The 132500-nt window shown below is 48.8% G+C and overlaps 3 protein-coding genes and 1 long non-coding RNA gene across 8 annotated transcripts in view; 1 reads left to right on the forward strand and 3 right to left on the reverse strand.

The window, feature by feature from the left end:
• Positions 1-26535: 26535 nt before the first annotated feature.
• Positions 26536-37674, reverse strand: LOC121824790 (uncharacterized). Its single transcript, XR_006066774.2, has 3 exons — positions 37332-37674; positions 33319-33370; positions 26536-26906 (listed from the first exon to the last, which is right to left on the reverse strand). It is a non-coding gene; the product is annotated as an uncharacterized LOC121824790 (long non-coding RNA).
• Positions 37675-43651: 5977 nt separating this feature from the next.
• On the forward strand, positions 43652-95447 carry Macroh2a2 (macroH2A.2 histone). Of its 2 annotated transcripts, none has more exons than XM_015990424.3 (9): positions 43652-44218; positions 65438-65671; positions 69950-70056; positions 71619-71816; positions 78029-78139; positions 79884-79983; positions 84832-84921; positions 91318-91492; positions 94863-95447. In XM_015990424.3, the coding sequence occupies exons 2-9, from the start codon at positions 65500-65502 to the stop codon at positions 95026-95028; spliced, it is 1119 nt and encodes a 372-aa protein (XP_015845910.1). In that variant the 5' UTR covers positions 43652-44218; positions 65438-65499; the 3' UTR covers positions 95029-95447. The 2 variants fall into 2 exon arrangements, with proteins under 2 accessions (XP_015845910.1, XP_006972777.1); XM_006972715.4 differs by lacking the exon at positions 43652-44218 and adding an exon at positions 44230-44663.
• A 2188-nt stretch (positions 95448-97635) lies between these two features.
• Aifm2 (AIF family member 2) lies at positions 97636-119629 on the reverse strand. Of its 4 annotated transcripts, XM_042265598.2 has the most exons (10): positions 119384-119403; positions 111629-111678; positions 109672-109920; positions 109265-109380; positions 108252-108371; positions 107698-107790; positions 102601-102709; positions 99996-100148; positions 98775-98978; positions 97636-98015 (listed from the first exon to the last, which is right to left on the reverse strand). In XM_042265598.2, exons 3-10 carry the CDS (start codon positions 109847-109849, stop codon positions 97864-97866), a joined length of 1125 nt encoding a protein of 374 aa, XP_042121532.1. In that variant the 5' UTR covers positions 109850-109920; positions 111629-111678; positions 119384-119403; the 3' UTR covers positions 97636-97863. The 4 variants fall into 4 exon arrangements, with proteins under 4 accessions (XP_042121532.1, XP_015845876.1, XP_076413296.1 ...); XM_015990390.3 differs by lacking the exons at positions 111629-111678; positions 119384-119403 and adding an exon at positions 119512-119629; XM_076557181.1 differs by lacking the exon at positions 111629-111678 and having other exon boundaries at positions 98775-98975; positions 119384-119477.
• Positions 119630-126879: 7250 nt separating this feature from the next.
• Tysnd1 (trypsin like peroxisomal matrix peptidase 1) overlaps positions 126880-132500 on the reverse strand; it is a 12986-nt gene continuing 7365 nt past the window's right edge. The window contains exon 4 of the mRNA XM_076557180.1: positions 126880-127663. Coding sequence (XP_076413295.1) covers positions 127446-127663 — 218 coding nt within the window. The 3' untranslated portion in view covers positions 126880-127445. The remainder of the gene's footprint in view (positions 127664-132500) is intronic.

Raw genomic sequence — 132500 nt, forward strand, 5'->3', positions numbered from 1 at the left:
AAGATAGAAAAGAAAAGAAAAGAAAAGAAAAGAAAAGAAAAGAAAAGAAAAGAAAAGAAAAGAAAAGAAAAGAAAAGAAAAAACCAATGCTCAAGATTCTCACTGTATTCTTGGGGCCGAAGGGTAGCTCCCGCTGCCTGTCCTGTGTTCTGCGTTCTGCCTCAGAGGACATATTGCCCACCTTCACCTATGTGGAGACATGCGAGCATCTCAACCAAGACACGAGTAATGCTCGTCCTCACCACTGGTGACTTCATCATAAAGCTGAAAGAAGCCACGCCTTGATCAAGGAGTGGCTCAGCCCCTTCCCACATGCTCCTCCGACCCCATCTATGATTCATCATACTTACCCACCCTTCCCAGCATCTTGACGTCACAGATAGAACATGGCATGACCGTGACCTGACTCGGCCTATGGACTGGTCCACAGACTTGGCTTCTGGTCCTTTTCTCTAACAGCCACTCTCTGGTCTTGGGGAGCTCTGGGTCATGGTATGTCCAAATTTCAGATGAGGGTGTTAGGCTTTGGGTGATTTCCAGTGGCTCTGTCATCTCCGACACCCTGAAGCCCTCTGATTCTACTTCCAGGTCAGCTGTAGGGATGACCGTGGACACGGAGGGGGGACATCCTGTGCTTCCTACTTCCTGGAGTCTTTTGAGTGCAATCGCATCATGCATGGAGCTGGCTTGGCAAGCTTGAGGCATGCGTGTGCTCGTAACCCTGGATAGGGAGGGGCCACATGTGCTGAGTGCTTGGTGAGGGTCACAGCCAACCAGGGTTCATGGGTCCTGAGGACAGAGGACACCAGGGGCCAGCGTGGTCAGGAAGGAGAGGCTGAGGTCTTTGGGAAGGATTTACAAAGCAGAAAGGGAGGAGCCGGCGGTTGCCTGGAGGTGGTCCTGTGGTTCATTTCTGTAGCAGAATCTCCCGATTAGTAGGAGCCCAATGCCTCTTAGTTCTGAAGTCAGAGGATACACATGAGACCACAGTGGAAAAGAGAGGCAAAGATCCCATCCTGGCTGTGAGGAGCTGGTGGTCTGGCTACAGCTATGTGGGAGCTGGGCTGGGGAGATCTCTGGTCCTCGGAGGTGCCCATAAAATGTGCCGATGCTCAGCAAGGCTCCTTCTCAAACGTCCCCTTCTCTATGCCTTCTCAAGGGCCAGAGTCCTTGGCTAGTGGCCAAGAAGTGAAGGCAGCCCTGAGCCCACGGGGAAAGTGCCTAGCCTTGGAGGAGGACCAAGATGGAGGATCTGTCCCTGCTCAGAGGGCTGTCTGCAGAAGCCTTCCTGAAGGCCTGGTTTGAGGAGCCCATCGGAGCGTGACGGCATGAGAGTGAGGCCTCTGCCCTCTCCACACAGGAGGCTCAGCTAGACCACCGAAGGTCTCCAGACCTGCTCCCTGCAGAGGTTCCTCGTGCTCTCTGCGGCCAGGTGGGCTGGCGTGACACCCAGAGTCTCCTTCCTTGCAAGAACTTTTGAGCAACGTGTCTACAGGAGGGGTAGTTGGCAGCTTCCTGTCCTGACCCCAGGGACCCTTCCTAGGAGGCTGTGGCCTGGATCCTATCATCTTTCTCAGCTCCTTCATCTCCACAGGGATCCTTGTCTGTCTTTTGGGGCTGCCTCCATTAATCCTGTCCTTTCTTGGGTTCTTTCAAATGCCATTTGCCAGAGGAACAAAGAGCATTGGCCTCAGGAAGGAAGCAGCAGGGATGTAGAAGAAAAACCCTCATGAGCAAAGGTAAGCAATAATGGCAGCTGCCTGGCCTGGCCCTCAGCATCACCTTACACACACACACACACACACACACACACACACACACACACACACCTGTGTAACATGGTGCGATGCCCCAGCTGCTACTGAGCCAACGCCAAAGGAACACACTCACAATCAAGATCGTTTCATGATGGTCTGGAATAAGCTCCGTTCCTTTGGCAACATTGTTGGAAGCCATGGACCACCTTACTTCCCCATTGTCTTGCTACTTCGCCAATGAGCGTGCCTGTCCGATCCACAACGCTTTCGAGGGAAAAAGGGCAGCGTCACTAACTACACTGGCGACAACAGATGTGGGAGTCACACTGAGGATAACCCAAACACTAAACTCAGTCTCCAGCCCTCAGCACCTCCTCTCACTTAGTGCTGTAATCAGAACTGATGGTCTCAGGTGTCCAGGCAGGGAGAGGACAAAGGTCCTCTCACCTCTGACAGGGAGTTTGAACTGGAATACAAAGAACCGCTGGCCTAGGCAAGGAGTGAAGGTCACCGGAAGGTTATCGAGGGCAGCAGCCCTCAAAGGGAAGAGGTTCCATCGGAATAAATCACCATCCCAAAGGAGCCTCACCCCAAGACTCCCATGATGGAAAGGCTTAGACGTCGGGGAATTCTGATGATTCTGACTTTGAACCTGTGACGGCATCTCTCTTTGATGCTTCAGAACACTTTTAGGGGGTTCCCCCCACTCATAATGTCTGAACTTGAGGGGTGCCACTCTGATCTTCATGTGGCAGCTTCCTTCTTCCCCCTTTTTTTTTGGGGGGGGGGGATCTCTTCGCCCAGTAGGAACAGTGTCCTTCTTTTCCATGACTACAGACAAATCGCATGTATCCATCTTAGATTCCTTTGGGAGTCAAGGACACATGCGTGTAACTGGGCATGGAAACGGTCCCAAGAAGTGGACCTAGACATGACATGGGGAGCTAGTGGGTACTCTGGGATTGCCACAGCCAAATCACTGGCTATTGAACCCTCCAACAATCCCCAGGGCATGAGAGAAGCGAACGTATCCTATATAATGCAAATGAAGCCGGGCGGTGGTGGCGCATGCCTTTAATCCCAGCACTCCGGAGGCAGAGCCAGGCGGATCTCTGTGAGTTCGAGGCCAGCCTGGGCTACCAACTGAGTCCCAGGAAAGGCGCAAAACTACACAGAGAAACCCTGTCTCGAAAAATCAAAAAAAAAAAAAAAATGAAATAATGCAAATGGGCTTGAGAGCTGTGGATGGCTGAGAGGACCCTAGACATCTGTACATGTACCACCTGCCAATGGATCCCGACTCAGAACCAGCGCCAGCAGAAGAAGACATACACCGTCTTGGTCACCTTTACAGCTGGGTCCCACAGCTCCTTGTCAGAAAGACTGTGAAACCGTTTGAGAAGAGACATTTTGACTTACACTCCACTCATTCCAAAGACTGTTTTTAGGGAGGGGGCGTCTGCCAAAGTAAACGTCCCTGAGACTCTAGCCACTGAGAATGTGGTCCCTGGTAATTAAGTCTCTGTGTTTAACCCGGCAGCAGCTTGCTATCTGGGGGACACTGGCCAAGAGCCTTCCACACAGTCTGAGTACCAACTTCATCATCTCTGCACAGGCTGCCTGCCTTCAATGACAAACGATGAGCTCTGGGAAAGCATGTGAGACATGGAAAGAGCTGTGCCGAGGGGCTGGGCAGTAGACGGAAGCTCTTGTGTTTGGGGGGGCGGGAAGCTTCCTTTTTTGGAGACAAGCTTGATTTAACTAGAATCATCGAGGAAGAGTCATTAAATTTTCTGGTGAAATTAGGTTCAAAGAGGTCCCCCCTCACACCTGCGGAGGACCTTGAGGGATAAGCCATTCGGATGTTGAGTAACTGGGCTATAGAAATAACAGGGCCAGTTCTAGGCAGGACATGAGGATGGACTGGCCCCTGTGAAGTTGCTTTCTGAAACTAAATTCCATAAAAATGTCCCTAGGGTTTTGATTTTCCTTTTCCTGAAAGAGACAAGTAAGCAACGTAAAAAGAATAATAATACCTCTTGCTTTAAAATCCCAGTTACCCAGTTAAGTGAGGTTTTCTCCTTCCTTGGCTCCCCTAGCCCCCACCCTCACCCACACACCACCCACCAACTCACCACTACGCCCTCTCCCCGGAGGAGGATGCTTCCTTTGCCCAGCAGCCTGCCTCCTTTTTACTGCCTATTGTGCCCTCTTGACCCACCCGGGCAGATTCTCCATATGCCAACCCAATGTCTTCAGCTTAAAAATCGTCAACACAGAGCATCAGTAAGGCAGATGTCATTCCCTCGTGTCTTGCACTGCACAGCGGTTAGTGGCAGGTTGGGTGTATTTTCTAAAGAAACTAATTTTCTGAATGGCATCATGAAAGCAAGAGGTTTGTCTGACTGGCCCCACAAGTCAGCACGGAGCAGCAAAATGGTTTTTGAAAAAGTCATAGGCAGGTCCAAACTTCGGACGTTGTGACAAGCTGTGGTGGACCATAAAATTCAAACAGGAGAACCATGTGGTCAGTTATAACAGCAATAACAACAACAACAAATACAAAAAAAAGTCCTCATAATATTTTAAATAAGTTTACGATTTTGTATTGGGCAGAATTTATAACTTCCCTGAGCCGCAAGCTGCCTGTGAACTGCAGGTTGGATATAAGATGAATTATTTGTTGTTTTTGATTTTTTTTTATGGACCCACCCACACTTCAGTCAGTGGGTCTTGTCTGTAAAAGAAGAAAACGTTCACTTGAATCCGGTTTGTGGTGCATCCTGTGTTCCTGTGATTTTTGTGTTGATATTCAGGCAAAGTCACTTTTCCCTGGTGCTTTGGACGGTCTTCCTCTGAAACCCGCTGTCATCCGCTAAACCTCCTTTGAGGCCACTTGGTACTGAATGCCCTGGAGTGAAACGGGGCACCCGTCACAGCTGTCCCTGCAGAAGTGCATACACACCCTGGTGCTTTACCACAAAAGCTCTCACTGGCCAACACTCAAGACCCCCCTGAGCTGACTCCACAGTTTGACATCCAGGCAGAGCTTCTTGCTTCGAGGGAATGGACCATGAGAGAGCTGGGAGGGTTTGAACCTTCCTGCTCCGTTCTGGGCCTCCACCAAATGGTTTACAAAACACTCAGCAACACCCCCACCCCCAAAGACACACATACACCTCCTGGAAAGGAAGATGATGCCCGCCCGCAGGGGGCCTCAGTTCAAATGGTCCCTTTGCCCTCGCACTCACTAGCTCCGCCTCTGCTCCCACCCTCACCCCCTGCAGGTTTCTCGACTCGTCCTAGCATCTCCTTGGCAGATTTTATTTTATTTGTTCACTTTCCAATTCTGTCGTCTCACCCCCAGACCACTTGGATCTATCCCCCGCCTCCATGCCCATCACTTCAGGCCTCTATCCCCTCCCCCAGGCCCTCCACCACCCACCCCCACACTTCTTGCAGATCAGCCTCAGTGCCTCCGATGGCTCTGCAAGGTTTCCTGGAGAGGGAGAAGCTAGGTCTGAAAGCTGTCTGACCTTGCCTGTTTTCCTGGTCCCTTGCCTTTAGACAGACTCTGACAGATCTATTGCAATTCTTTCCCCATCAAAGAGAAAACCAGCCGCTGGTCCTAGCTTTACACTGAGTCTCTGTTCTAAGTCTTTGATTGGTGAAGAGGCGCTCCGCCTTTTCTTTGTTTTGGCTTCGTGATTAAAAGCGGAGTCTAGAGTTTTCCTGTAGGGTTTTAATTTAGTTCTCACGGAAACAGGCTCGGGGTCTGTGACTCTATCTCCGCAGAGGAGGGTGGCAGAGCTTAAATGAAAAAAGTAACACCGGATGTCACATTCAGGAACTTTTCTGCTTGTTTCATTCATGTTTTTTGCCTTGTGCCTGTGAGTTTCACTGTTCAGAGCCACGCAAGCACTCATGCCTTCAGATTTAAAGCCGTTCTCTGCTGGGCTCAGGCCTCCACTGATGGCCGCCCGCTTGCCCACCAAAGCATGATGGGGGGTTGTGAACAGAGGGCGACTGTCCCTCATGCTGGAAAAGCCTCGTGGAATGCTTCCAGATGTGTCCTTCGCTTTTCCTTGGGAATGCATCTAGTTTCCCTTCAGAGCACAGGCTGTTGAGATCTGGGATTAGGTCTCTGATCAAGCGACCGAGGCAACAATGGTTCTTTTACTTAAAAACCAACTCTTTGGTTTATAACTCGGCCAAAAATGAAACAAGCGAGCTCTGTGGCCAACGCGTCCCCTATGAAGAACCCTCAGTGTCTCCCATGAGCCACTGGGATTCCACAGAGTCCCTGGCACCCTTAGAGCTCTGCGCATGCGCTCTACAGTGAAGAAAATGTGTCTCTAAGTGGCTTGGTGAAATTGTTGAGACATTCACCTGTGCTTTCTGGGGCAAGGAGAGGTGTTGCTACTGGTCTTTATGGGACAGAGTGACGTTTCTGGGAATACGACTGGATGCAGACCGTGATAAAGCAGGTGTCACGTGAGACCCTTGCCCAGGCACGATGCTGAGAGAGCTGTTGGCTGATAACTTAGAGCCTGGTGGCTTTTGTTGGCATCCCATGGCCCTGGACTCAAACTCTGCCTCACGATATTGAAAAATGAAGCTCTTTCGGGCAGAAGTCTTATGCCTCCCACCATGCCTTTTCTCCACCAACTCGGGTCTGCAAGCCTGCAGGACGAGACTAGACTTTGGCGAGCACAAAGTGGCACTTGATGTCTCTGGTTACCACTGGGAGAAGACTTCGCGATTCCGTGTGTCTGAGAGCTTGATTTCTAAGAAAGACACGGAGCCTCACATCCTACTTCAGTGAGTTAGAAAAACGCCGATCCACCAGGCAAAGAGCACCAAGAGAAAGGTGATGGTCCCCCACAGTCCCTCTGCACCCAAAGGAACTCACAGGACCCAGCGCCCCAGGCCAGTCTTCCCAGCTACTTTTGGAAGCATCTGGATGCTACACAGCTTCCCCCTCACTGAACTGCTCTTTTTCCTACTTGGTGCTCTTGGTGTAGTATTTGACCCAGGCTTTCACTTCCATGGTGAACAATCACAGACTTGGTGAGTTGGGATGTTGGACTCTCCATCCCCATCTTAAATCTGGTGCACGGCCCTGGGCTCCCGGTTTCCCACTTGCCGGCCCCTCTTCCCCTGCCCTGATGCCTTAAATTCTTTCTTCTTCCTTCCTTCCTTCCTTCCTTCCTTCCTTCCTTCCTTCCTTCCTTCCTTCCTTCCTTCCTTCCTCCCTCCCTCCCTCCCTCCCTCCCTCCCTCCCTCCCTCCCTCCCTCCCTCCCTCTCTCTCTCTCATTTTATTCTGATCATCTTAACCACTGTTTTATCATATTGTTCATTCTGACTTTTTCCTCTTTTCCTGGTGCACCCAGCTTGATTTTCAATCCCTTTGGATACGTTGAAAGTTGGTTCATTTTTGTGTTGACACAGGAAAGCACTTTGCCGATAGATTCTGACTTCCAGGACTGGGCCCTTTTCAAGGCCACCCACACGTTACGTTACTCACCATTTTCCGGTGTTAGTTTCAAAACCCCGGGGCTCTCTGCTGGGTCTCCCTTTCCATTTCTGACGTTGATTTCCGGTTATCAGTGGTCCCTTTGGCCAATGCCTGAATACTGCAGGTCAGAGGCAAACTCTTCACTTTCCTCTGTTGAATAACTTCCAGGTTAAGCGGCCCTAGGGACCCCTAGTGGCTAAGGGTGGGCATGTCGCAATGCATCAGACACTGGGTCCCCAGCAAATACACAACCTCGACTGTTTGAAATGCTCTGCTCCTGCTGCGGCCAGCGCAGCTGGAGCACGAAATCTGGCAAGGGACGCCGAGGTTAAACAGCACTCTAGACACCCAGTTTCAGTTCGTCAGGGAAGCAGCTCTCTTTATTCATACCAACATGGGCTCATATACCCCTCTAACAGCAGGGGTCAAAACCACAGGGGAACTGATCCCCAGCACCCTCCAGAATCCAACTGCACATTTTTCACACAAACAACTTAACTGGGACAGGACAAAAAAGGGCATTTAAAATTAAGGCAGCAAACTTACTGCTGCCGACAGGCTCCTTCCTCTCCACCTGACTTAGAACTCGATTGAATGTGGCCCAGCAGGGCTGGCTGTGTGGTCTCTCCCCAGCCCTAGAAGTGTGGCATGGGTCTAAGGTCTTCCCAGAGAACAGGGGCTTCAGGATCCGACCCTGTTCCAGCCCTCGCTTTTACAAAGTACAGGAATCAAAGTTCACTGCAACTGGAATGTTCCAAATGGAAAAACCTCACCATGAAAATTAACTTCTTCTTTGAAATGTGACTTGGCATGCTGCCCAGATAAGCGCACCACTTTTTTAAGTAAGAGGACCCTGAAAGAAAAGAAGGAAGAAAAACAATTAACCATATTTGGGCTGAATATGTAGCTCAGTGGTTGAGGGCTTGCTTACCTTGCTCAAGGCCCTGGGTTCAACGCCCAACATTGTCAAAAGAAAAAAGAGAGAGAGAGAGAGAGATCCTAGTCCCCACCCCTACCCCACCCAGAAAACCCTTGGGAGGGCAGTGACTCCAACCACAGCAATGTCCCAAACGTCAAAGATGAACCCACGAGAGCATCAGTTCTCAACCTGTGGGTCTCGACCCCACTAGGGGTCGCATATCAGATATTTACATTAGGATTTATAACAGTAGCAAAATTACAGTTATGAAGTAATAATGAATACTTTTATGGTGGGGGTGGTCACCACAACATGAGGAAGGTTGAGAACCACTGCTTGAGGAAGATGTGGGGAGATCGGTGAGTAAGCACACTAACCAAAGGCATCTGGGAAAGGTCTAGAAATGCCAAGAGGACCCATTCACTGCCTAACTCAGCAACACAGGCAAGCAGGAGTCTCACCAACTCAGTCTAGACTCTAGAAGGTGCAGAAGAGGCAGCCGAGAGCTCCTCGCTCCGACTGTGGTCCTTGACGTCTGCGTGGCCCTAGAGTTTCACATTGCCATTTTGTATTCTCTCTGGTGTAAATATTTTCCACTGTAAAAAGAAATGTAAATACTGATTGTATATTTTGTTCTTGTCTTTTCTAAAGTGGAAGTTGATCTGGGTAATAAATCACAATTCATTTACATCTTGTTCCTTTTGCGCTGTTTTTTTTTTTTCTTTTTCTTCTTCTTCTTCTTAGAAATCGTATACTTTAATATCTTTCAGGAGGCAGAGGCTGATTAAAGAAGGTCTTCTTTCCTCACTAATGGAAGGAAGATGGCGCCGGCTGAGGACATGGGGATTAGGGGGTCGGAGCACAGACGAGCTTTGAGTCTTTCATTAACAGGTGTGGGACCCTGATTGAAGCCTCTTAACCTCTTGGGGCTTCATCCAAAAGTGAAAACAGCTGCCAGGCTCTTAAAACACAACAGAGTAGCAGATGCAAAATACTTTGAAAGTAAAAACTTGTATTCAAAGGCACCAAACTGCTAAATCTTAACTGTCGGGGTCTCTATTGGTTGGGAGGTTGATCTTTCATAGATGGGAAATCTCTACCTATTTGATGTTATTTTTTGCTTGAACTCTATTTTGGAATGAAACCAATAAGAAACTGAGTGTACTGTTAATTTCTGCTGCTACTTTTAAAGACCCATAGTTAATAGTCAAAATTATTTTATGGGCTTTAAAAGCACTTGAAGAAGAAATGCGGTTTTTTTTTATTTGAGTGTGTGTGTGTGTGTGTGTGTGTGTGTGTGTGTGTGTGTGTGATGTTTTGTCTTTTTGTTGTTGTTGTTGTTGTTGTTGTGTGTGTGTGTGTTGTCTGTTTGCCAACATGTATGTCTGTGTCCCTCAAACATTTGGATCTCCTGAGACTGGAGTTTCAGAAGGTTGTGAGCTGCCCTGTGGATGCTGGGGATTGAACACAGGTCCTTGGAAAGAGCATCAGTGCTCCTAACAGCTGATCCACCAATCCAACCCCATGAAATAAGTTTTAATAATCTTTGCAATGCCTAGGATTTAAATATGTTCTTAGTTTAACCGAAAATGTATCAGTTTCTAACATACCTTGAAGAACGGTTCAAACCAGCAGCAATGAAACCAAACGACCTAAAACTGACGTCTGTCCAGTGTGAGTGGGAATCTCAGAAGAGCCCAGGCACACAGAACCAAGAAGTGCCTTCTTAGCCATTCAAATGGCCAAACTGAAGCCATACAATTCAAAAGCAAGCCGAGGTGCTTCCCATAGCATTTGGCCGTGCATAGCAAATTTGAGGCCAGTCTGAGCTATAAGAGACCCTGCCTATAAATAAATAAATAAATAAATAAATAAATAAATAAGCAGTCTCCAGAAAAACTGAACTCCGTACCCACATCACAGAAAGAGTTATCAAGCCCTTCCATGAGCAGCCAGGCTCCTAAAGAATTTAGTACTCAACAAGAATGTTGAGGAAGAGGTAAAGTCACACCAATTTAAAAGTGAACATATGTTGAAGATTTTATCTAAATTATATAACAAGAGAACCAGACACGGGTTTTAAAGGCCATTCAGAAGAACAATCAGCACAAGTTTATACGGAGTCACGGGACATTGGGAAGAACCGCAGATGGAAACAAAGTAGATTCTCACTACCATCGGGGACAGGACAGGAAGAAGGTCTACCGATTATCTGCACTTTATAAAGTGCTGGGAAGCACTGCAGGCCATTAGCAAGTCTAGAAGCTGGTAACCCAAGAGGCTGAACCCGAGGTGAGCCACTGCTTTCCACTGAAACCCAAACTGTTTTTTGTACTGTTGTAAAGCTCTCTCTGCTTCACTGACTGCCCCGGCCTATGTCATAGCTGTTAGGACACATCATTTTCAACTCTTGCATTATTCTGGTAAATGAGCAATCAGGAAAAAACCCTTGGGCAGATATTGATGGAACCCTATATGAATGTTAACCTTCTGACCTCTGACCTCTTAGCCCTTCCCCTCTCTCTGTTCACTGTCTCTGAGCCCACCCCCACCCCCACCCCCACCCCCACCCCCACTGAGCTTGGGGCTAAGAACTCTTGACATAAATAACTAGATCTGCAGGGCTGATCCAAAGCAGATGTGGTAAAGGACATCGGCCCTAGATTCCACTGTGCTCATCTCTGGCAGAGCAGTAAATCTCCAGGTTTATACCGCCGGAGTCATTCCTCTGAATCAAACACCCCTAACCCTTCACATGGGGGGCTGGTAATTGGGAAGAGCCTCTTTGCCTCCGATCCCTTGGTTCAATATGCTGACAGTTAGGATGCTCTGAGAATAATGGACTGCAATCTCTCTCTTTTGACCCCCTAGAACCTCATCCGACGCTACTTAATATAGCTCGTTCTCCAGGGTTTGCAGTCAGAATGGCGGCATCTTAGTGCCGGAGGCAGGAGCCACGTCTCCCTCCCCCTTCCCTAGTATCAGTTAATGTGGCCATTGTATTCTTGCCATGGCTAAACAGTGGTTTCCTTAGCAGTTTAAATAATAAATCAGAATATTAATTCAAGATGTGGCCACAGCACTAACAAGCTCTGTACCTTCCCCCAACCCTTTACCTCCCAAGGCTGAACTCTAGATCTCTTCCGGTATCTACTGTGATGGCTGAACACACAGGATGGCCGTTGGCATTTCACTAGGACGTGACTGTAGTTGCCGCTGGCAGCTGTGAGTGTGGTTGAAAACTGGCAGTGTACACGGTCTCTCAGACATCTGGTTTGAACGGTGGGGAAGGAGAACTGGATGACTCAAGCTGGACTGAGATGGCTTCCCCAGCTCACGCATTGCCGGAGGACGCAACACGTTCCCCGGCACTGAGTGACTGAATGGCATTTCCAAGGATTCCAAGCTTGAAAAAGCCACAAAGTGTTGGGGATCAGATGCCCCCCAAAGCAGAATGTTTACCGTTCTAGCTTTGGGGAAGCAAAGATGGAGAGAGCTGAGTTAAGCCCACTCAACACCTAGAGGTGGCAGCCCCGTCACCGCCCCACCCACCCACCCCACCCCCACCACCCACCCACCCACCCACCCCCGTCACCTCCAAATCCACGATGGTGACATTAGATGTCTGAAGACTGTGTCCTTGAGGGGAGTCTGTAGAAAGCTCTCCTGCTCTTTCTAATAATCAATGTCATGAAAACCTGGAGAATTGATTCAAAATGATAAAACCAATCAATAAAGAGGCATGGAAATGGAATGGATCCCGAGCCAGAACACGTGTGGCTAGCAGACTCTGAACACAGCCAGGATCATCAAGGTCTATCCAGAGGGCCTGATATGGTGGCACACGCCTTTAATCCCAGCACTGAAGAGGCAGAGGCGGACAGATATGTGAGTTTGAGGCCAGTCTGGTCTACATTGAGAGTTCCAGGAGAACCAGGGCTTCATAGAGAAACCCTGTCTCAAGAAAGGAAGGAAGGAAGGAGGGAGGGAGGGAGAGGGGGAAGGAGGGAGGGAGGGAGGGAGGGAGGGAGGGAGGGAGGGAGGGAGGGAGGGAAAAAAAGAAAGTACATAAAGATGGCTTAGAGGAAAAAGCACCTGCCTATAAGTTTAACCACCTGAGTTCGATTCCCACCATCCACTTGGTGGAAAAAGAACCAACTCCAGCAGGTGGTCCTCTGACTTCCACACATGCCACACATGTCTCACCCACACACATACACATGGAATACATAAAAATATAATAAAGAAAACACTGTTTAAAAATAAAACACAGCTGGGCGGTGGTGGCACACGCCTTTAATCCCAGCACTCGGGAAGCAGAGCCAGGCAGATCTCTGTGAGTTCAAGGCCAGCCTGGGCTACAGAGTGAGTTCCAGGAAAGGCGCAAAGCTATACAGAGAAACCCTGCCTCAAAAATCAAAAAAATAAATAAATAAAATAAAATACATACCATGTATTTAGAAGAAAAGGGAAAGGCGGCCATAACTTGTTCTCAGATGGTTAAAAATAGAAAGAGATGAAGAGACAATAATAAATAAAACAAATGTGGGAAATATTAAAATGAGTGTACGTCTAAGTGAAAGGATAGACGGAGTTTTTATATTGTAGTTTTTCCTAATGTTTGATATTATGTCAAAAATACATTTAAAAGAGGACATTTAAAAGAAGATAATTACAAAATCATTTCAGTGTTCTAAAACAAAGGAATTTGGGGCCAGCGAGGAGGCTCATCAGGTACAGGCACTTGCCACCAAGCCTCACAGCCTGAGTTTGATTCCTGGGATCCACATGGAGAGACGCCACCTCTCACTCCTCTATACACGCTCAAACAAACAGAGAAATAAATGTAATCATTTTGAACTTTCACTTTGTATCCAAACAATTATTCAGTTATTAAAATAAACATACATTCAAGATTGGAGAACCCAGAACATTTTCTTCAACCATTACATTCCCACTGAAGTTAGTAAAAGAAATTATATTCACAAGGAAAGGAAGACATTGACCCAAAAACATATTTATGGACTGAAACATATGGCTGAGCCTAACTAATTACTGTTCATGTTTTTTTGGGTTTTTTTTTTAATTTTTATTTTTATTTTTTTTGGTAGAATCCAGAACAAACAAAATTCCCAGTAGCCATTGTGAGAAAAATAATCTTGGCACACTGTCCATCAGTGTACAGAAAACAATAAAGGGTGAGTAGGAGTGAAAACAGATCTTCCAACTTCTTTTAAAAGATGCATTTCTCTCCGAGCAGTGGTGACGCACGCCTTTAATCCCAGCACTTGGGAGGCAGAGGCAGGCGGATCTCTGATCTCTGTGAGTTCCAGGCTAGCCTGGGCTACAGAGGGAGTTCCATGACAGACTCCAAAGCTACACAGAAAAACCCTGTCTCGGGAGAGAGATCGGAAGAAAAAGATGTATTTCTCACACCAGGTGGTGCATACCTTTAATCCTAGCACTCGGGAGGCTGAGACAGGTGGATCTCTGTGAGTTTGAGGTCAGCCTGGGCTACAGAGGGAGATCCAGGACAGCCAGGGCTACACAGAGAAGCACAGCCTTAAGGTGAAGGAAGAAAGGAAGGAAGGGAGGGAGAAAGGAAGGAAGGAAAGATATACTTCTCATCTGCACTGTGCAGAGTCAGAGACACCTTTCTGGAGTTGTTTTAAATGTGACAGAGCCAGCTGGGTGTGTACACATCTATAACCCCAGTACTCCAGAGGCTGAAAGGGGGAATCCTGAGTTCAAGGCCAGTCTGGGCTTTTTCCTCCCCAGAAACAAAAATGAAAACAATAAAAAAAGCATTGACAGCCATATTGTCAAAACTGTGAAGTTTTATATAGTGTGAAATTTGATAAAAGGAAACAGGTTCCCTGTACAAGACTGGAGAAGGTATGACTTCAAGACAGTGTGACATCTGTCAGACTTAATATATCTACTGTGTGAACCTGAAACTCCACAGAGAAATTCTTTCACTTGTTCTAAAAGAGAATGAATGAGAGTATTTACCCAGCATTGTCTATTAGAGAGAGGATAACAACTGTTATGTCGACATGCCACAGAAACATCTTCAAGTTCTGACTGCATCCCACCTACGGTACACTAAAGTGACCGGAAAAGAAAGTCACATAAGAGACGGGGAGGTAGTGGACACCCATAACCCCAGGAGGCAGGTGGGGGAGGCAAGAGAATGGTCAGTTTGAGGGTAGCCTACTGAGTGAGACGTTATCTCTAAACACATAAATAAATACAATAGGGAGAAAATGATTTGCCCTAACATGACACCAAAGTAAAATATATTGTAAACTGATTGAAGTTTTAGTAAGTGTGTGTGTGTTGTTTGTTTGTTTTTTTCAAGACAGGGTTTCTCTGTGTGGTTTTGGTTCCTGTCCTGGATCTTGATCCTGGAACTCACAGAGATCCACCTGCCTCTGCCTCCTGAGCGCTGGGATTAAAAGCGTGTGCCACCACCGCCCAACCAAGTGTGTGTGTGTGTGTGTGTGTGTGTGTGTGTGTGTGTGTGTGTGTTTAAGAACAAACGACAAAGAAAAGAAACAGAATGGAGGAGTGAGACAGTATGCACTAATAAACACACGTGTGGAGACGGGGAGATGGCCCAGTGGGTAAAGCCCTTGCCCTCAAGCATGAGGACCCATGTTTAAAAAAGAAAAGTGGGCGGCTGGAGAGCTGGCTAAGAAATCGGGAGCACTGGTTGCTCTTGCAGAGGACCTGGGTCGGGTCCCTTGCACCCCCTTTGCAGCTCACAACCATCTTTAATTCCCATTCCAGAGGATCTGAGGCCCTCTTCTGGCCTCCAGGGGCACTGCATGCACATAGCGCACTCACAACAGCCTGCAATGCCAGTCCCAGGGGCTCCAGCGCCCGCTTCTGGCCTCTGCAGGCAACAGACATATATGCAGTGGCTCGGGCATATATGCAGGTAAACCCCCCAAATAAACATAAATACATTTTAATAAATAGATTTTTTTACTTTAATCAAAGGGGCGGGGAAGGAAACAAATAGAAAAGAAACTTCCCCGAAATGCAGAGGCGTTGTCCATGGAGGAAGCAAAAGACTGTAAGAGCCACAAAGGGGGAGAGAGCTGTGAAACGCTGTCCTCAGACACGACGCGGTTGCCTGTACACATGGAACTATTGTGCGATCTGTACAAATCAAGCCAGTTAAAAGTTCCCGCGTGAAGCGGGGAGGGGCTCCCGAGGCCCCGCCCCTAGCTCTGAGGCATTATTGGCGGTTGATGCTGGGTATGGAGAGTCACTTTTCTTTGGAGGGGTGACCACTGGTAGGCTGCCCATGTCCCGGTGGATGCCTCACATCCACGCACATATAGGAAGCACTAACGAGACTCAATGGGTCATTTAAAAGAAAGAAAGAAAGAGAGAGAGAGAGAGAGAGAAAGAAAGAAAGAAAGAAAGAAGGAAAGAAGGAAAGAAGGAAAGAAGGAAAGAAAGAAGGAAAGAAGGAAAGAAGGAAAGAAGGAAAGAAGGAAAGAAAGAAAGTTGAAGTTGGGAGGGAGAGATGCTGGGGAAAGGAATTGTAAGGGAGAGTGGAGAGTGTGGTCAAGATGCATTTGTATGAATGTATAAAACAAGTAAATAAATTATCTAAAAAAACAGAAAATTCTGATCAGTAGTTCCAGAAATTAATCTCTTTGAAACACTTTTGTTTTGCCCACCATTATCTGTGTGTCGTGTGTGTGCCCTGTGTGTGGTGTGGGAGGGATGTGGGGGGCAGGGGGGAGGTGTGCAATGTGTGTGGCATGTGGGGGGCTGTTGGGGAGAGGGATGTGGTAAGGTGGATGTGGGCGGCGGCGGCTGTGGGGTGAGGGTATGAGGGGTGTGGTGCACTTGCTCTGTGTGTGGTTGGGCCTGTAGGGAGTGGAGGGTGGGGGGAGTGTGCAAGCTCACGTGTGTGTGCTTGTACACATCACAGCATCTCTTTTCTGCTAGAAATGCAGAGTCGGGAGGTATTTTCTTGGAATCCAGATCTGGAGACACGAGGTTTAAAGGGCATTGCAATCTCCTTCCTATGATACACTCAGATCACCTGGACAACTCACTGGGTTCCCAAAGGAAGTTTCGGAGATCTTTCCCCTCCTTGGGGGAGACCAGAAAGCAAACCAGCACCCTGTTGTCCTTAGTCACTGGGGAAAAGGTGCACTAGAAAGATGCCTAAACCACGCGCGGACACGTGGATGGTAAACCTAAGGATGGGTACAGATGGTCCGCTTTTATATGCCGAAGCCACACACGACCATGGACGGGTCATTCACATAGAGTTCTAAAACAGACAATCCTCTTAAAACACAAGCCAGGAGCCATCCCAAGAGAAGCACTCCCCGGAAAGCAAGTCCAGGACCTGCTGGCTTCCACAGCCCAACATAAAATTTCCAGCCCGGTGGGTGGTGCAAGCTTCATCACAGCTATTCCAGAGACTGAGAGACAAGGGATCTCAAGTTCAAGGCTGGGCGCGGGGGCGGGACTGGAGAGACGGCTCAGCAATTAAGAGCACCCGAGTTCCATCCCCAGCACCCACACAGTGGCTCACAAACAGTTGTAAATCCAGTCCCACGAGATCTGAGGGCATCAGGCACTCCTGCCATGCACAGACGTACACGCAGGAAAAACACTCATACACAAAAATTTTAAAATCTTAAAATAAATAATAATAATAATAAAGTTCAAGACCTAGGAAGACACTATTTTCAAAGAAAAGGTGAGAAGAGGCAAGCAGCCTAGATGTCCATCAACCTGTGAACAATAATGAAAATGTGGTATATAGACACAGTGAAATTCTACTCGGTTCTGAGGAAAACGGAAATCATGAGGTTCCCGGGTAAAACGTGGAACTGAAAAATTTTATAGAGCGAGGTGACCCAGACCCAGAAAGGCAAACGCCACGTGTTCTTTCTTATTTGTGGATCCTGGCTCTGGATCTTTAGGTTTGAGTGTATAACCTAGCGTAACTGGAAAAGCCAGGAAATCAGAAAAGGACTGTAAGGTGCCCGGGCCTCAGAAACAGTGAGAGCAGGAAAGGAGGGATGGAAAGGATGTAAACATAGCGTGCTTATGTATGAAACTCAGAAATAATTACAATAAGCTCAAAAATTACATGCATTTTTAAAAAATAAATAGTAAATGGAAAGATAACGTGGCCGTGTGTGCATTTAACAGAGGAGTATCCACGCAAATAAAGGGAGAAATACTGAACCACGACGCTGTGGCTGCCTGCTCCGCTGGTTCCTAAAGAGACTGGCTCAGCGGGCACACAGCAGAAGGGCCAGGGCGGTCACCGCAGAGTCGCCGTCAGCGTGTGACAGCCACCTGGGCGCTAGGTTCTAAGCGCCACGTCCATTAAGGCCCCAGGGCGAGCCTCTGGGGAGCGCGACAGTAACTTCCGGGGTAAGCAAGCTGGGCACCCCGCCCTCACCAGTCACGTGTGCTCCCTGCAGTGCCCAGCGACGCCCAGGAGGGGGCGACGTCACTGGCGATGGCTCGCAGCTGACCACAGCTTTCCGCGGCTCCCTTTCTCTCCACACCCAGACCTCGCTTCTTACCAGACTTTTTCTTTTTCCTTTCCTTTTCCATATCTGGGGTTGAACCCAAGGCTTCACGTGCCGGACTGTGACGCTCAGCTGCATCGTCAGACCTTTTATTTATTTATTTATTTATTTATTTATTTATTTATTTATTTATTTATTTATTTATTTATATTTTTTTGAAACAGAAGCCTGCTAAGTGGCTCAGGATGGACTTGAACATGCAACCCTCCTACTTCGGCCTCCCAGGTGGCCGGGTGACAGGCATTCGCCAGCAGACCCTGCTGTCCTGAGCCGTTATCTTCGGTCCCTTACCCCAGGGATGAAGCACCCAAGCCGCTGCCTGCTCGGTATCCCTCACCTGCTTTTCTTTTCTCTTCCCCCACATCCCATCACTGCCCCCTCATGTCCAAGGTCAGGCTGGGTCTGCTGAGCTGGGCCCATTTGCCTCTGCGTGTTCACTTTAGAAAGCCAGCCAGAGCCATTCACTTAACTCCAGTGCACATTACTCATTACAACACACACACACACACACACACACACACACACACACACACACACTCATACATATTCATGCATATATTCTCACACACCGATACACACACATGTACACACTCACACACATACACATGAAGGAGAAGGAAGAAGAAGAAGAAAGGAGTTTCTGTTTTGTTCTTTTTTTTTTTTTTTTTTTTTTTTTTAAGGTAAAAGGAAAGGGAAATTATTTTGGGAATAAACACTTAATTAGAAGAAACACCAGAGTAAGCCATCACACTGCATAATCCTTCAGAGCAAGTGAGGGAAGTTTTGAAATAGAAACTCCGTCCTGTGAGAGGTGTGAGGAGACCGGAGGTCGCTGCTTCGTCCCAGTAAGTAAAAAGCTGAGCAAACACTGTACCAGCTGCTGTTCTTAGAGCTGACGCCACGCAAGTCCCAGGGCAAACCTGGGCATCCACGGCCGAGGGCCCAGAGAACTGCAGCCTGCAAGGACAGAACCCACCGACAGATATCTCTGGGGCACGCCGTACCAGCATCGGGGAACCTGAGCTGCGACTGGGGAACTCCTGGAGGCCGCTCGAGGGCTTGCCAGAGAGCGGACCTTCTAGGAGATTCGGTTTCATCAGTGACAGTGTTCACACTTGGACAGAGTTTACCTCCACGAGCCTCTAGCTTCTAGCAGGGAGTAGGGAAGTAAAGTAATGGTGGGTTTTCGTCCTTTTTATTTTACTTTATTTTTTAATTTTTTAAAAAGATGTGTAGCCAGGCAGTGGTGGCACACACCTTTAATCCCAGCACTCAGGAGGCAGAGGCAGGCGGATCTCTGTGAGTTCGAGGCCAGCCTGGGCTACCAAGTGAGTTCCAGGAAAGGCGCAAAGCTACACAGAAACCCTGTCTCGGAAAAAAAAAAAAAAAAAAGATGTGTAGGTCTGTGTGTCTGTGTGTGAGTTTGTGCACCTGGGTGCAGTGCCTGCAAGAAAAGAGTGTGTCAGATCCCCTGGAGCGAGAGTTACAGGCAATTGTGAGCCGCTGGGAACCCAACTCTGGTCCTTAGCAAGAGCACATATCCTCTTAAACACTGAGCCATCTCTCCAGCTCCTGGGATGTTAAAATGCACGGGACTGTTCGACGCTCAGCCAGGCCTGCCCTGGAGTGACGCTAACCAGAACTTAACCTCCTGGGCTTTGGCGGAACCTGGCATTGGACTGCCACCTGAAGGGACCGATTCAAATGAGAAGCGTGGTGACAGTCATAAGCAGTCAAAGGCCCAGGCTCACTGAGGGACTGAGGCCTAATCCAAAGCCTCTCCCCACCAGCACATCACGGAAGGCCTGTTCACCACAGCTCCTATTGCTTAGTGCATCACATCTGGTTTCCAACAACACACACACACACACAATTGCAAGGCAGACCATGGAGCAAACAACACTTGGAAGCTGACTTGAGGAAGATTTTTCAAGACCAGTCTGGCCTAGGTGTGATGGGGCATCCCTTTAATGTCAAGGCTCGAGAGGCAGAGGCAGGTAGATCTCTGTATGTTCAAGTCCAGCCTGGTCTACATCCTGAGTTCGGGGTCAGCCAGGGCTGTACATGAGGACCCTGTCTCAAAACAAAGATCCTGGGAGAAATGAAAACATGCACCAAGCATTTCAGAGGCAGCAAACTAGTCATCCACGCATAGAGAACATAAACTCTTGTCAACACACAAAAATTACATGAACTTCCAGTCCCCGGAGCTTTGGTCAAGCCCGTAAAGGCTAGTGATAAGTCACAGCATGTAGTTATTTATCGGAAGTAATATCGAGGGCTAAAAGGAAAGCATCATATAGGTAATACATGAAAATGAGGCGGGAGGGTGGGTGGTTTGCTGCTGGGCAGTGCTGAGGCTGAGCCCAGGGCCTCGTGAATACAGGCAGACTACTCCTAAATGCCACGTCCAGACCCTGAAAATGTATGCTCAGCAGAACGGAAAACCATGGCTGTAGTCAAAAGACAGCTGTCTCTCTGGGAGTGTCTGCGGGAATTCGGGGTAAACGAGGGGATTCATTACCGTAAATACTAATTTGTTTTCTAATTCTAATTCTGTTTGGTTTCCTTGAGAAACGAGATTTTTTTTTTTAGTGCGGTCAAGAGAAGATCCAGGTACAATCTGGAAGAGTTTGAGTTATCGCTGTGTGGTTAAATGTGTCTGTATGAACTCAGGAACTGCTTAGTCTTTTAAAAGGGGAAGTGTGGGGCTGCAGAAATGGCCCAGGGTTAAGAGTGCTGGCTGCCCTTATAGAAGACCCCACATGTTGGCTCACAACTGTCAGTAACTCCAGTTGCAGGGGATCTAATGCCCTCTCCTGGACTCTGAGGGCTCCAGGCACACATGTCGTACACAGGAATACATGCAGACAAAACACCCGTACACACAAAATAAAAATAAATGAATATAAAAAAAAACTTCTGAAAGAAGTAGAAATGTTTTCACAAACATGTCTGATAGATTTTCTGTAGCCCGAGAAGAGGTCTCTCCACCAACATAGTAAGACAAATTAAGCCAAATTAAAAAGTAAAAGACCGGGTATATTTGGGCAAAGCAACTCCCAGGTGAACCCTCCAGCCCCAGAGATGAGGTCAGGGGAAGGGGACAGGAGAGAAATCACATGGCTGATGGGAAGGAGGGGGCTTCAATACTCCCATAGGTGTGGGGCAATGACGCATCCTCCACACACTGGGTTTGTGCCCAATATACACTTTGGGTGGAGCTCCTGGAGAGGAGCTGCCTGCGGTCCCTGGGAATACAGAACTGGGCTTTTTGGCAGTTCTCTGAGAGAGCAGGGTTGGAGAGAGAGAACTGGGGCCAACCTGGAGATTCCAGCCACATATCTCCACCTTCTTGGATATATTCAAGCCAGTTCAAGTCTGGCTACTTCCTGCCGGCCTGGGACAATGTGGTGAGGGGGAGACCGGAGTCGGTGGGCTCACACTCAGAGGGCCCACTGACTGCCATCCTGGAGTGGTTACAGAAAACCTATCAATACCCTCTAAGTTCTATTCCCTGCAGGAGCCTGAATGAAACAACCAACTTGCTCACACTAACTGTCTCCAGCACACACACACACACACACACACACACACACACACACACACACACACGGTTTGAAGTAACAATTTTCCTCTAAACAAAATGACTTGGTTACTGTTCTATTTTGTGAAGAGACACCATGACCGTGGGAACTCTTATAAAAGACAACACTTCACTGGTACTTACAGTTTCAGGGAGTTAGTCCATTATCATGTCAGGGAACATGGCTGGACACGTGGTGCTGGAAAAGTAGCTGAGAATTTTACAGCTGGATCCAGAGGCAGCAGAAAGAGATACTGGTCCAAGCATGGGCTTCTGAAACCTCAACGTCCACCCCCAAAGCGACACACTTCCTCCAGCAAGGCCACGACTCCTAATCCCTCTCAAGTAGCATCTCTTCCCTGTGGCTAAGCATTCAAACATGAGCTCGTGGGGCTTTTTTGTTTGTTTGTTTTTTGAGACAGGGTTTCTCTGTGTAGTTTTGGTGCCTTTCCTGGATCTCTGTAGACCAGGCTGGCCTCGAACTCACAGAGATCCTCCTGGCTCTGCCTCCCGAGTGCTGGGATTAAAGGTGTGAGCCACCACAGCCCGGCTTGTGGGGCCATTCTTATTCAAACCACCACATGAAGTGAAGTCTTCTTGGAGAAGCTCGTGGTGGAAAAGCCAGCCACAGCTGGGCCTGGAATTCCCGGCCAGTCTGCATAAGAGGAAGCTGAAGTTTGGTGAGATGTTCAGAGGCTACCACAGATGCCTGAGGACTTGAGTTCAATCCCTAGGTCCCACATGGTGGAAGGAGAGAACTGACTCCCAGAAGCCGTCCTCAGACCTTCACCTGATGGCTGCAGCACACACATTCACACACAGCTTCACACACACATTCACACACACCTACCACCCACAATAAATAAATGTAAAAAAAAAATTGGAAGAGGGAGTTGAGCTATTAAGATATAAAAAGGGTTCAGGGCTGATTTGAAGAGTCCCACCACCAGCAGCAGCCAGGAACGGGACAATCATTACAATTTATTAAAATCCATCAATCAATGTGCTCATCGTTATATTCAAATTTATTTTAAAGAAACTAATGGGTGGCTGTAACAGAATGACAGGAAACCAATTTATTATCTCACATGAAGCATTTCTTCTGCCTTCCCACATCAGCCATGCCCCCATAATCAAACAGTAATGAGCACACATGTCTCTTTATAAAGGTTCTCTGTCTAGTAAATGAAAAAGAAATGGAAGAATCAGAATATAGCATTTTGTGTCTCCAATAAATTAATAAATTTAGGCATTTACACTAATGGCCGAGACTGTCACAGGAAAAGAAAAGATAACCAGATAACCTAGGAAAGAGAGCACAGCACCGTGGAGTCACCGGATGTACAGAGCCCAGCTGATCGATCTCCGAGTCTGGCTTTTCAGTACCTGACCTGAAACTGGAGCTGTGTGTGAACCACACAGGCATCAGCAAAATCCAGAATTGTGGGGGAGATGCTACGATTCTTCAGTAGACATCCGATCATGGGAATGATTCCTTGAAAATTGAGTCTTCTTGGGTAAACTAAAAAGAGAGGATGAAGGAGTCGGTCTGCAGATTAAAGGAGATGTCAGCCATGTGCAGTGATTTTTATACTTGGTCTAAGCCAAAAGGCTGAGCAGTGGTGTCATACTTTGTAATGGGGACAACTAAGGCATGGTGTCTAGAAAGAGACATTTAGGGGGTAAAATTACTCAATGCCATGAGGGAGTGAGTGGTACAAGGTTCATGAGGACTTCCGTTCTAACGAAGACAGAGTGACGAAGACCAGATTTATTCTCCAGTCCAAAATCAGTAAGATAAGAGGCCAATAATATAAAGCAGGGGGCGGGGGAACCCTTGACTTCCGACACTGAATGTCTTGCTTCAAAGAGCGGTGACCACTGAGAGGGGTAACAAATGACTGGGCTCTAGAGTGGCCCCAGCTTAGCCTGTGTCGACTCTCCCGACCAGACTGAGAGACCAGTCAGCAAAGTGCCCCTGTCCGTCCGTCCACGTCGTCCAGTCTCCCGGAGTTGAGGAGACAAGGCTGAGAGTTTGGGATTGTGCCAGGGAGAGACCGAGGCAGAGAGAAGGTGCTCTGAGGCACTCATCAATTCAGGTAGGGATGGAAATTGCCAAAAGCCTGGGGATGAACCACCCAGAGGTCATTTTCAGGGGCCCACCAGCAAAGCCTGTGGCCTCACCCAGCACAGGAAGAAATCTACTAGAGCAGGAGGATTCTAAGATCCAAGTCATGAGGCCAAACTGGCTCTGGAGCCAAAGCTGTTCAGCCCCTTTCCAGAAATGCTTAAACCTCAGGCCTCAAAATGCCCCAGCAGTTTCCAAGCAACTTGCATTCCAGAAAAGAAAAAAAAAAAAAAAACCCTCAAGAATGTGTTCCAGGAATGTAAAACATCCACCAAGACAAAGATCACAGCGTGCAAGTGTGCGTGCATGCGTGCATGCATCATGACCCAGGTTACAAATGAACAGCAACTTTAACTGATAATGAGAGAGAAAAAAATATGATAGAGCTGACAGGCCAAAGTGTGCAGCAGTTGTTAGAACCGTAGTCCAGACAGCTGACAGCAGAGGAAGATCTAAACACATGAGAAAGCCTCAAATACATTTTGAGAGATTGAAACTAAAAGCAGTTGAAAACTCAGACAGACACACACACACACACACACACACACACACACACACACACACACACACACACTCAGAAGAAGAGTATGATACACGGCAAAAGAAAAGTTTCAACTTGAAAATACTAAAATGGGAATTATTCAAAACGGAACACAGAGACAAAAGACAGGAGGAAAAAGAGCGGCGGTGAGCATGACAGTGTGTCCAGCCTTAGAAGCGGTAACTGCGTACCCCCGAAGGGGAGAAGGAGAAGGGAAGGGGTCCTCTTTGCTTCTGCTTCCCTGTTGCTGTGATCAACACCATGACCAAAAAACAACCCAAGAAGAAAGGACATATTTCAGATCACAGCCACCACTGAGAGACGCCAAGGCAAGATCTCAAGACGGGAATTTGAAGCAGAAACCGATAGCACCTGGTGTGGGAGCACAGCACTAGGAAGGCAGAGGAATGGCAGATCTCTGTGGGAGGCCAGCCATAGTGAGTAAGTTCCAGGACAGACAGGGCTATGGAGAGACACCCTATCTCAAAATACAAACAAAACAAAAAAGAAAAAAGAGAAAGAACTCTGCTTACTGGCTTACTCTCCCTGGCTACCTTTCCTGCATGGAGCATGTCCACTTGCCTAGGGATGGCACCACCCACAGTGGGCTGGGTTCTCCTACATCAATCAGCAATCAAGAAAATGCCCCCAAAAACATGTCCACAGGCCCATCTGATGGGAGCAGTTCCTCAGCTGAGGTTCCTTCTTGCCAGATTTTCAACCAAGTTTAGCCATAATAAGAGAATTTTTTGGTGTTTGGTTTTTGAAGACAGGGTTTCTCTGTGTAGTTCTGGCTATGGCTGTCCTGGAACTCACTCTGTAGACTAGGCCGGCCTCAAACTCAGAAATCCACCTGCCTCTGCCTCCTAGTGCTGTGCTCCCACACCAGGGATTAAAGGTGTGTGGTGTGTGCCACCACCACCTGGTAGGAATTTTTATTAAAATAGTGGCTGAAGACAGATGTTCTGTGGCATATGCCTGTAATCCCAGCATTCCTGAGACTGAGGTAGGAGAATCTTGAGTTTGAGGACAGGCTGAGCTATATAGCAAGACTCTGTCTCAAAAACCAAAAGGAGCCAGGTGGCGGTGGCACATGCCTTTAATTCCAGCACTCGGGAGGCAGAGCCAGGCGGATCTCTGTGAGTTCGAGGCCAGCCTGGGCTACAAAGTGAGGTTCAGGACAGGCACCAAAACTATACAGATAAACCCTGTTTCAAAAAACCAAAAAAAGATATGCTCCAAGAGTCTTCTCCTGGACAAATCTAAATCCTGTCAAGCTGAAAACCAGTACTAATCACCTACTTCTGTCTTGTGAAGAAACCGGAAGGCATGAAACTAAGATTTAGCAGCGACTATTTTGTGTGTGTCGAGAACCTTTTTTTCATTCACTTTGTAACCTATGTAAACAAATATTTCAAATGAAAATACTCCATTCATAAATCATGTGTTCCTTGGGAACAAAATTCATACTTTTGGAACCAATTCACCATCTTAGTTTTTTTGATGATATCAGTCCTGGCTGTTCCTGACTGAATCACTTTCTGATCCTTGGTGACAACCAAAATCTAACAAAATTAATAAGCATTATAAAAGAAAATAAATGATATACAGGAGCAAATTAGAGACAAGATAATATTATGTTTCAAATGTAGAACTTCCTGTTCTGGTTAGTGGTAATATTTGGCAGGGAGATGGCAGGTGAGGAACAATAATCCTGAAGTCAGATCTGACAATCTTCCAATCCTTAGGATGTCACTGAGGGACTCTGGTGTGCTTCGAAGGGTTTTATGGCTGTTTTGTAATCCAAGAGGCTGAGGTGCCAGCATTATAAATGCTGCTGAAAGGTTTTCATGTTTCTGATATTCTAAATCAACCATTATCGTGTTTCTCAATTTCATCTAACAAAAACCTCCATTAGCTGTACCCCAAACAAGAACAAGCTTCAGTAAGGCTGATGATGGGCCACACACCTTTAACATCACCAAATGATCATGTCCCACAGCAGGGAAAATCAGCACAGCCCGAATACTAAACCAGAAATCTGAGAGTCTGATACAGGCACAGCCTGCTATGAAATTAATTGCTCACGGAGCCAGCCAGAAAGTGAAAAATATACCGTCGAACATCTGTTGTTTGTGAATGACGAGGGTCAGGCCGCGTAAGATCAGCTCCTGCATTTTCCAGTGCTCCTGCATTTTCCAGGAAAGTACCTCCATTCTGCAAAGATCAGCAACAGGACTGCGATGTCCTTCAGTTCAAAACGAATGCCAGCTTTTCTGCCTGCTTTCTGATCCACCAAGATGTGAGCAAGCAGCCTCCCCTGCAAACCCACACCCACCCCTCCCTGTACCCATTATGAACAGGATCCGTGATGGACCATATCCCTGAAGCCAACCACCCAAATAATGCCCCCCCCCGCTTAAAAAGCAAACAAAATGACTGTCAGATTGAAGTTGATCGATTCAATGTGGGAATAAAAGACAGAATAAAACCAACCTCAATAGTGGGGGAGGGGGAAGACTGCCTTTTAATACCAGAACAGCGAAGAATACCAGTTTCTTCTCGGGAGTGGCAACTATGCCCTGGTACAGGGGGCTTGGGGCTTCTCAGGACGGAAGAGGGGACTACTGGAAAGTTTTATCAATGGATGTGTTCTTTATAGTCCCAAGACCAACGTTCAGCAGATGTTCTCCTTACTGAGTTAGTGTCTTTTGTTGGGCAGGTGGCCTTATCAGGATGCTGAGTCAGGAGTTTCTCAGCTCAGTGGTTAAGAAGACCCAGGTTCAGTTCCCAGCATCCACAGTGGACAGCTCTCAACTATCTGTAACTCCAGCTCCATGGGATTTGACACCTCCTCTGGTCTCCACAGGTACTGCATGCACATGGCACATATACAGACAAGTAGATACACACACATACACATAAATAAAAGAAATTTTAGAAACATTTCCAACTATGAAAAAGGAGCATAGTATTATGATACCATGCCCACTCACTCAGTGTGGTACAGAATTCAAAAGTTGAGGTTTTACTGCAACCTTTGATAAATATAGGGGGAAATTTTTTACTTTCAGAAGAAGCTTTGGGAGCTCTTAATTCAACTGAATCACAAACATGCATAATAGATCTCAGGATGTGTACACATGAACTAAAAGTTATTTTCATTCCAAATGCATCAGCAATGCAAGCATGTATGTAGCACAGGGAGACAAGGAGCAAATGAACAGCACAGCATCTCTCCGGCAGAGGACCACAGTGATAATCCTTAATAGTCCAGCTCCCTGAAGGCATACTTCCAGGGCTACATTCCAACAGTCATGGAGGGCAGCAGCCATCCTCTGTTCAGCATGGCTGGTTCCCACTCAAGGGTTCTGGATCCCTAGGAGTGGCCTCAGTCAGAGGCCCTATGCAGAGATATGTTCTTGGAAGTGGGGTGTAGATGTAACTAACAGTCTTATTAAATAAAAAACATAAAACCAATGCAAAGAAGAAAGCCAAGAGGTCAGAGCTAAGAGCTAAAACCTTACCCTTCCTCCTGCAGTGGTCCTACTTCTCCGAAAGAGAGCTACTTCCTGTGTTAAAGTCCTTATAAAGACTTTCAGTTCTGCCTTCTCATTGGTTGTAAACCCAACCACATGACCACCTCGTCATTGCCTGTCTGTACAGACCTCCACGTCTTCTATAGTTGTTATTGAGATTAAAGGCGTGTGTCTCCAATGCTGGCTGTATCCCTGAACACACAGAGATCTACCTAGCTCTGCCTACCAAGTGCTGGGATTAAAGGTGTGCACCACCACCGCCCAGCTTTCCTATGGCTTGCTAATAGCTCTGACCCCCGGGGAACTTTATTTATTAACATACAAATAACATTTTAGTACAAAATAAAATATCACCATAGTGGGGGATGCCTCCCTTGATTTCCTCACCACACGAACAAGGTGGAGACTAACCTCCTCCAATGAGATGGAAAAAAATGAATGAGCAGAGAGGGGTGGGCCTACAAGGAGAGCAGGGTAGAGGTGCTTTGGCCTTCCGACAAAGGCTGACTCTAAGGCTGCTGTGTCCTGGTACTGACAAAATGACTTGCCAGTGACATACTGGAGCAGCCAGAAGATCTGAAGATATGAGCTGGGCACGATGACACATGCATAGAATGCCAGCCTTCAGAAGGCTAAGGCAGGAGGATTGCTGTGAGTTTGAAGCCAGACTGTGCTAATTAGTGAATACCACGTCACTGGGGCTACATAGGAAGAAGAAAAGGTGGGGAGAGAAAATTGCCAACATATCATGAGAGTCTGGGCATGAAGCCGTACGTTTTCTCAGGTCCCGCCCGGCACCGCGGTCCCTGAGACACTTATAAAATAATCATTCAGAGGCTTAATATTAATCATCAATAGTATGGCCTATAGCAGGCTTCTTGCTAGCTAGTTCTTATAATTTAACCCATTTCTATTAATTGGTAAGTCGCCACGTGGCTATGGCATTACTAGTCTGCTGTCTCCTTCAGCTGGTGTCTCTCTCTCTCTCTCCTCTCCTTTTGGGTTCTTCTCTCCATATACTCTCCTTGAATTTCCCGCCTGCCTCTAAGCTGCCTTGCCATAGGGCAATGCAGCTTTATTTATCAACCAATCAAAGTAACACATATTCACAGCATACAGAAAGACATCCCACAGCATGGGCAGATTTATTATACTTAATACCCTCTTAAAAGAGCATTATTGTAGTCTTTGGGGGGCTTCTAGGACAAAATACCAGAGGCTAGGTAATACACAAACAGAAAATTTACTGTGCACTGTTTCGGAGACTGGGGAGTCAAAGATGGGGGTGCCAGTGGGTGGACCTTCCTGATGCACCCCAAATGGTAGAAGAGGAGTCACTGCTGGGAGTAAAAGATGGGGTGCCAGTGGGTGGACCTTCCTGATGCACCCCAAATGGTGGAAGAGAAGACACTGCTCCAGCCTCTTTTTGAAGGCCACTAACTCACTTCCTAGTGCCTCACCTCTTAATACAGTCACATTAAGGGCTCAGCCTCACATAGTGAGATCATAGCAAGTATCCTTCTATGCAAAAAGCACATACAACAGAAAGATCTGGCAGTACCCTTCCCAGCGGGACAAGGAGTTCCCGTGTAGAATACAACTGCAAAATTCTTACGTCCAATCATTCTGGCATCTATTTTTTCCTGTGCTGTCATGTGAAGCACACATTATATCTTGTCTGTATACATACATTTATCTCATATGTATAGTTATCTCTGGGGGATCTAAGACCCCAGCAGATAGCAAAATGCAAGGATTCTCAAGTCCCTTATATGGAAGGATTCCCTACTTGAACCTAACACAGCAATACCCTGTCTTAAAAGAAAAAGGAAGAAAGAAAGAAAGAAAGAAAGAAAGAAAGAAAGAAAGAAAGAAAGAAAGAAAGAGAGAAAGATAGAAAGAAAGAGAGAGAGAGAGAGAGAGAGAGAGAGAGAAAGAAAGGAAGGAAGGAAGGAAGGAAGGAAGGAAGGAAGAAAGAAAGAAAGAAAGAAAGAAAGAAAGAAAGAAAGAAAGAAAGAAAGAAAGAAAGAAAGAAAGAAAGAAAGAAAACACAAAAGGCAGGAAGGAGGTGCGCTGTGAACAGCACAGGAATAAACAGACACAGTGGTGCTTACGGCACAGATGCCGCAGAGGTTTACTGTCAACATCAGCACCATCATTAAAGCACTCTGCAGCTGCTGACATGTGGGAAATGCCGAATAAATAGCAGCTATTTATATTACTACTACACTGTGCGTTCTCATATTAAGTAACATTCATAACAAAGATTCATAAGGCAAATATTTGAAGACATGATCGCAAAGCAGAACTTGGTGGCCCGCCCCCTCCCTCTTCAACCACCGTTATCGCTCTGAGATGAAGAGACAGCCTCGCCGAGGCTCTACTGCTTGTCCCAGGCCACGTGTGCACACGCTGGGCCAAGAGCTGAGTCTGTCCTGTCTAAACACCCCCTCTTCCCTTGAGTGAAGCAGATAAGGATGGAATAAATCGGAGGAATGTTTACACGTCTTCATTCATCCGGTCAACTGGGAGACATGTTTCCCCCTCTACCATTTAGTCACCAATGAGCCCTATGACAGACCAACACAGGTCCTAGAGGGAACCTGGCAGTTGTCTTGCCAAATGACATGTGGCCACACTACATCTAAATATTCGTGTTTAGACACACAGGTTAGTGCTGCCCTCAACCCTGGCCATAGAAGCCTCTTCTGCAGTGGGCAGCGATTAACGCAGAGACACATAACCACTCAAGGTGCTGAGAATAAATGACTGTTAACTGGATACTCAACTCTAAATGGGACTTCTACATCAACCTTACCCTCAGGTCTCTGGGAACGTGGCCAAAGAGGATGCAGGGAAAGATGTTAGAGCCAGCAGATGAGGATGCAGGATGTTAGAGCCAGCAGATGAGGATGCAGGATGTTAGAGCCAGCAGATGAGGATGCAGGATGTTAGAGCCAGCAGATGAGGATGCAGGATGTTAGAGCCAGCAGATGAGGATATAGGAAAGGATGTTAGAGTCAGAAGATGAGAATGCAGGAAGGATGTTAGAACCAGAAGTTGAGGGTGCAGGAAGGATGCTGGAGCCAGAAGATGAAGATGCAGGAAAGGATGTTAGAGCCAGCAGATGAGGATGTAGGATGTTAGAGCCAGCAGATAGGAAGAAGCGCTGTGCTATGGAAATGTTGTCTTCCAGACATGACATGATTGTTTTACTCATGAGCTCACTGCAGCTCTGGTCACCTGAATGAGAACTGCACAAGGTCAAGCTAACAAGATCAGTCAAGATCCCATCAGGCAGCAATAATTGGACTCAGTGGGTTACAAAAAAAAAAAAAAAAAAAAAAAAAAAACGTCTTGAAGGTGGGAAGAAGGCATTTGGGAAGTGTGGTGTGTGGGAAGGGGAAGTTGGAGGGTATGATCAAGATACATTGTAAATACATATGCAAAGAATACAATACGAAGTATTCTAAAGAAAACATGACATACCAACTATGAGCCATGGGGCTCATAGTATTAAGAAAGCAGAATGCAGGTGGTATTAAGAGTTCCTTAAGTCAGGCGTTGGTGGCATGTTCCTTTAACCTCAGCACTTGGGAGGTAGAGGCTGGTAGATCTCAGTGTGTTTGAGGCCAGCCTGGACTACAAAGCAAGTTCCAGGACAGCCAGGGCTACACAGAGAAACCTTGTCTCGAGAAATAAAACAAGAGTCCCTTAAATAAGGTGGATGTGTCATCCTCCCCCCCCCCCCTCATAATAAAGGATATTAAAAGACCAAGGTCCCTACAATGCTGGGGACTCATATGCCCCCCCACCCCACCCCCGCGCTCAGGCTTCCTAGGCCATACTGACTCCTATGCCACTCACTCAGGGCCAGAAAACAGGGAGCAAGAAGATGTGCCGCTTGCCTCTAAGAGCTTGATTTAAAAGTTACACAGATAATATGTGCAGAAGGAGCCAGAGCACAGTGGTGTAATCATACACAACTGCAGGGGAACCTGGGAAGTGCAGTCTAGATGTCTGGCTTCATTTGGAGAATCCGACTAATAAAGGAAAACGACAGGGGCTGGAGATGTGAGGCAGCTGGCAGAGTGCTTACAAAGTGTGCGTAACAGGCCTGGATTCGATTCCCAGCATTACACAAATTGGACATGACGGTGCCTCTGGACTCGCAGAACTTGGCAGGTAGATGCAGGAGGATCAGAAGTTCAAGGTCATCCTTGGGGCTAGCCTGGGCTACCCAAAAGAGGCCAGCTTGGGCTACATGAGACCCTGTCTCCAAAAAAAAGGGAAAAAGACATTGAAAAGTGGGCAAGCAACAGCCAATTCTGCCCTCCAAGTTTATTTCTACTCTCTGCCAAGACTGCGCTACGACAACCATAAAAATGTTTAAAGGCATAAATTTTCAAGGACAGACAAAGTAGGAGAAATGGCCACAGATGAAAAATACACAAGCAAACCGTATTTCCAGGCTGGTACCCTTTCCCAGGCAGTTCCTGGAAAGTATGTCCTACTGGATGAGTCCAAGTCCATTACTATAACAAAATACATGAGATGAATTATAGAGAGAAAAAGGTTCTGGCTGACAGTTTTAAGAGGCTTCAGTCCATGATCAATTGGCCACTGCTTTAGGCATATGGCAACATAACACAGTCTGGTGGGGCAAAGATGTTGAAGCAAAACAACTCATGTCACGGCCCAGAAGCAAAAGCAGCCAAGGTCCCATACCTCCCACTGACAGCACATCCCTGGTGACATCATGACCGGTGTCACAGAACAATTTCCCTTGAATTGAAAACATTCTACCATAAAAGGGAGCTCCTTAGGATCCAAGAAATTCTAAAGGGAACTTCATTAAGACTCAGGAAGTAGGAGCTGGAGAGATGGCTCAGGGGTTAAGAGCAGTGTCTGCTCTTCCAAAGGACCTGGGTTCAATTCCCAGCACTGGTAACTCCAGTTCCAGGGGATCTGACACCTTCACAACAATGTACATAAAATAAATTTAAATAAATTATTTAAAAAAAAAGACTCAGGAAGTAAATAGGAGCTGGCACACACCTTTAATCCCAGCACAGGAGGCAGAGGCAGGTGGATCTCTGTGAGGCCACCCTGGTCTACATAGAGAATTCCAGGACAGCCAGAGCTATACAGTGAGACAAAAAAAAAAAAAAAAAAAAAAAAGCTGAGGAAGTAGACAACTTATAAGTCTCAAGAGAATCCCTGAAATTTACCAGATTTGCATGATTACATAAGCAGTAGGGGATCCCGAAGAGAGACTCTTTCTGACTTGTCCAGCTGCCTGTAAGTCCTGCAGAGAGCTTGAGGGTTCCAGCTGGAATCATCACACTGGCTGGGGTAGGTTGTTGGTGACGTAGCTTTCCTGGGGCATCCATGTGCCTTTACATAACCCCAGTAAACTCACTGGCTCAGCATGTTAGACTTTGGTGGTGTCCTCCTTTGGGTCTGTCATTAGTTCCCCTCTGTAGAAGGCATTTCTACCATTTCCTGGAAGCTCCAGGTTGGAAGCTAAACCTTTAACAAAAGAGCCTTTTAGGGGCATCCAAGAACTACACCAATGTGCCACCTAAGCAAGAAAGTCCATCAAGAAAAAAGGTGGAAGGTCCCATACAAGAGAGGGACGGGATTGTCGAGGGAGTAGGAAAGGTGCCCTAGTTAGCTTTAATGGTCAACTTGACACAGGCTATAGTCATCTGAGGAGAAAGCCTTACCTGAGGATTTACCCACCTGTGGGCATGTGTGGGGGCCAAGTTGTCCTAATTGTTAACTGACGCCATCCCTAAGTAAGGGCGAAATAAAAAAGAGAGCTAAGTAAGCATGCGTCTAAGTGTGAGCCAGCAATCGGTATTCCACCACGGTTTCTGCTCCAAAATCCTGCTTAAGTTCTTGCCCTGAGTTTTTTCAGTGATGGACTGTGACCTGGAAGTACAAGCCAGACAAACCCTTTCTTCCCCCTGACCTGCTTTCTAGCATGGTCTTGTCACAATAAAAGAAAGAAACCTAAAAACAACAACAAAAAAAAAAAAAAAAAAAAGTGATCTCAACAACTACTCACATAGTGGTGGCCAGGTGGCACACACCTACTAATCAAAGAGTGTGCACTTGATCACAATATTCGATATTGTGCTAATGTATAGCATGGTGGCTATAGTTGACAATGCTGGCTTGTGCGGCTTGAAATCCGTTAAGAGAAAGGAACTGTCACATACACATACTTTTCATTCCATCCTGCAGGGAAGCTCAGAAGGTAAACAACTCAAAGCAGCTCCAGGAAGTTCCTGAAACTGACCAGATTCACTAAATCCCTCCCTCCCAATAGTGAACAATAAAGACAGCTGAGATCCATTCTCAGACAAGCCAAGCTATAAAGATTCTGAGACCAGACCAGCTGCCTGGGTCAAGCAGAAATCAGCAAAACTACATGGAAGAGGCTTAGACCAACTGAGTGACTTGGAAGGGACACTCTCCAACCTATGGAAGTGCCTGCAGGCTGTGCAATGTGCTCCAGATACCCAGATTTTGTGAATTGGCACCATTACTGGCTTGGGCTTTGGTGGTGTATCTGTCTTTGAGTCATTTCTGCTCCTGTAAGTGACCCTTCACCCATATTCCTGCAAGCAATCCCAATAAAACTCATTGGTTCACCAAGCTGAACTTTAGTGGTATCCGTACTTTGGTCTGTCATGGCCTCTCTATTCGGAGTGAGTAGATGTCCTCTTAAAAAAAAAAAAAAAATAGGGCTGGAGAGATGGATCAGAGGTTAAGAGCACCGACTGCTCTTCCAGAGGTCCTGAGTTCAATTCCCAGCAACCACATGGTGGCTCACAACCATCTGTAATGAGATCTGGCGCCCTCTTCTGTATACATAATAAATAAATAAATCTTAAAAAAAATATATCCTTCTCTTTCAATCTTTTTTTTTTTTTTTTTTTGAGGGGGTGGTTCGAGACAGGGTTTCTCTGTGTAGCTTGGAACTTGCTTTGTAGACCAGGCTGGCCTTGAACTCACAGAGATCTGCCTGTCTCTGCCTCTCGAATGTTATGCCACCCCCCCCCAACCTTCTCTTTCATTTAAAAAATTTTTTTATTTATTTTTAGTTTATGTGCATTGGTGTTTTGCCTACATGCATGTTTGTGTAAGGATTCCAGATTCCCTGAAACTGAAGTTACGGACTATTGTAGAATATTATTTCAAGGTGTGTTACTTTTGTTTGTGCTCTGGAACATTTGTTTAATGATGCGACGATGTGTTTGATTAAATAAAATTCACCTGTGGTCAGGAGGCTGCGTCAGCAACGAGCTGACAGGAAGTGGTGAGGGGAGCCAGGTGAGAAAGGGTTTATAAGGAGGGCAAGGAAAAGCTTGGGGGCTTTTTGGAGGACACACACAAGGAGAGGAGGTGAGCTTCTTGCTATTCAGCCTCTCTGAAGAGCAGAATTCCCCCTGAACCTTTGAATCCTGAGTTCTTTAGAGGGAGAGAGGTTTAGTTCCCCTTATAGCTTTGCAAGAGTTGGAGCCGGAGGGAACAGATGTTGGTAGCCATGGAGTTGCAGTTGCTGATTCCGACAGCTGTGGCTTAAAAGGCAGCAACCACTTAAATAAAGGACAACAACAAACAGTTGTGAGCTGCCATGTGGGTGCTGGGAATTGAACCCAGGTCCTCGGGAAGAGCAGCCAGTGCTCTTAACCACTGAGCCGTCTCTCCAGCCTCCCCCCACCCCCTTTCATTTTAATGGTAAAATTTAGTTTCCAGGGAGGGCCATCAGAGATGCCTTGACATCCAATGGCCAGAGTCATTTCAGAGTAGTTCTGGCCAGCAGGCTGGCCCAGTGGTTAAAGTGTTTACCCGGGCAAGGCTGATGGCCTGAGTCCTGCTTCTGGTCCACAGCAGAAGAAGAAGACCAACTCCAAAAGCTTATCTCTGACCTCAATGTATATGTTGTGTTATGTACACACATGTTACAAAATAGTAATAATTTTTAAAGTGTCCTCTTGTCTCCAGAAAATAACTAAGGGCCATAGTTCAGCCTATTACACCAGACAGCAAGCAGTGATGTGTGGACTTAGCTTAATAAACGCTGTTCATTGAGCAGATTTTTTTTTTCCTCCAGGAGGGAACACAGTTCCCTTGCAGTAATCTTAATAGATGCAACTGGGCTCCATTTCCTGGCTTTGAGGTGATGAAAAATTAATTTCCATACTTCAGAAATAATAGTTCCCACTCACAGCACTACAGTAGAAGTAAATAGAGCATCACTAGTTACTATTATAGCAATGTTGTGCATCCGGGAGCCTGGCGGTCGTAAATCCTTTTCAACAGACATGTTATTTCTTCTAAGGGAACAAACAGATTTGTTGTAGATCAGAGAGTCAACTGACAGATGGCCTTTGTGAAAACACACCATTTGTATAAATAAATTATATTTTTACCACGGCACTCGGCATTTGTAGTTTCTGGAGAAAATAGCAATGCCCCCATTCTTTAGCTTGGGCTTGAACTGGAAAAGGCCGTTCTGTGTGTGCGCGGCTCACACCGCACAGACCTGCCAAGGCAGATGCTGAAATCCAAATCCTCTCCATGTCTGCTGCCTCTCGCCATCACAGGCCCTGCCTAGAGGTAGCAGGGTGGCCTCCCAGACAGCATCGCGGAGCAGAGCGAGCGAGTGATCAGCTGGCACGCTCCACGAGCCCTAGTTCTGTTTCCGTTAAACTTCATGATACCATGTGCCTCGGGTTTCCTAACCACAACTTTGCATAATTGGGACTGATGGTGGATTTGTCTACGAGACCCGGGACATTTCATTTCGCTTTACCACACAGCTCATCACTTCAGTGATGAAATGGCTGGTCAGTTCCTTTACAGCCCAGACCAGCCTTGATGCTGAACCTGATGCTGTAGAAGTCATGCACGTTGGAGCGGCACACACGTAACACACGCTTCAAATATTTACACATTCATGCACAAATGTGCATAATATGTATTTATATATGTGCATCTGTACTCTTCCTAACTCTAAACATCCTGCTCTCTGATTTCCTTTTTATCTTTAAATTACCATACAGAGGAAAAAGTTTTCCCTTCGGCGTTTTCATACAGACTTTTTTTTTTTAAGATTTATTTATGTGTATGTATGTATCTGTGCACCACATGCATGCAGTGCCCTCAGGGACCAGAAGAGGGCGTTGGACCTCCTAGAACTGGAGTTACAAATGGTTGTGAGCCATCACCCAGGCATCTGTAAGAGCAACAAGTCCTTATAACCACTGAGCCATCTCTCCAGCCCCCAATAATTTGGTGGGGTTTTGTTTAAGTTTTTGAGAACTTCATGGATGAGTACTGTATTTACATCATTTCCACCCTCCCTCTCCTCTCTCCAACTCAGTCCCTCCACTCCCTCTCAAATTCATGTCCTCTTCTTTAATTATACATATATATGTATATATGCACCCATGTGTATATAAGTAAAACATTGAGCCAATGTAGTGTTGTCCTTCCGTACATGTTTAGGGCTGACTACCTGGGGCTGGATAACCTATCAGGGTCATTGTCCCTGGGGACAACTACAGCCACTGTGGGAAGTTCTTCATCTAGGAGTAGAGTCTGGTAAATTTGTTCTGTCTGTGTTGGCATGTCAACTTGTCCGACCTTTATGCATATTGTTGAGATTTCATGGATTCACCTTCTCTGTTGTGTCTAGAAGACACCATCCAGCAAAGGTATCCTGATCCTCTGGCTCTTACCTTACTGTGCCCCTGTTCTCTGAGCCTTGGATGTTCTCTGCCTCCACTGGGGCTGGCAGAAAAGGATAGGTTTTTAATTAATGTTTTTCAGGATCAGGACCGGTGAAACGTTTCTCTTCTTAGGAGAATTCCAAGACATGAATTCCAGCCACAGATGGAAGAAACGGGGTTGAGGGCACAATGATCGCCTTTCTTTCTTTCTTCCTTTCTTTCTTTCTTTATCCCCCTCTATGAATGATTTAGATCCTGAACAAGAAAACAAAAGTTTAACATTAATCATGTCCACCATTCAAAATCTAGTGACCTGAGAGACTTTGCATGTTTCCAGCTTTAACAAGAAAGATTAACAAGACTGATTGATTACCAGGACTTCCCCAGCGATTAGATATTTTCAAAAGCTGTATTTATTCTTTAAAGTGATTGCTGAGCTGGGAGGTTCATTCATAACCTCAGACCCCCAGACTGCTCTGAAGAGTTATGTTGGTAGGTAGGCTGATGGAATTACCACAGCATCCAGGGCAGTCCACTTCCAGCTGGTGGTTTCCCTCTGTCTGTATGCCTGTCTGTCTGTACGAGACAGATTTCTTGAGGGGGAAGGAAACACAAGTGTACTTACCTCAGGAAGAAAAGTCACCACAAAGCAGAGTCAGGATTGTACCTACGTCCCACTTGGTGAACCAGTGAGCTTTTGTTGGGGTCACTAACAGGAGTATGGGTGATGGATTATTTATAGGACCAGGGGTGACTCAAAAGCAGCTATATCACCAAAAAAAGCCCACCCCAACACCCATGGAAGCTCACAAAAGATGCAACCCTGGAGCTTTCTGCACCCCTTGCCGGCAGCTCCACAGGTCAGAGAAATCTCTCTACAACTCAGCTGCTCACTGTCTCCTACCCCACAGTCGTTCACTGTTTCTAAAACCCTGGGAAAGCTTATATGCTTCAGCTTCCTCAGACCTGTGACTGTTGGCCGGCTAAGTTTCCCCCACCTCCCACTTCCCTCCTGGAGGAAGCTGTTTCTGTTTGTTTCCTTGCTGGCCTGTGTAGCCCAGACTGACCTTCAACTCGCTTTGGAGCCAAGGACAACTTTGAACTTCTGATCCTCCTTCCTCTACCTCCGAAATGCTGTGTTAGGTGTGCACCACCATGCCCGGTTAATTTACCAGAGACCAAACCCAAGGCTTCATATATGCTGGGTGTGGTAGTTTGAAAGAAAATGGTTCCTAAAGGGAGTTGGCACTATTGGGAGGTGTGGCCTTATTAGAGGAAGTGTGTCACTGTGGGGGTGGGCTTTGAGGTCTTTTTCTCAAGCTTCACTCAGTGTGAGAGTCAGTCAACTTCCTGTTGCCTCTGAGTCAAGATGTAGGAATCTCAGCTCCAGCACCATATCTGCCTACACACCACCATACTCCCCATCATGATGATAATAGACTGGACCTCTGAAACTAAGCAAGCCAACCCAATTAAATGTTTTCTTTATAAGAGTTGCTGTGGTCATGGTGTCTCTTTACAGCAATAAAAACTGGGCAAGACACTGGGCAAGCACTCTCCCAATTGAGCTATATCCCCAGCCCTTCATCTATCTTTATGACTCTTGGGGTATCTTTATGAGATCTTGGGGGATCTCAGCTTGCTTCAAAGAAGGATCAGAAACACAAACAAAAATCATCTGGATGTACAAATCTTGCACACGTGTGTACTTCCATCTGCCAACTATAAATATATAGCGGCATGGTCATGGTCCTATTGGAAAAGGCAAGGAGATCAATAGATCCTAGGGGAGGAAAACTGATCCCCAATTGTGTGTGCATCATACACTGGATCAGAACTGATCGGGGGAAAATAGAGGTCTGTTTAATCCACAGATGATGCATTAGATTGTGTGGGGGTGGGGGTGGGGGACATGGTTGAGAGGGAACATGGTCCCAGTGCAGGCAGGAGGATCAGCAGGGTTTTGTTTTGACTTTTTTTTTTTTTTTTTTGGTTTTTCGATACAGGGTTTCTCTGTGTAGCTTTGCGCCTTTCCCGGGACTCACTTGGTAGCCCAGGCTGGCCTCGAACTCACAGAGATCCACCTGGCTCTGCCTCCCGAGTGCTGGGATTAAAGGCGTGCGCCACCACCGCCCGGCTTGTTTTGACTTTTTGAGACAGGGTTTCTCTGTGTAGCCCTGGCTGTCCTCGAACTCACAGAGATCCACCTGCCTCTGCCTCCTGAGTGCTGGGATTAAAGGCGTGCGCCGCCGCCGCCGCCGCCGCCGCCGCCGCCGCCGCCGCCGCCGCCGCCACCACCACCCGGCTGAGGATTAGCAGTTTGAGGCCAACCTCAGCTACACAACCAGTTTGAGGCTGCCTCCCATACACGAGACCTGTCTCAAAATAAAAGGAGGGAGAGAGAACAGAAGGAAGACGATTTTAAAGGGCAAAATGAATGAACTTCTTTTTTTAAATAGGTGACTTGGAGCCAGTGAGGTGGGCCAGTGGGTAAAGGGGCCTGCCACCAAGCCTGGTGACCCGAGTTAGATTCCTGGAACTCACTTGGTGGAAGGAGAGAATTGACTCCCTCAAGTTGTGCTCATGTGCAACATGGCACATGTACACCCCCCCCCCACACACACACACACATACCAGGTGCACAAATAAATAATTGATTGATGAAATAAAACCGAGGACTTGTGGGTGAATTTCCAGCAGATCCAACAGGACATGAGTCTTTCTGACTGCACTCTGATCTGAACCATTCATTTTCAGTCTCTGCGCCAGGCCCCACGCCTGTCTGAAGGTAGATGCACTTTACCCAGCATCTCAATAAAACCTCACCAGACATCCTGTAAGGGTTTTTCTGGCACAGCCTATCTTGGCAACTGGAGGCCAGGCAATACCACGATGTCACACCATGCCACAAACCTCACGCAAGACATTTATTGGGGACACCAACAGAAAATGGCAGCTGCCTCTGAACTGGAAGAGGAACAACAGAGAGCTGTTGGAGGGTCTTTGGAGCATGCCCAGTGAACTAGTGGAAAAGTACAGCTGGATGTATTGCCCAGTGGTTAACTCTGAAACATTCTTTGGCCATTAACATGGATACAGTTGGGATTTCCAAGTGTCTAAGTGTTACAGCTCAGAAGGAAAAGGTATCCTGGCAGCTGGGAGCCAAGGAATGTCACAAAGTCACACCACACAACAAACCTCACCCAAGAGATTTATTGGGAGGGAAAAACCCAGGAGAGTAGCTGCATCTACCTCAGTGAGAAGCAGCAGCAGCAAACTGAGCTGAAGACAGAGTTTATATAGGATTTCTTGAAGGGGCGGAATGGGTGGAGCTTTCTGGGGTGGCCTGGGATTGGAGGGATTATGTGGCCTGATCTTGGGGCAGGCTCAGGAATTGGTAGGATTTTTTTTTTCTGTGGAGTGGGGCCTGGCCACTCTCTCACGTGGGTGGGGGTGGGGGGGAGTGGGGGCAGGGAGTGTTGGTGGAAAAGACTATTACAACTGATATGGAAGTCTGGGGCAGGGCCTGGTCCCCAGGATGCCTGGAGGGGCCTGGCGGGGCCAGGCAGGGCCACCAGAGTAGTCTGGGGGTGAAGCCTGGCAGCTGGAGGTCTCTAGGGGCAGAGTCTACAAGGGGAGTTCTGTGCTCAGCAGGGAAAGTCACCCATACTGACTAGCCAACACCAAGTCTTGGTCAATCGGAGGAAGGATGTTTTTCCCTTGACCTTTCTACCTTACACATCCCAGTCACTAATGGTGTCAACTCAGAATCAATACGCGGGTTCATCGCATTATACACACACGGGTCAAGGGTTAAAAAAAAATGTTCCAGCCGAAAACTGTCATCCACCCACCTCCTACCATTAAGTTAACTGCCTACTCCTTGAGGATACAGGTTGGGAGAGGTCCAAGAGGCTTTCGATCAAATGACTGAGTGCAAAACTTCCTTTGGACTGGTGACTCAAAAGCGGCTGCACCACCCAAAAGCTCCCCCCACCCCCCAACTGGTGAAGGCTCACAAAAGCGCAGCCCCTGCAGCTCTCTGCAGAACTTGCAGGCAGCCCAACAAGTCAGAGAAGGATCTCTGCAACTCAGCTGGTCAGGGCCTCCTCCCCCTCCCCGGGAGTTCACTGTTTCTATAACCTTGGGGAGAGGCCCTGCGGAACCTTGAAAGTATCAACTTTCCCAGACTCGGAGGGTTTGTTTACCTGATGAGCCCCCACCCCCACCCCGTCCCCAGCAACCCCCCACCTCTGCCTTTGGAGAGAATGTTTCCATTGGCAGGAAACCACTATACACAGTATATGCCTCCATCTCAGTGGAAGGTTTCTGGTTATGTGTTAAAAGCCCGTGATAAAATATGAGCCATTGAACTCCATCTGCCCAATGGAAGTTGTAGGTCTGTCCACTATATTTCCTGCAAATTTTGGAGCTGGTAGAGATTATTCTGGCTGGGTATCTCTAAATGCTGTGGAAACTTTGCCTGTGGTTTGCTGGGTGGCCTTGGCTGGACCACTACATCTATCCAAGTTTTGATTCATGAAGCTTTTGATTCTGCGGCAAAACACAGTATTGTGTAGTTGACGGCCCCCTTGACTCTGAGTGACTCCGTCATTTACAGCTGGTCCCCAACTTAACACTTTCTCAGCTTTACCATTGGGCAAGAGTAAATAGCATTCAGTAGAAATCATGCCTGAAGTTTTGGATTTCCACTTCTGTACTAGTGATGTGTGGTGAGCATCTCTTGGGATGCTGGGGGAGGTGAGGAACCATTCCTCACTGGTGAGCCGGGCAGGAAAGATTACCACTACCACCACAGTGCCTTGTGCTTAGCCAGTGAAGTGTACTGCCCTTATGTCTTAATTCGGCTTACACCATTTACAGGGACGTAACCCCATCTTACATGGCAGAATCATCTGTATTTGAAGACACTTCCAGAATGAAATGGGGAGGCTCTTGAGTAACACACTTTGCAGCTTCATCCTTTCTCTGAAGAGCACATAACCAAATAGTGGACTAGACAAGTCGCAGAGGGTTCATATAAATCCAGCAGATAGCCCCTGAATTGGGGGGCAGAAGAATCAAGAGTAAGGTCTTTCTTGGCTACATGGCAAGTACAAGGCCAGCCTGAGCTACTTGAGACGATGTCCAAAGAAAGGAAAGAAGTCAGGAATGGAGGCACAAACATTAATCGGAGCACTCAGGAGGCAGAGGAAGGCAGATCTCCGTGAGTTTGAAGCCAGCTTGATCTACCTATCAATTTCCAAGCCAGCCAGGGCTACATAGTCCTTGTCTCAAAGAGAAGATGGAAAGAGGGAGGAAGGGATGGAGGAAATGAGGAACAAAGGAAAAAATGGAGGAAATAAATGTCACATTAAAATGACTTTTTTTTTTTTTTTTGAGAGGGTCTCTGTTTATGGTGATACAGCCCAGACTGGCTTTCAATTCACAGAGGTCCACTTGCCTCTACCTCCCAAGTGCTAGGAGTAAAGGCATGTGCCACCATACCTAGCCACATGTACCATTTTTAGAAGAAATTACAGAGAATGTGACTATTATGTGCCAATGAGTAATTCAATTACATTTCTCTGAGCATGGCTGACTGGGGGTGGGGAGTGATGGTCAAGTTCTCCTCCAAGGTGCTGGAACTGTCTTGAATGATGGTTTAAAGATTATTTTTTAATAAGAAAGATGGACACTCCCTCTAGGAATATGCGAAGATGCCAGGAGGAGACATCTCAGATGGACATCTGAACTCCTTTAAATACCCATTTCTGGAAAGAGGACTGCATGCTGCTTGGATTTCTGGGCTGGCAAGGATTTTCAAAACAAAAGATGGGAGGGTCATACCCAGAAAGCATAAAGGGTTTAGGTGGGAGAATTAAGGCTGTCCTGCCTCTCCGACTATGGGGTCCCCTGCCGGAGGAGATGAAAATGGAAACTTATTTACAGCATAAGGAAACATGCATAGTTTGGGGGGGGGGGGAGCAAAGATGGCTGGTTCTTAGCCAACACTCAAGCTTAAAATGCACCTTCTCAGTGGAAAGCACTGTCTATAAATTCCAGCTGCCGGCTCAATGAAATGGCACTGGGCTAGGGTGGCAGGGTGGTTAGCCTTTCCCCACCCAGGCCATCACAGGCATCGGTCACCCCAAAGCCCCCCACTGCGCACATAAACGTAATGATCCTTTGTGGCAGCAAGCACACACTAAAGGTCTCGGATTTGGGAAAGTCCATTTGGTCACTGCTGAAGATTTCGCTTCATTTATTTATTTATTTTATTTTGCAGATATCAAAAGGTTGCCTGCCTCTCAGCCGCCTCTGATTCAGCCAGGAGAAATGTGAGGAAAACATGGATGGTCCATTCAAGTTAACGCATATGGTGACTGGCCTTGGAGGCATGTGCTCTTGACAAGCTTCACAGTATAAAAGCAAGCCGTGGTTTCCACCAGGGACCAAGCAACTACACATGCCCAATGTCACCTGATACTGTCCACCGCTCCGCCATCACAATGAATTTTCTGGAAACTAATAACAACTGCTTCTTCAGACACTATCTTTGTGCTAAACTCGGTCCCCGTTGGGAGACGACAAATTAAAGCAACCCAATTTAAAAAAAAAAAAAAATGATTATGGGGCACACGGTCTTCATCCACCAAGGAGCAAACACATTTGTGCCTCCAAACACTACACAGCCGATTCTCGCTCGGTCTTCACTTATAAACAGCGGACAGGCAGGAGTATAAATTCTCGGTTCCTGTGGTCGCCGTGTGCGACACAGTAATGTGTTTGGTAATATTTTCAGGTCAAGGCTGCATCCAAAGTGGGCTTTTTGCGTTCACCTTCTCACCCCATAATCGGCAGATGAACGCCCACACCTCTTTCTCCCAGCCAAGGTGAGTGGAGCTAACGGGAGCCTGTGGCTGGTGACCACAAGGCCTCCGTGCAGGGCTCTAGGGAAGCGGGGTCCTCGCAGCCAACAGCTCCGCGAGGCGCAGGCCCGGTGGTTCCATCGTGACCACTGCAGAAGGACAATAGCTCATCAAGCCCCACGAAAGCCCCCGGACCCGTCGCGGAGCCTGGGCTGGCGGGGGATGAGGCTGAGCGACTCCTCCTAGAGGTGGTTATGTGGAGAAGGAGCAATCCCTTCTCCCTCCTCCTCCTCCCCCCGCTACTATCCGCGGCCCGGAGAACTGCCGCTTGCCGCCATTGACACGCACAGATACAACCCCAAGAAAGGCAGGGTCCTGCCCGACACCGGCGGCACGCGGGCCGAACCTGCGGCCGGGGATTGGCGCGCACTAGGCCACCGGGCGCCCGGAGCCCGCGGCGCAGCACCAGGTGAGCCCGCCATGCCCGTGGCATCATTGTTTCGGGGGGCGCCGGGGGTCTGGAAACAAAACCCTCTGCCCGGGCAGTGCAGGGGCCGAAGGAAGCCACGGCGCCTCCCCCTGCAGCCCTGCGGGCGCACCCCGGTCACCGACCCACCTCTGCCACAGAAATTAATAAATCGATTTGCTCAACTTGCTTCCTCGGGAGATAAAAAGGGGGGGTTGCTGAAGACGCCGCGCGATGCCCGCAGCCGGCGAGGGGCTGGGGCGCCCTGGGCCAGGCAGGGAGGATGCAGAGATGCGGGGTCCAGCGGCCCGGCTGGCGGTGCCGGGAGCTCAGGGCTTCGAGGATGCGGAGCTCAGGGCGCAGGGGAGGGAGGAGGGAGGCGCCCGGGCGCCGAGAGGACCGGGCGGGGGACGCAGGCTCGCCAGGGCCGAGGGCGCGCGACCAGGGCCTCCGGGGTGCCGGGCTGGGCGCGGGCTGACAATGGAGGAGGACGCGGAGGCGCCGGGGCGGCGCGGATGAGGAGCCGGGATGCTGCGGGTGCCGCGGCGGAGGAGGACGCGGGGCCGAGCACTCCCCCTCGGGTTCCCTTTCCGGGGCGCTCGGTGCTTGCACCGGCAAATGGCGGCCTCTGTGCGGCTCGCCCTGCCGGTCCCAGCTGCTTAATTTGCGCGGGAAAATAACAATAATAATATTAATAATATCAAGAAGAGGGAGATCAAAGTCAAGTCAGGAAAAGGCTGCACCCGCTGCCGCGGCTTGGAGTCTGCCCTGCCTCCCCGGCTGCCAGAGCGCCATCCAGGTGCACCGCATCCCAGCCCCGCCAGCCTCCTGATCGCTCCCCAGAGTGTCTTTCCACGCCTTTCCTCATGGGGGCGCCCTCAGCTCCTGCCCTCTTTGTTCCTCTCAACAATGGCCAAAGGGGCATCGAACCCCCCAAACGCTCATTGAGCCGCCTCCTCCCGGAGCTGTGCGTTGCTCATTGTGCCTGGGAGTGAAGTGGGCCACCGGTGGGGCCTCATTTATGCCTGGCTTTAGGCTGCTTTGCTGCAGCCTTTAGGCCGTAGTTCTCTGGGGTGAGTGGAGAATGGAAGGGGCTAGTGGAAAGAGGCTGAAAAACCAAAGTGTGGATCGCTGCCTGTTGGGGACGCGGTGGAAACCAGCCCAGACTGGAAAGCAGTTTTCCAGGTGAGCTGGCGGTCCTGGCTTCAGGGGAATTCACAGCAGGAGGCCACACCGTCTAGCAGCCCCAGGGCGATCAATCCAGAGTCTCTGGTGAAAGGCGTCCACGGTTCCTCACGTGTTTTATGTTGAACACAGTTGCACCCTCACTGGGCTGTGCAGTCGCTTCAGTAGGTAAGGGGGAAAAGGAGGTGTTATTCAGAGCAAAATGTCTGCGCTTATGTCGTCTCAAGACAAATTAAACTGTGCCTAATCCCCGAGCAGTCCGCTCTGTCTGCGAGACTGAAAGTTGTCCCCTACCCCATAGGGAACTCTCCGAACTAAATGCTCAGAGCTGCAGGACCGGCGGCCGACCGGTGCCTTTGGGTTTTGAGAAATGTTGACATGAAGGAACTGAAATATTGGAATTCCTCTGTAGGAAATTGCATCTTAATAAGAAATAATTCACATCAGCAAAATCTCTTTCCTGCATCCAAATTCCCTCTCAAAATACTGTCTTCCTCTCCTCCGGTTTGTCCCACCCTAACACTGGTTCTGCCTCACCGGGATCCACTCATCCTTAGCCTTCAGATGGGATGGACCATTTCTGCTATTTCAGAACTCCATACAGAGAACTTAGCCTCTGTGGATCTAGAAGGTCCCAAAGATTCTGACCCTACTCCATCTTCTCTGCCTAGCTGCCAGGGCTTGTTTGTCGCCTGTGGTCTGCTGGGCCCCAGTGGGTGGGACCCCCTGCTAACTATAGCAGAGACAACCAAGCCCTGTTTTCTCTGCCTCCTGCTAGGAAAGCGGGAGGTGAATTCTGTCGCAGACAGCTTTAAATGGAAACTATCAATACCTACGGAGAGGCGCATGCAAAAATTGAATTCTCTTAAGAATGTTTTTTTTGTTGTTGTTGTTCATAAGAAATAACCTCAAAGTTAGTTGCCCTCTTGGTGCATGCTTTTGAAAAGTGTGTTGTAAAGATCAGCAAAAGACAGGGATCAGTCAGCCAGCATTCACTGAGCGTGGACTCTTAACAGAGCCAATCAGAGAGAGCAACACGGATTTTAGGAAGCCAGGGTCCCACTCTCAGTGAGCATCCCACCGAAGGCCTAGGAGATGCTAAAATAAAAATACAGGCAATGCAAGGGGGAAAGTGTTATGATTTATGCTCCTGGGAAATTGGGTACCTACTACTGTCGAGAGCTGTGAGTGCTGATACAATGTGGATGGCAGTTAGGCATTATTTAAAAAAATTACTACATTTGTGTGTGTGTGTGTGTGTGTGTGTGTGTGTGTGTGTGTGTGTGTGTACATTTGTTTGTGTGTCTGGGCATGCACGTGCCACAGCACTCATGTAGAGGTCAGAGGACAATACCAGGTGTCCGCCCCTGCTTTCCACCGTATTGGAGACAGGCTCTCTGCTTTTTTAAACCCACCACATAGACCAGGCAAGCTAGCCCTGGCGCTTCTGGCAATTCTGACTCTGCCTCCCATGTCTGAAGATCTTCTAGGACTGTAGATGCTCTTCCTACTCCTCCATCTTTGACATGGATTCAGAGACTTGAACTCAGGCTTTCGTGGCAAGAACATTTACCCAAGGAACTATCTCCCTAGTCCTGAGCTTGGCACTGTTAAATATATAATATGCACATGCTATAAAGTAGCAGTTCGTTTCTTCTCCTGATAGTGTTATATTTAGTGCGTGCGTGCGTGCAGGTCAGAGGGCATCTTACTGGAGTTGGTTCTCTTCTTCCATGATGTGGGCCCTGGGGATCAAACTCAAATTCTTAGGCTTGACAGCAAGCACTTGACCTCTCAGTCGTGAGCCTAGTACTCCATTTCTTGGTGTGTGTCCTCCTGAAGCAGACGTGTGTGCTCCGTGTGTGCGAACATTTATGGCGGGGTTTCGGTAGTTCCAACCTTGAAAACACCTTAACAGCCACTAGTAAGGGATGCTACATAATCCCTTCCACATCTACATTCTGGAACACGAGAGAGCAGTTAAAAAAAAGTAGAGCCAATGTATATATACAGAGAAAGATCACCAAGGCATGGTATTAATAAAGACAGAAAGGGGCAGATCACAGACATGCTAAATAAAACTGTAGATTTCTATAAATTAAAATACCATATAAATAGGAAGTGGAGAGAAGATATTTGAAGGGCTGTGAAGAGCTTTGGTTCACAGCTACTACCACGGCTGTTGTGGCCTTTGACATTGTATACATCGTCCAAGCAATTTATGGATTGCTTGGACAGGTAGCTACAACTAGTCATTTGGAAATAATATAAGATAATGTGAATGAAAGCCACAAAATGCTGCAGTTTTTAAAGGAAGCAGATTTCAGGCTGGAAGGGAGGAACATGGCTAGGTTTCCTAGACAAGGTGGTGGGACTGAGTGGAAGCAGTCCATTGAGGAGGCAAGAAAAGCTCCCTCACCTCTTCCGTCTCCAACAAAACTTTATGTGCCATCCCAGCAAGGCCGACCAGGCCTATCAGCTTCCCACTGAAGGATGAACTAAAAAACACTCGCAATGCTTTTCATCACAATGATTTTGCACACAGGTCCATGAGACATTAAGGGGGAAGGGAGGAATAAAAGAGGAGAAAGGGGGGGGGGTGTTTTGTTTCATGACAGGGTGTCGTGTAGCCCAGGTTGGTCTTGAACTCTCTACAGGGCCCCTGATCCTCCTGCCTCTGCCTCCCGAGTCCCTAGGTTATATGGGTGCAGGACCACACCTAGTTTGTGAAGCTTGAAACTAAAACCCAGAGCTTCCTGCTGCTAGAAAAGAACAGCTGAGCCACCCCCAGCCTGGAGTCCCATAACAGTGCTGAAAGCTATGGTTTTCAGCAGCAGCTCAGAGGGCAGGGAGTTTCTCTTGGGAATTAAATTGACAGGAAGATGGGTCTTTGAAAGATACTTCATTTGACAAAATACAGAGGAAACCTAAAAACGCTTTTGTAAAGGGTTTAAAAAACATTCAGCCGGGCGGTGGTGGCGCACGCCTTTAATCCCAGCACTTGGGAGGCAGAGCCAGGCGGATCTCTGTGAGTTCGAGGCCAGCCTGGGCTACCAAGCGAGCTCCAGGAAAGGCACAAAGCTACACAGAGAAACCCTGTCTCGAAAAACCAAAAAAAAAAACAAAACCAAAAAAAAACAAACAAACAAAAAAAAACATTCATACTATGTTTCAGTGGGTTTAAAAAACATTCATACTATGTTTCAGTGTGTTCGTGGGGGAGGTTGGAAGACAGCTTTCTGAGAGTCGGTTATCCTGAGCTTTCTCCTTCTCACGGGTTCTGGGGCTAGAACACCGGGCCTTAGGCTTTGCCGCAGTCACCCTCCCCTACCTAGCCATCTTGATGGGTTTAAACACGCCTTTGAAGCAAAACATGTAAGTGGTTGCTTTTAAATTATTCACTCACTTCAGGAATACTGATCGAGTATCAGCTGTGTCCTTACCACTAGACAGGGTGTTGTCAGGGTACAGTGGAGAGACGGAAGAAATCAGGAACTGGAGGGTGGGGCGTTCCAGGTGAAGTTTTCCACAGATAGTGTAGCTGTGGCCAGTCTTCTCCTGACTCCTGAACGTTATCATCTGACAGCCACACAAAGACGGCAGCATGCACTAACACACACACACACACACACACACACACACACACACACGAATAAAGAAATGTAATTTAAAAAATTTTTTTGAGCTGAGGATCGAACCCAGGGCCTTGTGCTTGCTACTCTACCACTGAGCTAAATCCTCAACCCCCTAATTTTTTTTTTTGTAATAGCTTCTTTCAAGGAAATAAACCATGTTGAGGGCTAGCAAGTTGGCTCAGTGATAAAGGAGCTTGCTACCAAATCCGATGACCTGACTGATCCCACGGTGGAAGGGGAGACCCAGGTCCCACAGGTTATCCTCCGTACTCCCCATGCCCATCGTGGTACGTGCGTGAATACACACATGTGTGCACACATGCACACAAACAAATAAATGGTGTAATAATTAAAATGCAAGAACTTAAGTTTGTATTGATGGCATGTGGACTGCCAGCCAGGTTCTAGTCTGAGCACTTGATATGAATGAACTTATTTAGTTCTGACCAGGGCGCCACAGACAGCCGATGTTACTATCCCTGCCCTTGAGGAAAGGAAGCAAAGGCTGAGGAGGAGCCAAGGGACTCCAGCCCAGGAAGCCTGCCAGCATGCTCTATCCATGCATTTAAAAAAAAAAAAAAAAAAAAAAAAAAAAAGTGTTCCTAATATTCCAGTGATTCTGTGCTGATTTATGCAGATTTTTTTGAAGTATGAAAACTTTTATTTATAAAACTTATTTGCATCGCAGCCGGGAAACCCCTCCCGTGCTGTGACAAATGAAACATAAAGAGAATCCGATGGATGGAGCCACGTAGCGCTCTGCTTTCAACTGTCGTATCGCAGTATTAAGTGAGATAAATCTGATGGTGTCTCCGAAGCCCTCTCTGTTCGTTTATCCATCTCAGCATCCATCATACTTTGCCTGATTTATTTGACTGGCATTGCCAATTTGGACCTTGGATGGAGTAAGTAATTCAAGTCAAAATCCCCACGCTTTGACATAAATAGGTGCCAGACGTACACACAGACCCCCAGCCTGGGGACACCACTTCAGCTAATTCCCTGCTGTCAAAAGAGTCTTTTTTTTTTTTAAATCTTGTCATTTATTTATTGTGTGTATTTATGTAGGTGGGCGAGCACACGCTACCGCACACGTGTGCCGCTGAGTACGTAGAGGACATACTTGCAGGGGACAGAGGACAGTTGGCAGGAGCCACTACCCTTTTTTCTCAGGGATCACACACAGGCTTGGCAACAGGAACCCTACTGAGCCATCTTGCCAGCCTTAGCCACATTTTTTACCCTAAAATGATAACACTCAGTCTGCCTCAAGATTTGAGGGTTGTGTCTGGATACGAGACGCCATTCTAGGGAAATGTTCAGATGCCAAAATTTGGTTGTTTCCATGAGAATTAGGCAAAAACTTAATTAAGGTCAAATCCGATTCTCCTGTACCCCAGGCCCGTGCTTGCCGGGCAGTGCTGTATGTGATCTATGTACAGGACAATGTAACTCGTATTTTCCACAACTTTTGCTGCTCAATAAAGCATAAAATTAAATAGCGGTGTGGCCCCCAGAGAGGTCAAGTCCAAGAGCTTCTGCAGTAGATGGTATAAACGTTTAGGTCAGAGGGTAATTCAGCGCATTCCCCATCAACACAGGAAAGTTACAGATTGATTACTCTCACAGAATTTCAACCAAGAGATAATCAATTCATGTATTCCTCTGCTTCCTCTCAGCTGGATTCTCTGTGTGGACATGTGGTGTACGTATGATTGCATGTTTGTAGGTATACATGTGTGAGCGTATATGTGGAGGACGAAGGTGTGTGTGTGTGTGTGTGTGTGTGTGAGTGTGTGTAGATCAGAGGACAGCTTGCAGGAGCTGAGTCTCTCCTCCCACCATGTAGCCTCCAGAGATGGTGTGGTATCAAGTGCCTTTACCAGCCCCAGCCCCCTGACTCTTGTGTTGTTTTGGTTTTCTGAGACAAGATCTCTCTCTATATAGTCCTGCCTGGCCTGGGACTCACTTTGTAGACTAGGCTGTTCTTGAACTCAGAGAGATCCGATTGTGTCTGCCTTCCATGCTGTTGAGATTAAAAATGTGCAGCCATGCCCAGCTCACCACGTGAATTTTTTTTTTTTTTTTTTTTTTGAGACAGGGTTTCTTTGTTGCTTTGGAGCCTGTCCTGGATCTCACTCTGTAGACCAGGCCCAGGCTGGCCTTGAACTCACAGAGATCCGCCTGCCTCTGCCTCCTGAGTGCTGGGATTAAAGGCGTGCAGTGCAGCACCACGCCCAATTTCACTGCCTAATTTTTTAGGAAAAGGTGAGGCTGGGTAGCCAGTGAACCCCAGGAATCCTCCTGTCCCTACCTCCCCATGCTAGAATTGTTTAGACTCATGCCACTGCGTCTGACGTGGGTTCTGGGAATGCAAATTCTGGACCCCATGCTTGCAGACTGAGCCATCGACCAAAACAGAACGTTTCCTTTCGCTGTTCTCTGATTAACACGGGGTATCATTGCCCTGGTGGGTGGAGACCAGACTGTTCTGGTGCTCAGTGAAGTCGATTTGGGGCGGGGGGGGGGGGCAGATTTTCTTTTCTGTGATTATCACAAGCAGCATGACCATGACTTCAAAAGAAAGCTCCCTGGGTGCCGTCAGCTTTTCCTGGTGTCAGCGATTGTAACAGGTGAGGGCCTGAAAGGCTCCTGTGTTCAGGGTTTAGAAGAGTTTTAAAGAGTCTACTGATTTGACCCACAGCTGATCAGTGAGAAATAGTCCAGTGCTCTACCACCATTGGGTCTCCGTGAGGCGGAAGAGAGAATGGTGTGACAAGGACAGTGGGAGCTTCCCTGGTGCCAGCATTTGGGGGCTACGGGGTGGGGGCGGGGGCACACCGTGTAATCTGCCACCTGCCAACAGCACAAAACGCTGCCGCAGAGGGAAAAGCCCCTGTAGCTAGAGTTTTCCTGCCTTGCCCACAGTCAGGACAAATCTTTGTCACCTGCCAGTCCCACAGCCGCTCAGACCCAACCAAGTAAACACAGAGACTTATATTGCTTACAAACTGTATGGCCGTGGCAGGCTTCTTGCTAACTGTTCTCATAGTTTAAATTAACCCATTTCCATAAATCTATACCGTGCCACTTGGCTCGTGGCTTACCAGCATCTTCACATGCTGCTTGTCATGGCAACGGCTGGCAGTGTCTCCTCCTACCTTCCTAGTCTCTCAATTCTCTTCTCTGTTAGTCCCGCCTATACTTCCTGCCTGGCCACTGGCCAATCAGTGTTTTATTTATTGACCAATCAGAGTAATTTGACATACAGACCATCCCACAGCACTTTTGACATACAGACCATCCCACAGCAAGCCCCAGCCACTCCTGAGAGAAGGGGAAGGGAGTAGGGAGGTGTGGGTAGGAGAGGCGTAGGGGAGGGGGCTCCACAGCCTGTGTTAGTCAGACTGTTGGAGTGAGAGCAGATGTCAGGTGTCTGGGTCAGGTAGCACCAGCGGCCTGGGACCCTCACCCCAAGCCCTGGGCAGCTGATCTTGAATCAGACAATACCAGTCCACTTCCTAGAGAAACCCAGAGGACGCTGCTTGCAAGAAACTCCATTACTTGTTGGAATCCATCAGAGTCCGAGGAAACAGGACAGTTAACCCAGACAAATCCTATCTGTCCATCCTTAGAGAGCAAATAGTGGCTAGGCTAAACACACTGAGGGTTTAGTTTTGTTTCTTTTGTTTGTTTGTTGTTGTGGAAAGGATGAACAGTGCTGGTGGTGGTGCTGGTTACTGGCGGAAGAGTCACGAGCCACGGCCACGACTACCAAAGTTACAGAGAGCTTTATGGGAAGGAAGGAAGGGATAGGAGAGAGGAGAGCCAGGCCTAGAGGAAGATGGCAGGAGCAGAGCAGAGCAAGGTACAGAGAGAGAGGGTGGGGTCCGCGTCTGGCTTTTTTTAGGGCGAAGATTGACCACGCTGCGCATACGTAGTTGCCAGTGACCCCCTAATGACCTAAAACCCCAGACCTGGAGCTGTGTGTGTGCAGGAGTGAGGGCCGGATCCTTACAGTTGTTGTTTTTGTTTTCAATCAGTAAATAGATTCAGGTCTAGTGTGGTGTCTCTGTGGGTAAAGGCTCTTGTCCTTTGCAAGCTTCATGACCTGAGCTTCAGGAACCCATGTGCAAAGGGAAAGAGAAAACTCTTTATATATAGACCTTTCCTCTTGACCCCTCGGACACACACTGATAATGAGCAAATAAATCCAAAAGGCAAACCAGCTCATTTTCTGGTTGAGTTTCTTCTGGGGTGCATTTTTAACTCAGATTCAAAAAAAAAAAAAAGTTACTAGCCATCTTTCATCCAACTAGTACCACTAAGGGCCAAGTGTATTTATATTAAAACAGGATATGGATAGCTGGGAAGAGATAAACACAGCAACAGCTTCTGCCTTTCTCTTGTTTAAGAAAACCATATCTGTCTCTTTCTGTGTGTGTGTGTGTGTGTGTGTGTGTGTGTGTGTGTGTGTGTAAAATGTATTGCTGGAAAACTCTAATAAAGTTTAAAACTCCTCCTCCTCCTCAAAAAAAAAAAAAAAAGGAAAACCATAGCTTGGGTTAAACAAAGACAAGAAAAACGTGTTAAAAGTCACCACCTGCAGCTGGGGAGAGGACTCAGTCAGTGAAGTATTTACCATGCAAGCACAAGACCTGAGTTTAATCCCCAGAACCCACACCAAAAAAATCAGGGTTGGGACTGGAGAGATGGTTAAGAGCTTTGTTGCTCTTCCAGAGGACCTGGGTTTGATTTTGATTCCCAGCATCCCCATGACAGCTCAAATTGTCTGTAACTCCAGTTCCAGGGGATCCAACACCTTTGTCTGGCCTCCATGGGCACTGCATGCACATGTTGCATAGACATACACGCAGACCAAACACCCATGCACATAAAATAAAAATAAATACATCTTTAAAAACAAAAACAAACAGTTGGCTTGGTGGTGTGTGCACATAATCCTAGTGCTGGGCAGGTGGAGATCCCTGGGGTTTGCTGGGCGGCCAGCCTCATCAAGTAGGTGAGCTCTGGACCAGAAGACTGTGTGGGTCTCAAAAATTAAGACTACAGCTCCTAAAGTTAACTGGCTTCCACATGCATGTGTGCACACATACCCACACACTTGCATGCATATATGCACACACACGTGCCCCCCCACACACACACAAATTCACTCGCATGAGGCCTCATCTCTCCTGATAGCCTCTGGAATGACCCAGGTGGCCCGAATTCTCTGCCTCTTAAATTACAAAGAGCACACAAGCTTCCCGATCCACAGCATGATTGGAAATGCATTTTTTTAAAAAAGGGAGTGATTTGTTTTCCAATAGTATCATTAAAATCAATTGGATTAATGCTTGCTTTTCATGTTCATGGTTGATTAATTTGGTTAATTTGATCCTCCTGTCATTTTGATAAAACTGCATTTAGTGTTGCTTTTTACATGATAAATTGGTAGCGTATCTTAACATATGTGACAATGAAATTATTGACTGTTCTCAGTCACTCGGAGATGGCCCTGGAAGAAAACGGTGTGGGAAGTATTACTTCTGCAGTGGTGGCTTGCCCTCAGAGTTCCTAAATGAACGTGTAATAGGGCCAGTGATTTACTCGGATCACTGAAAATGGTTTTTACAGCTACAGAGTAATGCTAACAAACTATTATGGTCTTAATGCAGTGCTCAGGCTAAGACACCAAAATACGTTAGAATTGTTGGGTGGGAAGCTGTCAGGAGGCCCTGTTCCCCGTTTCACACCCTTTAAGACACAGTTCTGCATGTAGTTAGCGTATTTATATTGAATTCCTTTATGTCCTATTTAGTCCTATTTTATCTCATTTGATTCTCCCTGAGGACAGTTTTGAACTGACAGAAAAAAGCTGCTTCATGGTGGCGTCTGCTTCATTTTTTTTTCATAAATATTTACAGTCTACGATATTCTGGAGCACAATACCACAGAGGAGGGAAATGCCACAGGTACTAATGGAATTTTCACACAGTCCACTGATCCACTGGGGACAAAGCTGGAAGTTTCACGTTTGAAAATGTCTCAAAAAAAAAAACAAAAAAAAAACAAACACCAGTATTTAAAGGGTTTTTAAAAATTCATTTTCATCATTAAAAAGCAGTGCGACCTCTTATTTCTTGCTTTCGGATAACACAGGTGAATGTTTTGTATAGTTCTGAAGCAAGGGTCACAAAAGAACGCTTTAACAGTCTCAGGTCTAGGTCCCTTGGCAAGACGGTGTAGACACATGAACAGACATCACCTGGGACGTGATGGCTGCAGCGATAGCATCTAGTCCCCCATTCTTTCTCTCTCCTGCCTCCAGTCTGCGTAAGAGCCTCCAGCTGAGGACACTGAGGATGTAGCTCATTGGTGGAGCATTTGCCTAGCATGGCCAGTTGTTGTCTGGGTTCTGTGTACACACACACACACACACACACACACACACACACACACACACACACACACTGTCTCAAAAGGAAGAAAACTATAAGGATTGGAGAGATGGCTCAATCCTTAAAAATACTGGGCTGCTCTTCCAGAGGACCGATGTTCAATTTCCAGCACCCACATGGCAGCTCTTTATTAAAGCTATCTGTAATTCGAGTCCCAGGGAATCCGACACCCTCTTCTGGCCTTCGCACATACACATAGTGTACAAACACACATGTAGATAAAACACCCATACACATAAATTTTTTTTTTTTGTTTAAAGAAGTAACATAGATAGAAAGAAATGATAAATGCCTTTTGGAAGACATGTAACTGTTTTGAAAACTGGTCATTTACATGGGGTACTGGAGGAATCTTTTTTTCTTCTGATTTTAGCAACTGTTTATCACATGCTCATTTATTTGTGTGCTGGAAATGATGAGATTGAACTCGGGTTGTCAAGCTTTGTGGCAAACACTTCCAGCCACCGAGCCATCTTTCAGGTGCCCAGTATTTTTAGAGACAAGCCATCAGGTAGACCAGGTTGGCCCAGAACTCACTACAGAGCTAACGATGATGATGAACTCCTGATCCTCCTGCCTCCACCGCCCAATGTTGGCATTACAGTATTTCAAGCTGAAGTGTCATTCAGCTTGAAAGTGTCATTTTCATTTAAGAACTTAACAAATCTCATTGGCAAATCAGTTTAGACATGAATGTGTTGGTGAAGAAGCAGAATTCAACTGTCTTCCAATTGAACAATGGTGTCGTGAAGAGAGTGAGATCATTTCTATTAATAGGTTCATTTTTTATTTTTATTTATTTGTTTGGGTTTTTTTGTTTGTTTATTGATTGACTGGTTTTTAGAGACAGGATTTCACTATGTAGCCCTGGCTGTCCTAGAACTCACTCTGTAGACCAGGCTGGCCTTGAACTAACCGAGATCCGCCTGCCTCTGCCTCCTGAGTGCTAAGACTGAAGGCATGCGCCACCACTACCCTGCTTAGTTTTTTTTTATTTTATTTTATGTGATTATAATATAATTACATTATTTCCCCACTTCCCTCTCCTCCCTCTAAGCCCTCCCATTTACCCTTCATCCTGTTCTATTTCAAATTCATGGCCTCTTTTTCTTTAATTGTTGTTGAATATATATGTGTGTGCATATGTATTCCGAAATGTGTAAATACAATCTACTCAGTCTGTGTCATGTCTCCTATGTGTATGTTTCCAGGGCTGACCATTCAGTATTGGATAACCCATTGTTGGACTTCCCTGGGGGACACTGTTTCCACTGCTCTCTTCATCCCTTAGTTGCCTGTGGTTCTTTATGTCAGGTTGAGGCCTCATGAGCATTCCCTCTTCTGCTCTGGGATGTCTATTGGTGTTGTCCTTGTTCAGGTCATGGTAGTTAATCTTGCTGATGAGACTTCATGGGCATAGCTTCTGATATTTGTAGGAGACACAATCTCACACTCCCTGATCCTCGGTCTCTTACAGTCTTCCCACTCCTCTTGCACAAGATCCCTGAGCCTTAGGTGTAGGAATTGTGTGTTTGTTTGTTTGGTTGGTTTGGTTAGTTGGTTGGTTGGCTTTGGTTTTTCAAGACAGGGTTTCCCTGTGTAGCCCTGGCTGTCCTGGAACTCTGTAGACCAGGCTGGCCTTGAACTCACTGAGATCTGCCTGCCTCTGCCTCCCGAGTGCTGGGATTAAAGGTGTGCGCCACCATCGCCCAGCAAGGTGCGGGAATTATGGTTATAGATGTATCCGTTGAAACTGAGATCCACGGTCTTCGCTTTCATTGGTTGTTATTTTCCGTAATGATCCCTGTCTGTTGCCAGGAGGAGTCTCCTTGATGAGATTTTTTGAAGATTCTCCACCCTGATTTACACAGGCCTTACTGAGGCGCAAGTTACAGCACCACAGACAATAAGGGCGATGTTAGTGACGTCGTGATGTCTATTAAATAAGGTGTCTTTAGAACAGAAACCCACACGTAACAAAGCCGTGGGGCCGGGGTGTTGTTCAGGGGTAGGATGCGGGCTTAGCACATCTGGAGCCCTGGCTTCCATCCTCAGCACCTTGAACAAGACATATAACTACAGGTGTTTGACATCTTACAAATGGCTTATGCCCCAATAGCCCTAGTAGTAAACGAAAGACATGAAAAGCACTGAATTCACCTCCACTCTCCAGAGCTCCTGTTCAGCAGCATAGCACACCGTACAGTGCTGGTTCCTTCTCCCCTGTTACCACATGGCGCGAGCTGTGAACGGCAGCCCGCCACAGCCCAGCAACACAAGCGAGCATCACGCTGCATTATGGCTTGCATGTGAGATTAAAGTGCCAAACTGAAGGTGCAGTTTCGGCCACATGCATCTGTCTTGCATATACCTCTGTCAAGTCAAAAAAAAAAAAAAATCATCAAGAACCCCTGTACGCCGGGGCCTGTCTATACATGTTTAAGCTGGTGGGCATTGAGCCTGACACAGGCATCCGGGACATCCATAGCTCCCAGGGGCCCCAGTGAGGCCGCTGTTGCAGGAGAAATGTCTGTGGGTTCCTTGTAGTAAATGGTGGAGTCGGAAGAATTTAATAACCCGTATGCCCTAACCACACGAGTGGCCGCTAAGACACGTGCACCTGTGGGCTGCTGCGCACGCTCTCAGGAGGGAGAACAGGACTGGACACTGCCGGCCTCATTTTCTTCCTGTGTTGACTTTCCCCTGGCAGTTTTGTGTACAGCCGTGGTTCTCAACCTTCCTCACGCTGTGACCCTTTAACACAGTTTCCTCATGTTGTGGTGACCCCCAACCATGAAATTATTTTCTTTTCTTTTCTTTTTTTTTTCTTTTTTGAGACGGGGTTTCTCTGTGTCGCTTTGCGCCTTTCCTGGAACTCACTTGGTAGCCCAGGCTGGCCTCGAACTCACAGAGATCCTCCTGCCTCTGCCTCCCGAGTGCTGGGATTAAAGGGGTGCGCCACCACCGCCTGGCTATTTTCATTGCTACTATTATGAGGCATAATGTAGATATCTGAAGTGCAGGAAATCTGATATGTGATCCCCTGTGGGGGTAGTCGAGACCCACAGTTTGAGAACTGTTGGTTCACAGTAACAATCAAGAACCCTACTTTGAGCCAGGTGGCAGTGGTGGTGACAAACGCCTTTAATCCCAGCACTCGGGAGGCAGAGGCAGGCAGATCTCTGTGAGTTCGAGGCCAGCCTGGCCTACAGAGTGAGATCCAGGACAGGCACCAAAACAACACAGAGAAACCCTGTCTCAAAAAACAAACAAACAAACAAATTTGCCACAGTCAAGTATCATCAAAAGGAGGACATTTGGGGCCCTCAGAGAGATCTCAGTCAGTAATGTCTTTGCCACCCAAGCATAAGGACCTGAGTTACCACGACCCCAGCACCCACGTCAAAAGCCAGGCATGGTAGTATATGCCTGTAACCCCAGCGCTGGGGAAGTGGAGACAGGAGGATTCCCTGGGGCTCATCCACCAGCTAGACTTTATCAGTGAGCTCCAGATTCAGTGAGTGACCCTGTCTCAAAAACAATATGGTGCAGCGCAATCAAGGAAAGAGTCCTAATGTTGACCTTAGGTTGACCTTGTGTGTTGTTCTCCACATGCACATACACACACTTGTACATGAACTTGTAAATGAACCCTTACACACACACACACCACACACGCATGCACGCATGCACAAAAAGAAGGAAAAGAAAGAAAGAGAAAAGATAGTCTGAAGACCTAAGCCATCATGAGCTGGCTACCATAGCAGTGGTTGGGCCCAGCAGAGATCAAATGCTCTCCAGCTTTCCCAGAATGCTGTGGGAACAGAGTCGGGGTGGAGAAGGGGGTGGAGGGGCCCTCACTGAGATGCCCCAGGGCAGGGTGCTTGGGGTAGTCACTACCTTTATAATGGTACCATGGACAACATTTAAGGACAGGGACGTATAAATTCCACAACATCTGTATGGATTCCTCCTTCTCAATAGCAACCCGTAAGACATTGTCTCGTTGATGCCCTGATGGCACAGGTTGTACCACGAATGCCAATTCTTGACATAGAAAAAAAAAAGTCTCAAAGGTTCACCATAAAGTCCCTGAAATATGGCAGTTCCTGGACAACGCCAGTGAGAGTCTATTACCTGTGTTCGAGGGAGGGCTGCAATTTATTGTTTGTCCTGAATTGTCTACAAAATCTAATTGCCCTTATGAACCCAAAACCAGACCCTGGAACAGCAGACTCCCAGCTCCCCTTCCCGGCATGCCCCAATGATGTTCATTTAGAGTCAGACGAGGTATTTCCTGGTTCCCCATGAGTGTTCTTACAACTATCCTGGTCAAAGGGCCACTGAAGGGAGATCATATATGCCCTGGGTACTTCTGCTGTGGACCAGCTAGATGTACTGCAACTCAGGACTTTCTTGAAGTTCCTTAAGGGATCCCTTGTGCAGCTTGGAGTATGGGAACTCCCCAGGGGGACCCTGGAAGGTCCCTACTGTTACACAGTGAGCTCCAGCCAGCCAGCCAGTGTTTTCTTCAAACATGTAAACAAAGAGAGTGGATTGTATCCTTGAGCGCTGCCTGATGGGAGCCAAAATTGTTTGAGAGCAGGCGGTAAACAAGGGTAAACATTAACTAGTAGGCAGATGGAATTGGAACCTCCCACGAATGGGTCTTTTTTCCTAGACCACCAGTTCTCAACCTTCCTAAAGCTGCGACCCTTTAGTACAGTTCCTCATGTTGTGGTGACCCCCAACCATAAAATTATTTTCATTGCTACTTCATAACTGTAATTTTGTTACAGTTTTTTTTTTTTTTTTTTGGTGGTAGGGGGGATCATGACCCACACTGAGAACTGCTGCTGTAGACAGTAGACCCCCCCCCCCCCGACTTAAGTAGACAAGCTGTGAATACAAAACTCAAACCTTAAATTCCTCCCTCTTCCAAGACAAGAGTGGAGTGAGGAAACCCGGTGAAGGAGGAAGTTAGGGTGATCTCTGCTGACTATAAGCAAGGCACAGGTAAGCCTAGGGAGGGGTGGTCTCGGGGTGCAGGGGCTCTCCAGTGATCGGGAGGTGAGAGGCTTCCTTTCCCGGTGGACTTGGGACCCTGCCAGCTCCCGGCAGCTCCCCTCAACTTCACCTGTGGGTTCTAGCAACAGACAGGGGGTCTCAGCCCTGGCAAATTCCAGGGACCCTACAGGTAGGCTCCTGCCTGTTTGAAGACAGCAGGACTGTCTGAGGAGGCATGTTCCCCAGCACCAAGAACCTTCTGGTCCCAGAGAAAGCCTGTGAGGTGGTCATCTCACAGATAGACCTCACCTGGCCCTGCTTCCCCAGCTCTGTGCCAGGCTATCACTAACAGGAAGCCGGAAGCTGCAGAAGGAAGCCTTGCATTTAGGAGCCATTAAAAAAAATCTACAACCAATTTCCCTGGGGCATCTCACCTTGATTTTCCTTACCCAGCTAATTTGTCTTCCTGAGGATTTCAAGCATCCCTTAAGTCACTTGCTGCTCTTATGGATGCTAATTTCTAATTTTAGGGCAGGGTCTGATTTGTCTCGATTCATCCTGAGGAGTCTCTAGGTAGCATGATCTCGCAAACCTAACTATTCTGGTATTAATTAGAAAGGTGTGTGTGTGTGTGTGTGTGTGTGTGTGTGTGTGTGTGTGTGTGTGTGTTGCAAGTGTGTTTGGGAGGTGCTCCTGTCCATTTGGCACACAGCATATCCACAGGACATGTTTACCCTGTGGTGGGCCTTTCAGGTGGTTTCCTTGGCAACCACACTTACTAACCCTTAGGGGCGGGGTAGGGGGCTCATGTAACAGTGACTAAAAAAGCGTGTAATTGGCTTAGTGGGTTCACTGTGCATCTTTGTAAACCTGAACTGACCCTGAACTGATTGGAGGGGTATAGTTTTGTTTAGTGGTTTGTGTGTTGAGGTTTTTTGCTTTTTGTTTTTTTGAGACATGGTCTCATGTAGCCCAGGCCAGCTTTGAACTCCATATTATATGGAATGCACACACACACACACACACACACACACACACACACACACACACACACACACAAATGAAGGTGGGCACAATAAATTCCTAATCCTCCTGCTTGCGTTCCAGATTGCCGGCATTACAGGTGTGCACCTCTACCATCAACCTCTCTGAACTCTTAAGAACTGGCTTCATCTAGAGGTTAAGCTTCTTGACCCAAACAATTTGAAGGTGTGTTTTAGAGAAATCAGAAGGTGCGAGAGAAAGAGCATAAGGCTCCTGAGCTGCCTTCACTGCTGTACAAAAGAAGGAGCCATGGTATAGGGATGCACAAAGCCCCCTTCCAGGTTCTTTCCTCTCGGCCACGTGCATTCGAGCACCACCCGCCGACCTAACACGTGCCCAGTGAGATGACAGGGTCATTGACCATTGCTGTGAGTCCCCTCGCTCCCAGGACAGTGCAGTGATAGCTGGTGTTCCCTGCATTTCCTGGCTCCTGACCCCTCTTCCTCAACCTGTTTGATGTTCTTGCTGCCAGTCTGCAGTTCTGGCTTCCTCAGGGACAGAGCGCACTCACAAGATAAGTGGGAGGTCAGCAGCTTCGGAGGGCACGGACCCAGAAATCGTGGACATTTTCAACACTCAACGTCATCTTATTCCTATGTCCCTACCTTCAGAGATGATGTCCCAGGGCCGTTAGTGCGTACATTCCACCGAGGAATACCAACACCTTTTTTGTTTGTTTTTTGTTTTTCCAGACAGGGTTTCTCTGTGTAGCTTTGGTACCTGTCCTGGATCTCGCTCTGTAGCCCAGGCTGGCCTCGAACTCACAGAGATCCGCCTGGCTCTGCCTCCCAAGTGCTGGAATTAAAGGTGTGCGCCACCACCACTCGGCTCTATAGCTCTATCTTATGGAGGCATTTTCTCAATTGGGGTTTTCTCCTCTCAGATGATTCTAGCTTGTCAAGTTAACATAAAATTATCCAGCACACATACATACACACACAAACACATCCATACATACAGATGTGCATACATATACATACATACATACATACAGATACTATCAAACACACATATGTATGTACGTACGTACACACACACACACACACACACACACACACGTAAATTTTTTTAAAAATGGCCCATGCCAGGTTCAGTAACCTCAGTTGCATGTCTCCCAGCAGCCGGGCACTTATCTAGTACTGTCTCCATCAACCCTGAGCCTTCTTTGGCTGTCTGATTGTGTAGGGGCCGCAGCTAAGACAGTCGTAGAAAGATGAGCCCTTGTCTCCGTGGGCAGCATCAACTCCAGTTAATTTTGACTTTCTCATGTCTGTCAACAAGAGAAGGCTGACACCCTGGAGCAGTGGGGACTCGTTTCCTAGAAATGTCTGTGGCTTCACTCTGCTCCTCTTTGCCCTGTGTTGTTCACTTATTCTCAGTTATATTACTCCATAATTGTATATATCGTTATACATATTATAATGTAGACATACAAGTTATTGTGATGGTTTGGAATAAAATGGCCCCCCTAGAGAGAAGTGGTCTATTAGGAAGTGTGGTCTTGTTGGAGTACTACTTGTGACCTTGTTGGAGGAAGTGTGTCACTGTGGGGGTGGGCTTTGAGGTCTCTTATGCTCAAGCTATGCCCAGGGTTACAGTTCTTTTCTTGTTGCCTTTGAATCAAGAAATAGCACTCTCAGCTCCTTCTCCAGCACCATGTCTGCCTGCATGCCACCATGTTTCCCGCCATGATAATAATGAACTAAACCTTTGAAACTATAAGCTACCCAAATTAAATGTTTTTCTTTATAAAAGTTGCTCTGGTCATGGTGTTTCTTCACAGCAGTTGAAACCCAAACTAAGACAGTTATAAATAGTATATGATTTTTTGGGGGGTCACAATATTCCCTTACCTGACAGCTCAAGATCAATCCATCCCTTTAACAATTATTTTTAGCCTTAAGAAGACTGTGTTTTCAGATGGTGGTGGCGCATGCCCTTAATCCCACCCCCACCCCCACCCCCGGGAGGCAGAGGCAGGTGGATCTCTATGAGTTTGAGGCCAGCCCGGTCTACAGAGAGAGATCAGGACAACCAGGACTGCTTCACAGAGAAATCCTGTCTTGAAAGAAAAAAAGGCTGTGTCTGGGCCAACCTAATCTACATAGTGAATTCAGGAGAGCCAGGGCTACATAGAGAGACCCTGTCTCAGAACAATAACAGCAGCAAGACTGTGTTCAGGACACTATGGTTGTTTGCTCTTGGCTCAGAATATGGCGTCCGTAATGGACAGTAAGTTGGTGCATTGCTATTGGTGCATTACACAGAATCCACCTCTCTGTGCCGACTTCAGATGTCTCCCCCAAATCATCCTGGATTCCCCATCCCAGGAGCAGAAGCCTCAGTTGCGTTGTGGCTTTCTGTTTACCGTCTAGTTGCTAAGCAGCAGCATGTTCCATCAATACTGCCCTTTCTGGAGGGCTTCTGGGATTGGGGCTGTAGCTCCGTTGGGGAGAGCTTGCCTAGTATGCATGGAGGTCTGGGTTTGGTCCCCAGCACCGCATAAACTTGTTATGGTTGTGCATGACTGTAATTCTAGCACTCAGGAGGTAGAGGCAGGAGAATGAGAGGTTCAAGGTCATCCTCAGTTATCTATGAAGTTCCAGGTCAGCCTGGGCTACCTGAGACCCTGTATAACAGGAAGAAAGACTGCGTTAGAGAAGCTAATCATAAAATATAAAAATAATACTATAAAATGTAAAAATAAATAATAAAAATATTTCCTTTTGAGAAACATATATAGGCTTATTTATATCACTCAAAATTATGGTCAGCCATGGTGGCGCACACCTTTAATCCCAGCACTTGGGAGGCAGAGCCAGGCGGATCTCTATGAGTTTGAGGCCAGCCTGGTCTACAGAGTGAGATCCAGGACAGGCACCAAAACTATACAGAGAAACCCTGTCTCGAAAAACAAACAACAAACAAACAAACAAACAAACAAACAAAAAGCTAACTATGGAGCCGGGTGTGGCGACGCTCACCTCTCATCTCAGCATTTACGAAGTGGCGGTAACAGAATGAGAAATCACAGCTAATCTTGAGTATATGAATATCTGTATTTAAAAAAAATCAAAACTTGAATCATGTCTGCTAAATCCCTTTTCCACGCAGAGCAACATCCACGGGTTCTGGGGACAAGGAAATGGCACCTAGGCCATCACTGCACAGCTGGGCACTGGAGCGTAACTTCCCTCTCTAGTGACAGCTTCATTTGGCCTCTGCTGCTCAGGGCTGCCCCTCGGGGAGGGATGTTGGTGTGGGGGCTGCAGATGCCTTTCAGAGGCCCTGCCCAGCTCGTGCCTTCAGCTGCTTGTGCCGGCAGCTAGGGTTCAGCTGCCTCCTCAGGGCAGCCAGACATGTCACAGTATGTCCTACGGCCACGCTGATGTGCCCGTGGTGTTTCCAGCCAGCCTCAATCCCTGCCTTCTTTCCTCTCTAGTATTGTGTAAGTGCCAGGAGGAGACCACCGTGTCAGCAAGCTGAGAGGGAAACTGAGGCAAGATGTCAGGCCGGAGCGGGAAGAAGAAAATGTCCAAGCTGTCCCGGTCAGCCAGGGCCGGTGTCATCTTTCCAGTAGGTCGGTTGATGCGTTACCTGAAAAAAGGGACGTTCAAGTACCGGATCAGTGTCGGCGCACCCGTCTACATGGCCGCCGTCATTGAATACCTGGCAGGTAACTCCAGCATGTAGGGGACCTCACACCCAGGTCCCCACCCTTTGGGGGGGGAGGTCTTTGCATGTGAGAAGGATGTTATGGATCACCCAGTGCCTAGCTCAAAGATATAGCAGGTGGTGACGGGGTATTGGTGAAATTATTAAGGCCACTCCACATAGTTAAAAGGAAGATTTATTTAGTGGGTAACTTACAAATGAAGGGATAGGTAGGTCTCGGGGTCTGGGGAAGGTGTATCTCAGTCCAGCGGTGTTCTCTGGAGCTCTGCTCGGTCAACCTCCATGTCTAGGGTCCAGGAACAGAGAGAGAGCTTGCCAGTCCCGATCTTGGGTCTCCAGGGTCCTCCCTTGGCCCCGCCTTGTAGGCGTGACAGTTGCTAAAGCCTCAGTGGGGGGTTGGAACTTCCAGATTAAAGCTGGAATGGCTACCCACTACAACGGGGCTTTTCCTGGCCAGCTTGGCCAAGGTCGGCTTCTAGAGGCTTTGGGGAAGGGCTTTGGAAAGTTGGTCCACCTAGGACAGAGGGCCCACATTTAAGCTACCCTTCTGCACCTGCCAAGCAAAGGGTGACTTACCTTAGCAAATGCTGTGTATGACTAGCTAAGCTCCCAGAGAGCAAGTGCAGAGAGGATTCTGGGAAAGGGAGAGAGGGCTCCTCACTCTGAAACAGATTGCTCATTGAATCCCTGGGGTGGAGGGAGTTATAGGGGTTTTATTTGTTTTGTTTTGTTTTGTTTGTGTGTGTTTGTTTTTGTTTGTTTGATTTGTTTGGGTATGTTTAAAGTAGAAGGATGGGGGGGGGGTTCAGTTGGTAAATACTTGCCATACATCCATGAGAACCTGCGTTTGATCCCCAGCACTCATATAAGAACTGGGCACAGTGCCACACACTTGAAATCCTGGCACTGGAGAAGTGTAAACAGGTGTACCCTTGGGGCTTGCTGGCTCGCCAGCCTCGCCAGTCAGTAAGTTCTAGGTCCCAGTGAGAGAACCTGTCTCAAGAATGAGGTGGATAGCCCTTGAAGAACGACATCTTGAGATTGACCCTTGGCCCTGCACACACGCACGTGCACACACACACACACACACACACACACACACACACACACACACACTCAAGAACACAATCCCAGATCATCATTTTTGTTTGGAGAGCACGGTACCTACTGAGCCGTGTCCCCAGCCCCAAGAAGAGAGGCTTTGGTTTTGAACCAAGATCTCTATTGCCCAGGCTGGCCTTGGAACTCACCGTTTTACCAAGCTGGCTTCACACTCCATTCAATCCTCCTGCCTCAGCCTCCTCAGTGCTGGGATCACAGGTGTGCACCGCTCTACCCATTGGTGAGATGTTCGGTGCACTTTTTACTTAATTCCACTTGACGTTCAGTCCTTGTGTAGAAAACCAAAACAAAACTTAACAGTGGTGCGGGTGCTTTTTAAGAAATACATATGTAGCCGGGTACGGCACCTTTAATCCCAGCGCTTGGGAGGCAGAAGCAGTGGGATCTCTGAGTTAGACCCTGGTCTACAGAGCAGTCCCAGGACAGCCAGGGCTACCCAGAGAAACCTTGTCTCGAAAGCAAACATAGGAAATCTATGCAAGTCAAACATACAAAAGTGTAGATAACTAAGTGGGATCAGTCCCTCTAACAGTGTCACAGTTTGTCACCACCACCACCCAACACACACACACCAAGGTTAAGTGCCGTGAGGATTCTGCCCAGTTGAAGAAAAGCAGCCTCCTGGAAACTATAACCTCAATACTCTAAGCATTCAAGAGGCAGAGTCAGATGGATTTTCTATGAGTTTGGGGCTATCCTGGTCTACATAGCGAGGGCCAGGCCAGCCAGAGCTACATATAATTTTTAAGAGCAGGGAAAGCTGAGCATCAGCCTGAAGCCACATACCAGATACTCTAATACAGCATTAATTTAAAAATATCTGTCCCTACAGGTGTGTTCATACTTGTTATACTACAGTGGCCCAACCTTTAATTCAGCAAACAAGGCCATGGGTCTGAGAAGACGGCTTAGTAAATAAAGTGTTTACTATGCAGGTGTGAGGACCTGAGTTAGCACCCCAACACCCACGCAGAAGCCGCGCATGGCTTGCAACCCCAACACTGGGAGAGAGGGAGACAGGCAGATGCCCAAGGCTCACTGGTGGGCCAGTCTAGCCCAAAGAGCAAGGTCTCGTTTAAGTGAGAAACTCTCAGAAAGTATGGTGTAAAAACAAAATAGGGGATGACCCCTGATGTCAACGTCTGCCTCCACACAGGCACGCGTGCACCGTGTGCATGCGCAAACACACACACACACACACACACACACACACACACACACACACACACACACACTATGGTCACTGTGTCAGTGAACTGTTAGTGAACTTGCTAGCCATTGCTGAGTATTCCAGGAAAGGCATGAGAAGAATTTGCAGTTCATTAGTGCCTTCCACTCTGGAAATTCCATATAAATATTTAACTCTGATGTTTGTTTTAGTCTGTTTTTGTTAATCACCTCTGCCTGGCTCATACTGTATACTTAGGCCAGATTTTTGGATGATGGCAACTTTATGGGCTCTTCTGTTTGAAGTGAAGTTGATTGTGAGGACACGTGCGGAATCCCCTGTTCATTGCAGGCCTGGGTATTTATGCCGTTGTACCAGTGGGATCCTTCAAAACACAGACTTGTCTACGGACATTTGTGCAAACACACGCACCCTCCGCTTCCGTCCTCAGTGAAATATGTTGGCTCACTGCCTCCAGCTTTCTAGTGAATACTTTCTCATTAAAACTCACTCCTTTAGTTTTTCATTTTCTTGTTTGTTTGTCTGAGTCCCACTGTGTAGCCCAGGCTGGCCAGGAACTTGGGCTCCTTCTCCTTCAGCCCCCCACGTGCTGGGATTTGTAAACAGGCACACCAAATGTATTCACACTTTTTTTAAAAAAAAGATTTGGTTTTTACTTTTACTTATGTATGTGTCTATGTGAGTGTATCCCACATTTGAGTGTATCCTACATGGAGGCCAGAAGAGAGTGCTAGGTTCTGGAGTAACAGGAGATTGTGAGCCTGGGATTCTGGGAACTGAAGCCGGGTCCTCTGGAAAAGCAGCCAGTGCTCTTAACCACTGAACCATCTCGCCAGACGCTTGGTCACACTTTTTAAAACAACTGTTCCACAACTGAAGAGAAAGTAAAATAAATTTTAATTAAAGATAAAACAAATCTTTACAAAAACACTAACACTATAACAATAAAAGTGAAAAAGAAAACAAAGTAGCAAATGAGACAGAAAGTCAGGCATGATGGCGCACACCTTTGATCCCAGCACCCGGAAGGCCGAGGCAGGCGGATCTCTGTGAGTTCAAGGCCAACCTGGTCTACAGAGTGAGTTCCAGGACACCATGCTACATAGTGAAACCTTGACTCAGACAAACAAAAAAACAAAACAAAACAAAAATCCAGAAAAAGAAATTAAGTAAGAGGGCCAGTGAGATGGCTTATTGGTAAAGGCACTTGCCTTGCCCACTGGCAACCTGAGTTAAATCCCCAGAATCCATCTTTACAACCGACCCCACAGAGTTGTCCTCGGACCTCCACGTGTGCGCTGTGGCACACTCGCCCCCCACCCACCCACCCACACCAACAAATTTTTAGAGAAATAAAAAGTTGATAGAGATGGCCCAGTGGTTAAGAACAATGGTTGCTCTCACAGAGGACCTAGGTTTGATTCCCAGCATCCACATGGTGGCTCACAGCTGTCTGTAGCTCCAGTTCCAGAGAATCAAAAACCCTCTTCTGAACTCTACAGTCTCCAGGCACATCCATGATGCGCGCGTGCGCGCGCGCGCGCGCGCACACACACACACACACACACACACACACACACACACACACAGGCAAAACACTTAAAGACACAAAGTATACAAATTTAAGAGAAATAAGAAATGACAGAGAAATAAATGCTATAAGATACCAGATACTCCAGCCTGGGGCCTTTAGGCCACATACACCTCTAGATAACTATGGATACAGCCCCCAAACAAAAACCACCAATTTTAGGGGGGCGGGATGGCTCAGCAGGTAAAAACACATGCTGCACAAGTCTGACATCATGAGTCTGATTCCCAGAACCCACATAAAGGGGGAAGGAGCAAGCCAACTCCACAAAGTTGTTCTTGGTCCTCCACCCATGTGCAAATGTACACACGCACGTGCACACACACACCAACAATAATGTGAGTTGATTGTCTACTAAGCTCTCCTTGTAATTTCAGCGGAAATCCTCGAGTTGGCTGGGAATGCCGCAAGGGACAATAAGAAGGCCCGGATAGCCCCCAGACACATCCTGCTGGCCGTTGCCAACGATGAGGAGCTCAACCAGGTAGGTCTGCAGCCTAGGCTCAGCTGTGTGTGGGGGGACGGGGGAGAGCGGTTTGCCAGGCATGCTCCTGGGTGGACGCAGCCAGGCATCTGTCATTCCTGTGATAGTTCCCAGTCCCACCTACACACACACACACACACACACACACACACACACACACACACACCACATGTGCGCGAGGTAGAGAAGAACAAATCTTGATAGCTGTGTTGCTGGAGGGCTTCTCTTCAGGTTCCCCAAGCCCCGCAGTCCCACAATCCACTTATAAAATAATCAGTCAGACGCTTATATCACTTATGGCAGGCTTCTTGATAACTGTTCTTTAATCTTAAATTAACCCATTTTTATAAATCTATACCTTGCCACGTGGCTGGTGGCTTACCAGAGTCTTTACATGCTGCTTGTCCTGGCGGTGGCTGCAGTGTCTCCCTCCTCAGCCTTCTGCTTCCCAGAATTCTCTTCTCTCCTTGTCCTACCTACTTCCTGCCTGATCACTGGCCATCAGTGTTTTATTTATATAGAGCAATATCCACAGCAGCTCTGCATTCAGAGTCAAGATGAAACCCCCTCTTGAACAGACTCTGCCATGCCATCAAGACCTTGTCTCGGCACTAAATAGAAGTCATCGCATGCACATACTACTCCTGGCAATTTCTGGACTCAAACCCTGTGGGTGATTTACTGGGCTCTGTGTAGGAGATTCCTTATTTATGCATTAGAACTGACTGACGCCACAGTCAAGTGAATGCCTTCCTCCCCAACCATAGGCAAGCTGGTGGGTAAATAGTCTGAGAATTTTTATTTATATTTATGTTCTGAGCTCGCTCTACTCAAACTAAAGAATCTTCAAAGTCTCCGCCCCATCCCAGAGTGACCGTTTTCCAAAAAGGAAAAAAAAAATGTAATAAAAATTGACCGCTAAAAAAATGAGAAACCAAGGCATGCAAATAAAAATCCATAAGCTCTTGTATCAGAGTCAATAGTGCTGTAATAACTGCACGTGTTTCTAGACTCTCAAGTGGTCGGTGCTGCCCTGGTCACATACGGTTGGCTAGTGGTTCGTGGATAAGCTGTGGGTTCAGACCACCCTCTGGTCTAAAAGATGCAGAATATATGGTCACAGGTTGATCATTCAAAACGTACCCATTGGGAGCCGCATGGCCAAACATAGGTTCCTGATGGGACACAGGTCTGAGTGTGCAAGCCGCTGGATCTCCTTCTCGTGTTAACCTTTGCCCCAGGTTTGACCAGCTGAGCTTCCCACCTGTGAAGCCCTCTGCTCTCTGTTGATGTCTAAAATCCCAGAGCCCTGGGCGTCGTCCCAGTCTCCACTTCTCTGACCCTTTGATTTTTGCCTTGTTTTGCCTTCTACACAAGACCACAGACCAGCCGATACCCCCTGAGAAATGCTTTGCCAGCGTAGGACGGAAGAGCGAGTGACTGCGTGTTAGCAGTTCTGTTAGAGCTAAGCGGAAGCTGGACTCCGGCCGGCATGTTTGGCCAGTGCCGAGACCTGTGTTAACCAGCACAGACCTGACCAGCTCTTTGCATTTCTCTCTCAGCTGCTGAAGGGAGTGACCATCGCCAGTGGGGGTGTCCTGCCGAGAATTCACCCTGAACTGCTGGCCAAAAAGCGAGGGACCAAAGGGAAGTCAGAAACGATCCTCTCCCCACCCCCAGAGAAAAGAGGAAGGAAGGCCGCCTCGGGCAAGAAGGGGGGCAAGAAATCCAAGGCCACCAAGCCACGGACGTCCAAGAAGGTGAGTCCTGGAGCATCTCAGGAGCCAGGTGTCACCGCCACCATAGGCACGCTGCTTCTCCATGGAAGTCGGACCCCCAAGGGATGAGATTAGGAGGTGGAGGCTCTGAGCAGGGGTGACGTCATCATGGGGACACATCCTTCACGTGCAAGATTAGCGTCTGTCTTGGTTTCCTTGCCCACTGCTGGGATGAAATATCCCGACGAAAGCAGCTTTAGGGCGAAGGAGTTTGCTTTGGCTGAGAGTTCAAGGTATAATCCATCATGGGGGAGGGGAGAGAGTCGAGGTGGCAGGAGATGGGGGCTGGGCGTGGTGGCGCCCGCCTTTAATTTCAGCACTGGAGAGGCTGAGGCAGGTGGATGTCTGTGAGTTTGAGGCCAGCCTGGTCTACAGAGGGAGTTCCAGGACAGTCAAGGCTACACAGAGAAACTCTGTCTTGAAAAACCAAAAAAAAAAAAAAAAAAAAAAAACAAAACAAACAAACAAAAAAAGTGGCAGGAATTTGTAGCCACTGGTCCACATCCACAGAGAGGAAACTGACCATAAATGAATACTCAGGTCCCTTTCTCCATGTAATGCTGTCCAGGGATCCTTGCCAGGGAATGGTGCTGCCCACCATGGGCAGTACTAATGAAATCAAAATAATCCCTCGCAGACATACAGAGTCCCGTATCCCAGGTGACTCTAGACCCTGTCAAGGTGATTATCCCAACCTTCACAAAACCCTTCTAGTAAGGCCCGAAACAGCTTCTCATTCCATCCCTCGGGGGCCGGTAACACAATGTCACCTGTGAGGAAGTGAGCCCTTACCAACAAAGAATCTTCTAGAAAGCCTTCGTCTGGCTCTTCCGGGGCCCTCTATGTTTACAATTTCTGTATTTACAAGCCACACATCTGTGTTATTTGTCCTAGCAGCCTGAACAGGCTGAGATGCCCTTGCAGTGAGAGGGAAGTCGATGTTTGCAGAGAACAGGAGGCACTACACCTTTGCACTGGGATGAAGTGATACCATGGTGTGTGGGGCTGGGTGTGGCGGCATAGACTTCTCGTCCTGGTACTGGGAAGCTGGGGCAGGAGAATTAAAATTTGAAGCCAGCCTGAGCTATATAGTAAGTCTCAGTCCAGAGGTTAAAAAGGGACCAAGAGGATATGTATGCAGAAAAATAAAGAACCTTTGAGGTGCAGCTGGAGAGATGGGTCAGTGGTGAAGAACACTGGCTGCGCTCCCAGAGGACCCAGGTTCAATTCCTGCCACCCATATCATATGGTAGCTGACAACCATCTGTAACTCCAGTTTCAGGAGATCCCATGCCATCTTCTGGCCTCTGAATGCACCAGGCATTGTACACAGTACACATACACATATGTAGGTAAACACCTAAACCCCTAAAATAATAGAATAAAATACATTTTAAAGAACCTTGGGTTCTAGAGTTCACATTTTCATGTTTCCAGACTCCAGAACGGTGATTTGCAGATCCTTTTTTTTTTTTTTTCAGATCCTTTTTTTAAGCAGAGCTGGGCAAGTACTCCCCTGCTGAGCCACCCTCCCAGCCCTCAGAGACCTCGTGTGTGTGTGTGTGTGTGTGTGTGTGTGTGTGTGTGTGTGTGTGTGTGTGTGTGTTTTCGAGACAGGGTTTCTATGTGTAACAGCCCTAGCTGTCCTGGAACTTGCTTTGTAGACCAGGCTGGCCTCCAACTCACAGAGACCCGCCTGCCTTTGCTCCTGAGTGCTGGGACTAAAGGTGTGCGCCACCACCACCCGGCTCCCTCAGATCCCTCTTACTGCCTGCATTAGTCTGCTTTTATTGCTGTAACAAAACAGTTGAAATATTCAACTTCTGGGGAAGAGAGGTTCATTATGGCTCATGGTTTCATAGGTATCAAGTTCATGTTCACTTGGCCTTGTTGCTCTGGACCTAGATCAAGACATAACATCTTGGCAGTGGTGTATGGAAGAATAGAATTGCTTACTGCATAGCAGCTAGGAAGTAGCAAAAAAAAAAAAAAAAAAAAAAAAGGAGAAACCAGGGCCCCAGCATCTGCTTTAAGGGCACCCATTGGATGACCTGACTCCCTTCCACTATGCCCCACCTCCTGAAGTTTCCACCACCTCCCAGTGATGCCACGGGCTGCCAATCAAACCTTTGACACAAGACCTTCAGCGGACATTTAAGGGCTGAACCATAACACTGTCCCCACCAAAGTCAGGAACAACATCCACTCTGCAAAGTTCAGGTTGGGTGTTTAAGCCACCTTCAGGGTCTCACAGACAGTGCCCTGAATTTGGTCAGTAGATTCCAGGTGACTTGTGCAGCTTGCTAAGCTAAGTGGCTTTAGCTCCACAATGCCTTAGCCACTTGGGGACGAGTATTTTCATGTGCAGCCTAATACAGCAAGCACCATTCACACGAGGCTATTGCAACTTGAATTAAAATTAAACTGGGGATATAGCTTAGTAGTGAAGCATGCACCCAACTTGCAAGAGGCCCTGGGTTTTCTTCCAAGTATTGCAAAAAAACCAATCAACCAACCAACCAACCAACCAAACAAGAAACCCACCACCACAAAAACAATAACTCCAAATAAAACGTTTGGCCCCTCAAATGCACTAGCCACATTTCCCGTACTCAGCAGCCCTGAGCAGCAGAAATACCAAGTGTTTCCATCCAGGGTAGTTCTGTTGAAGAACAGGAGTGTTGCTTTGGAGCCTGTAAGATTTCCACTCTGCAGATCTCCATGATAACAAAAGATCGTATAAGACTTCATGTCACTGCCACACGGCCCCAGGACAATCCTGGGGAGGAGGGATGAATACAGCTTCTTGACCCCACCACGTGGCTTAGAATTCAGTGGTTCTCAACCTTCCTAATGCTGCCACCCTTTAGTACAGTTCCTCATGTTGGGGCGACCCCCCAGCCATACAATTATTTCATTGTCTCCTCCATAACTGTAATTTTGCCATTGTTATAAATCATAATGTAAATATCTGATATGAAGGATATCTACTCTTTGACCCAAATGGGTCACGACCCACGGGTTGAGAATCACTTTCTTAGATGCTTGTCATGAACTGCAGGCATAAAAAGATTAATATAAGTAGCCAAAAATAACATCTCTATGTCCAGATTTGGATGAAGACTATAGGGGCCTGTGAGCTCCTGTAATAATCATTATGATACTGTGAGGTATTTGTTGTTTTTGTTTTATTTGTTTTGCTTTTCTTTTTGTTTGTTTAACAGTATCTTATGTAGCCCAGGTTGGCCTCACTTGTCTATATAGCTGAGGATGACTTTGAACTTCTGATCCTGTTCTGTCCACCTCCTGAGTGCTTGGGTACTATCATGCCTTGTTATTGAGTGCTGGGGATTGAACCCCAGGCTTCCTACCTGTGAGGCAGGCACTCTACCAACTGAGCTGCATCACCTCCCCACAGTGTGGTATCCTTTTGTTGGTGGAATAGTCTGTCCCACCAGTCAGCTCCCAAATAACCACACAAAGACTTATTATTAATTATAAATGCCTGGCCAATAGCTTAGGCTTGTTACTAACTAGCTCTTACAACTTAAATTAACCCATTTTTATCTATCTACACATTGCCACATGACTATTATTATTTACCTGTCCTCTTGTACGTCTTGTTCCCTCTCCATCTCCCTGGCAACTCTGCCCTTCTTCTTCCCAGAGTTCTCTCTGTCTGGCTCTCCTGCCTATACTTCCTCCTGCCTGGCTATGGGCCATTTAGCTCTTTCTTTGTTAAACCAATGAAAGCAACACATTTTCACAGTGTACATAAAGATTATTCCACAACACCCTTTTCTTTCCCTTTTATTGCTCTCTTGTTTCCCTCCATCAAGAAACAGCGAAGTATTGCTGCCATGAGGACCAGTCTTCAGCAGCTCAGAGATTGAAGGGGATCCATAGGGTTGGTGAACTAATCATTCAACTTGCCTTTTCTATCTGATGGCAAAAGAGGACAAAACTTAACTCTCTGGGGCCGGTGAAAAATGGAAAAATACACACACACACAAAACACACACAAAACACACACACACACACACACACACACACACACACACACACACACACACCTCCAGCATGTCAGGATCTCACCTAAGGTGCTGAGGCATGGCAAGCCTTCAGGAGGTCAGAGAAACTGAAGAGGATATGCATAACAGGACAGACAGACACACACACAAGGACTTCTCTGAGGGCCCAAGCTTAGTTCTTCATTTTATTATTCTTACTGTTACTAGTTCTACTGTATTTCTTCTGTTCTGTTTTTCTACCCTGATGTTTCCCTTCTGTCTTTCTTGATGTCTTCCTTCTAACTATTTTTTCCCTTACAGCTTATATACCCCAGCAAAAAATTTCAAGCAGTATAAAAATTACAGCGTGGTTACATTCTATTTTTCATGTGAATGATTACAATGAATACAAGTAAAAAAAAAACAGCATGTTTTCCATATCCATACATGATTAAACATTTTACATATTATAGATGAAAAACAAATTGTCCCAAGAACCCACATACATTGGTGTCCAAGCAACTTGTTATAGATTAACAGAGTGTAAGCAAGCAAGGTATTTTTCTCAGCCAGTTCTCTCTCTGGCAGGCTGCATTTTGTGGTTACAAAGAAAAAATCAGTCACATTATTATTTATCTCAAAAGGTAATCTTTTTTTTTTTTTTTTTTTTTTTTTTTTTTTTTTGGTTTTTCGAGACAGGGTTTCTCTGTGTAGCTTTGCGCCTTTCCTGGGACTCACTTGGTAGCCCAGGCTGGCCTCGAACTCACAGAGATCCGCCTGGCTCTGCCTCCCGAGTGCTGGGATTAAAGGCGTGCGCCACCACCGCCCGGCTCAAAAGGTAATCTTATAAGAAATCTTAAAAGAATCACAAACCTAAACTTTTATATATGAAAAACATCAGTCAACTCTACTTTAAATCCTCAGGGTGCATACCCACTCATCAGCAATTTTTTATAGCAGGAAGCTGAGGGCAGAAATGGGTACAAGGAATTAATCATCACCATTGATCACCAGCCCATCCTAGCAAAAAAGATTTGTCAACCAGCAGTAGCCAGGCTGCCATTGTTTTGTTCCCTGACCTCAGTGAGTCCCTTTTTCAACTATTAAAAGTGTGTCTTTATAAGCTTTAAATTCTTCCCCAAGATTTTCTGCTTCAAAGCCATTAACAAAAACATTTTTTTTTTGTTTTTGTTTTTGTTTTTCGAGATGGGGTTTTCTCTGTGTAGCTTTGCGCCTTTCATGGATCTCGCTCTGTAGACCAGGCTGGCCTCGAACTCACAAAGATCCTCCTGCCTTTGCCTCCTGAGTGCTGGGATTAAAGGCATGCGCCACCACCGCCCTGCACATTAACAAAAGCATCTTAACCTAACCTTATTGACAATTTTACGTCTCAATTCTTTCTTAAGGGTGGTGGTTGAACCATTAATCTGCTCCAGCAGCAATGCTTTGAAAATGTCAATCACTATTACTGTTAAGTACCAGTAACAGTGCCCAGTGAGGGGCTGGAAACCCCCTGAGAGTTTTCATACAACCCATGGATTATGAGGGATGTGGTGACCACGAAGGCAACAGTCAGAGCTCTGCTCAATAACAGCATGAGGTCCTCAGGACACGTTGTCCTCGGGGCTTTGCCTCTCCAAGGCTCATTCCGGCATGGCTTTGCCAACAGCCCAGCCATGTTCCATGAGTTCCAGTGCTACCTGTTGATCCCCTGGCCATGGCCCCCGACACAGAAGAGCTTGGGATGTGGCTCACAAGCACTTGATTAGCTGATGTGAGGCCCTGAGTTCAATCCGTAGACAGCCCCCTCCTCCCCACAGCAAAGACAAGAAACAGCAGAGGGGCTAGTGGAGGAGGTGAGCAAAGTACAATGAGATACCTGTGTGAATGTTATAATGAAACCTTTTATTTTGTGTGTGCGCCAGTGAAAAGATGGGAGAGGTCGGGAGGGAGGGAAGGATGGAGAGAGGGAGGGGAAGGGAGCAGAGAGGGACCAGGAGTGTAGCTCAGCAGCAGTGTACACATGATGCCCACAATAACTGCAAAACAAATCATCCAGAATTTACCACCTGACCACTTCCCTCCGTACCCACACTGGTGGCTGCCGTGGAAGGACCATCCTGCGGTCACGGAGGAAGGCTGTCCAGACTCTTTCTCATCTTCCCCTCCCGTTTTCACCCACAGTCCAAACCAAAGGACAGCGATAAAGAAGGGACATCACATTCCACCTCAGAAGATGGGCCGGGGGACGGTTTCACCATCCTGTCTTCCAAGAGCCTTGTTCTGGGGCAGAAGGTAATAAACTCCGGACGGGGCTGTGGTGAGCCCGTCTATATACACCCCTGTTCACAAGCCACCATGCCTCCTCCGTCTCTTCCTCCCTTCCATTCTGCTCTTGAATTATCCTCTTTTTTTCCCCCTTGGTTTTTCGAGACAGGGTTTCTCTGTGTAGCTTTGCACCTTTCCTGGAACTCACTCTGTAGCCCAGGCCGGCCTCAAACTCACAGAGATCCGCCTGGCTCTGCTTCCCGAGTGCTGGGATTAAAGGCGTGTGCCACCACCGCCCGGCGAATTATCCATTTTTAAAGGGACAGGTGACATACGCATTTCTAGAGCAAACTAGGTCTTTGATGCTAAGAATGGCTTGTGCTGGTCAATCTAAGGTCAGCCTAGAGAATCTGGTCAGTCGGTGGCATTCCTGGTTCTGCTGGGAAATCCCCAAGCCCCAATTATGTCTGTACCCACCAAGAAAAATCCATTGCTAACTCCCAGCCAGGATCGAAGAGGCCTAGCTTCCAAGATTAAATGTCATTTAACAGAGGGAGAGAATAGCAATATATGTTTCTTGAATGTGCCGGGTGCTAGAAATGAATTATTTGTCAATAATTCAGTCTGCCTGCCTTCCTGAGCTGCAGAAAAAATAAAATAAAATAAAAACCTAACAGGATGGATTCCAGCAACATCTCAGCATCCTGCCAGACATGCAAATAATTCATCTCTGTGCGCGGCAAATTCACTGAGCAGACAGTTTATCTATCAAGTCAACCGGGGCTGAAATAAGACACACAGGGAAATAGCCAGTGAGTCAGAGAGCCGAATCTTTGGTTCCTGCCTGTTCTCAGCCTGCCGAACAAGTACATCTCCATCCAGACAGCTGGGGCTCACTAGGTCTCTAGGGAGCAGAGGTGTAGCAGGTTCCTTATTCATTTCTGATGCAAAGAAAACTGAGCTGCAAAGAGGTGGGATGTATGCCCCCTCCAGGGCCATGAACATTCTCTCAAACCTATCTTAGAGGATCAGCAAGTTCCCACTCACGTTAGGAAAACAGTGGGAGATGCTCTTCATCCTACTCTGTCCAAAAAAACACACCAGACAGCCCCAGGAATGTGGTACTCGAGCTGAGGATGTAGCTCAGGGGTAGCGTGCTCACCTGGCACACAGAAGGCACAGAAGAAGGACTGGGGAGGAGACAGTTGTCACAGGTAGGGCAGGGTGGGGACCCAGAGTCAACTCCTTCTCCACGGCAGGACTGCTGACCTCCCCAGATGTTCTGGGTGAGAAGAGAGCAAGCCTCGGGCTGCTTTCTACACAGAGCAGCTGAGAGGATGTGTCCGTGGAGACCAAGGCCACCAGGGTCAGGAATGAAAGAGAGAAAGAAAGAGGAAGGGAGAGCCTGTTTCTGGTCCTGGCAGCGAAGGCTGGCTGTTCGCGCTCTCTGGCCTCAAGAGCCCCTGAACTTGGAGCCTGCTCAAAAGCAAACACCTGGAAGCCTGGCATGGTGACCCAGGCCTATAATCCCAGCATTAGGAGGTGGAGGCAGAAGGAGCTGAAGGCAATCGTCGGCTACCTAAGTGAACTCAAGCCCAGCCTAAGCTACCTGGGGCCCTATCTCAAAACCAAACAAATACCTGGGAATTTGAGCCCCCGTGCTGACAGTCAGTCTGAATAGTCTAGACAAATAATGCCGACGGTTAAATTGAAATGGTCTTCAGTGGGAGTTGACCTTGCCCCTGTTCACCGTCTTTTCTTCCTAACGCAGCTATCCCTGACCCAAAGTGACATCAGCCATATTGGCTCCATGAGGGTGGAGGGCATCGTCCACCCAACCACAGCCGAAATCGACCTCAAGGAAGAGATAGGTAAGGCCTGGCTGGGGTTTGGAGAGGTGTCATGGTGTAGCCCACTGTCCAGACAAGTTCTCATGGACTCAGTCATTCTCTGCCTGAGGTCCCATGTGGAAATGTCTCTCTGTGGGATAAAATGGTCTCACTGGAGAGGAACAGACTTTGCTTTGATTCTACACAAATTTTGTGAAGTTTTTCTTAGGGTGCGATATAGAGACAGACCGTTTATGTACAACTCGACGATATTGTCTCAAAGTGACGGAGCTCAGCAGGCTCAAGTACTTGCCTCGTATGCACAAAGCCCGGGCTCACTCCTCAGCACGCCATAGGCTGGGTGTCCTGTACCACGTGTGTAATAGTGGCATTCAGAAGGTGGAGGCAGATGCACCAGAAATTTAAGATTGTCCTTGACCACGTAGGGAGTTTGAGGCTAGCCTAAGCTACATGAGACCTTGTCTCAAAGCAGAGAGTGAACACTGCTGTACAACCAGCACACTGGTGAGCGGACCCTCACCTGAAACCCTTCCGGCCCCACCCCTTATTATAATTTCCTCTAGAGGAAAGCAGTCATCTAATGGCACTTCCCTCTAAGGGGGCTTGTTTTGCATTTCATTTAAATAGCCCCATATGCTCTTCGGGCCTGGCTCCTTTAGCCCAACTGAGTGTCTGCAAAACCCTCCCCAAGCTACTGAGTGTGTTTGTTTATTTTCTTGGCTGTGTGGTATTTCACTGCATAAATATGCCACCTTGTGGGTTCCCTTCTGTAGCTGATGGCGGCACCCGGGTCATTTTCATATGAGTCCATCCTGAGTGCTGCCGCTATGAACGTGGTCGCATGAGCCCTGGGTTCCACTGCACATGCGTTTTAAGCTCACACGTCAAGAATGCTGTTGGTGAAAAGGAAAGGGACGGAGATATGGGAACTCGGGGGTACACCACTGTAATTTCTGCACTGAGGGAGCAGACAGGAGGGTTATAAGCTGCATGTGGAGATCCTATTTCAGTACTCTCCCCTCCCCGCCCTCCAAAAAAGATAAAGGGCATGTAGAAAGCAATCTATAAGGCTGCATTATTGTGCCTACGCCATGAGTGGAGAAGGAAGCTGTAAGCAGTGAGGTTAAAGGCGGGAGAAACAACAGCAAAGACAATGGCCACTCTCTGGTCCATTTGCTGCCATGTGGTCCATTTTCACAATACGGAGCTGTTCGAAACCCTCCATTGAAGGGCAAATGGAGCAAAGAAAAGGGCTGGACCCCAGGACCCAGGGCTGGCCCTGGCGTGAGTGGTTTGAAGCCATTGCCAGCCGCTCATCCCTGGGTGGTGGCCCCAGACTGCTGGACTCACCATGTCTCAGGCACCAGAGGCCACTTGCTGTGCCAGAAAGCAGGTGGGGTGGCACTCAGCGATAACAGAACTACAAAAACAGTCTTGTGGCTTGCCATGTGACAGACCCCGACATTGCCTCCTCCGGGAGGCCAGGGGGAAGGCTCTCCCCACCGTGGAAAGGCGCCCCCTAGTGGCCGAATCTCCAGCTCTGTTTTTGCTTGATGTCTTGAATTGTAAGCAAAGCAAGTTCCTGTTTCAGACATCCTCAGAATTCTGCATTTTTGTGTCCAAAACATCAAAAGAGGGGCTTCTCTGTTTTGAAGCAGGGTGGGGTGGGGTGCCCAGTTGTGGGAGCAAAAGGTCAAGTTTGGACCCCACTGGTGGACCCTGTGGTTGACCTCTTGGCGGTCAGAGGAGGTGAGATGGGCTGAGAGGCAGGCAGGCAGGAGAGCAACCTCTGAGTCGCCTTGGTCTCCCTCCAGGCACTCACAGGTCACTTCCTAGCGTGTGACTTCGGGTGTGTTTCCTAACCGCCCTGACCCTCCATTTCCTCATCCGTAAGTGAGGATACAGTCGTACTCACAGGTGTCTGGAGACCAGATGGCATGGGGCAGGATGTCACACCAGCTCACACCTACTCCCTAACTGACCGGTCTTCATTGTTCCCGTGTTACTAGGAGACCCGCCATCGTGAGTCCATCCTGTACCACCCACACCCAAGCCAGTCATGCTGTCCCAACCCAGGCCCTGACTGATTTGTTTTTTAAGTCTTGTGCTAGGGGATTCAAGTGTAGCTTGGTGGTAGAACCCACGCTTACTATGCGCAAAACCCTGGAGTCAATCCGCAGCACAAAAATTAAAACGTAAAGACATCAACTGCCAAGCCCCATGGCCTGACTTTGATCCCTGGGACCACATGGTAGAAGTAGAGAACCAACTCACCCAAGTTGTCCTTTGACCTGTGCACACATGTGCACACATGTGCGTGTATACATACACACACACACACACACACACACACACACACACACAGTGAAGGGGGGGCGGTGTCTCTTAACCTGTGGCCTCTCCTGCCCCCACGCTTCTTTGCAGGTTTTTGTTTGTTTGTTTGTTTTTTGTTTTTTGTTTTTGCCGAGAAGCCAGGCTGATTTTCTCCCAGTCTGGATTTTGTTGCTTGTAGTCTCACTACGTTTCTACCTGTTTATCTGTTTAAATTAATGGTAGATCTAGAGACTTCAAGACATTCAGGCTCAAGAAATAGGGTCTAGGGCAGTGGTTCTCAACCTGTAGGTAGAGACCCTTTTAGAGGTAGAATGACCCTTTCACAAGGAGAAAACACAGACCACCAGAAAACACAGATATTTACATTACGACTCATAACAGTATTAGGAACAAAATACTGTTATGTATTATGTACATAGCAAAATTAAAGTTATGAAGTATCAATGAAAATAATTTTATGGTGGCGAGGGGGTCACCACAACATGAGGAACTGTAGTAAAGGGTCACAGCATTGGTCTAGGGGGAAGGCACTATGGTCGAGTGTTTGCTGGGTTCAATGCCCAGCACTAAAAGACAACTGGACAAGACTCCGTGGCCAGTGACACACCGTTGTGGCATTTTATCTCCTTTGGTGAGGGGCTGTCATGATGCCCCGTCAGCTTAAGCGCTCCTCGGTGGTTGGGAATTGGTGTGGTTCTAGCACGGATGTGAGCCACCATGCCCATTTATTCTGTGCGGGGATTTGAACCCAAAGCTCCCTGCGTTCCAGGCAAGCCCCACACAGCCTGAGCCACAGCCCCCACGCCCGCTTCATTCTCAACCTCAGTTAACCCCCTAAGCTAGGGAGAAGAGTGGGCTCACCTTGCCTCCCACACAGTTCCACCTGACCCCTGACCCCAAATGCAGAGTGCAGCAGTTTGGACTTAGGTGCCGGCTTCAGTCCCCAGCTGTCCCTAGGCTTCCGGGAGCCGGAAATGAGACTCAGAACTGCGTGGTGTCACAAGTGCCATTTCCTGGTTGTGTCTCTGAGACCTGAGCTACTTGAGGAAGAAGCCCCATCCACAACCCCGGGGGGAGAACGATTGTCTAGACATTGATGTAAATTCATCGATGCCTTGTGGCTCTCCAGAGATACGTGAGTGCGTGCCTTCGTTCGGAGTGAAGCTGCGTCACCCACAGAAACCTCTGAGCCGAGTGATCGCAATGATGAATAATAGCAATAACTGCTTGGGATTAGAAGTGTTTTGGATTTAGGACGATTCGGGGATATTTGCATATGCATAATGAGATGTCCTGGGGATGGGACCCAAGTCCATATGCGAAGTGATCCCTGTTCCCTAGAGACCCTCTACACAGTGGTGAATGGCCGCAGCGAGCAGGCAGGAGCAGCAGTCCACGCCCCGTCCGGTGTTCAAAGCTGGTGTTAGCACCCTCAGCCCTGTGTCCCTGCTCTTCTGTATATCTAGGATTCTTCGGCAGTGGGTGGCCTTGTAGCTTCTGGGCAGGCTTCGGCGTCAAGATCCCTCAGCACTTGCAGATGGCCAAGGCTGCAGCTCCTGGGCCTGGGGTGTCTAGGACCCTTGGGTTGCCCTGCCCCTTGGTTCCTGCCCTCAAGCAGCCCAGCTGTCAGTCAGCGCCTAACCACCTTTGCGGCCCAACCTGCCAACGGCTCGGCTGCTGCCACCGCTGCCTTGGCTGCTTTCTTCATGTTATCCCCACTGCCTGCATCTTGATAAGTAAGCAAGAAAAGAGCACTCAACTGATGCCTTTTATGGACACCATGCACACACAGGGTGCACAAGACATCCGTGCGGGCAAAACACCCATACACATACAAAATAGATGCACTTGTAGAATGCTTTTTAGAAGAACTTATTATTAACACGGATAGTGACTTCAACAGATTTTTAACCGTGCTTCAGCAATGAATGACACTGTCCCAGTGTTCCTGAGAGAGAGAGAGAGAGAGAGAGAGAGAGAGAGAGAGAGAGAGAGAGAGAGAGAGAGAGGTTCCCCTCACGTGTCTCACACATAGCTGGGAGGTCATTTTACAGATTTTAATGTTTTTAGTGGCCCTGGGTTTTGACAGTGATCCCCCCCATCACATAAGATTCCAGGTGTGGAGTCTTGCACTAGCTGCATTGTGTTGGGATTTGGAAAGGTTGGGATTTGGGATCTTCAGATCGGGGCGTTCCACTGTGCTGGGACGTGGTTCGGTGGCAGATTATCTGCTTAGCATGTGGGAGGTCTTAGATTCCGTACTCAGCAGTACAAGAGAGGAGGAGAGAGATGGAATGTATGCGTGCACTTGCATGCATGCCTGGGCGTGCGTGCGTGCGTGTGTATTCTCTAACAAAGATTGTCATTCTCTAGTCTGACCTCTGTGTAGTGCCGCCAGTGACCACTGGCAAACCAGGGTAACAAATGGGACATGCCATCCCTGGTTTTTAAGTTTTTCCTGCCCTACTAACATGCCCAACAATGTGACTCTATTGAAAGGTCATTCACCACGGCCTCCATTGTTCTTCATTGTAGGAAAAGCCTTGGAAAAGGCTGGGGGTAAAGAGTTCTTGGACACAGTAAAGGAGCTTCGCAAATCCCAAGGTCCTTTGGAAGTTGCTGAAGGTAAGTGTGAGACCGGGCTGCATCTCAGCCTGGCTCAAGGGCACCCTTGCCGTCTCCCGCTTCCCACATCCATACACGGTCGCTGTATACAACAGGATATGCCATCCCTAAAGCTCACGTAGAAAAGCCGGTCACATTCATTGTCTCGGGCTTGTGACTCCAGTGGGGGGGGGGGGAGGTGGAGACTGGAGGACCCCCAGGGCTCGTTGGCCAGCCAGGCTAACCTACTTGGTGAGGTCTAGGCCAGTGAGAGTCTGTTTCAAAGGAGGTGGCCAATGTCCCTGAGGATAACACCAAGACTTCCTCTAGCCTCTACACACACACACACACACACACACACACACACACACACACACACACACACACACACACGTTTTGGTGGTTTGAAAGAAAACGGTCCCCAGAGGGAGTGGCACTATTAGGAGGTGTGGCTTTGTTGGAGTGGGTGTGGCCTTGTTGGAGGAAGTGTGTCACTGTGGGGGTGGGCTTTGAGGTCTCATTTATGCTCAAGCCACGCCCAGTGTCTCAGTCCAAGATCAAGATGTAGCCAGCACCATGTCTGCCTGCACGCCACTGTGTCCTGCCGTGATGATAATGGACTGACTTCTGAAAATGGAAGCCACCCCAACTAAATGCTTTTCCTTTATAAGAGTGGCCACAGTTATGGTGTCTCTTCACAGCAATAGAAACCCTAACTGAGACAGAGACGGACAGACAGACAGACAGAGACAGAGAGTGCTTTAGCATTGCTCTGATCATTTGAGCAGCAAATGTAGGTCATGTCTCACGTGCTCTGGACTCTTGGATGGCTTATGGTCATGAGCAGCAGAGCTGAACACTAAGATGGTCTTGGAGGCTATTGGGTTAGTTTTGCATGTGCGTAGTAAGATACACAGAACAAAAAACCTTACCCCATAAGCCTTTTAAAGCATATAATTCAGTGGTGTTAAATACTTCTATAATGTTGCACAACCATCACCACTACTTCCAGAACTTTCTTATCACATCTGACCAAAAGGCCATGTCCTAGCAACCACTAATCTCCTTCCTGTCCCTGTGGATTTGCTTGCACTGGACATTTCACATAAATGCTGTCATCGAGTGGCTGGCCCTCGGTGTCTGGTGTCTTGCACGTGATGTAGTATTTTTTGATTTATGTATGTTGTAGAATATATCATCCCCTCGTGTGTGTGTGTGTGTGTGTGTGTGTGTGTGTGTGTGTGTGTGAATATTTGTGTCAGTTATCCATCACTCTGACAGAATACCTGTGAAAATCAATTTAATGGGGGAAAGATTTTTTTGGGGCTCCGTTTCACAAGTTTCAGCCCAGGGCTGGGTGGCTTCATTGTTTCTTGGCTTGAGGTGAAGCAGAGTAGCAGGGTGGCATCTGGCCAGATGGCTCAGTGGACCAAGACACTTGCTGCCAAGCATGACCACAGATCACTGCTCAAAACAGTGGCCATCCCCATGAGGTTACACCACGTGGCACAGCACCCACCCAACATGTGTGAGGCCCTGGATTCGATTCCCAGTACTGACAAAGAAAAAAAAAAAAGCCAGAATAAAACTCCCGTAGCCGGGACTAAAGAGATGGCTCAGCAGTTGAGAACATTGGCTCCCCTTCCAGAGGACCAGGGTTCTATTGCCAGCACCCTCCCAGGAGCTCAGTCAGTCTGTAACTCCAGTCCCAAGGAACACAGACATACAAAACACCGTACACAACTAAAAAAAAAAAAAAAAAAAACTCTCCCACCCAGGGCTGTCGTTGGCGCCAAGACCTGTGCCTTCTAAGACAGAGAGAGCAGAGTCCTCACCTGGGCCTGGGCCACACTGTTCACAGTTACTAAATGTGAGATGCCCCCCGTAGGTCCACGTATCTGAACACTTGGTTCCCAGCAGGCATCAGTATTTGGGAAGGTTGGGGAACCTTTTGGGGTGAGGCCTAACTAGGGGGAGTGGGGATGGCACCATAGGCTGATGGATTGTAGCCTGAGAGTTCCTGTTCACGTTCTTCTTTCTGATCCTGTGTAACCAGCCACCTCATAGTCACTGACTGGAAACACCCGGGAAGCCAAGTATTTTCCGCTGAGGACATTGTCACCCCGGTCTGGGAGCCGAAATAAATCCTTTGTCCTCTAAGTAGCTTCTGTCAGGATCCTGCCACAGTGCCAGCTCCCCTCTGTCCTTACGACTCAGGCAGAGAGCTCTGAGTCAGCTGCTGAAGAGTTTACCTGGTCTGGGGGACTGGGGTCTGGAGGAGGCCCCCAGCAAGTGCCTGGGAAGGTGAGAGAAAAGCATCCAGGCAGGAAGCTCTGACATGTGTCTAAGCAGAATTCAAAAGCTGTGAGTGAAAGGTGAAGTAGCCGTTAAAAGAGTTCTCAGCAGGGAACTTTCCAGAATTAAACGCAAGTTCAGGTTGAAAATGTCGGGCCAAACAAATGAAAGTAGATCCCGAACCTGGCCCATCACAGCGGCCACTCGGGGGTTCAGAAGTCAAGAGGAATCATGAAAGCTGCCTGAGAGGAGAGGGGGCCGGGTCATCTGTGAGGAAGTGGAAAGTTGGAGCTGATGTGATAGCTTGGCCAGCCAGCGATGAGTCTCACCATGGGCTAAAAGCCTTAGTTCAGCCCCTGGGACCCTCTCCGTGGAAGAACTGGCTCCCGTGTTGACATATGTGTACTGGGACCTACGTGCATTAGTGTGCACACACATGCTCTTGCATGCACATGTGCATGTGCGTGTGCACACATACACACACAAATATGACCCCCCCCCCCCGAAATAAAAAATCAAATTTTCAAAATAAGGTGAGTAGCAGCTGACCTTGCCTCATGGAAGGGTAGCAAGTTCTGCGCTTGATTCTCGGTATTAGTTGGATGGTGTCTTAGATACTTTTCTGTTGTGGTGAGAAGACACCACAGCCAAGACAAGCTAGAGAAGAAGGAGTTTATTGGGGCCCTACAGTTTCAGAGGGTGAGTCTGTGGCCATCATGACAGGGAACGTGGCTACAGGCAGACATGCATGTTGCTAGAGCAGTAGCTAAGAGGTAACGCCTTGATCCACAGCAGGAGGCAGAGAGAAAGCTAACTAAGAACAGCATGGACTTTTGAAATTTCAAAGCCCGGCCCCAGTGACACACCTCCCCCAACAAGGCCACACCTCCTAGTCCTTCCCAAACAGTTCCACCAACTGGAGGCTAAGCTCATTCAAATGCATGAGCCTATGGGGACATTCTCATTCAAACCACCACAGATAGGATGAGGGGGGAAAAATGCCTGGGAAATATGAGCTATAAGTCAGTGCTTCAGAAGACAGGCAGCCCAGGACTGCTTAAATTCTCACACACAGAGGCTCATGGGACCTGACCTCAGCAGATGAAGGACATGCATTTTGTTGTTGTTGTTGTTGTTTTGGGGGGTTTTGTTGTTGTTGTTTTTCGAGACAGGGTTTCTCCATGTAGTTTTGGTGCCTATCCTGGATTTTGCTCTGTAGACCAGGCTTGGCCTCAAACTCACAGAGATCCACCTGGCTTTGCCTCCCCAGTGATGGGATTAAAAGCGTGCGCCACTGCCGCCCAGCTGAAAGACATGCATTTTATTTCTGGAAGAGCTTAGGTCTCCTACAGGCTGACAGCAATCATGAGACAAAGATACTAAAACATATGAAAACATTTACCTCTTAGAATTGATAAAAGGACTAATTACAGTCCAGGCCCTAACACAGCTGCCCTTGCCAGACCCTGCTGGGAGCCCATGTGACTCCATGCATGCTCTCCAAGCCAGACCAGTCCATGCTGAGACTCTGCCATATGAGCTGTGCTGTGGGTGTCAAGTGTGGCCCTGAATCAAGAGATTTATAGCCAATGAGAGGCCCAGGGTCACATAATGCATCTTTTTTTTTTTTTTTTTTTTTTTTTTTTTTTTTGGTTTTTCGAGACAGGGTTTCTCTGTGTAGCTTTGTGCCTTTCCTGGAACTCACTTGGTAGCCCAGGCTGGCCTCAAACTCACAGAGATCCACCTGGCTCTGCCTCCCAAGTGCTGGGATTAAAGGCGTACGCCACCATGCCCAGCTACACAATGCATCTCTTATCCAGGCTCAGAAAAGATCTGGGGAATGAAGGACACAACTAAGCCTGGGGACAGAGGAGCCACCTCTGATGATTGATGGCCACAGGGACTTCCCTCAAACTCCTCAATAGCCATGACTCTTACTGATGGGGACCATGTTTAGGGGGATAAAAAGTCCTTTTAAACAAAAGAGAGCGGGAAGGAGTGTGGTAGTTTGTAATTGGCCCCGCATAAGCTTATGGGGTGTGGCACTGTTAGAAAGTATGGCTTTGTTGGAGAAGGTATGACCTTGTTGGAGGAAGTGTGTTACTGTGGGGGTGGGCTTTGAGATCTCATATATGCTCAAGCCATGCCCAGTGTCTCAGACCACTTCCTGTTGCCTGTGGGATCAAGATGTAGCTCCTTCTCCACTCTCAACTCCTTCTCCAGCACTGCCTGCCTGTAGGCTGCCATGCTCCCTACCGTGATGATAATGGACTAAACCTCTGAAACTGAAAGCCACCGATGAAATGCTTTCCTTAAGAGTTGCTGTGGGGGCTGGAGAGGTGGCTCAGAGGTTAAGAGCACTGGTTGTTCTTCCAGAGGTCCTGAGTTCAATCCCCAGCAACCACATGGTGGCTCACAACCATCTATAATGAGATCTGGTGCCCTCTTCTGGCTTGTAGACAGAACACTGTATGTGTAATAAATAAATAAATCTTTAAAAAAAAAAAAAAAAGAGTTGCTGTGGTCATGGTGCCTCTCCATAGCAATAGAAACCCTAACTAAGGGAGGGAAGGAAGGAAGGAAGAAAGGGCCTAGAGAGGTGGCTCAGAGGTTAAGAGCACAGGCTGCTCTTGCAGAGGACTCAGGTTCAATTTCCAGCACCCATATGTCAGCTCACAACTGTCTGTCACTCCAGGTCCAGGAGATCTGACACCATCTTCTGGTTGCTAAAGCAGCACACGCAGGTGGTGCAGACATAGATGTAGGTAAAACATCCATACACATAAAATAAAATAACTTTTGAAAAAGAAAAAGGAAGGAGGGCCTAGAGAGATGGCTCAGCAGTTAAGAGCACTGGCTGCTCTTCCAGAAGACATGGGTTCAGGTCCCAGCATCCACATGGTGGCTCACAACCATATTTAACTCCAGTCCTAGGGAGGTTGCCCTTTTCTGGTCTCCTTGGGCACTGCATATGTACAGCACACAGAGATGCATGCAGACAAAATACCCATACCTATAAAAACATTCTTTTTAATTAAACCCTGCCAGGTGGCAGTGGTACACACCTTTAATCCCAGCACTTGGGTGGACAGAGGCAGGCAGATCTCTGAGTTCCAGGACAGCCTGGTCTACAGAGTGAGTTCCAGAATAGCCAGAGCTGTTACACAGAGAAACCCTGTCTTGAAAAACTGAAAAGAAAAGGGAAAAAAAAAAAAGCCAGGTGCTGTGGCACATACCTCACATCTTTTTTTTTTTTTTTTTTTTTTTTTTTTTTTTTTGGTTTTTTCGAGACAGGGTTTCTCTGTGTAGCTTTGCGCCTTTCCTGGAGCTCACTTGGTAGCCCAGGCTGGCCTCGAACTCACAAAGATCCGCCTGCCTCTGCCTCCCAAGTGCTGGGATTAAAGGCGTGCGCCACCACGCCCGGCTAAAACCATTTTCTTTTTTTTTTTTTTTTTTTTTGTTTTGTTTTGTTTTGTTTTGTTTTTTTTTTGTTTTTCGAGACAGGGTTTCTCTGTGTAGCTTTGCGCCTTTCCTGGGACTCACTTGGTAGTCCAGACTGGCCTCGAACTCACAGAGATCCGCCTGCCTCTGCCTCCCGAGTGCTGGGATTAAAGGCGTGCGCCACCACCGCCCGGCTTATACCTCACATCTTTAATCCTGACATCATGGCAAGACAACAAAGCTAACCGGTGTGGTAACCCTGACAGTCCATCCCCAGTGTCCTTAACTGCGGTCACAAAGTGCCCTTGGCCATTTCAGTGAACAGCTAAGAACCCAGGGATTTGGACTCTTGGAGATGGCTGTTACTCAATGTCCCCCAGCACCAGATGTGACTTTGATATGTTCCTGTCACTGGGATCCACCGAGGTGGTTCCTGACCTGGAGCCCGTTGGCAAATCGCCAAGTGTGATAAACTGTCACATCAACAGCCAAACTCTGTTTCTGACCAGAGCTCTGCTTCCTGCCAGACTCTCCACACGGTGGCAGGGATGTGTCTGGCTACCTACGCTTTCACTTCCGAACCCTCCAGAGTCTCACAGGGTCGCCTCTGAGGCCCAGTATTAACACCCAGCTTAAGGTGAGACTCGGATAATAACCTGCCGCCTTTCTCCTGTGTCTCAGCTGCCGTCAGCCAATCCAGTGGACTCGCAGCCAAATTCGTCATCCACTGTCACATCCCCCAGTGGGGCTCCGACAAATGTGAAGAACAGCTGGAAGAGACCATCAAGAACTGCCTGTCCGCAGCGGAGGACAAGAAGCTGAAGTCCGTCGCCTTCCCGCCTTTCCCCAGCGGCAGGTAGGACACAGTTTCTGAGTTGATGTTCCCAGCCTTTGTGTTGGGAACCAGCGACTCACCAACATGTCCACGTTCCATCGGCCCATTCCAGAAGACACACCCAAGGTCTGCCAGCATAAGCCAGCGTGTTGGGTAGGCAACAGAATAAGAAACCCAGTTTCCTACCTTCCAAACAGACAAGCCCCTGGCCTGGCATGGCAAGCTGAGACCAGCTTTCCTGCCTTGTTGATATCAATGCCCAGAACAGAAAGACACCCTGGGTAAGGGCCATTCATTTTAGTTTTGTGTATGTTTGTGGGTGCATAGGTATGTCCTAGGTGTAGATGTGTGTGTGGAGACCAGTGTCACTGATACGCTCTTGTTACTGTGATAAAACATTCTGTCCTGAAGTAACTTAGGGGAGCAAAGGGTTTATTTGGCTTACACTTCCAGGTCACAGCCCCTCATTGAAAGAAGTCCGGCAGGAGTTTGATAAGGAAACCCTGGGCAAATGCTGCTTGCTGGCTACTCCCTGGCTTATAGCTTTTTAATACAACCCAAGATCATCTGCCAAAGGAATGGTGTTGCCCACTGTGGGCTGGGCCCTTCCCTATCAATCATCAATCAAGACAGCCCCTCCCAGGCATGGCCACAGGCCAGTCTGATCTTGGAAATTCCTCACCTGAGGTTTCGCCTCTCTGATGACCTAAGCAATCCATCTTGTTTTTATTTTGAGAAAGGGCCTTATTATGTCATTATGGTTAGCCTGGAAATCACTACGTAAGTAAGGCTAGTCTTAAACTCAGAGAGATCTGCCTGCCTCTGTCCGAAGTGCTGAGATTAAAGATATGCACTACCACACTCTACCACCTTGGGTTTTGGTTGCTGTTGGTTTGGTTTGGGGATGGTTTGTTTGTTTGAGATACGGTCTGACCTGGAGGTGGTGGCCCATGTCTTTAGTCCCAGCACTAGGAAGGCAGAGGCAGGTGGATCTCTGAGTTCGAGGTCAGTGGATTGAGTTCCAGGGCAGCCAGAGCTGCATAGAAACTCTGTTTCAAAAAACCAAAATAAAAAAAAGAGGAGAAAAAGATAAGTGTCTCACTATGTAACCTTGACTGGCCTGGAACTCAACATGTAGATCAGGCTAGTCTTGAACTCACAGAGATCTTCCTGCCTCTGCCTCTCCAGAAAGGTGTGTGCTGCCATGCTGGGCTTTCTTCTTTTGTCTTTTCTTTCTCTTTCTTTCTTCCTTCCTTCCTCTCTTTCTTTCTTTCTTTCTTTCTTTCTTTCTTTCTTTCTTTCTTTCTTTCTTTCTTTCTTTCTTTCTCTTCCTTCCTTCCTTCCTTCCTTCCTTCCTTCCTTCCTTCCTTCCTTTCTTTCTTTCTTTTTTTGTGAAAGTGTCTCATTGGTTTTAAGCTAACCAATCAGGTTAGGCTGACTGGCCAGCAAGTCTCAGGGATCCACCTGTCTTCACTTCCCCAGCATTAGGGTTACCAACATTATCAACGTGCCCAGCCTTATTATATCTATTCTAAGAAACTCGGGTCTGCATGCTTGTATGGCAAGCACATTCCCCCTGAGCCATCCCCACATCACGCCCCATGTCTCTTTCTAAAAGCTTGCTATGTTCAGAACCCACATCCCCATCCTTGGTCCTCGCCTAGAACACAAGATCAGAAAACCCTGGGCTCACAGGCCTTGCTAATGTACGTGTGGTCCGTGAACCACCAGCAGCATCCCCTAGTTATAGATCTTCCCTCTGGGCTGTACCCCAGACCTGCTTCAAGAGCCCCAGGGAATGCTCTGGAGGGCAGCAGAGGAGGAGGCTGAGGCCAGATAACTGTACCCAGAGCAGGGGAAAGTTCTCACTGCGGCTTGGAAAGCTGAGGACGAACTGATGAGTACTGTGGGATGTATTCTCCATGATCAGACCGTGTTCCATGCAGAGACACTCAAGAGAATTCAGGAAGTAGGCATATCCTAGACTCTTGGACCTGCCCCCGGAGTCTTGGTGACTGACCCCAAATGGCCAAGGTGGCTGTGTCCCTAGGAGCTGGTGAACAGCACTTACCAGTGATTCCCTAGTGGTTGGGGTCCTCGGGGAACTTTCACCAACCCAGCCTGCCCAAAGTAGCTGAAATCACAGTGGCATGTTCCTGTGAGTCAATGAAAGGCTAAGAGCCTGGGGATGTGGCTTTTGCTTTGTTTATGGACTTGGGGTCTTGAACCGATCCTCCTGCCTCCACCTCCCAAGTGCTGATATTTCAGACATACGCCACCATGCCTGGTTTATGCGATGCTGGGGGCCTAACCCAGCATGTTAGCCACAAACACTGACCAACTGAGCCCCAGCAAGTTTGAAAGGCCCTTGTCAGATAATCTGGCTAGCATGCAAACTGGTTTGAAGGAGCTAACAAAACAAAACAACAACAACAAAAAAAAAACAGGTTTGCTTTTTGAAGATATGGTCTTATAAATGTAAAATCAATGGGCGGTGGCGGCGCACACCTTTAATCCCAGCACTAGGGAGGCAGAGCCAGGTAGATCTCTGAGTTCGAGACCAGCCTGGTTTACAGAGCAAGATCCAGGAAAGGCACCAAAACTACACAGAGAAACCCTGTCTCGAAAAAAAAAAAAAAGAAAAGAAAAGAAATAAAATAAAATAAATGTAGAATCAATAGACTTTACAAAGTCAAAGTTCTTTGATCAGCTGACACAGATTCAAGTCTGGGACATCCTTTACGGTCCAGCTCTGTGACCTTGGCTGAAATCATCATATCTGAGACAGCGTGATAACTATGTAGCAGGGACACATCTCCACCTACCCAGGTCTTCCTCTTGACTAGTGCCAGAGAAGGTGATTTGTGGAGTGGCCCTGGGCCTGGTGAGTCCCACGCTGTACAAACAAGGGTCGAGGGCCAGAATCAGAAGAAACTGCTAGCGGGGTGTGGTGGCACATGCTTTGAATCCCTGCGCTCTGGAAGGCAGAAGTAGGCAGATCTCTTGAGTTCATGGCCAGCCTGGTTTGCACAGTGAATTCCAGGCTGGGCCAGGGCTCCATAGTGAGACCCCATCAAAACAAAAACAAAAGGCCGGGCGGTGGTGGCGCACGCCTTTAATCCCAGCACTCGGGAGGCAGAGCCAGGCGGATCTCTGTGAGTTCGAGGCCAGCCTGGGCTACCAAGTGAGTTCCAGGGAAGGCGCAAAGCTACACAGAGAAACCCTGTCTCGAAAAACCAAAAAAAAAAAAATAAAATAAAAAAATAAAAAAAAAAAAAGCAAAAACAAAAGGAAACCCATGTCCTGTCCCTCTTTTCCCAAACTAAGAGAGAATTACAGCGGTGGGTACAGGGACCAAAATAACATGGGCTCTTCTTTTGTTTGGGCACAGAAACTGCTTTCCCAAACAGACAGCCGCCCAGGTGACCCTCAAGGCCATCTCTGCCCACTTCGATGACTCAAGCGCATCCTCGCTGAAGAACGTGTATTTCCTGCTCTTCGACAGCGAGAGCATCGGTATCTACGTACAGGAGATGGCCAAGCTGGACACCAAGTAGCTCTCCAGCGGGGACGGAGGAGGACCAGGACCAGTGTCACGTCACAAGAGCGGGGGTTTTATTTTTTACAAGGATTGAGAAAGGGTGACATGGCATGAGAGCAGAGGGCGGCCAAGAGGGTAGCAAAGGCCATGGGAACAGGTCCTGCCTGCCTGGGGAAGGGGCCCAGCGCATTTTATATTCTCTTTACAAAGGGCCTCTCCCGAAATTAACCAGGTCTCCCCCAGGGGTTTCTTTCCACGTGTTTTCTTCCTGTTGTTTTAGAACTTTTTTTAAAAAAAACAAACAAACAAAAATAGACCTTGTTTAGATTTATAGCACTGACTTTTACTCTCTCTCTCTCTCTCTCTCTCTCTCTCTCTCTCTCACACACACACACACACACACACACACACACACACACACACACACACACACAAGTCTTTTCAAAAGGTCTTAAGACTTTGGTTCCTCCTTTTTCCAAGTGAAGAGGGTGTGACGACCACTTGGGTGTATTGGCTGTCTCCCTCAGTGAAGAGAAGATGGGAAAGACGTTCTAGGGTGCTTTTCTCTTCTGTTTTAGGGTCCCCTCCCTGACACCTAAAATATTTGTAACTACACCTAAAACGATTTTTTGCCTCGGGATCTTTCTTTGTTCAGTTTTGTTTTTTAAAGAAAAAGAAAAATGAAAGAAAAAAAAAAGATCCAGTGTCTTTCTTATAACACAACCATTTATTACCATAGTTCCTCCTCTTGGGAAACTGTGTCTCCACGGGTAGATTCTTCTAGAGTGTTGTAAATAAACGGCACAAGGCCGGTCACTGAAGAGTCTCACCATGCTCTCTCTAAGGCTCCTGGTCAGCCAGCGTCGCGGCAGGCTTTCTGTGGGTGGCTGATCCTACCTTCAGAGAGGGTGAGTCTGCTGTCTAGCATCCACAAACAGTCGAGCTGGGCACAAAACTGCCAATGGATCATCATTCTCTGGGAGAGAGACTCAAGTCTCAGCTGCAGCCTGTGCAACTAAATGGAATAGACCTTAGCCATAATCCAAAGGGGGATGGACTGGAAGCGCCAGGGAGGCTGGTCAAGGACTCTGCCACCCATAACCGGAGGCCAAGGCCAAAAGCAAGCGGAAGAGGCAGGGTGGAGAGAGTCATGCCTGAATCTGCTGGAGTGGCCTCACAGTCTCCTCTGCCATAGACGCTCAACTTAAGCCATGCACAGTTGGCTTTTCCCTTCTAGACGAGCTCACTTGGATAAAGAAGTGATTCATGTACCTTAGCAGTCTATAGTAGATACGATGGCCAGTGAGGGCCCAAGTGACAGGAGCTGGCCAGGAAATCAGCAGCATGGCCTCCTACCCCACCCCCAGCAGCAGCCTGCAACGATAACCTGGAAATCACTAGCAATCATCCACAGATGCCCATCTGATCTCTGAAGATCAAGCGGCCAGTACCCTCCTCAAGTCACGGGTCTCCTTCCTGGGATTCCTATGGTAGTTGGCAAAACGGGTTTCCCTTAGCCCCACGCCCTGCTAGGATAGTGTTTGAATGACTGTCCTCAAGAGCCAAGCCACTGTCATGGGGGGGGGGGGGCGTTCAGCTGCTCCCCTTTTCAAAGGACTGTCCCAGCTGGCCTTGTTGACTTTTTATCCCCTCGTGGAGTGGTGGGGAGGCAGGAGACCCTCACCTGTGTATCCAGCAGCACCTGTTGTGTGCAGTGCTGACTTAATTACATGTGGCCTCGAGGGGCCACAGCATATAGGCTGGGAAAGGCTAGGAGAGAGGTGCTCCATTTATGCCGCCCCATAGCTAGGAATCTCTCTTCCCTGCTGGTTAAAGGTTTACCAGGTTTGGCCTGTGGTTAGGGAGATGCACTCACACCCCTCAGATACTACGTAAGCAACCCCAGTAAACTCATGGTTCCCCAGAGTAAAGTTTGTCTTTGGGACCTTAGGAGAAGGGGCAGATGTTGCTTCTATCTCCCCGCTGGGGAAAGATTTCAGCCACAGCTGGACTAGCCAGAGGGGAATTCTGTATAACTCTCTGTCAATGTCCCTGTGACCTCCGGTCCGATGAAAAACGGAGATTAAGGCTCATGAAAGTTAAAGGAGGTCCCAAGGTGTTAGAAAAGCTGAGGCAGGAGCATTACTTGAGCTCAGGAGTTCAAAGCCAATCTGAATAATGTAGATAAACACTGGAGAGAGAGGGGGATTGGGGGGGTGGGGAGAGGGAGAAAGGGAGAGCAGAGTGCCAGATACTGTTAAGTTTCGGAGAATAAAATGAGGCCTCTATTAATCCCCTACTCGATGTGGGATCGACAAGCTTCCCCACCCCGAAGTGAGGAGAGACTCCCGGTGCAGGCCATCTCCCCGCCCAGCCCAGCCCTCTTTCTTCAGGTGGTCTCATGCGGTGTGGGCTCTATTTACCAGACTACAGACAGGATGCCAGCTCCAGGAGCCCACCTCTGCCCAACGGGAGCGCTGCACACGACACCCAAAGCCCTGTGCGTTTGCGTGCACACGCAGACCCGCAGACAGGAGCTTACGGCACAGAAAGCTGCCTCTGCCTTCCCAAGCCTCTTCCGCTAGCCCAGCTGCGAGCAGACCTTCCAAACCCGGAAAGAATCTTCTAGGGCTTTTTTTTTTTTTTTCTTTTTCCTTTTTTAATGTCTTCCCTCCTTTACTCTCTGTTCTCATTTTGGGGTCTTTATAAAGTTATCTTTCCAGCCAGCACGCGACTGACACCATGATCCGGACAAAGAGCTTCCGCCCTTGGCACCTGTCAGGAGGGTGTCCTTGGTCAACCGTCTGTCACCCTTCCGAGCGGTACCTCGACTCCCACGCAAGCCTCCCCGTCACGGTGGAGACTGCCGCATGGTTTTCCAGCTGGTGGAGATGAATAGGTCCCTGCTCTTGGCCAGTCGCACCATGAGGCGGCCTACGTAGAAGCCGCTGATCTGGCCCACGCCGTCGTTTCTGCCCATGGACAGGAGGAACGTCAGTGCACCTGGGAGGCAGACACACAAGGCAAGACGAGGCCTGAGGGATGCAGCCCTGAAGCCTTCAGATGCCACAGGCAACCATGCAGGCCTTTTAAGAAAGCAAGTGAGATGTCGGGTGCGTGCATGCATGCATGCATGCGTGCCTATGTGTGCATGTGTGTGGGTACATGTTGAGACCAGAGGACAACCTGGGCTGTCATTCTTCAGGTAACATTCATCATTTTTTGTTTTGTTTTGTTTTGTTTTCCTTTTTGGGTTTTTTTTTTTTTTTTTCCCGAGACAGGGTTTCCCTATGTAGCTTTAGAGCCTATTCTGGATCTCGCTCTGTAGACCAGGCTGGCCTCGAACTCACAGAGATCCGCCTGCCTCTGCCTCCCGAGTGCTGGGATTAAAGGCGTGCGCTGCCACCACGCCCCCCACCACCACCATTTTTGTTTTAAACACTGGCTCTTTTACTGACCATGAGGCCCCGGTTTGAGGCCTATTCTAAGCCTCAAACTAGGGTCCACCTTGTATGTACTTAACCATCTGCGCCTTGTCCCCGGCCTCTGTTGTTAGCAATGCTGGAGATGAAACCCAGGGCCTCGGTATGCCAAGCAGGAGCTCTACCACTGAGCTACAGCCCCAGACACGTTTGCTTTTCAAGAGACTCTGTGCTGTGGCCTGCAGTCCAGGGGTCAGTCAGTCATCTTACAGCCCCCAAAGCTTTCCTCACATCTAATCCCAAACTTCAACAAACTGTGAAGTGCCCAAGATTCCCTTACCTGGCTTGTAGGCCTTGAGGGGTCTCTGCTTCATGGAGTTGACAATGTTGGCCACGACAACGTTGGCATGCAGGCCAGCATGGTAGGCCATCTTGGGCTCCTTAACATCGGCACAGTCACCAATGGCATAAATATTGCTGTAACCTTCCACCTGGAGGAACTCGTTCACTTTCAGAGCACCGTTGCTGGCCAGTCTGGTCTCTGCTGGGCAAGATGACACCAGAGCAGCCCGGGTGACCATGTTAAGCAGCCTCCAGAACAATGGGACGAGTCCCGGGTGTGGGTCCAGTCACTTCAGAGGTGTGTGCTAAGAAGTGACACTCCCATCTGCTGTCATCCTGCCCGAAGTCCCCATCCAAGACCCTGCCCGCCAAGGCAAGCCTGACCCACACGAACAGAGGCAGAGCCCTGGAATGCCTTCTCATACAAAGCACAGAGAGCTCTTTGCAAGTTCCCTGGCTTTCTAAGTCTTTAACCGCCTTTGGGACAGATGTCGGAATTTTAAAATAGATGGGGGCCTTTCCTAAACAATAAACAGCGTCCCTAAAGGGACTTGAAAGAATTTATCTTTGAAAAGGCATTTGAATAATGAGATGTTAAACTCTGGGTGCTCTGCTCACTGCCCCTGTGGACTGCCTTCCTTCCAGATTGAAAACGAACTTCCTACTGGACAGAGACTGATCAGGGAAGGGTGCTCAGCCATGGGTGACAGGTCCCTGGGGATGCAGTGCAATCATGGGGCTTGGCCACTGAGTGCCACTCTCATGTAGACGCTTAAACATGCATCAGTCCGCTGTCTGTCTATCCCTCTGAAATACTGAGCTTTAAGAGACGAGGCCATGTTACGGTCCCCACTCCCGCAAATGGAGGTTTGGAACTGATGGAGCCAGATGCTTGAGTCTGGATTTGCAGAGAGCAGCACACCTGTGGATGGGAAAAGCCTGCCCTGGGAGTTCCTCAGCTTCCTCTTGGAAAGCGTCAGGAAAAGAGGCTCTTCTCGCCTCTCTGAAGCCCATTCCCACCTCTCGCCTCTAGGAGAAAGCCCTCACCTTGGAAGTTCCTGGCCTCCCAGCTCGGCAGGCGAGGCCCCTCACCTGAATTTAAAGTTCAAGGTCTAATGAGCTAACGGGATCAGAGGAGGAGGCCGAGGGTGCTGGTTCAGGTTGCAAGGGGCTGTGGGGTGTCTCCGAATGCCAGGGAGAGAGGAGGCCGCCCACTCACCAAATGCACTGTGGTAGGCAGAGCTGTTGATCTTGATCCCGTTGCACACAATCACCAGGTTGGTGGCCACCTCTGTGCCCTTGTCTGTCTGCACCTTGATGTACTCCCGGTACTCATTGACAGGCAGGTCCTCCAGGTTGCACACCCGCTCACCTGTGGAGGGTACCGCGACAGGAAGCTGGCAGAGGCCGGGCCCACACCAAGGTTAACCGTGGGGAAAGTGATCACTCCCCCTCGTGACGCTTCCCTCGGTCCACTCTTCCTGCCTCATCCCCAAGCAACAGAATGTGGACATCTTGTCCCCAGGGGATCCATCTGGAGAAAAGTTCCAGAAAGCTGCTGGAGGGAATCGAAGCCAAGCTTCCCAAGTTCTAGGAAACACTACTCAACGGAAGGCCCCTTCCTTCTCTGGATGGCAGCTTGCCCATCCCGTCCAAGCAAAAGGCCCCCAGCACAGCACAGACGAGAAAGCATTCAGTTGGCAGCTACTTGCAAAACATGCAGAAAGCCCTGTGTTCTAGACCCAGAACCGCAAAAACTAAGCATGGCATGTATGCCAGTGCCCTGGAAATGGAGGCAGGAGGATTACAAGTTCAAAGTCCTCCTTGGTGATACAGTTTAAGGCCAGCCTAGTCTACATGAGATACTCTATCTTTCAAAAATTTAAGAAAAAAAAAAATGAGGGGCTGGAGAGATGGCTTAGCAGTTAAGAGCACTGGCTGCTCTTCCAGAGGTCCCGAGTTCAATTCCCAGCAACCACATGGTGGCTCACAACCATCCGTAATGAGATCTGGTGCCCTCTTCTGGCCTCTAGGCATACATGCAGATGGAACACTGTATACATAATAAATAAATAAATCTTTCAAAAAAAAAAAAGAAAGAAAGAAAAAAATGAAGGAGCTGGAGAGAGGGCTCAGTGGTTAAGAGCACTGGCTGCTCCCTCCAGGGGACCCAGATTTGGTGGTTAACATCCAAATAGAGGCTGAAAACCATCTGTAACTCTAGGTCAAGGAGATCTAATACCCTTTTCTGGCCTCCATAGGCACATAGGGCACATACATAGTACATAGACATGTACACAGACAAAACATCCACACACATAAAAATTATTTTAAGGGATGGATGCATGGATGGATTGTAGCTGGAGATTTCTTCAGTCCCGCCGGGGCCCACAGCTGTTCAGATCCAAGTAAACACACAGAGACTTATATTACTTATAAACTGTTTGACCATGACAGACTTTTTGCTATCTAGTTCTTATATCTTAAATTAACCCATTTTTATTAATCTATAAGTTGCCATTTACATCTAACTTCTCATGGTGGCGGTGGCTGACAGCGTCTCTTCTCAGTCTTCCACTTCCCAGAATTTTCTTCTCTTCTTATCCCACCTACACTATCCTTCCTGCCTGGCCACTGGCCAATCAGCATTTTTCTTTTATCAATCAATCAGAGCAACACCTTCACAGCATACAGGAAGACCTTCACAGCACACAGAAATACATTCCCAGCAATGGATGGATGGGTGAATAGATGGATGGGTGGATGAATGGGTGGACAGATGGGTGGATGCATGGATGCATGGGGGGTGGGGGTGGGGGAGTGGATGGATGGATGGATGATGGATGGATGGATGGGTGAATAGATGGATGGGTGGATGAATGGGTGGACGGATGGGTGGATGCATGGATGCATGGGGGGTGGGGGGGTGAATAGATGGATGGATGGATGATGGATGGATGGATGGGTGAATAGATGGATGGGTGGATGAATGGGTGGACAGATGGGTGGATGCATGGATGCATGGGGGGGGTGGATGGATGGATGGGTGGATGGATAGATGGCAAAAGGCAGAGAAAGTGAGAGGGAACCTGTTTGAAAACAAAGCACTTCCTGTCCTCGGTGACCAGTTACCACAGGGGCTGTGACAGCTGAGAGGAGCTTCCACAGCAACTGTCACACCCCCTTCTGCACAGAACATGGAGGTGACACCCAGGTGTCATCCCATTCTAAATACTGGCATCTTCTTTCCCTTCTTGCTCTGGACAAAAAAAAAAAAAAAAAAAAAAAAAAAAACCACACACACACACTCAAAACGTAGGGTGGTGGTGGCTAAGCCTTTAGTCCCAGCATTCAGGAGGCAGATGGAGTGCTGGGAGGTAAGGCAGAGTGAGTTCCAGTGAGTTCCAGGACAGCCAGGGCTATACAGAGAAACCCTGTCTGGACAAACCAAAAAGAAAAAAATCCACACTCGATGCCTCAAATTACACACCTGTTCCCTCTTCCACAGAGACATCAAAAATCAAAACATGGGGCAGATCCTTCAGAGGCAATAAGTCATTCAGGAAATAGCATCTCCTCTCTGTCCTTGTCCAAAGCTACAGCCGGGCACTGCTAGCCCTGTGATTTTTTACCTCCAGTTGGACACAGCTCAAGCAAGCTCCGACGCTTGAGACTTCCTGATGCTTTCCAGATACAGTGGGAAGGAGGGGAGCCTGAGTGGATATTCCACCCCTACAGCCCCTACCATATATATATATGATATCCTGGGCCATGAGCAGTAGATCAGCAGGTGGGGGCTGGGCAGGAGGGGTTTATCAACATACTCAACAGCAGCTGCACGCCCTTCCGGAGAAGGATCTCCTTCACTTCCTGCCGCACACAAGGTAGGAGCTCCTTGTCCGCCAAGGGTACCCTGGAGTGGATGAGAGTGACCTGGAACAAAAACAAACAAACCAAAACCACAGGGCTTGCGAGGGAAGCCCGGAGCCTCTTCCCCTACCTCCATGTAATACTGAGGAAACTGAGCGTCAGAGAAACTCTACACAGTCGTTCCGGACTCCAGCCTACCTCTCCGTACTCAGTACTCAGTACCCCTAAACCAGAGGACCACCCATGTGCCACTGCACGAACCCACACCTCACCTAAGGCAAATGGACAATTCTTTCAGGATATACAATGGTATAATCAGTATATAAGCTGCTGGCATTCCGACCCGCTACCAGGCTGATAGCAACACTAACGCCAGTTCTAAAATTAGCCTCATAGGCATGTCCACTTGCTGTCTCAGCATGAAGGTGTGGAGGCAGATCGTGACCACCGTCCAGGTCAGACTTTGAAACCAGGCTGCCTCTCCGGCCTGGTGACACAGGCCTGTAATCTCAGCTACTATGGAGGCTGAGGGAGGAGGATCTCAGGTTCTAGGCCAGGCTGAGCTACGGAATGAATTCCGGACCAACTGGCAACCGAGTCAGACAGACCCTGTCTCAGAAAGTAAAAAGAGGCTGAGCGGTGGTGGCCTATGCCTTTAATCCCAGCACTCAGGAGGCAGAGGTGGGCAGATCTCTGAGTTCGAGGCCAGCCTGGTCTACAGAGTGAGTTCTACGACAGTCAGGGCTACACAGAGAAACCCTGTCTCGAAAATAAAAAATATGAAAAGAGGGCAGGGGACGTAGCTTAATGCGTGCCTAGCGCATACAAAGTCTCAGAAGGAGGAGTGAAGAAGGGAGAGGGGAGAGGAGGACAAGGCGGAAGTGGGGAAGTGGGGGGACTTGGCTGAGTTGAAATCCCACCTCTGACGCTCGGGTCAGACATCTCCCCGAGACTCACCAGAATCCACTCGTCCCACCCAGGAACTGTGTCATGATGGACACGAACGCACGTTACAGGAGGGCTGGCAAAATGCCTCAGCAGCTAAGGTGACTGCATCAAGCCTGGCAACCTGAGTTCGAACCCAGGACCCACATGGTAGAAGGAGAGAACCAGTTCCTACAATTGTCCCATGACCTCCACATAGAGAGCAGAATGTGGCATACACACACACACACACACACACAAATACATAAAAAATTTTAAATTATATTATTTTGTTTTTTGAGACAGAGTCTTTCTACATCAGTGATTCTCAACCTGTGGCCACAACCCCTTTGTGGGGGTCAAACGACCCTTTCACAGGGGTCACCTAAGACCATCAGAAAGATCTTACAGTTCACACAGTCGCAACATTACAGTTATGAAGTAGCAGCTAAAATAATTTTATGGTTGGGTGTAGTAGGTAGCCATTCCAGCTTTGATCTGGACGTTCCAACCCCCATTGAGGCTTTGGTAACTGTCACGCCTACAAGGTGGGGCCAAAAGAGGGCCCTGGAGACCCGAGATCCGGATGCGCCAGCTCTCTTGCTTCCTGGACCCTGGACGCCGGACTGCACCACGCCTTTCCTAGACCCTGCAACCTACCTATCCCTTCATTTGTAAGTTACGCCACTAAATAAACCTCCCTTTTAACTACTTGGAGTGGCCTTAATAATTTCACCAATAGTTGGGGATCACCACAACATGAAGAACCGTATGAAACAGTCACAGCATTAGGAAGGTTGAGGATCACTGTTCTACACAGTCCTGACTGTCCTGGGGCTCGATATCTAGACCAGGCTGGCCTAGAACTCACAGAGATCCTCTTGCCGTTGCCTCCCACATGCTGGGATTAAAGGTGTGTGCTACTATGCTGGGCCCTAAATAAAAATATGTTAAAGGAAGTGACTTTATCGCCAATCCCACGATAGGTGGCTACTATAGGGCTCTTAGATGCCTACTACTACAACATAGATCTTACACTGAGTTGGTGGAAATGTGCTACTTCAGACACTCTATCCCTGGGACATGACAAGAATTCCAGTCTGTCCCTGGCTGCTGACACAGAGCTCTCAAGCCCTTCCAGTGCTGGAAGAATCACTTGTTCTGACATTTGACCCTAATTCCTAACCCAGAGCTTCTGCAAGCTTTATAATTCTCTGAATGACAAAACTACCGGATGCCTTGGAATTTCCTGGGTGATAGGCGCATCATTCAATCTGATGAGACAATGCCACCAGACTCAAACCATAATGGGAGCTCCCAGCTGCTGCCCCAACCCACCCCAACCCCCAGGAGGCAGAGGGGAGCCAGAGATGGTGTTCCACAGTCCATCATGCCTAAATGCTTAAGCTTTCAAAAACTCCCAGCGGGACTTGGAGAGCCTCTACATGTATGAACATGGCCAGATGGCACACCCCAACTCCAGGGAGAAAGAAGCCCCTGTGCTCGGGATCTTTATCTGGCTGTTCATATATGTCCTTTAAAAGCTTATTTTATTAGTTTTTTAGTTACATTTACATGTGTCTGTATGTGGATATGTGCACATGAGTGCAGTTCCTATCGAGTCCAGAAGAGGGCATTATATTCCCCTGGGGCTGGTTATAAAGGTGGTGTGAGCCCCACATGTGGATGCTGAGAACCAAACCTGGGTCCTCTGCAAGAGCAGTATGAGCTCTTAACCACTGAACCATCTCTCCAGCACCATCTGTGTCCTTTGAAGCATCCTTTGTGATAGGTAAGTACTGTGGGATCGTCTGTATGTCAAATTGCTCTGATTGGTCAATAAATAAAACACTGATTGGCCAGTGGCCAGGCAGGATGTATAGGCAGAGAGGAGAAAAGAAAGAACAGGAAGGCGGAAGGAGACACTGCCAGCCGCCACCATGACAAGCCGCATGTGAAGATGCCAGTAAGCCACAAGCCATGTGGCAAGGTATAGCTTTATGGAATGGATTAATTTAAGCTATAAGAACAGTTAGCAAGAAGCCTGCCATGGCCATACAGTTTGTAAGCAATGTAAGTCTCTGTGTTTACTTGTTCGGGTCTGAGTGGCTGTGGGACTGGCGGGTGAGAGAGATTTATCCTGACTGTGGGCAAGGCAGGAAAACTCTAGCTACAGGTAAGTCAGCAATGGTAAGCAAGCGGTATCTCTGGGGTCTATATGCCACTCTGGCCACTGTAAAGCCGGGTGGGAGGGATTTTCCATTTATAGCTGGGTCGGAGTGTTATTTAACCAGGGACCTAATACTCCACTGTCATCCGAGATGGGAGCAGCCTTATGGGTCTGAGCCCTTGATCTATGGTGCAGGTGCCAGTCCCAGGCAGCTCTGGAGTTGAACTGCATCGTGGGACACCCCACTGGCCACTGGCGTCAGTAAGATCAGTCAGTGTTGGGAGAGACCCACTCTTCTCATCACAGAAGCACCGAGAACAAGCAGGGGAGGGTTGGATTTCCCTACGCAACACTCATGAATCAAAATGAATACTCTAACTACATCCATCAGTCACCATAATTTCCAACCATTTGTCAGAGAGCAAGCATATAATTAAATTATCTCGGATTGATTTTCCTTGTCGAAGCCGACCCTCTCTCCCCAGGGAGAAGAGTGCTGTTCACGGGCTCTTTGTGGCTCGAAGAGGCTGACTCACGTGAGCCAAGGCTGACCCACATGAGGTACCAGAAAGCCGGGGGCTTCAGAACCCATCACTACAACGATCATTCAGCTCTCACCGCTCAGGGAGCTTAGACTCCCCCCTCTCTCTCTAAGGTCCCAGCCAGGTTCCTATCTCTCCAGCATTAGAAAAATCAGGGCAGGCTGTTGCCTCCCTTCCAAGGAACTGAGGATCAGTCCTTCCCCAGGGTGGGCAGCTCTCCCAAGGCCACGGGTGCAGCTGTCCAGGACAAGGGCTGCCAATCAAACATAAAAAGGAAACTTCACGGCAAAAAGAGGTTACCAGAGAACATCCAGGCCTCATCCCAAGGGCCTTAACTATGGAGAGACATGGGAGGTTGGGTTTGTGAGGGTTTCTTGAGAATGTGGTCCTCCTCCTCTCCCCACATTCAGAACTCCCTCCAGCCGGGAGCCTAAAAGGAGGAGGCTCTTCTCCTCCTCCCTGTGTGGAGTAAACTGCACGTGGAATTGCTTTTAGTGCAAGATGGAAAACGCTCTGCACGTGGGGCTCCAGCCTCCCGGGACCTGAGCAAAGTTCTGATGTTGCTGGGGTGGCAGGACAGGTGAAGGTAAAGACGCTTGCCCCCAGCATGATGACACGCGTTCAAAACCCAGCGTACACAGAGTGGGAGGAGAGAACTGACCCCCACAGGTTATCCTCTGACTCACACCATGGCAATTGTGCGTGTGCAGGTGCACACACACTAAGACTATATATGTATAGATTTTCAAAAACGAAAGGGAGGGAGGGAGGGAGGGAGGGAGGGAGGGAGGGAGGGAGGGAGAAAGGAAGGAAGTGCTGTGGGATGGTCTGTATGTCAAATTGCTCTGATTGGTCAATAAATAAAACACTAATTGGCCAGTGGCCAGGCAGGAAGTAGGTTGCCAGGCAGGAAGTAGACGGGACAAGGAGAGAGGAGAATTCTGGGAAGCGGAAGGCTGAGGCAGGGAGACACTGCCAGCCGCCGCCATGACAAGCAGCATGTGAAGACGCCCGTAAACCACAAGCCACATGGCAAGGTATAGGTTCATAGAAATGGATTAACTTAAGCTATAAGAACAGTTAGCAAGAAGCCTGCCATGGCCATACAGTTTGTAAGCAATCTAAGTCTCTGTGTTTACTTGGTTGGGTCTGAGCGGCTGTGGGACTGGCGGGTGACAGAGATTTGTCCTGACTGTGGGCAAGGCGGGAAAACTCTAGCTACAAGGAAGGAAGGAAGGAAGGAAGGAAGGAAGGAAGGAGGGAGGGAGGGAGGGAGGGAGGGAGGGAGGGAGGGAGGGGGGGGGGAGGGAGGGAGGGAGGGAGGGAGGGAGGGAGGGAGGGAGGGAGGGAGGGAGGGAAGGAAAAAGGGAAGGAAGCAGACTGCTGAGAGCTCCTAGCCAAGAGGGCCGCCTCACCTCCTTCTCGGGGTACTCAGTTTTAATCTCTGCTGCCATCTCCACTCCTGCGGAGCCACCCCCCACCACCACGATGAACTGTGAGCGCTGGATCTGAAGAAGAAGAAGGGACCATGAAACACACCCACACGCCTACACGGTGGTTCAGCCTCTGGAGGGGGAGGGAGGCCCTGACCAAAGAAGGGCAGAGCTCTGTCCATATTTGAGCTCCAGCTGGGCCTCCCCACCCCCACCCCCGCCACCTCACAGGATCCCTGGGGAAACTGGGAGCATGGAGCTAGTATCGCACAAAGCACAAAGTACCGCACAAAGCAGGTGGAATGGGAGGCTGCGTATATGAAGAGGTAACAAGTGGGACCAGCCAGAGACACAACACAGGACCTCAGGTCTGAGGCCTCCTCCGGGAAAATCTCTCTCTAGCAACTCTCGGCTGCTCAAAAGCTGTTTAGACAGCCGTGAGGTCGTCCCACACAGTCTCCCTGCTCCCGCCCGGGGGTGTAGCCCACCGCGCTCTGGCCTGCCCACCCAGTCCCACACCCGTCAGTGTGGCCCACCTGCTTCACCATGTCCTCGTAGGCCTGGATGGCTGCCTGCTGGCAGGACACCTCGTTGAACTTGCCAGGGAAGGGCCCCATGCTGCCTGTGGCCAGGATGAGATGTGAGAAGGGCAAGGCCTGTAGAGGAGATGAAAAGGACATGTGAGACCCAGTCAGAGATGCAGGACTGGGCCTCTGCCTCCAACCACCCAACACCAGGGGGCCGGGGAGCATTGCAGAAAAGAGGATCCTGGGGTTGGGTTTATGAGGTAACTCTGGTCCGCCTCTCCCCATAGCTCTGTACAGCCAAGAGCCCAAGTAGGAGGAGGAAGAGGAAATACCACACTCATGGGAGGCATATAAGGCACCAGGAGCCAAGAATTACCTACGGAAAGCAAGAGAGCATGGAATGTAGAGGTAACCAGCGTAGGGGACAGGAGCTGGAAACTGCTTGGGGGAGAGCAATAAGCAGGACTCCCATCTCCAGTGTAGAGTTAGTTTGGAATCTTCTGGATTTTTGTTTTTGAGACTGGGTTTCATATAGCCCAGCTATGTAGCCAAGGATGACCTTGAACTTCTAACCTCCTGCCTCCAGCTCCAATGGAACTGGGATTACGTGGCATATACCACTGTGCTCAGTGCTGAGGAACACACCCAGAGCCTCAGGCACATTAGGCAAGAAGAATTCTACTGAGCCCACATCCCCAATGGCTCTCTTGGATGTTTTGGAACCCTCCACCTATCACTCCAAAGAATGACTCTTATATAAAGGCTCAGGACAGTGCCTGGCATGTGAGAAAGACTCGGTGGTGGCACACGCCTTTAATTTCAGCACTCGGGAGGCAGAGCTAGGTGGATCTCTGTTTGAGGCCAGCCTGGGCTACAGAGCGAGATCCAGGACAGGCACCAAAACTACACAGAGAAGCCCTGTCTCAGAAAAAACAAACAAACAAACAAACAAAAAGCACTGAGAAGCAGAAAACAGGTCTTGGAGCCCACAGATGGCTCCCTCTTGGGCCTCACACACTCACCTCACCGCCCTGGAGCAACACCGTACGGTTCTTCAGGTCTATGCCAACCACTTTGCCCTGGCGGAAGTTGTCCTTGAAAGTCACTGAGTAAGAAATGAATGTCTTTTTGGCAAACCCTGGCAATGGACAAAGAAGATGTCATGGGGTTGAAAAGGGTTGAAACTCTCCCAAGCCACATACCCACCCACAAGGGTGCTCGTGGCCACAGCCAGGCCAGTGGGTATGCCCAGGTGTCCACTCTGCCCTGAAGTGCCCGTCCGGTCCTCCAAAGAACCTAAACTCTTACCCTGGGACTTCTTTATAGGATATGCTTAAGACCAGTGCCCTAAAATGGAGGAAACGCCCCCCAGCCCTGGCATCATACCCCATAACAGTGACAAGACCGTGTTCTCAAAGGAGTGACTCACCACTCTCCACGGAGGCCCGGAGGGCTGCCACATTGTGGTGGAAGGAATCCTTCATGTCCACCAGCATGAAGGGGATATTCAGCGCCTGCAGCTGGCTGGCGGCCGCTATCCCTCCAAAGCCCCCGCCCACGATCACCACGTGCACGGCTCCCGTATCCACCGAGACCTGGGACCCCATCTTGAACTTGGCACTGCCGGGCTGGGAGGAGAGACTACATTCGATTCAGGGGAATGAGAGGGCCGGGGTGCCTGTGGCGAGAGACAGGTGGACATCAGGCGTCGTCCTCAGGTGCTCCGCTCTCCCCCTTATTTATTGAGACAGGGTCTCGCGATTGAACCCACAGCTAACTAATTTGTTTCTCTGCCTTGCTAGAGATAGAATTACAGTTGGGCTGGCATGAGCACTTGGCATTTATTGGGTACTGAGTATCCAGACTCAGACATCACACTTGTATGGCAGGCACCTTAAATGTTGTACTATCACCCCAGCCCCAAGCATTCGTCTTTCACTCATGAAATTACAACCCCATGGAAAAATTAAATTCAAAGAAGAAGGGGCAGCCTGCTCTCACCCCATCAAAAACACCTGCTCCCTTCTCTAGAGGCATCCGAACCGCCCCCACCCCCCCCAGAGCTGTTCTATAAACCGAAGGCCATAATTATCAAACCGTTCTTCAATTTGCTTTTCCTAAATATACGTCCTCAAAGATTGCCAAAGAGGGAGCAGTGTCTACTCAACATACATGAACACAGCACGCTGTTGCTGTGGATCATGTGATCAGACAGACAGGTGTGGCCCCTAGCCTTACAGAAACAGAGCTTGGGCCAGCAAGATGGCTCAGCAAGTGAACAAGCCTGATGACCCAAGTTTGATCCCCCAGAAACCGGTGGAAGGAGAGACGTGATTCCCAGAAGTCGTCCTCTGAGGTCCACACACACATGGTGGCACACGCATGCCCCCCCCAGCAATATCATACACATACAATAATGATTATTACTTAACTAAATAATGCCCCCAACAATATCATATCCATACAATAATAATTACTACTTATTACCCAAATATTCTTTTAAAAAGAAGAGTTTAGAACATCAAAAGATGGGGTGGGTAACAAAAGCCGTGTAGGAAATTGCGCAGGTAGGTGAACGAGAAATGGTGGCCTTGCCTGTTGGAAACCAGGCAGGAAGCCACATCTAAAGGAAAAGCCTTTAACTCCCACGCTCAGCAGACACCGCAGTGAGATTATGTTAGGGGCCTAGGTCACCAGTGTGAACCCCAGGTCGAAGGGCGCCATTGGCAGAGTATGATAAGCGTCTTTCGACACAGGATGTTATTACGGTTCGGATGTGTTTTCTAAAAAGCACACACTGGAAACATACTCTCCAATGTGACCGTGTAGAGGTGACCCTTCTGGGAGCTGTTTAGGTCATGAAAGTCCCACCTATGAATGGATGCTCGCGAAATCTAAAAATCACTGAGGGGCCGGTGAGGTGGCTTTAGCTGGTAAAGGTGCTTGCCACCAAGCCTGCCGATATGAGTTCAATCCCCAGCTCTCACATGATGAAAATCAACTTTTGAAAGTTGTCCTCTGACCTCCACACATGCACCCTGATGAGTGCACTCGAGTGCATGCACACATGCGTGTGCGTGCGTGTGTGTGTGTGTGTGTGTGTGTGTGTGTGTGTGTGTGTGTAATTTTAAGAAGCGGGTCCCTGAGGCTTCAAGCACTCGCTCTTCCTTGCCTTCCCCATGGGAAGGTGCAGCAGCAACGCCTTTGGCAGAGGTTGGCTCCTTGACTTTGAACTTCCCAGCCTTCCGAGCCATGAGCCAACAATTTTCTGCTCGTTATAAATTATCTGGCCTGCAGCTGTCTGTAGAAACGCCACAAACAGACTGAGACAATAGGGGAGGAGCCTGCCATGGGATAGGTCACTCCAAAGCAGCAATACCCCTTACCCCGGGGACATCTAGGGTATGACCCAAGACATGGAGGTCCGAGAGGAAACCTGCTGGGAAAAAAAAAAATCTCAATGACTGTCTGCTGTGAGAGAGGGTGGGGGTGAGGTGGAAAAGCACTAGCTATCTGGTAGACCCTGTGTTGAGAGGGGAGAGCCAGGCCCTGAGGGAGGCTGCGAGGAGAGACAAGAGGGTGGTCATCTGAGGCGGGTGCCTGCAGTGGGCGTGGCCTAAGCTTGAGCCCCACCCCTTGGACTGGGGCAGGCTACCCAGTTCCCAGCACACTGAGAGTAAACCTTGGTTGAGCCTCTGGAGCGAAAACTCCAAAACCTTTGGCCCAGAGCTGGATGTTGAGGCATCTAAGGCGGAGGAAAGTGGCCGTCAGGTCACTAGACACAGAACTGCTGAGCCCAGAGATAACAGCAGATGTCGGGTGCCCGGACTCCCCCCCAGCACCTGCATGAGGCTGTCGGGGCCTCTTGCAGTATCCTGGGGTCTGCCCCTGTGTCTCCAGCCCAAATGAACCCCAGAGATGAACATGCCATGTGGCCTTGAGACAGCCCAAGGGCTGGCCAGTGTGGAAAGAGCCACCCATCCATATGAGGGCCAGGGCCTTCCAGCTGAGATCTAGAGAGCAGGAGAAGGGTTGCTGGGTGGTACTGTCCCAGACCAAAGGGACATCAGACTCCTCCAGCCTGGGCCAAGTCCTAGGAAGGGACCTCTTGGGTGACACTAAGGACAAAAAGCTACAGAAAGCAGCCAGAGAGGCCCAGCTACTCTGTGGGCTTCAGGGCAGGGCACCAATAATGACATTTGGGGGGGACATAAGAAAGGAGGAAGTAAGTCAGGCACAGTGTGGCCCATGCCAATAATCCCTGCATTGGGGTGGTAGAGGCAGAAAGATTGGAAGTTCAAGGTGACCCTCAGATATATAGCAAGTTTAAAGCCAGTCTAGGATACATAAAGACAATTAAAAAAAAAAAAGTCTTGCTGCATGCCTTTAATCCCAGCACTCGGGCGGCAGAGGCAGGTGGATCTCTGTGAGTTTGAGGCCAGCCTGGTCTACAGAGTGAGTTCCAGGAAAGGCGCACAGCTACACAGAGAAACCCTGTCTCGAAAAACCACACACACACACACACACACACACAAATAAAAAAATTTTAAAAAATTAAAAAAAAAAACCAAGGTGGATAGCTCCTGAGAAATGACACACAAGGCTGACCTCTGACCTCCAGGGCTTGCACACACGTGTGTGCCCGAACAAAAAGAAAAGAAAGAAGTTCACACTAAGCTGAGCCTGGAAGTAGTGGCTCAAGCAGCTGAACAGCTTCGTGAGATCTCAGCTGGAAGGCCCTGGCCCTCATATGGATGGGTGGCTCTTTCCGCACTGGCAAGCCCTTGGGCTGTCTCAAGGCCACATGGCATGTTCATCTCTGGGGTTCATTTGGGCTGGAGACACAGGGGCAGACCCCAGGATACTGCAAGAGGCCCCGACAGCTTCATGCAGGTGCTGGGGGGGAGTCCGGGCACCCGACACCTGCTGTTATCTCTGGGCTCAGCAGTTCTGTGTCTAGTGACCTGATGGCCACTTTCCTCCGCCTTAGATGCCTCAACATCCAGTCCATCAGGGACTGTTCGGGGTGGCGCTGTGGCACTGGAGGGCCACCCATCATCTGATCCTCTGTGTAGTGGGAGGGAACCCCACTCGCCTCTGGGCCTCGGTTTACTCTTTCTTTTTTTAAATGGATTTATTTTATTTTTCTGTGTTTGTCCGAATTTATATATATACCCCACATGCATGCTTGGTGCCTAGAAGGCCAGAGAGGATGTCGGGAACCCTGGAACTGGAGTGAGAGATGGGTGTGAGCTGTGGGTGCTGGGAATGGAGCCCAAGTCCAACCAAGATCAGCCAGTGCTCTTAACCACTGAGCTATCGATCTAGCCCCCTCAGTTTACCCTTTCTTTTCTTTTCTTTTCTTTTTTTTTTTTTTTGTTTTTGTTTTTGTTTTTTGAGACAGGGTTTCTCTGTGTAGCTTTGCGCCTTTCCTGGAACTCACTTGGTAGCCCAGGCTGGCCTCAAACTCACAGAGATCCACCTGGCTCTGCCTCCCAAGTGCTGGGATTAAAGGCGTGCGCCACCACCGCCTGGCTTTTTTTGGTTTTTTGAGACAGGGTTTCTCTGTGTAGCTTTGCACCTTTGCTGGAACTCACTTAGTAGTCCAGGCTGGCCTCGAACTCACAGAGATCCACCTGGCTCCGCCTCCCGAGTGCTGGGATTAAAGGCGTGTGCCACCACCGCCCGGCCAGCTTACCCTTTCTTGTAGGAAGCACTATACACATACCCTTACACATGTAGAATTGATTCTAAGACAAGGAAACCCCTGGGACAAATCCTCCCACCCTTGCACGATGTCTCATGATTAAAACACTGTTTTCATTGGTGCTGGTGTGTGGGAGGGGACTTCAAGTTATTTCTCATTGGCTAAGTGGCCTCTAATACACCAAAGCTCCAGCATTCCACCCATCTGACAGATTAGGAAACTGAGTCCCTGACAGGATTGAGACCACAAATCCCCCAGGAGGCAAGGCTCCTTCTCTTCCTCTAACTCCTCAGAGGGTTGCCTGAGCATTCAGCAGGCTAACTATGCCAGCTGAATAAAAATGAATATCTCCAGGGAGCCAGGACCCAGGAAGACACAGGTACTCAGCCAGAGGCAGGAACAGACATCGAACAGGAACGGGGCCTGCAAACAGGGAAGGTCAGAAGGTGGACCACAAAGGACCTTCTGTGTGGGCCCCGTCCCGCCCTCGAGGCTGCCAGTCAGTGGTAAGTTCAGAAGTGAGTAGGAGTTCAAGGCACATGGGGCAGAACTGTGGGGAAAGCAGGTAACAGGCCAGCACAGACGTCACTAAGGTCCCATCATGCCAGACGGGCCAACAAACCCGCCCTTGCCTCTGCTGAGAACTCCATCCCTGCGAGGGGAGAGTACCAGCGTCAGCTGGGCTGGCCAAAAGTCCCAGATGCCTCAGCTCCTCCTTGTTCACCTAGCTGCTTCCCCAAAGAGCAGACAGACCTTTGCTATGCTCAGCCGAGCCAGCCCCCAGTAAAGCCAAACTGCTGCCCTGGCCTCCAGGGCCTCGGCAATGTCCAGAAAAGGGGGGCCGTTTCTCACACTCCCTGCTGCTCTCTCTGGAACCTTCTCTCTCCTCCACTGACCTCTGCCACCCTCACTTGGGAGATAGGAAGCCAGCAACTCTCTAGAACATTCCAGCTCCTTGCCCAACACTTGGACACACCAGTTGTCCTTGGCTCTTCTCGGTCCATCCTTGCCTGCCCTCCCCGGAGCGGGTAGGGCGTTGGGGTGGGTCATGGCTCCTCTTTGCTGGGCCGTGACCTACTTGGCCAGCCACTGAAAACCAGGGCCTCAGCCACAGTCCTCCACTTCCAGCTGCAGAGCCTGTGGTCACTCCAGATGCATGCATGGCATGAATGGATGTTATCTGTGTGTTTGAGTGTGCTTAACTCGGCAGCCAGGCTGGGCCGACTACATTTACTGGAAGACTCTGTTAACCCGCAGAAACCTCCATTGGTGGGAGACTCTAGAAGAGACCCACACACACACACACACAACCTCTTCGTTTTTAAAGAGTGAAAGGTTTGTCCATGGAAAAGTCAGGCAACAGAATCATCACCTGTAGACCCTCGCCCCATTTACAAGCAATAAGACATAGCACTTCGGAGTGCATACACACACACACTTGTGACGGCTGCAATGCCTGGCGTCCCCTGTCCTTTCCCTGCAGCTTTGCATTTCATACCTGTGGGGTTTTCACCCTGTTTTGGAAAAAGAAAGTTCAGCCCTTGGAGAATGCTCCCCCGTTCGCAGACCCGACCTCGTTCCCTGAATCAGGTTATTAATTATGGGCTAAGAAGGGGTGTCCACCGTCTTTCTCAGCTTTCTCTTGTTTGAATTGCTAAACAAGTATGTGTTGTCTTTGCAAAAATAATTAAGCTTCAAAAGCGAGACGGGGCCGCGGAGATGTCTCGGTGGGTAAAGTGTCTGCCATGCGGGCATAGGCTCTGCGTTTGTATCCCAAGAGCCCACTTAAAAGCTGGGCACTTGTGGCTGGAGTGATGGCTCAGTGGTTAAGAGCACCAACTGCTCTACCAGAGGACCCGGGTTCAATTCCCAGCACTCACATGGCAGCTCACAACTGTCTGTAACTCTAAGATCGGACACCCTCACACAGACATATATGCATACACCAATGCACATAAAATAAAGATAAATAAATTGTTGAAAGAAAAGAAAAAAAAGCTGGGCACTCAGCCAGGTGGTGGTGACACATGCCTTTAATCCCAGCACTCAGGAGGCAGAGGCAGGCGGATCTCTGTGAGTTCGAGGCCAGCCTGGGCTACAGAGTGAGTTCCAGGACAGGCTCCAAAGCTACACAGAGGAACCCTGTCTCAAAAAACAAAACAAAAATAAAAAAACAAAAAAACAGAAAAAGCTGGGCACTGTGGTTTGGACCTGTAACTCCAGCACTGGGTAAGCAGAGACAAACAGATCCCTGTAGGTGACTGTCCAGCTGGCCTAGCCAAACCAATGAGCTCCTGGTTCGGAGAGACCCTGTCTCAGAGAAAATAAAAAATAAAAAAAATAAAAAAATAAAAATAAATAAAAAAGGAGGACACCAGGAATGGAGACACAGGTCTTAAATCCCAGCACTCTGGAGGCAGAGGTAGGCAGATCTCTGTAAGTTCAAGGCCAGCCTGTTCTACATAGGAAGTTCTAGGCTAGCTAGGGCTACAAAGTGAGACTTTGCCTCAAAAAATAAAATAAAATAGGTGGGTACTTTCCAAGGAAGGGTACCCAATGTCAACTATAGCGCATGCATACAAACAAGCACACACATACATACACACACACACACACACACACACACACACACACACACACACACACACACAAGTTGCACAGGCAAGCTAGCTGTGACGGTACATCATACCCGTGATCCCAGAATTTAGGAGGCAGAGGCAGAAGGATCAACATAAGTTCAAGGTCCGCCTTAACTCAATAGTGAATTTCAGGGCTGTAGAGTAAGACTGTATCTCAAACAGGAACCTAGTGAGATAGGTCTATCACTCTATGATTTTCTTTAATCAAATAGAATTCACATATAAAAGTTCCCATCTAAAGTGTCAATTGGCAGGTTTTATTATACTTCCCAGATTGAACAATCACCACAACTATCAATCCAGAAAACTTCCATCAGGGTGTGATGGTACATGCCTGTAAACCCAGCACTTGGGGGAACACTGAGGTGGAAGTTCGAGGCCAGCCTGGAACATGTTCGTAGACCCTGTCTTGGAGAAATCCTTCGGCGGCTACTAACATACCTTGTCTCTACAGATCTGCCTACTCTAGATGTCTTATGCAAATGGAGTCATACAACATATACCCTTTTGTGTCTGGTTCCGTTCCCTGACCTGCATGGTGTCTGTGTTCCCCCTTCACATGGCTAAATAGCACCATCATACAACAACACCACATTCTTGTGGGTGACCCAACATTTTAGTTTTCACTTCTTGGCTGTTGTGAACAGTGCCAACCCGGATGGACATCTGTGCACAAGGTTTTACGTGGCCATGTTTCCAAGTTTAGTCTATGGCCACGGGAAGAACTGCTGAATCATGGGTAACTCTGGGTTTAACTTTCTCAGTCACTCCTCCCAGCAAGGAAGCACAGAAAAATCTCAACTAAAACCACCGGATTCAGAAATATTAGCTTAAAACAGTGGTTCTCATCCTTCCTAATGCTGGGACTCTTTAATACAGTTCCTCATATTGTGGTGACCCCCAACCATAACATTATTTTCGCTGCTACTTCATAACTGTCATTTTGCTACTGTTATGAATCATGATGTAAATATCTGTATTTTCCAATGGTCTTAGGTGATCCCTGTAAAAGGGTTGTTTGAAGCCCCCCAAAGGGGTCACAACCCACAGGTTGAGAACCACTGGCTTAAACTAAGTCTTAAGCGCTGGAGCATCGTTCAGTTGGTGGAGCGCTTGCCTGGCATTCAGAAAGTCCTGGGTTTGAGTCCTAGTACCACATAAGGCTCACTTGAAATTCCACGGAGAGGCAGGAGGATCAGAAGTTCAAGGCCAGCCTTGGATACATAGTAAATTTGAGGCTGCCAAGGGCGACATTAGACCTTGTCCCCCTGCCCATTCCCCCACCCCTTCAAAAAACTAATGGTACAGCAACTTCTAAGTAATCTAACCATTGTCCCATCTCCCAAAACATACACACACATACATAGATGTGGTTCACGCTTGAACTTGCCTATCAACCCTGTTTTCTCTGCCATACAACCCGACCCCAGGATAAAAGACCTTCAGGAATGTACTGGAACACATTCCTGCCATAGCTGTCAAGAGGTCAAACCTCAGGCAACACAGAGCAGGAGCCCTGGACACCCAGGCCAAAGGGAGACCATTCTGCTGTCTTGCTCCACAAAAATCACAAATACGCTGCACAGCCATTTGAGTCATCCTGGGCTTATACAAGAAGGAAGATTTCAACACCGACACAGAATAGCCTTGTCCCCACAGTGGCCAAGAGGCAGAAGCCTACTGAAGTGTGACTCAGTGGGCTATGATGTCCTCCCCTCTTCCACTGCGGAAGGGAAGTTGATGGCTCCCCTCTTTGGACACCAGGGACCAGGCTGAGAGGGGAATGCTGCTTGAGAATGCACCCCCAAATGTAGCCTTTTGGAGTTACATCCAGTGCTAAAAGGGACTGACTGGAAGGATGAAGAGAAGAGGAAGGTTCCAGGACAAGTGTGCTCCCTTCAGGATCATAGACACTCCTGTACTCAGACCTCACCCCAAGTGACCTGCTCATCTCTGTCCACTGCCAGCATGTACACCTTCATCTACCACCAGACAAGGTCCACTGACTCCACAGTACTTGATAGACCCAGCTCTATCACTTATGGTCAAATGGTCCTGGAACAGCCTGACACTGACTGCGGTTCACTGCCCTGTTGCATAGGAAGCAACCTGGGTCCAGGCTGACATGCAGACCCCTTGGGGAACATCTAGGGGTGTGGCTGAGCACTTGGGGTGTGTAGGCAGCAGGCACAGGCTCATGCTAGAAGGTGATGCCAGCCTTGGGGTATAGGTGCTGAGTGGGGAGACCTAGAAGTCCCTTCCCAAACTGCCTATGCCTCTTCTCCCACGGGAGACTCGGCTCCTAAGACAGCTGAATCCTCCCCAGCCTCCCCTTAAGTTCCAGGGTCAAAGAGATCTTGGCGTGCCAGGAGAGAGTGAGTGAGTGGATTCAGCCACAGCTGGTGTTGTTTTGGCAGAACCCCGACTTCGCAGGTCCCCCAATGCACCCGAATTGATGATCACGTGGGCAACCCCACTCACTTGCCCTGAGATCCCTAAGAGTCTCCCCGCTGCGCTCAGACACGGCAGTCCTTCTCACTGAGACTCTCCCAGGATCGGGACCGCGCCTGCCACGCCTGCGACACCTGCCCCTGAGCGTCCTGCTCCCTCCAGAGCCCTAAGTTCCCGGAAAGACTTAGCGGGGGATTTAGGGGCGGGGAATCTCAGGGAACCGAGTCCTACCGGGCCAGCGCTGGGTATCCTAGGCAACCGCCCCCTTCTCCCAAAGCCGTGGCCCCTGTCGTCCCTCCACCGTACCCCGCCGCACCCGGGAACAGGGGCCCAGGCGACCTCACCTGCCGCTGTCCGCCTGTCTTCCAGCGCCCGCCGAGGCCCTGGCCGGGGCGTGCCCATCACTGTCCCCGGCCCGCGGCGCCGCCCTAGCCCCGCCCCTAACCCCGCCCCCTGCTGCCCTGGAACTGACCTTGGCCGCCTATGAACCGTTTGCAACTTGAACACATATTCGCCGCAGCCCACGTAGCCTCTCCGCCTGCCAGCACCCCTCGCCCCAGTTTTGCCTGGGATTCTGGGAGACACCTGTAGATCCTATCCACCCCCCAACCCCCGCCAGCACTAGCTAGCTGCGCCTCCTTCACGCATGTGCGTAAGGGCTGAGCTCCCGGTGTACGCCCAGCCCCGGGTCCTGCATTGGGGACTTTAAAAAGGAGAGTGGAACAAGTGTATCTTTTGGTCAAGTGATGGCCTGGGGAAAGAGGGGTTAAGCCCCAAACTGGAGAGCTGGGATGTCGCTCAGTAGGACAGACTGCCTGTCTTGAGTGCCTTAGGTTTCTTACCCAGCACTACAAAAGAGGAGCTTAGAGGTTGCTTGCCTGTAATCCTAGTACTTGGGAGGTGGAGACAGGAGCGTTAGAAATTCAGGGTCATCCTTGGCCACTACAGCCAGCTTGAGGCCAGTTTGGGCTTCCTGAAATCCTGTCTCAAGATGAAACCACTACCACTACCACTACCAAAAGCATCTCTTGTCTCCTACTGTGGTGAGGAAACTTGAAGGCTGGAAAAGGTGTTAGACCTCTCTTCCATGCTGAAGTCAGCAGCACCGGGCAGAGGAGGGAAGTGAGCATGGGTACAGAGTGGCAGAAGCAGGGCAGAGATATGAAAGCCAGAGCGTTCTAAGCTGCAGTCTCTAGGGAAAAGTAAAAGATAGGCTATCTGTCACAATGCACATATTGTCCCCTGTCCTAGGAGCAGTGGACAACTGGGAGATCACTTTTATGTCTGAGCTGGGTGTACTAGCGCATGCCTCTACTCGCAGCCACTGAGGAGGCTGAGACAGGGGGATCACAAAACATACATATATATTGGGGGGGAATACTGTTTCTTTCCCCCCCTTTGAACACTTATTTTTATGAGAACTTCACTCATGAATACCATATTTACCTCATTTCCATCCATCCCTCCAACTCCTCTTATGTCCCCCAGCTCCCTCTCAAGTTCATGATCCTTTCTATAATCACTACTGTTGCATGTACAGAAACTTAGAGACTGAACCTACTAGGTCCATTTAATATTGTTCTTATGAACATGTAACCACGCGGGAATGTATAACGTTAGTGGGGGCTTTCCCTAGAGAAGCCTGACTCATACTCTCTCTGTCTCTGTCTCTGTCTCTGTCTGTCTCTGTCTCTGTCTGTCTCTGTCTCTGTCTCTGTCTCTCTCTGCAGCCGTTGATCAGATCTCTCTCTACAGGCTCTGAAGTAAGAGCCTATAGCTCTTAATTTAGAGATGGGACCGTGTGTGTGTGTGTGTGTGTGTGTGTGTGTGTGTGTGTGTGTGTGTGAAAATAGGATTTCAGGAGAGATGGTTCAGTGATTAAGAGCACTGTCTGCTGCTCTTCCAGAGAACCCAAGTTCAATTCTCACACCCACATGATGGCTCACAACGCTCTGTAACTCCGGTTCTGCAGGGATCTAATACCCTCTTCTGGTCTCTGAGAGCACCATGCACATAATGTGGTGTACAGACATACATGCTGGCAAAACACACATACATATTTTTTTATTAAAAAAAAGAACTTTTATGTCCAATGATCTTGATGTGGGAACATGTGATCAATCTTATCTAGGAGACATTGGTGCTTGGAATCACCTCCAGCTGGAAGGGGACTTGGTATCCTCCTAAAAACACCTTGATTTTATCTGCCCACAAGCCCAGGCTGCACATTCCTGTTCTCTATACCTGGGGCATACACAGATCATAGTCAGAGACGTAGGAGTCTGTACCTACTTCTCCAAGCCTCTAGGGCCTCCAAAGAGAAACCATTGCCAAGGTGTGGGTACGGAAAGCCTTTGGAGCTACGCCTGCCTTAACCCTGCCTCACAGGGAAGTCTAAGGAAACTGCTGGATGAATATGGGATCAGCCAGGCATAAGAGACCCTCTGTGTTATTTAATGGCCTTCAGGGCACATGTGGTCCAGGACAGCTACAAATTCTGTCAACCACAAAATCAACCATAAACTTAACTTAAAATGAGAATGATTTTTTGTATTCCTTTTGCAACTTGATTGCATACTTGTTAAGAACTTTGTAAATGACAGTTCTATGTCATATTATCAAAAGATTGGCTGTGATTGACAACTGATTAGTGTGCCACACCTCTAGGTGAATCTTGAATAGTCCAGAGCACTTCCTGTGGACTCTGGCCTAATCCATGGGTTAAACTCTTGGCAGGTTCTTAATATGATGGGGTTATTGGGAGTTGGAGGACAAGATGTGGGGCCTAGCTGGAAGAGACACTGGACCAGGCACTAGACTGTGGGGGTTATGTGCCCACCCCAACCTCTTCCACGGAGAAGTGAGGAACTTCCTCTACCACATGCTCTTGCCGCCATGATGCTCTGGCCAAGCAGCCTGGAACCTTGAGGCAAAGTAAACCTCTCTTCCCTTAGGATGTGTGTCGGGTATTTTGGTAACAGTGACAAAAGGATTGCTAAAACACCCTGGATTCATCCTGGGCTCTGCAACTGCCGAATGGTTTTTATCTCCTTTTATTCCCCTAACCGAGAGACTAAGGCAGGTGTCTGACTCTGACATGAAGAGGACAAGGACACCATACACCAGTTCTCTGGATGTGTGTTACTTTTTTTCACTGCTTCGACAAACTATCAGACTGAGCAACTTGAGATACCATGGGCTTACTGTGGCTCACAGACTGAGAGTACAGTCCATCACAGCAGGGAACACACAGCCACAGGGGTCCTGTTGTGGGATAGTTGATCACGCTGTGTGAAGATGTGTTTCTGTCTTACCTCACCTGCCTAAGACACCTTCTGACTGGTTTGATAAAGAGCTGAATGGCCAATAGCTAGGCAGGAATTCTGGGAAGAGATAGGAACTCTGCGAAGAATCTGAGAGGCCAATGAGACAAGAAGGAAGTGGAACTTACATTATGGAGGAGGGGGTAACGAGCCACATGGCAGATGCAGATTAATATAAACAGGTTAATTTAAGTTATAAGATGTAGTTGGGGACAAGCCTAAACTAAGGCCAAGCTTTCATAATTAATAAAAAGTCTCTGTGTCATTATTGAGGAGCAGATGGTTCAAAGAAAGTCCAACTACAGTGTTCCGCGGTGGCAAGAGTGAGGTGCAGCTGAGACCCCGCCCCTCCTTACCTCCCAGCCAACCAGGAAGCAGAGAGATGAATGCTCCGCTCCCCTGCTGCTCCTTTTGGCTCCGTCTGGGACCTCAACCCTTGGGATGGCGCCACTCATGTTAGAGCAGGTCTTCCCGCCTCAGCCAAAGGTCTCCGGGAACATCCTCACAGACATGGCCAGAAGTCTGTCTCCTGTGTGATCCTAAAGCCTGTCGAGGTGACAATGATTAACCATCACAAGCAGAGAAGTCACTTTGCTAGACTGTTGGACCTCAGTTTCTGGCACTGGCCTAGTGCCTGGTTCCCCAGGAATCCACTGATGTTTGAAATGTTACTATTTAAAATTAAGATGTAGAGGCTTTGGGCATTGCTCAATTGAGAGAGTGCTTGCACGTATAAAGCAAGCCCTGAGTTAAATCCCTAGCGCCACATAAACCAGGCATGGTGGTGCGTGCTTGTAATCCTAGCACTCAGGAAGTGGAAACAGGATGATCTGAAATTTAAGGTTGTTATTGGCTACATAGTGAGTTCAAGGCCAGCCAGGGCTACATGAGGCAAATTTTTTTTCTTTCTTTTTTTGTTGTTGTTTGTTTGTTCATTTGTTTTGAGACAGAGTTTCTCTACATAGCCCTGGCTATTCTGGAACTCACTAGGCAGACTAGACTGGCTATGAACTCATAGAGATCCACCTACCTCTGCCTCCCGAGTGCTGGGACTAAAGGTACTCGCCACCACAGAATGCTAAAGACATTTTGTTGTTGTTGTTGTTGTTGTTGTTGTTGTTGTTGTTATAATTAAGATATAGTTGGGTGATAGTGGCCCATGCCTTTAATCCTAGCACTTGAGAGGCAGAGGCAGGAGAATTTCTGAGTTCGAGGCTAGCCTGGTCTACAGAGCAAGTTCCAGGGCAGCCAGAGCTACACAGAGAAAAAGTGTGGGATCAAAGGCATGCACCACCACACCTGCTACAAGGTCAGTTTTAGTTATCTGCTCTTTGCAGCTGGAGACACTGGGGCCCCTTCAAGGAAAATTGGGCAATGCCACTCAACTAGTAAAGCAGAGGAACTGAGCCTTGGATAGAGGCGCCTTGAAGTCAGGAAGTCTCCCAGCAGGAAAGGAATGGTCCCTAAAGAACCACTGAGCAAGTGATGTACAGAAGTATGAGAACATGACTGGACACATGCCTATTGGTGAAATTATTAAGGCCACTCCACAAAGTTAAAAGGGAGGTTTATTTTGTGGGGTAACTTACAAGTGAAGGGATAGTTTACAGGGTCTGAGAAAGGTGTGGCGCAGTCCAGCAGTGTTCTCTGGAGAACTCTGCTTGGTCTATCTCTAGCGTCCAGGGTCCAGGAACCAAGAGAGCTGGCGCATCTGGATCTCAGGTCTTCAGGGTCCTCTCTTGGCCCCGCCTTGTAGGCATGACAGTTACCTAAGCCTCAGTGAGGGTTGGAACTTCCAGATCAAAGCTGGAATGGCTACCCACTACACATGCCATGTAACATTGGACAGAGACTGATGGAGATGGTTAACCTGCTCAGTCCTGGAGCTTGGGAAAGTTGAGGAAGGCTTCCTGGGGGAGCCAGGCATGGGCATGGATGGAGGAGATCCCTACTGGCAGCCTGCAGGGGAGGATGTCATCAGGCTTTCTTTGGACCACAAGCTCCCAAATAATGACATGGGGGAGACTTCTTATTAAGTATGGAAGCTTGGCCTTAGCTTAGGCTTACTCCCAACTAGAATTGGTTAAAATTTAAATTAGCCCGTTTATATTAATCTGCATTCTGCCACGTGGCTTGGTTATTGCTCCTCACTACTGTATGTCCAACATGCTTCATGTTTCACTGGTGAATCCCACCTCTCTTCTTCCCAGAGTTCTTATCTCTTCCCAGAAGTCTTGTCCATCCTCTCCTGGCTAGCTATTGGCTGTTCAGCTCTTTATTAAACCAATCAGAAGGTGTCTTGGCAGAGACACATCTTCATAGTGTACAAAAGGATTGTCCCATAATGGGATTCAAAATCCTGGGAGGGAGAGCGAGCTGGAAGGGGAGGCATGGCAGATGCTATGGTTTAAAGTGATGTGTTTGGTTTCAGATTGACAAGGGCTAGGTTTGTGATGGTTAATCTTGACCATCAACTTGATGTGATTAATAGATGCCCAGATTAGTAGAGGTCTCTGGATGTGACTTGGAGGGCATCTGCAAAGAGATGCAGGCAGGTCCAACCTTCGGACATTGCAACATCTTCAACATGTTTGAGACCATGCAATCAGCTTACAAAAACAAAACAAAACAACAAAAACAAAAATAAAACCACAAAAACTTGTGAGCCAGAGAGATGGCTCAGTAGTTAAAGTCCTTGTCTCACAAACAGGACCTGATTTTGGATCCGCAGTACCTGCATAAAGGGCAAATATGGTAGCGTGGCTGAAATCCAGCCCTGGGGAGGTAGGGGCATGACCTGGGGTCATATCCTGCCCTGGATCCTTTCTCTGCTGCCTGCATGCAAGGGCATGGACTGCTCTATTCCACCTTGCCCTCCACTCTCCATGATGGATGGACACACGTAAAACCGAGCCAGAACAAACCCTTTCTCACTTTGTTTATGCTAGGCATTCTGTCATGGTGATGAGAAAATCAACATGTCAGTCCCACCTCCAAGGACTGTCTCAAAACATGAAAGCCAAGATACTCTTCTGAAAAACTTGCCGGGCGGTGGTGGCGCACATCTTTAATCCCAGCTCTTGGGAGGCAGAGTCAGGCGGATCTCTGTGAGTTTGAGGCCAGCCTGGGCTACAGAGTGAGTTCCAGGAAAAGGTGCAAAGCTACACAGAGAAACCCTGTCTCAAAAAAAAAAAAAAAAAAAAAACTTGTATTATTATTGTGCATGTGTGTGTGTGCGCGCGTGCGCGACACATAGGCACACATGTGGGGGCAGAGGACAATTCTGTGGCATTGGCTCTCTTCCAGCTTTGCATGCCTTCTAGGGATTGGACTCGGGTCATCAGGCTTTAGCAGCAAGCCTTTATTGCCTGAGCTATCTTGCCAGCCCCTCAAAGATTATCTAGTGGTGGCCCAACAGCTTGTTGCCAAGCAGAATATTTGGTCCAGGACAGGGTCTCCATAGTTCCTCCAGTGTCTGTCCCCAGGCTCTTCCATGTCACGCCTCACTGCCCACCCAGCAGTGTCCAGAGTCTTTGAAACTGGAGATCCGGGTTCACCACTTGACAAAGGCCTCACTCTGTCTCTGAACTTCTGGGTGGCTGCAGCAGCAGCAGGAAGGATTGGTAGTCAGGATGCAGAAATATCCTGTTCCATTCTGATTGCGTGTGTGTGCATGTGCGTGCTTGTTTTCAACAGAGACAGGTGTCACTATGTAGCCCTAAGAGGTCTGGAACTTGCTATGTAAACTACGCTGGCCTCGCACTCACAGAGATCTCCTGCCTCCGCCTCCCAGATTCTGATCCTCTTACCTTCATCTCTCTAGTGTTGGGACTGCAGGCATGGGCCTCCATGCTCAGTGCTGAGGATCAAACACACGGCTTCATGCATTTTAGGAAAGCATTCTGCCAACTGAGAAACATTTGCAGCCCCCAATTACTTTTTGTTTTTTTGAGACAGGGTTTTTCTATGTAGTTTTGATGCCTGTCCTGGATCTCACTTTGTAGACCAGGCTGGCCTCGAACTCACGGAGATCTGTCTGGCTCTGCTGAGATTAAAGGTGTACACCACCACCGACCGGCCCCCAGTCACTTTTTATTTACTTGTCTTTGTTGTTGCTTTGGTGGTTTTGTGTGTGTGTGTGTGTGTGTGTGTGTGTGTGTGTGTGTGTGTGTGTGTGTGTTACAGGAGATCCAAACCCAAGGTCTGACATACCAGGGCAAGTGACCCACCACCAGGCCACACCCTCAGTCCTCCTCATTCACTTCTGACCCTGTCTCCATCCACACCTAGAGCCTCTGCATTCCGGACCTCTTCACAGACTGGCTGTCAGGCCAGGCCAGGCCTTTCCAGGACCCTTTCCTGCCCCAGGTGGCATGGATGAACGCAGCTTTGGGCCAGGCTGGCAGACAAGGCACAGGGAGAGGAAACCAGCTGGGAAGCAAAGGAGCAGGGTCCCCTGCCAGGGGCTGGCCTGTTCCCCACTGTGCCTTGGAGGAAAAGCAGCCGGTACAGAGAAGTGAAGCCATTCAGACTGTTTATTCCCAGCCCCCACCACACACACCACTCGCAAGATCACGGGCTCCGGGCTAGAAAATGAAGGCACTGTGTCAGAGCGAAGGCCCAGGTGACTTTCGGGTATTTGCCTGAATATCAATGTAGCAATGGGAAGACACGCCTGTTATTGGCCGCTGAGACTCTGGGGCTTCCAAGCAGAGTCCTCTACCTGCCGAATACGGAGTATCGGGCAAGAGCCCTGGGGATGGCCACTTCAGGTGACCAGGGGCTGAAAGGAGGAGAGATGCTGAACCAGGAAGGGGGGTGGGTGGGGGTGGGGGTGGGGTGGTGTTGGGCCGCCCTTCCAGCAGCATCTGCCCGATGGACCAGAATCCCCAGAAGGAACAATGACGGGCGAGTCAGGCTCAGGAAAGCACCCCGAAGTGGATCAGAGACCCACAGTGCTGCACAGTCAGCGGGTGAGGATGAGGGGGTGGCTTGGGCCGCGCCCTGGCAGGCGACTCAGATGTCAAAGTTGCACATTTCACAGCCATAAAGTGGTCTGCCTCGTCCCGGAAGAGGGACACTCTCAGAGCTTGCTCCGCGGGACTTCCGGCAGCGGCCGCTGCAGCCGCCACACCACCTTGACCGGCTCAGTGGCGTGGTCCAGCTCTCGGAGGCCGCCCAGGTCGCCGGTCTGGCTGTACCGCTGCAGGGCTGGCTGGAGCACCGTTATGGGAATGCTGAAGTTCAGGTGTGGGTAGGTGGCGCCCGTGTTGTTGTCCCGAGTGTTGCTGGCAACGATGCCTGTTGGGGGCGAGAGCAGTGAGGACGTGAAGCAGCAGGTGAGGTATCCACGGCCCCACCCAGGGGGGACCTTCTCCTGGGAGTCTGGAACCACCCCCCCATTGACAGGTGCTTTCTGCCATGGCTTCTGCTTCTCGTACCTCACCCACCTCCAGCCATGATCTCCTTCGTACCATCCATATGAAATAGCCTAGCCGACTTCTTTGGTCATCTTTCTCTCCCACCCCAAAGGGCAGGATTCAGTGTGTGTTCCCACAGCCTGTGCAGAGGCCCTCAAAACAACCACCAAATGAACCAAAGGCAAAAAATGAGCCAGACTCACATTGCTTTTGGCCCGCTCTGCTGGTTAGCTTCATGTCAACTTGACATAAACTAGAGTAATCTTGGAAAAATCAAACTTCAGTTGAGAAAATCACCCTATCACCTTGGCCTGTGGTGGATCTTCTTGACTGATGGGGGAAGGCCCAGCTCACTGTAGGTGGGTACCCTAGGCTGGAGATACTGGGTGCTCTAAGAGAACAGGCTGAGCAAGCCATGGAGAGCAAGGCAGTAGGCAGCACCCCTCCAGGGGCTCTGCATCAGCTCCTGCCTCCAGGTTCCTGCCCTGTTTGAGTTCCTGTCCTGACTTCTTTCGATGATGGGACTATGATGTGTAAGTGTGCTGTGGGATGATCCTTCTGTATGCTGTGAATATACAGTACTCTCATTGGTTAATAATAAAGCTGTCTGGCCTATGGCAAGGCAGGATAAAGTTAGGCGGAACAGTCAAACTGAGGACTCGAAGTAGGATGGAGTTGAAGAAGACACAAGCCAGCCGCCCAAGAAGTGAGATGCCAGAGGACCAGTAAAGTCACAGTCACGTGGCAATACATATTTTAGTAGAAATGGGTTAATTTAAATGTGAGAGCTAGTTAATAAGCCTGAGCCATTGGCCAAACATTTGTAATCAAAATAAGCTTTTGTATGATTGTTTGGGCCTGGGCGGTCAGGACAGAAAAGCTCCACCTCCGTTTACATATGGCACTCAGTGGTTAAAAGCATTTGTTACTCTTGCAGAGGACCCAGGTTTGAGTGCCAGCACCCACAATGGCAGTTCACAACCATCTGTAGTTCTAGTTCCAAGGGATCTGAAAACCTCTTCTGACCTTCGTGAGCACCATGTTCATGGTGTACATACATACATTCAGAAAAAAACATTCATACACATAAAATAATAAAGAAAATAGACAAATCTAAAAAAAATATTTCAGAGAAACCATTTTATACTTACAGAGGGCTCAACTAAATGCTGGTGCCCCTGTGTATTAATATCCAAATAGAGAAGCTACCTTCATGCAGCTACTACGCCCTCTACATTAATATCTTGTCATCAAAAAGAAAAATGTTACAACCAGGCTGGCCTTGAACTCACTGAGATCCTCCTGCCTCTGCCTCCTGAGTGCTGAGATTAAAGCCAAACACCACCACATCTAGCCTTCACTAGGCACTTGTTTCTAATCCTCCTGCCTCCGCTGTTGGGATTTAGGTATGCACCATCATACCCAACATCAACCCGACACTGTAAAGCAAAAACCAGGTAGCTGAGGTGGCCCAGCGGGTAAAGGTGCCCGCCCCACAGGCTGATGACCCGAGCCTGACGTTGGAGCCATTGGTGGAGGAGACAGCCGACGCCCGAAAACTGCCAGGATGGACCTCCACACTTGTGCCATAGCACGTGTGCACCTGTAGTTATAGACACAGATGCACCTGCATGCAATAGCAATAAATACCTTTAAAAGGGCTGGAGAGGGGGCGTGGCAGTTAAGATCACTTATGCCTATAGAGGACCTAGATTTGGTCCCCAGCATCTTCATAGTTCCAGAGGATCTTATGCTCTCTTCTGGCCTCCACAGACACCAGCATGCACACGATGCACACACATATATGCAGGTAATACATTCATACACATAAAATAATCCTATTTTGTTTTTGTTTTTGTTTTTTTGAGACAGAATTTCTCCGTGTAGCCCTGGCTGTCACAGAAGTTGCTCTGTAGACCAGGATCTGCCTGTCTCTGCCTCCCAATGCTGGGATTAAAGGCATGCACCACCACCACCCGGCTTAAGTTAAAAAAAAAAAAAAAAAAAAAAAGAGGTTGGCTGTGGTGGCTCATGTCTGTAATCCCAACATTCAAGAGGCTATGTCAGGAGGACTGCTCTGAGTTCAAGAACTACCTAGGCTTCGCAGCGAGTTAAGGCCAGCTTGAGCGAAGAGTGACCCTGGTCTTGAAGAAAGCGAAGAACCTGCCACAAGTGTGAGTCACTTGCTGGAGCTGTGACGCACAAGGAGGGAGATTTGCAATTCTAGCTGGACACTGGAGTTGAAAGCAAGTGCAGACACACAGGCTGCCCAGAGTAAGGCTCACCACTGCAGGAGACCAGCGTTGGAATAGGCGAAGGCAGAAATAACAGCGGCCAGCAGCACAGACCAAGCAGCGAGCGCTACACACACAACCTGGGAGGCGCCGTGTGGGGCTGTTTGCTGTGCTAGCAAAACAAGACTCCAGTTGGGTGGTTTTGTTCCTTCATTGGTTTGTCTGGTGCTATAGATCAAACGCTCTACCAACTCTGTCTTAAAAAATCCTGACTTCAGTACGGCGGTGGCGGCGCACGCCTTTAATCCCAGCACTCGGGAGGCAGAAGCAGGTGGATCTCTATGAGTTGGAGGCCAGCCTGGGCTACAGATTGAGTTCTGGGAAAGGCTCCAAAGCTACACTGAGAAACCTGTCTTAAAAAAAAAAAAAAAATCCTGACTTCATCACCAAGCTTAAAAATTGGTCGTCTACGCCTGTGATCCCAGTACTTAGGAGGTAGAAGAGAATTAGGAATTCAACGTCACCCTTGACTATGTATTACGTCCGAGGCCAGTCCAGGCAACATGAGACCCTGCTGTCTCAAAGCAGAACAAGGACTGGACAACCACATATACAGTAAAAAGGTTCCCCTCTTGACACATCCTGGGTCATCACTAGGCTTCCAAGTCAGTCTGGCAAGTTAAGCAGTGTCTGCCCACTGACCTTGCCTTGCCCTCCACCCCGCTGTGTTCACCCCTGCCTTGCCCTCCACCCTGCTGTCTTCACCCCTGCCTTGCCCTCCACCCCCCGCTGTCTTCACTCCTGCCTTGCCCTCCACCCCGCTGTCTTCACCCCTGCCTTGCCCTCCACCCCCCGCTGTCTTCACTCCTGCCTTGCCCTCCACCCCCCACTGTCTTCACTCCTGCCTTGCCCTCCACCCCGCTGTCTTCACCCCTGCCCTGCCCTCCACCCCGCTGTCTTCACCCCTGCCTTGTCCTCCACCCCGCTGTCTTCACCCCTGCCTTGCCCTCCACCCCGCTGTCTTCACCCCTGCCTTGCCCTCCACCCCGCTGTCTTCACCCCTGCCTTGCCCTCCACCCCGCTGTCTTCACCCCTGCCTTGCCCTCCACCCTGCTGTCTTCACCCCTGCCTTGTCCTCCACCCCGCTGTCTTCACCCCTGCCTTGCTCTCCACCCCGCTGTCTTCACCCCTGTCTTGCCCTCCACCTGGCTGTCTTCACCCCTGCCTTGCCCTCCACCCCCCGCTGTCTTCACCCCTGCCCTGCCCTCCACCCCGCTGTCTTCACCCCTGCCTTGCCCTCCACCCCGCTGTCTTCACCCCTGCCCTGCCCTCCACCCCGCTGTCTTCACCCCTGTCTTGCCCTCCACCTGGCTGTCTTCACCCCTGCCTTGTCCTCCACCCCGCTGTCTTCACCCCTGCCCTGTCCTCCACCCCGCTGTCTTCACCCCTGCCTTGCCCTCCACCCCGCTGCTTTCACCCCTGCCTTACCCTCCATCCCGCTGTCTTTACCCCTGCCTTACCCTCCACCCTGCTGTCTTCACCCCTGCCTTGTCCTCCACCCCCCACTGTCTTCACTCCTGCCTTGCCCTCCACCCCCCACTGTCTTCACCCCTGCCTTGCCCTCCACCCCGCTGTCTTCACCCCTGCCTTGCCCTCCACCCCGCTGTCTTCACCCCTGCCTTGTCCTCCACCCCGCTGTCTTCACCCCTGCCTTGCTCTCCACCCTGCTGTCTTCACCCCTGTCTTGCCCTCCACCCGGCTGTCTTCACCCCTGCCTTGCCCTCCACCCCGCTGTCTTCACCCCTGCCCTGCCCTCCACCCCGCTGTCTTCACCCCTGTCTTGACCTCCACCTGGCTGTCTTCACCCCTGCCTTGCCCTCCACCCTGCTGTCTTCACCCCTGCCCTGCCCTCCACCCCGCTGTCTTCACCCCTGTCTTGCCCTCCACCCGGCTGTCTTCACCCCTGCCTTGTCCTCCACCCCGCTGTCTTCACCCCTGCCCTGTCCTCCACCCCGCTGTCTTCACCCCTGTCTTGCCCTCCACCCCGCTGTCTTCACCCCTGCCTTGCCCTCCACCCCGCTGTCTTCACCCCTGCCTTGCCCTCCACCCCGCTGTCTTCACCCCTGCCTTGCCCTCCACCCCGCTGTCTTCACCCCTGCCTTGCCCTCCACCCCGCTGTCTTCACCCCTGCCTTGCCCTCCACCCTGCTGTCTTCACCCCTGTCTTGCCCTCCACCCCGCTGTCTTCACCCCTGCCTTGCCCTCCACCCTGCTGTCTTCACCCCTGCCTTGTCCTCCACCCCGCTGTCTTCACCCCTGCCTTGCTCTCCACCCCGCTGTCTTCACCCCTGTCTTGCCCTCCACCTGGCTGTCTTCACCCCTGCCTTGCCCTCCACCCCCCGCTGTCTTCACCCCTGCCCTGCCCTCCACCCCGCTGTCTTCACCCCTGCCTTGCCCTCCACCCCGCTGTCTTCACCCCTGCCCT

Source organism: Peromyscus maniculatus, chromosome 21, assembly GCF_049852395.1.
Source record: "Peromyscus maniculatus bairdii isolate BWxNUB_F1_BW_parent chromosome 21, HU_Pman_BW_mat_3.1, whole genome shotgun sequence".
NCBI lineage: Eukaryota > Metazoa > Chordata > Mammalia > Rodentia > Cricetidae > Peromyscus > Peromyscus maniculatus.

Bases quoted from the DNA above. Each gene is read 5' to 3' on its own strand.
- Aifm2 (XM_015990390.3), bottom strand. From the start codon at position 109,849: ATGGGGTCCCAGGTCTCGGTGGATACGGGAGCCGTGCACGTGGTGATC. The intron at 107,791-108,251 runs GTGGGCCACACT...CTTCTTCTTCAG, and splicing joins ACGAGGACATGGTGAAGCAG to ATCCAGCGCTCACAGTTCAT. The intron at 102,710-107,697 runs GTGAGGCGGCCC...TTTTTGTTCCAG, and splicing joins CTGAGTACCCCGAGAAGGAG to GTCACTCTCATCCACTCCAG.
- Macroh2a2 (XM_015990424.3), top strand. From the start codon at position 65,500: ATGTCAGGCCGGAGCGGGAAGAAGAAAATGTCCAAGCTGTCCCGGTCA. The intron at 84,922-91,317 runs GTAAGTGTGAGA...CCTGTGTCTCAG, and splicing joins TCCTTTGGAAGTTGCTGAAG to CTGCCGTCAGCCAATCCAGT. The intron at 91,493-94,862 runs GTAGGACACAGT...GTTTGGGCACAG, and splicing joins CCGCCTTTCCCCAGCGGCAG to AAACTGCTTTCCCAAACAGA.